The 144179-nt window shown below is 32.7% G+C and overlaps 11 protein-coding genes and 1 pseudogene across 14 annotated transcripts; 5 read left to right on the top strand and 7 right to left on the bottom strand.

Annotated features, from left to right (window-relative positions):
• Positions 1-31181: 31181 nt before the first annotated feature.
• LOC107645858 (acyl carrier protein 1, chloroplastic) lies at positions 31182-33271 on the bottom strand. Its single transcript, XM_016349985.3, has 4 exons — positions 33087-33271; positions 32371-32481; positions 31711-31833; positions 31182-31582 (listed from the first exon to the last, which is right to left on the bottom strand). The coding sequence occupies exons 1-4, from the start codon at positions 33156-33158 to the stop codon at positions 31460-31462; spliced, it is 429 nt and encodes a 142-aa protein (XP_016205471.1). The 5' UTR covers positions 33159-33271; the 3' UTR covers positions 31182-31459.
• Positions 33272-33504: 233 nt separating this feature from the next.
• Positions 33505-35797, top strand: LOC107645859 (Transport protein particle (TRAPP) component). Its single transcript, XM_016349986.3, has 4 exons — positions 33505-33806; positions 34072-34189; positions 34287-34518; positions 35473-35797. Exons 1-4 carry the CDS (start codon positions 33655-33657, stop codon positions 35499-35501), a joined length of 531 nt encoding a protein of 176 aa, XP_016205472.1. The 5' UTR covers positions 33505-33654; the 3' UTR covers positions 35502-35797.
• Positions 35798-38665: 2868 nt separating this feature from the next.
• On the top strand, positions 38666-42925 carry LOC107645860 (bifunctional 3-dehydroquinate dehydratase/shikimate dehydrogenase, chloroplastic). Of its 2 annotated transcripts, none has more exons than XM_016349987.3 (10): positions 38666-39138; positions 40001-40106; positions 40203-40430; positions 40523-40863; positions 40964-41027; positions 41188-41296; positions 41503-41652; positions 41748-41899; positions 42373-42535; positions 42681-42925. In XM_016349987.3, exons 1-10 carry the CDS (start codon positions 38924-38926, stop codon positions 42722-42724), a joined length of 1572 nt encoding a protein of 523 aa, XP_016205473.1. In that variant the 5' UTR covers positions 38666-38923; the 3' UTR covers positions 42725-42925. The 2 variants fall into 2 exon arrangements, 1 of the variants encoding a protein (XP_016205473.1); XR_015885916.1 differs by having other exon boundaries at positions 38783-39138; positions 41752-41899.
• A 13466-nt stretch (positions 42926-56391) lies between these two features.
• Positions 56392-57469, bottom strand: LOC148554699 (uncharacterized). The gene is made up of 3 exons (XM_088490443.1): positions 57193-57469; positions 56945-57096; positions 56392-56871 (listed from the first exon to the last, which is right to left on the bottom strand). Exons 1-3 carry the CDS (start codon positions 57467-57469, stop codon positions 56392-56394), a joined length of 909 nt encoding a protein of 302 aa, XP_088346569.1.
• A 4827-nt stretch (positions 57470-62296) lies between these two features.
• LOC148554698 (uncharacterized) lies at positions 62297-63552 on the bottom strand (annotated as a pseudogene).
• Positions 63553-73393: 9841 nt separating this feature from the next.
• Positions 73394-76989, top strand: LOC107645861 (bifunctional 3-dehydroquinate dehydratase/shikimate dehydrogenase, chloroplastic-like). 2 transcript variants are annotated; one of them, XM_088491496.1, is made up of 11 exons: positions 73394-73555; positions 73773-73915; positions 74032-74137; positions 74568-74786; positions 74875-75224; positions 75310-75373; positions 75466-75571; positions 75665-75808; positions 75966-76114; positions 76478-76640; positions 76737-76989. In XM_088491496.1, the coding sequence occupies exons 1-11, from the start codon at positions 73541-73543 to the stop codon at positions 76778-76780; spliced, it is 1503 nt and encodes a 500-aa protein (XP_088347622.1). In that variant the 5' UTR covers positions 73394-73540; the 3' UTR covers positions 76781-76989. The 2 variants fall into 2 exon arrangements, with proteins under 2 accessions (XP_088347622.1, XP_016205475.1); XM_016349989.3 differs by having other exon boundaries at positions 73674-73915.
• Positions 76990-80459: 3470 nt separating this feature from the next.
• Positions 80460-89282, top strand: LOC107646484 (protein BONZAI 3). Its single transcript, XM_016350667.3, has 16 exons — positions 80460-80735; positions 85349-85396; positions 85509-85657; positions 85784-85832; positions 86197-86253; positions 86418-86597; positions 86689-86823; positions 86920-86981; positions 87112-87211; positions 87300-87414; positions 87503-87579; positions 87825-87959; positions 88190-88357; positions 88463-88576; positions 88714-88810; positions 88989-89282. The coding sequence occupies exons 1-16, from the start codon at positions 80535-80537 to the stop codon at positions 89099-89101; spliced, it is 1800 nt and encodes a 599-aa protein (XP_016206153.1). The 5' UTR covers positions 80460-80534; the 3' UTR covers positions 89102-89282.
• Positions 89283-113072: 23790 nt separating this feature from the next.
• On the bottom strand, positions 113073-116042 carry LOC107646485 (DHHC-type zinc finger family protein). Its single transcript, XM_088490491.1, has 10 exons — positions 115763-116042; positions 115586-115679; positions 115413-115507; positions 115150-115317; positions 114984-115056; positions 114801-114853; positions 114457-114548; positions 114302-114354; positions 114071-114196; positions 113073-113731 (listed from the first exon to the last, which is right to left on the bottom strand). The coding sequence occupies exons 1-10, from the start codon at positions 115909-115911 to the stop codon at positions 113456-113458; spliced, it is 1179 nt and encodes a 392-aa protein (XP_088346617.1). The 5' UTR covers positions 115912-116042; the 3' UTR covers positions 113073-113455.
• An 883-nt stretch (positions 116043-116925) lies between these two features.
• On the bottom strand, positions 116926-119077 carry LOC107645862 (stress regulated protein). Of its 2 annotated transcripts, none has more exons than XM_016349990.3 (7): positions 118722-119077; positions 118403-118651; positions 118171-118257; positions 117924-118070; positions 117682-117708; positions 117469-117564; positions 116926-117370 (listed from the first exon to the last, which is right to left on the bottom strand). In XM_016349990.3, the coding sequence occupies exons 1-7, from the start codon at positions 118935-118937 to the stop codon at positions 117170-117172; spliced, it is 1023 nt and encodes a 340-aa protein (XP_016205476.1). In that variant the 5' UTR covers positions 118938-119077; the 3' UTR covers positions 116926-117169. The 2 variants fall into 2 exon arrangements, with proteins under 2 accessions (XP_016205476.1, XP_016205477.1); XM_016349991.3 differs by having other exon boundaries at positions 118433-118651.
• Positions 119078-120322: 1245 nt separating this feature from the next.
• Positions 120323-121227, bottom strand: LOC107645863 (histone H2AX). Its single transcript, XM_016349992.3, has 2 exons — positions 120934-121227; positions 120323-120731 (listed from the first exon to the last, which is right to left on the bottom strand). Exons 1-2 carry the CDS (start codon positions 121132-121134, stop codon positions 120510-120512), a joined length of 423 nt encoding a protein of 140 aa, XP_016205478.1. The 5' UTR covers positions 121135-121227; the 3' UTR covers positions 120323-120509.
• Positions 121228-136154: 14927 nt separating this feature from the next.
• LOC107645864 (gibberellin receptor GID1C) lies at positions 136155-138749 on the top strand. The gene is made up of 2 exons (XM_016349993.3): positions 136155-136540; positions 137132-138749. Exons 1-2 carry the CDS (start codon positions 136502-136504, stop codon positions 138128-138130), a joined length of 1038 nt encoding a protein of 345 aa, XP_016205479.1. The 5' UTR covers positions 136155-136501; the 3' UTR covers positions 138131-138749.
• Positions 138750-139473: 724 nt separating this feature from the next.
• LOC107645865 (uncharacterized) lies at positions 139474-141528 on the bottom strand. Its single transcript, XM_016349994.3, has one exon. It carries the CDS (start codon positions 141404-141406, stop codon positions 139649-139651), a length of 1758 nt encoding a protein of 585 aa, XP_016205480.1. The 5' UTR covers positions 141407-141528; the 3' UTR covers positions 139474-139648.
• Between the last annotated feature and the right edge of the window lie 2651 nt (positions 141529-144179).

Raw genomic sequence — 144179 nt, 5'->3', positions numbered from 1 at the left:
AATAGCTTGCTTTTACTTCCCTGGGTGGCGTGTAATGTTAATGCCATCAATCATGTCAATGACACTCTCTCTCATATTTCCCATGCACTTATTAACTTTACTCTAATAAATTTTGAAATCCATCATGATGAGTAAAGGAGTTCCGTTGGAGCATGCAGTGCATAATCAAAGGAATGGATTTCTTTTGTTAAGTGAATAAAATAATATTGTGCCCCAATTCCTTTTAATTTCGGACCAAGCATTTTTGGTCTCATACCAAGACCTTTAATTGGGCTTCTTATCACAATTGCTAGCCCATTTAATAAAACACTTGTTTCAGCCACCATCCTCATAATAATTTTAACATCAAGGCTGAATATTGATTTTATTGGGCTTGGGATCTCTTCTTTTCATTTCGGCCCAAATATAAAATGTGTATTACAAAATTAAATTAATCAATATTAGATCAAAAATAACTTTGTAATTAATCATATTAATAATGTTTAGTCATCACAAATATTAATTTAGAGTTTTCCAAACTCATCAAAGAAGAACAAGAAGAAAGAAATGGTGGAAAAATGAATATTTTTGTCATTTAAAAAAAATTATTTAACAGGACGATTTTAAAATCAAATACAACATTAAGGAAGATTCTAAATAAAAAATTACATAAGGGACGGTTTTGATTCTGACCCTAAACATTAGGGACCAAAATAATACTTATCTCTTTAAGAGTGTAGGATTGTTAGATTAAAGGAATTGGGTTGATAGCCAAAAGTGTTGGCAAAAAATAATGAATTCTACTAGTTCTTGAGCTTTTCACTGTTAAAATATAAAATACATATTAAAAATAAATTAAATTACATGTATATCATATGTAAATATACGATTATGATACATGTACACCAAAATCAGCCACCAAAATCAGCTACCAGTATAAAATACATGTTGGAATATATATATTGAAAATAAATTAAATCACACATGTATTTTATACATAAATACATTGATGACTAATTTTGGTGTACTAAATAGCATTTTTGATAAATATATGGTGACTAACCAACTTGGGTTGGTCTAGTAATTAGATCACTAGTCTGCTTAAGCAAGTCTCGCCTTGTGCATGCAGTAATTCATTAGCCAACGACAAATGCTTAAATAAAGTTCAGATTTGTGACTGATTAATTCTTGACCTGTCGAGCCGAAAAATTCTGTAAGCAACCAAAAAAAATATAATATTTTTGTATGCACATAATATTTAACAAAAACTATAAATTATATAAAGGGCAAATGACATATATAAAATAATTAGATAAGAAATTTACGTAAATACAATATTCTAAAACACATTACATTTGGATCCTAACTCTATTCTATATAAACTGTTATAGGCTACCGTAGTTTCTGAATTTATACGTAAACCGCGATAATGAGCAGCCAAAAAAACTCATAAACTGTTGTTGCCAATCGCAGATTAGGAGCAACAAAGGGTGGCCATAAACCGTTTTACACTATCACGGTTTACGAAAAAAGATGTACATGAAACCGCTATTGAATCATAGATATTGTAAGAGAGATAATGTTGATTGAGATTGTAGATGAATCTGGAGGAATGATCACTATAGAGGAGTTCTCAGATGAAGACAGATTAGTAAGGGATCTTTTGAAATTTTGAGGGTGTACTATCATATTTAAGAAGCTCGAGCTAAAATTCTACGTTCAGAAAGAGGTAGCCAAAGTCTTAAAGAATCATTCAAAAGCCTGAAGAAAACTTGAAGCTGTCAATTTTCTGCTCATAAGATTAGCAAAAGCCCATAAAAATACCTGGTGTTTTGGGAATCCAACTAATTCAATAGAAAATTTTGCCATGGTAAATCAATGTTCGTTGAAGCAGTGGTGGAAATATTCATCTTCAATCCTATACTCAAAGGTTATAAATAATACATCTTAAAAGGTTTACATTGAAAAAAAAATTCTAGAAAATGAAGTATCTCACCTCTATGAGCTCCTTAAAATAAAAAAGAGAGAGCAAGAATCGGGTAAGAAAAATTTTGGGTACCTTCATTTCTGGCCTTCGAAAAACAAAGATGAAAAAAATAACAATGAATAATTCTGCTTTTCTTAAAATTATACCCTCTTTCTGCAAAAAAAAAAATGTGTATCCGAAATAAAATAATCACACAAGTAGGCAAAGAAAATAAAATTTCTTGGAGGAGTATGTATAGTATTAAATAAAAGGGGAATTATGACAACTAAAAAGAGGTGTAACAACAAAAATAAAAAAATAGCAAAAAAATACTTTGTCAAAGTCTTACATCTTTCACAAAAATAGCTGAGAAAAGCTGCAAAATATCATCAAACGATATGATAAAAAAAAAATCTCATTATACTTGGTTGATTGCTCTCGCTCAGACAGACGATGACTAGCTTAGCCTTCATGGTGTCCAATTCAAATTTAAGTTTGTTAATTTTTTTTTTTTTTTGAAGAGCAGAAACACCAGAAGAAAGGATATCATACTCTTTAGATAAGAATTTCTCTCCAACAAAATCAGGTACACCAAATGGAGGCTTCTGTTTGGAAGAAAGATTCTTAAAATAAAGACCGTTGAATTTAAATAACTTAAGGTTATTTAATTAGATGTGCACCTATAATATCTCTATGAACACCCTACAAGTTTGCAAGGTGTGCATAGTAAAGAATATCTACACGTTCAGAAACATCTGATATCCAAGTTTCTTGAAAATGCGGTTGAAGTCGCTAGAAAGCACAAAGGAAGGGTTCAAAGTTGAAAACTGAAATGACAAAGTCTTGACATCACCATGAAAATACTTAAACTCATCATGAGAAGAAGCTGGCAAGCAACAATACAGCATACATTTGTTCAACGAGAAATGCCGGTTGGGTGTAGGTGGGGTCCCGAGCACTTCGTGTGGAAAGGGGGGTGTCGCCTGCAAAGACACTCCGACGCTCTAGTCAGTAAATGTGCAGGCGAAAAGGGGGTAGAGTGATGTGTCACATACCTCGGGGGAAGGGTAAGACCTTCCCCTTATATACTGTGTAAGAGGTGGGCCCGACAAGGACATGCCCACTTTCTCCGAGGCGTGCTCCTCACAGCTGTATCAGAGCTGTCAGGGACGCGTGTCCGGGTCGGGTGGTTCTCGGGTCAGGCCAGCCCGTAAGGGGGTTTGGGCCAGGCCGTAACAGTGCCCCCACGCGCCAATAATAGTCGTGAGAGCTATTAGTGGCGTGTCATCTCTTGTTCCATGCGTCGTCGTCAGGTCGGCCACCCGTGGGAGGGACTTGCCCCCTGCGCGCGTGTCTCTTGGTTGTTGAGGTAACCGTTCGTCGCTTCGTTCTTCGCACTGAGCATTAAATGCTCATAATGGGTTGCAAAACCCCACGTGCAAAGACCATTTTGCCCCTGGCCCTTTCGCACTTTGTGTAGCGGTTTTTAAACAATTTCTTCTTTCTCTCTCTCCCATTCTTGTTACTCTCATTTTCCCCTCTCCCTGATATCCAAAACTTCGTTCGAGCATTTCTGTGCCTCTTCCTTCTCTCCTACGTTCCTACAACCAATTCAGGTAACTCTCGATCCTTGCTTTTTGTGCTTTATTGCTGCATGTTTGTTGCTTGTGTTTGCTGCATGCTTTCACTGCTTTGCTTGGTTTTCGTTGATGCATAGCTTTTTAGTGCCAGTAGGTGCGCTAGGGGAGGGGTACCATTCCAGGGTAGGCTCTTAGGTGGCTTGTATGATGGATAACTTTAGCCATGCTTGATCTTAACTGTTGAATAGGATAGACATAGTTTCTGGGTTTTTCCTGGGCTCCCGATCTCATAGACTAACGGAGTAGTACCCCACTGTAGGTATGCCTCGCGTTGTTTCCTGGGCTTCCGCTTCTGCCGCGAATTACGACCCTTATGCCTGGGTGACCTCCGATGTGAAGGATTCGCCGAATCAGATGGATCTGGAGGAGTTGACGGAGTTCCGTCAAGCCGAGTATCTGTGCGGGGGGACAGACGAGGAGGCCAATTACGACGTCTTCGTTCCTGCCCCCAATGAGCGGCTGTATGAGATTAATTTTCACTCCCCCCGGGTTCCCGACTGGATTTGGTTTTACAAAGCCATGTTCACCCAGGTGGGTGTTCGCATACCGTTTTTCGACTTCCAGATGTCGCTTCTTAGTTGGATATCCGTGTCTCCGTCGCAGCTTCATCTGAACAGCTGGGCTTCTATCTGTTCTTTCGAGATGGTTTGTGAATATCTCGAGATGCCGGCGTCGGTGGATGTCTTTCTCTTCTTCTTCAATCTTACTAACCCTTCCAAACAAGGGAAAGCAAGGAAAGGGTTTCTGTCTTTCCGATCTGCCCAAGGTCGGAGGATATTTGGCTTGTTCGAAGACTCCTATCATGGGTTCAAGGACAAATATTTCAAAGTTCGTCTTGTCAAAGGTCGCCATCCCTTTTGGTTGTCGTTAGAGGGAGAACGCCTCATCCCGACGTATTGGAGGTTCGGGGCGGGGTCCAACTCCTTCATTAAGGTGATCTACAAGGGGATGTCCCCTTTAAATAAGAGGATTGCCGATGTGTTGTTCGTGCTTTTTGGAAAGAACCCTGTGAACCCACACCTCCTCATGGGTGAACGGAAGGCCGCTAGGAGCTATATTTGTGAGCTGTTTTGTCTTGTACCTTTGTGTTGTTTATCATTGCTTGTTATTCCCGACTTCACGACTAACGTGTTTGTTTGTTTGCTGTAGTGGAGATGTCTACCTCGGTAACCGGGCTTGAAGGTTTGGTCAAGACCTTTTTAGAGCATAGCGACGAGGAGAAGACGGACGAGAAGGTCGACGGGAGGTCAGAAGGTCCTGCCAAGGAGAAGGAAGATCAAGCTGTACCCTCTCCTCAAGACACTGCGATGTCTGACAAGAATTCGGCTGGGGTGCAAGCCTCCCCCATTCCCGAAGAGGCGGCCTTCGTTGGGCACTCGTCCTCTACCCGCCAAGAGGATGATGATGTGGAACTTATTCATACTCCTGAGAGGCTGAGGGCATCCGCCAGCCCGGAAGGAACCCTCACCGTGATGGAGAGAAACTTTGATGCTGGGACTTTCATTGACTCCCAGCTGATCCCTGGTACGGAGGAGCACTTCCTTGGCACCGACCTGGCGGGGCAGGCGAGGTGGATGTATCGGACGCTACTCCGGGGGGCCGTGATAGCTTGGAAGGCCGAGTTTGAGTTGTCGGGAATGCAGGCTCTTCGAAGAAAGCTTGAATCTTCTGGTAAGGCGAACAACGATTTCAAGGTGCAAGTTGAGTCTCTCCAGGGACAGTTGTCCGAGGCAGGAGAGAAGCTCAAGGCTGCCGAGAAGAAAGCTGCCTCTGCTGAGGAGAAGTTGAAAGCCTCCAATGAGACGGTGTCCCGTTTAGTCGAGCGGGAGATGACTCTTGAGAGCCAGTTGAGTGCCGCGCAGGGTCGGATGGCGGCCTTGGAAAAGGAGCGTGACCAGGCCGTTTCGTCGGCTAGAGCTGCTCAAGCCAAGGTTGAAGAGCTCAAGAGAAAGCATAAGGCGACCAAGGAACAGGGGAAGAACGCGATCTTCATGACTGAGGAGGCCCTCAAGGCCCAGGTAAAGATTGTAGCTCCCGACTTCGACACCTCAGCGATTGGGGTTTTTAAGACGATTCAGGATGGCAAGATTGTCGACATGCCTCGAAAGTGAACTCTTGTACCTTGTGATTTTATGTAGCTTTATGGCCTTTTGGTGATCTTTTTGAAACTCACTTATACTTTGGGTCGTTTGGTCGGCTAGTAATTATCGTCTTTTGTTTATTTAGCAGTATTTTGTTTTTCGTTACTGTTTTTCTGGTGTGGACTTATTGCCTGTGTCCGTTTTTCCGTTTACATTGGTAACATGGTTGAAACCGTTCTGGTCATTATCGCGGCCATTAGTTATGGCTATGATCCGACTGGCTCCCGGGGTGATCAGTCCTGGGTTGCCGTTGAAGAACGCAATTTTGTGGGGTACGTGTTGGAGAATAGTAGATGGAAGAATTTAGACAAGTAAAGATTAGTCGTTAGCTAGACAAGTTCATGAACATGGTAGTCATTTGATAAAAGTAAATCACTGGAAATTGACATTTGATTAAAGTAAACATCTATCTAGCTCATCAGGCCACTTGGCCAGTGTGCCCAAGCTATGAATAGAACCTCCTCAGGTTACCTGCATTCCATGTTCTCGGGATTTCTTTGCCGTAGAGTCTTTCCAGCTTGTAGGCGCCCTTGCCAAGCACTTTTTTGATTCTGTAGGGGCCTTCCCAATTTGTCGCCAGCTTTCCTTCTCCTGGTGTCGGTAGCCCAATATCATTGCGTCGCAAGACGAGGTCATTCCCTTCAAACTCCCTTCTGAGCACTTTGGTGTTGTAGCGTAGCGCCATCCTTTGTTTCAGTGCTGCTTCTGACAAGTGAGCACTTTCCCTAGCCTTATCCACTAGGTCCTTCTCAACCGCCTCTTCTACTCCTTTTAGAAGTAACCGCAGGCTCGGTTCGCCAATCTCCACTGGTATCATTGCATCGACTCCGTATGTCAGGCGAAAGGGGGTTTCGCCTGCGGAGCTTTGCTCGGTTGTGCGGTAGGACCATAGGACGGAGGCAAGTTCGTCGGCCCATCCCCCCTTTTTGCTGTCTAGCCATTTCTTGAGGCCTAGCAAGATGACTTTGTTTGCAGACTCTACCTGCCCATTCGTCTGGGGGTGCTCTACCGAGGAGAACTTCTGTTTTATGCCCACGCCGGTGAGGAATTCTGTGAATTTCTTGTCGGCGAATTGCGTTCCGTTGTCCGAGATGACGACTTCCGGGATGCCGAACCGTGTTATCACCTGCCTCCACATGAATTTCCTACAGTTGGCTGACGATATACTGAGCAGTGGTTCAGCCTCTATCCATTTTGTGTAGTAGTCAACGGCAACTATGAGGTATTTGACTTGCCCGGAGCCAACTGAAAAGGGTCTTAGTAGGTCGACCCCCCATTGTGCGAAAAGTCGGGAGGACGTCAGTAGACTCAGCTCGGAAGCCGATGCTCTGTGGAAGTTGGCGTTCTCTTGACACTTGACACATTTTCTCACAAATTCACTGGAGTCTTTCATCATTGATGGCCAGTAATACCCAACTCGGATGAGCTTCCTTGCTAGGGCTTTGCCCCCGATGTGGTGGCCGCAGCATCCCTCATGGACTTCTCTAAGTACGTAGTCTGTCTGATCGGGGTGCAAGCACTTCAATAGGGGTTGGCTGAGTCCCTTTCTGAACAGTTGTCCCTGTATGATTGCATATTTGGTTGCCTCCCTCCTCAACGTTTTGGATGCTCTCTCATTGTCAGGTAGTTTGCCATATTCCAGGAAGTTTGTGATGGGGTCCAACTAGGAGGGGCTTGATTTTGCCAAATGGAGGGCAACCGTTGGCTCCTTTACCATGCCCTGGATGAGAGACCGGTTGCCTGCTCCAGGCTTCGTGCTTGCTAGGTTAGATAGGAGGTCTGCCCGTGTGTTCTTTGTAACACCCTACCACACTAATCTTTACGCTTAAGCCGTAAAACAAAGGTGGTGTGGTATTACGACCTCTAAAATAAAATGAGTACATGTAATAGCAGAAGAATTATAATATGCTAGGAGCCTTGAAGAAAAGAGGAAACAAAAAATCGCAAAATAAAAGCGCAACGCTCTAGGAACGGGTTAACCTGCGTGCTAAGGAAACCATAACTATTAAACATATGATAACAGAAGTAGGAATAGAGTGCCAAAGATACAAAATAACAAGCTCCTAACTCAGCCTGCGAAGTCAAGACTGGCCAGAGAATATTTACATATATATACATACATATCCAAGACCCAAAAGTACATATACACAATCCTGCCTCTCCATAAACCTCTAGGAGGATCAAAAGAACAAGATATGCGGAGAGAAAACTAAGTACATATATACACATCATAGCATAACAAAATAACTCTGTAACCACTCCGCTTCAAGGGTCCAGACGCCTAACGAGATGTCTCTCGGCCTGCATCTGAAAAAACAACAACATAGTATGGAATGAGAACCGGAGGTTCTCAGTATGGTAAAGGTGCCACACACGTAATATATAAGGTCCTGGGAATGCCAGAGGCAATCCTAGAACGCCGACACTCAGATTATAGAGCTTAAAGTATTAAACAGGAGCCATAAAAGGTGGTTTTCTAAAAATATTTAAACCCAACTTAACTTAACCTTAAATCTAAGTCCCATACTGCCATTCCTCCATACCTCCAACTTCATCATGTATTTTCACAGACAAATAGACAGATAAAGGCAAGCACAAGAAGGTTACAAATACTGCAGGTAACAAATACACATTTAACATGGCAAGTACATATAGGCACACCCAATTAAAGCACAAGCAAGTAATTCAAGTAATATGCAGATGATGCATGCCTGTCCTATGGCTGATGAGGCTCATCTGTCGGTTATCCAGCCAACCCGACAAGTCTGAATTGTCCTTAGACTGTCCCCCGACGTGCATCCCCAAGAGTCTATGCATAGATTTTTCTCAAATAATTAATATTGCTCAATGGGGGTAACATTCCCGGGAATTTATATAGTGCCCGGTCACACTTACGTCGTAGGGTCAACAGAGTATCGAGTTTTCAACCTGGTACACGTGGTGGCAAGCCACGGCACTTAATCCAGGGAACCTCGTATCTCAGATCATTAAATTATTCATGCCATATAAATAATTCAATTATAATTCATCAACATCCACATCATTCTCAATCGCATCTCATTCATGATCATAAATCAATCATATTCAATCCCTATCTTTCATTATCACACCACCCATTCTGTCCATCAATAGTTTCGATTCAAAACATAATTCATTCTTTTCTAAATGAATCAAACTTAAAACATGCTCATTTTCTTAATAACTCAAAATCAAACCATATAACATTTGAATCTAAATCTTTTTAAATAATTATCTAAATAAAATCTCTAATTTTTTATAAAATTTCGGCAGCATCTCCTCTAAAACTCGGACTTTGCCACCCTTTTCGGGTCCAAACCTGCATTCTTTTCAATTCAACATACCCTTCCTCATCATCATAACAATCACCACAATAAATCTACCTCAGATCAACAATTAAACTCATGCAATATTCGAGTCCAACAACCAAAATCCAACTAAGAATCATAGTTCACAAATCCTAGGCTCTTAACACAAAATACCTCATTATCACAACAACCTCCACAATAATTAAACCTCAAATCAATAATTCACCAAATCATTAGTTAATCAACAAGCACCAAACTAACCATGTTCATCAACAATAACATTCAACCATAATTCTCTCCAAATTAACATAACAACATTCACCATCCAAAATTAAAAACTAATTATCCAATAAACTTCAACCAAATATATTCATCGACAAATTACTAAACATTAAACATACACCTGCATTCCAACTTATCCAATGGTCATCTAGCCTAAGTTTTCACAGAACATTATATATTAAATGCAAGAAACCTAAACCATACCTTGGCCGATTTCCACGTAACGACCAAAGCTATTTATTCAAAACCAAGGCAGCCCCTCAAAACTCAACTAATCCGCTTCCTCCAAGTTCCAGTATTCACAATTCCAAGCTCCAATTATTTATTCACAACCTAATACACATTCATAACACATATATATCCAATTTAATACTCAAAGCTCAAATTCAATGAAAATAAAATAGAATTATCGTATCTTCACCTTACCCAAACTTCACATAAGCAAGAGTGAACGTTTCTCTCAAGCTAATTGGATCCTAAAACATCAAAAATCAAAGAAATTCAACATTCCCACTTAAAATTTGAAAATTGGGGGAAAAGAAGGCTGAGTGCAAAATAATGAGTTACCTATGAAATTGTTTCGGTAGAAACGTAGAGCTCGACGTGGTGAACGCGTGGCCGCAAACGGTGCGGCGATTGGAGCTCGGACGGAGAAGTTACGAGGATCGGAAATTAACGTAAGGTTTCGGGAGCTTTTTTCTCATTTCTCCTCTCCCTGGAAGCTGCAAGCTTCGTTTACGCTGAATGAAAGAAAAGAGAAGGCTTCAGTCTTCTTAAGTGATGGGCTGGTTGGGCCCACGGGCCCGGTTTGGGCCCGGTTCGGCCCGTTCGGTCCAATCTTGGACCGATTTTCTCGAAATTAGTGTCAAAATTCTCGTTTCGATGAGCTCTACCCTAATTTAATATAATATTCACATTTCTAATCCTCCTTATTAAAAACTAATTTATTGACTAATTATCTACTAATTTAATCGGGGTTTACATTCTACCCACCTAACAAAGAATTTTGCCCTCAAAATTCAAATCTAGTTACCTGAAAAGAGATGTGGATAGTCCTTCCGCATATCTGATTCGAGCTCCCAGGTATGTTCCTCGATACCAACTCGACTCCAAGCTACTTTTACCAATGATACTTCTTTTCCGTGTAATCGTTTAATATTAGTATCATCAATTCTCACTGGAATTATTGGAAGTGTTAGATCTTCTCTTACTTGGATTGGTTCTGGTTCCAGGACATGACTTGCGTCAGGAGTATACTTCCGAAGCTGTGACACATGGAACACATCGTGCAAATTCGAAAGATACGGCGGTAAGGCAATTCTATAAGCCACTGGCCCAATTCTCTTCAGGATCTCAAACAGTCCAATATAACGGGGATTCAGTTTCTTAGTCTTAATAGCTCTTCCCACTCCAGTGGTTGGTGTAACTTTCAAAAAGACATGTTCTCCTTCTTCGAACTCCAAAGGCTTTCGCCTCTGGTCAGCATAGCTCTTTTGGCGACTTTGGGCTATAACCATTCGACTACGAATCTTCTTTATCTGCTCAGTCATTTCGGCTATCATCTCAGGCCCTAATAAACTCCTTTCTCCAGTTTCATACCAACACAACGGAGATTGACATTTCCTGCCATACAGAGCCACATATGGAGCCATTCCGATGCTCGCATGATAGCTATTATTATAAGCAAACTCTACTAATGGCATATACCGGTCCCAGCTCACCGGTTGGTCCAAAACACAAGCTCTTAGCATATCTTCCAAGGTCTGAATAGTTCTCTCTGACTGACCAGCTGTCTAAGGGTGATACGCAGTATTCAAACTTAACTGAGTCCCAAATGCACGCTGAAAAGCTCCCCAGAACCTTGATGTAAAACGAGAATCCCTGTCAGATATAATGGTAGAAGGCACACCATGTAACCTGACAATCTCTTTAATATACATTCAAGCTAATTCTTCCATTGTAAAACTTATTCGGATAGGAAGAAAGTGAGCTGATTTTGTCATTCGATCCACAACTACCCAATTAGCGTCACAACCAGATCGGGTTCTAGGCAAACCTATCACAAAATCCATTACGATACTCTCCCATTTCCATTATGGTATCAGAGCAGTTCGTTCCTATAGAGCCTGAAAGACGGACTGATTGTGCTTCTGTGCATTCTCTGTATATGTGTTTATGTGCTATTAGGATATCTGATTGATATATATAGCATAAACGTTTGTGAGCATGCATTTGGAAGTTAAAGCATTAGACCTGCGATATTAAGACTGATCAACTTAATATCACTTGTTTAGTGTGTATAAGGACCATATGTTGACTCGCAGACGCGGTCGTAGGCGAGGTAGAGATAGGATAGACACCGTTACTCCTAGCCTAACAGGGACTGATTCAGTAGACTTTATGGCTGTCCTGGGAAATATGGCTGCAGCTATGCAGGCAACAGCTAAGGTGCTGAGTTACCAGATAAATCAGGGTAATCATGGGAATAATAATGATGAGGATGATCCTATGACACTTACTACATTTTTGAAAGTTTGCCCTCCGACTTTTAGGGGAACCTCAAATCCCACTGATGCAGATAATTGGATCCAGGCTATGGAAATGGCATTGCAGGTTCCTAAGGAGCAATGGATTGAGTTTGGAACTTATCAGCTGCAAAGCGAGGCTCAGCATTGGTGACAGGGGACACGATGTATCCTGCAGGCAGGTGGCGCTGTGATAGTCGGGAGATTGGTTATTTAAGAATCCTATTTTGCTAGATTGTTCTGAGTAGTCAGTATAGTTTATGCCGGAAGGGTCAGAAGCACCGATTGTAGTGAATAGTTACTATTTGAACTCTATGATAGTAAACTGTTCTGGAACTGAATGTCAGGGTATTATGTTATTAACTGCGGGAGTATTAGGTGATGATCAGAGTTTAGAGAAGATTATGATTGTATGTGAATTTCCAGATATGTTTCCGGATGATATTAATGAATTTCCACCTAACCGGGAAGTTGAATTCGCAATTGAGTTAGTGCCTGGAGCTGGTCCGATTTCAATTACTCCTTATAGGATGTCACCTTTAGAAATGGCTGAACTGAAAGCTCAGTTGGAAGATCTGTTGGGTAAGCATTTTATCAGACCAAGTGTTTCTCCGTGGGGAGCGCCAGTGTTACTGGTAAAGAAGAAGGATGGGAGTATGAGGTTGTGTGTCGATTACCGGCAATTGAATAAGATCACTGTGAAGAATAAATATCCGTTGCCTAGAATCGATGATCTAATGGATCAGTTACAAGGTGCCGGCGTGTTTTCTAAGATTGATCTGCGATCTGGTTATCACCAGATAAGGGTTAGAGACGAGGATATTCCGAAAACTGCTTTCAGGACGCGTTATGGTCATTATGAGTATACAGTGATGTCTTTTGGGTTAACTAATGCCCCGACAGTATTTATGGATTATATGAATAGGATTTTTCGACCGTATCTGGACAAGTTTGTTATTGTCTTCATTAATGATATTCTTGTTTATTCTAAGTCTGAGGAGGAACATGCTGATCATTTGCGAACTGTGCTGCAAATTCTGAGAGACAGAAAGTTATATGCTAAGTTATCTAAATGCGAGTTTTGGAAAAGTGAAGTGAAGTTTCTCGGCCACGTGGTGAGTAAGCAGGGGATAGCTGTGGATCCTGCTAAGGTAGAAGCAGTGATGAATTGGGAGCGACCAACTTCAGTGACAGAGATCAGGAGTTTCCTAGGTTTGGCGGGGTATTATCAGATTCATTAAAGGATTTTCACAGCTCGCCTTACCTTTAACTAAGTTGACTAGGAAGGATACGCCTTTTATCTGGACTCCGGAATGTGAAGAGAGTTTCCAAGCATTGAAGCACAGGTTGACTACTACACCTGTATTGGTATTACCTGAACCAAGTGAACTGTTTGAAGTGTATTCTGATGCATCTCTGAAAGGGTTGGGGTGTGTTCTGATGCAGCACCAGAATGTTGTAGCATACGCCTCACGGCAGTTAAGGCCGCATGAGATGAACTACCCGACACATGATTTAGAACTTGCTATTGTTGTGTTTGCTTTAAAGATCTGGAGGCAGTACCTCTATGGCGTTAAGTTTCATGTTTTCTTAGATCATAAGAGTTTGAAGTATCTTTTTTTAGCAGAAAGAGTTGAATATGCGTCAGAGGAGGTGGATGGAGCTTCTAAAAGATTATGATTTTGAAATGAATTATCATCCAGGAAAAGCGAACGTTGTGGCAGACGTTTTGAGTCGGAAATCTTTATATGCAGCTTGGGTGATGCTACGGGAAGAAGAATTACTAAGGGCATTTCAAGGTTTGAATTTGGGGATTAGAAAAGAATCTGGAATCCTGTGTTTGAGTCAGTTGCTGATTTCAAATGATTTTAAATCAGAACTTCTGAAGGCTCATCGAGATAGTGAAGCGTTACGTAAGGTATTACCAGCAGTCGAACAGGAGAAACAATGGAGAGTGTCAGAAGGACAGGATGGTTTATGGAGGTTCAAGAACCGGATTATTGTGCCAGATATCGGAGACATGCGACAGAGTATTTTGAAGGAAGCTCATAAGAGCGGGTTTTCACTTCATCCAGGGAGCACTAAAATGTACCAGGATCTGAAGGCAATATTCTGGTAGCTAGGGATGAAGAATGATGTGGCATTACACATATCTAAATATTTAATGTGTCAGAAAGTTAAGATTGAGCATTAGAGACCATCAGGGTCCCTTCAGTCTTTGGAGATTCCATAATGGAAATGGGAGAGTATCGTAATGGATTTTGTGATAGGTTTGCCTAGAACCCGATCTGGTTGTGACGCTAATTGGGTAGTTGTGGATCGAATGACAAAATCAGCTCACTTTCTTCCTATCCGAATAAGTTTTACAATGGAAGAATTAGCTTGAATGTATATTAAAGAGATTGTCAGGTTACATGGTGTGCCTTCTACCATTATATCTGACAGGGATTCTCGTTTTACATCAAGGTTCTGGGGAGCTTTTCAGCGTGCATTTGGGACTCAGTTAAGTTTGAATACTGCGTATCACCCTTAGACAGCTGGTCAGTCAGAGAGAACTATTCAGACCTTGGAAGATATGCTAAGAGCTTGTGTTTTGGACCAACCGGTGAGCTGGGACCGGTATATGCCATTAGTAGAGTTTGCTTATAATAATAGCTATCATGCGAGCATCGGAATGGCTCCATATGTGGCTCTGTATGGCAGGAAATGTCAATCTCCGTTGTGTTGGTATGAAACTGGAGAAAGGAGTTTATTAGGGCCTGAGATGATAGCCGAAATGACTGAGCAGATAAAGAAGATTCGTAGTCGAATGGTTATAGCCCAAAGCCGCCAAAAGAGCTATGCTGACCAGAGGCGAAAGCCTTTGGAGTTCGAAGAAGGAGAACATGTCTTTTTGAAAGTTACACCAACCACTGGAGTGGGAAGAGCTATTAAGACTAAGAAACTGAATCCCCGTTATATTGGACCGTTTGAGATCCTGAAGAGAATTGGGCCAGTGGCTTATAGAATTGCCTTACCGCCGTATCTTTCGAATTTGCACGATGTGTTCCATGTGTCACAGCTTCGGAAGTATACTCCTGACGCAAGTCATGTCCTGGAACCAGAACCAATCCAAGTAAGAGAAGATCTAACACTTCCAATAATTCCAGTGAGAATTGATGATACTAATATTAAACGATTACACGGAAAAGAAGTATCATTGGTAAAAGTAGCTTGGAGTCGAGTTGGTATCGAGGAACATACCTGGGAGCTTGAATCAGATATGCGGAAGGACTATCCACATCTCTTTTCAGGTAACTAGATTTGAATTTTGAGGGCAAAATTCTTTGTTAGGTGGGTAGAATGTAAACCCTGATTAAATTAGTAGATAATTAGTCAATAAATTAGTTTTTAATAAGGAGGATTAGAAATGTGAATATTATATTAAATTAGGGTAGAGCTCATCGAAACGAGAATTTTGACACTAATTTCGAGAAAATCGGTCCAAGATTGGACCGAACGGGCCGAACCGGGCCCAAACCGGGCCCGTGGGCCCAACCAGCCCATCACTTAAGAAGACTGAAGCCTTCTCTTTTCTTTCATTCAGCGTAAACGAAGCTTGCAGCTTCCAGGGAGAGGAGAAATGAGAAAAAAGCTCCCGAAACCTTACGTTAATTTCCGATCCTCGTAACTTCTCCGTCCGAGCTCCAATCGCCGCACCGTTTGCGGCCACGCGTTCACCACGTCGAGCTCTACGTTTCTACCGAAACAATTTCATAGGTAACTCATTATTTTGCACTCAGCCTTCTTTTCCCCCAATTTTCGAATTTTAAGTGGGAATGTTGAATTTCTTTGATTTTTGATGTTTTAGGATCCAATTAGCTTGAGAGAAACGTTCACTCTTGCTTATGTGAAGTTTGGGTAAGGTGAGGATACGATAATTCTATTTTATTTTCATTGAATTTGAGCTTTGAGTATTAAATTGGATATATATGTGTTATGAATGTGTATTAGGTTGTGAATAAATAATTGGAGCTTGGAATTGTGAATACTGGAACTTGGAGGAAGCGGATTAGTTGAGTTTTGAGGGGCTGCCTTGGTTTTGAATAAATAGCTTTGGTCGTTACGTGGAAATCGGCCAAGGTATGGTTTAGGTTTCTTGCATTTAATATATAATGTTCTGTGAAAACTTAGGCTAGATGACCATTGGATAAGTTGGAATGCAGGTGTATGTTTAATGTTTAGTAATTTGTCGATGAATATATTTGGTTGAAGTTTATTGGATAATTAGTTTTTAATTTTGGATGGTGAATGTTGTTATGTTAATTTGGAGAGAATTATGGTTGAATGTTATTGTTGATGAACATGGTTAGTTTGGTGCTTGTTGATTAACTAATGATTTGGTGAATTATTGATTTGAGGTTTAATTATTGTGGAGGTTGTTGTGATAATGAGGTATTTTGTGTTAAGAGCCTAGGATTTGTGAACTATGATTCTTAGTTGGATTTTGGTTGTTGGACTCGAATATTGCATGAGTTTAATTGTTGATCTGAGGTAGATTTATTGTGGTGATTGTTATGATGATGAGGAAGGGTATGTTGAATTGAAAAGAATGCAGGTTTGGACCCGAAAAGGGTGGCAAAGTCCGAGTTTTAGAGGAGATGCTGCCGAAATTTTATAAAAAATTAGAGATTTTATTTAGATAATTATTTAAAAAGATTTAGATTCAAATGTTATATGGTTTGATTTTGAGTTATTAAGAAAATGAGCATGTTTTAAGTTTGATTCATTTAGAAAAGAATGAATTATGTTTTGAATCGAAACTATTGATGGACAGAATGGGTGGTGTGATAATGAAAGATAGGGATTGAATATGATTGATTTATGATCATGAATGAGATGCGATTGAGAATGATGTGGATGTTGATGAATTATAATTGAATTATTTATATGGCATGAATAATTTAATGATCTGAGATACGAGGTTCCCTGGATTAAGTGCCGTGGCTTGCCACCACGTGTACCAGGTTGAAAACTCGATACTCTGTTGACCCTACGACGTAAGTGTGACCGGGCACTATATAAATTCCCGGGAATGTTACCCCCATTGAGCAATATTAATTATTTGAGAAAAATCTATGCATAGACTCTTGGGGATGCACGTCGGGGGACAGTCTAAGGACAATTCAGACTTGTCGGGTTGGCTGGATAACCGACAGATGAGCCTCATCAGCCATAGGACAGGCATGCATCATCTGCATATTACTTGAATTACTTGCTTGTGCTTTAATTGGGTGTGCCTATATGTACTTGCCATGTTAAATGTGTATTTGTTACCTGCAGTATTTGTAACCTTCTTGTGCTTGCCTTTATCTGTCTATTTGTCTGTGAAAATACATGATGAAGTTGGAGGTATGGAGGAATGGCAGTATGGGACTTAGATTTAAGGTTAAGTTAAGTTGGGTTTAAATATTTTTAGAAAACCACCTTTTATGGCTCCTGTTTAATACTTTAAGCTCTATAATCTGAGTGTCGGCGTTCTAGGATTGCCTCTGGCATTCCCAGGACCTTATATATTACGTGTGTGGCACCTTTACCATACTGAGAACCTCCGGTTCTCATTCCATACTATGTTGTTGTTTTTTCAGATGCAGGCCGAGAGACATCTCGTTAGGCGTCTGGACCCTTGAAGCGGAGTGGTTACAGAGTTATTTTGTTATGCTATGATGTGTATATATGTACTTAGTTTTCTCTCCGCATATCTTGTTCTTTTGATCCTCCTAGAGGTTTATGGAGAGGCAGGATTGTGTATATGTACTTTTGGGTCTTGGATATGTATGTATATATATGTAAATATTCTCTGGCCAGTCTTGACTTCGCAGGCTGAGTTAGGAGCTTGTTATTTTGTATCTTTGGCACTCTATTCCTACTTCTGTTATCATATGTTTAATAGTTATGGTTTCCTTAGCACGCAGGTTAACCCGTTCCTAGAGCGTTGCGCTTTTATTTTGCGATTTTTTGTTTCCTCTTTTCTTCAAGGCTCCTAGCATATTATAATTCTTCTACTATTACATGTACTCATTTTATTTTAGAGGTCGTAATACCACACCACCTTTGTTTTACGGCTTAAGCGTAAAGCTTAGTGTGGTAGGGTGTTACATTCTTCTCCCTCGGAACGTGTTGGACTGTGACCTCCTGGAACTACCTGGTCAATTCTCTAACCTTTTCCAAATACCTTTGCAACAGCGGGTCTCTGGCTTGATAGCTTCCGTTCACTTGTGAGGTGACGACCTGTGAGTCGCTGCACACTTCCAGTCTTGTCGTCCCGACTTCCCGGGCTAGGATTAGCCCACCCAAGAGGGCTTCGTAGTCCGCTTGGTTGTTCGATACGGGGAATTCAAACTTGGTCGATTGCTCGTATATGACCCCAGCCGGGCTCTCTAAGATCACCCCGGCACCCCCGGACGTTTGGTTGGAGGCCCCGTCTACGTGGAGCCTCCACCGTGTGCCCGTTTCCTTGGGGGGATCACCTGTTACCTCTACTAGGAAATCAGCCATCGCCTGTGCCTTGATTGCATGTCGGGGCTCGTACTACAAGTCATATTGGGAGAGCTCGATGGCTTAAGTCATCATCCTTCCTGCCAAATCAGGCTTTTGGAGTACTTGGCGAATTGCTTGGTCCGTTCTCACGACGACACGGTAGCTCTGGAAGTACTGCCTCAGCCTTCGGGAGGAGGTTAGGAGTGCCAGCTCCAGTTTCTCCAGTTTGCTATACCTCAGCTCTGCTCCTTGTAGCGCCCTACTTACAAAGTAGATTGGTTGCTGAGCCTTCCCTTCTTCTCGTACCAACACTGCTGCAAGTGCTTCCTCCGTTACGGCTAGGTAGAGGTAGAGTGGTTCTCCGGCCTTAGGCTTCCCAAGCACCGGAGGTGTTGCTAGGATTTATTTGAAGTGGTTGAATGCTTCCTCGCATACAGGAGTCCATTCAAACGCTATCCCCTTTTTCATCAGATTGAAGAAGGGCAGGGCTTTCGCTGCTGATGCGCCGAGGAAACGGGATAACGCAGTCAGCCTTCCTGCCAATCGCTGGACGTCTTTGATACAACCCGGGCTCTTCATCTGGAGAATCGCTTGGCATTTCTCCGGGTTGGCTTCTACCCCTCTTTGGGTTATCATGAACCCTAGGAACTTCCCGGCCTCCATGGCGAAGGCGCATTTGAGCGGGTTGAGCCTCATGCCGTGTTGTCGGAGGGACGCGAACACGCCCCCCAGGTCACTTAGGAGATCGTCAGGCTGTGCGGTTTTCGCGAGGATGTCGTCCACGTAGACTTCCACTGTCTTGCCTATGAGCTCACTGAATATCTTGTTCATCAGCCTCTGGTACGTGGCGCTAGCGTTTTTCAGGCCAAATGGCATCACTTTGTAACAATAGATCCCCCTGGCGTTATGAACGCCGTTTTATCCTCGTCGGGCCGGTGCATCGGTATCTGATTGTACCCGGAGTAGGCGTCCATGAAGCTCAGATACCGGTACCCTGCCACTGCGTCGATGAGTGCGTCAATGTTGGGAAGGGGATAGCAGTCTTTGGGGCACGCTTTGTTGAGGTCGGAGTAATCCACACACATTCTCCACCTCCCATTGTGCTTTTTTACCAAAACCACATTTGATAGCCAAGTGGAGTAGTCTAGTTCACAGATGAACCCTGCTTTGAGGAGGCCGGCCGTCTGCCTGGCCACCTCCTCTGCCCTTTCCTGTGACATCTTCCTTCTCCTTTGGGCCACTGGTCGGGCTTCCGGCTTGACGGCCAGGCTGTGTGACATGAGTTGGGGGTCTATCTCCGGCATGTCGGATGGCGTCCAAGCAAACAAATCGGCATTAGCTCTAATCATCTCCATCAAAGGTTCTTTCAATTCATGGGGGAGATTTCTGTTTATGAATGTGAATTTCTCCTCCGCGTCCCCCACTCGGAATTTTTCCAGGTCCCCCTCTGGCTTGGGCCTGGGCTTGTCGTCTATTCTGGCATCCAGGTCGGCAAGGAACAACCCTGATGCTTCTTTGGATTTTTTCCTCAAGGAGAGGCTGGCGTGGTCGCAGGCGACTGCCGTTTCTAAGTCTCCTCTAATGGATCCTACGGATCCGTCATCGATAACAAACTTCATTACGAGCAGCTTCGTGCTGATCACTGCTCCAAGGTCGTTGATGGTTTTCCTCCCCAGGATGATGTTGTAGGCTGTGGAATCCCGCAAAACTACGAAATCGGCCATTACTGTCCTTCGCCTCTGTCCTGTCCCATGGAGGTCGGGAGGGAGATAATCCCATCGGGCTTGATGAAGTGGTCGCCCAACCCTACCACACCGTGCTGGTGGGTCGCTAGGTCGGCGTCGCGCAGTCCCAAGGCATCAAATACGTTGTGGAACATGATGTTTGAGTCTGCCCCTGTATCCACAAGGATCCGTTTGACGAGACCGGTTCTGATTCTGGCCGTGATGACCATGGGGGGCTTTCCAGGGCCTCGTCAAACCATTGGTCTTCTGGACCAAAGGAGATGGATGGGAGCCTTTGGGAACTTCTCGCAAATGAAGAGGAGACTGCCAGGACTTTGGCGTCTTTCTTCTGCACCGATATCGACCTCGGGGCCGAATTCCTCGCCGTTACTATGTTTACCACCGTGAGACCGTGGTCGTCTTCCTCCGGTTCTTAGCGTCGCCTTGTCGCCCGGAACCTGTCCTCGCCCTCGTGGTCGCGATTCTGTCTCCTCGGCTCTCTAATGAGGTAGGAGAATTCGGCAAGCTTCTCATCCCTGATTGCTTGCTCTAGTGCATCATTCAGGTCGAAACAGTCTTGGGCCTTGTGCCCGTATCCCTTGTGATATTCGCAATAAAGGCTTTTGTTTCCCCCCGTGCGATCCTTCAGAGGTCGGGGTTTCGACAGTATTCCCTTCTCGGCTATTTGTTGGTAAACTTCCATGATCGGTGCTGTGAGGGGGTGTAATTAGTGAACTTCTCGACTCGGGGGAATGACTTTGGTGTCTTGTTCGCACCACCGTCCCTGGCGTGTTCCCTTGGTCTTTCTCCGCTCTCGTGGTGCCGGGTTTGGTTGTGAGAGGGCTGCCGTTTGTTGGCAGCGACGACCTGGCTGACTTCTTCATTATTAATGTATTCCCTCGCTACACACTGGATCTCCTGCATTGTCCAGACTGGTTTCGTAGTAAGATGCTTTCTGAAGTCCTCGTTCAGGAGTCCGTTCGTCAAGCACAAACTTGCTACCGAGTCCGTCAGCCCGTCAATCTCCAAGCATTCATCGTTGAACCGATCCAGGTATTTCCTGGTCATCTCGCCGGGTCTTTGAGTCACCCCAAGCAGGTTGATTGGGTGCTTTGCTTTTGCGATCCTGGTCGTGAATTGGGCTAAGAAGGCATGGCTGATGTTTGCGAAACCGGTCACTGAGTCCTGCGGGAGGTTATTGAACCACCGTATCGCATGTCCCGCCAAAGTGACCGGGAAAGCACAGCACCTTACCTCGTCTCCCACTCCTTCTAGGTTCATCCTGGCCTCAAAGGCCGTGAGGTGTTCCAGCGGATCTTGCGTTCCGTCGTACCTCATGTCCGTTGGCTTGTCAAAGTGTTTTGGCAGCCGGACCTCGAGTACGAAACGATGGAACGGGGTCGCTCCCATTATCACGGGTCCCTGGGTTCTCGCAGTTCTTCCTTCATCGTCTTCCCGACGAGCGTCTTCGTGTCCGCGATCCGTTGTATGCCGCCTCTCATGTCTGGCATAGATGACGAGGTCATGGCGTCTTTTCGCGCGTCCTCTCTCCCCAGCGCTTTCGGACTCAGCCTGGGGGCTGGGCGTGCGTCTGGAGTGGCTCCTAGAGTGAGAGCGGGAGTGACTTTGTTCCGGGATGTGCTGGTCGTGCTCCCTATCTGCTAGCCGGCGTTCCAAGTCTTGCATTCTGTGGCGTATCTCTTGCATTATTCTGGCGTGGTTGTCGCCAGTTCCCCCGATGGGGCGTCTCTCGTGAGATTGTGTTGTGTGTCTTAGAGGGGATCTTGTGAACTGCCGGGAAGCAGTCGCGGCGGGGTCCCCTACGGGCTCGGCCTCGTGGCCTGTTCCACCTTGGACCAGTACGAAGTCCATGGACGAGTTTCCCCACAGACGGCGCCAATGTTCGGTAAGTCGGGTACCGGACGGTTCAGGTTGGTATCCTGGTTGGTGATGGGGATCTCGTCTGGTCGTTGGCTGCCGGTTGGGTGTAGGCGGGGTCTCGAGCACTTCGTGTGGAAAGGGGGGTGTCGCCTGCAAAGACACTCTGACGCTCTAGTCAGTAAATGTGTAGGCGAAAAGGGGGTAGAGTGATGTGTCACGTACCTCGGGGGAAGGGTAAGACCTTCCCTTTATATACTATGTCAGAGGTGGGCCCGACAAGGACAGGCCCACTTTCTCCGAGGCGTACTCCTCACAGCTGTATCAGAGCTGTCAGGGACGCGTGTCCGGGTCGGCTGCGGGCCCCCCACCCCCGACCGTTCGGGTCGAGTAGTTCTCGGGTCAGGCCAGCCTGTAAGGGGGTTTGGGCCAGGCCGTAACAATTCATGAGGTGTTCAACTTACTTTTTTGAGAGAAAGTAACAACTATGATGACTCTAGTTGATTATCTCTTGCAAAAAATGTTCATATAGCAATTTGGAGAGAAAAACATAAATATATACATGATCATTCAAATATTACAAAACTTATGTGGTACACCTGAAAAAGTGTCTAAAGGTGTTCTCTCCATCTTCATCAGGTTTTCGTAGAAAAAAAAAACACCTAGAATGAGGGGTACATATATAAATCATGATCAACACACATTAAAGTATTTTCTTTTTTTCGTTAAAGAAGCAATGAGAAGAAAATAAAGAAGTGTTTATCATTTATAAGATGACACAGAGAAAGTGTCACTCTAAAGATATTCACTTAAAAAACGTTCATTCAAAAGGAGTTCATTTAAAAAGGTACTAATAATTTGAATAAAGATGTCCGCTCAACTCTATCAGTCAGGTATTCTTTAAAATTATGAGTACACACCAGAAAAGCAAGTTTTAAAAAAGAAAAAAAAGTATACATGTGCATCGAAGTTCGCACATTTGACACCCTCTGAGCCAGCATCCAGGAGTTCTTATAACAGTCCTTCTTATGAGTCATCAATACTACTTGGGACTAGCTACAGTTAACATGATCTCCAATTCTTCTACAACAAGAATTTTTTTTACAACAAAAGTTCTCTCTACCATGGAAGAAGATCTCTACAACAAAAATATTCTATCCAAAGAAGGGTTAGAACTTTTCTACTATCTCTCTTTAATACATATACCCATCTTTATTAATAATGTTAGATGCCATAAAAAATTATCATGTATGGGTAGAGTCTTTTGATCATGGCTATGGTCTAATTAAGTAAAGTCGAGGTACCTATAAATCATACAAACACTTGCACATGAATGCATATTATATATCACATTTGTCCCTTCAAGTGTTTTTAAATATGTTTGTTAATGCGCAAAATCATGTTATACACAATCAACCAATAAAGTTGGGCAAGGAAACTCATCTACTTTTTCACTATGCCTAGGTTTTGAAAAGTTAAAGATGTAATATATTATCAAGCAGCCTCCTAATGAAAGAGTTTTCAATTAACTCCAAAAATCTCAATAGAAGATATCGCTCATGAAAAAAATCAAGAAAGTTATCATTCTTTACTTTCCCCAAGATGATTTTAATACTTATTTTGAAGTAAATAACAATTTCAATTTTAAAATTCTATACTATTATAAGAATGTTGTTCGAAAAATACCTCTATAAAAAACATCACCTCAAAGGACACCAATTCAAAATAAAAAAAGAAAATGCAAAACACTCAACGTCAATTTTTGCTCAATTCATAAAGGTACATTCTCAAAAGTCTTCAACTATGTATCAACAACTATAATAAATTAAAAGAAAACAACATTGGAGCATTTGAATACCTCAATCTTTTGAAAGCAATATTCAAAAAGCCAAAGAACATTGCAAGTAAGGGAGCAACTAGGAAGTTTTCTAATGAAGAAAAATCAGAGGTATGAAAATTATTTTTGATATTCTTTACGTGATAAAATCATTGACTCCTCGTACTCTTGTAATCTCATATTCTATTTGGTGAAGTATATGAATGTATTGTATGATATTCTAAGTTTACACTTTACAGTTTTAGGGAAATACAAATGTTGAACATTCTATTAGTAAATTTCTCTAATTAAAAAAAAAAAATTTCGAATTTCTCAAGATTATGCTAGACAAATATATATTTTTTAATATGTTTAAAAATTCATTTTCTTGTTACAAATGAATATTACTCCTAATTTTTAATTCATTTTTTGTCTATTTGTATTATTATTAGAAACATGTACAAATGAAGATATGACATTTTTCTTATAGTTGATTTCAAAAGTAACAATCCAATATACATAGGGGTTGAGATAGGTTACATGAGAACAAAAAAAATTATATTCAGATACAAAGACAAAGAACATCTGATATCTCAAGATACCCTAACAAGATGATGATACAAAATATGTAGTTTGAAGGAACATTTTGTACTCTCAAAGACTTAATGGGCATTTATGATTGTGCATAAAAAATATGAATAATTTTTGTATAAAAATAATTTTAAAATGATCCGAAAACATGACAAAAAGAGCTAAGTTTTTCTTAGAGGTGTTGGGATAAAACCCAAAAAAACAGCATAAAAAGTTGAATTTTTCTTTAATGAAAACTAAATTGGTGGAAGTAGATTGGTTAGATTTAAAGTGTAGAGAGTGTTATCTAGTTAAAAAGAAACCAAACTAAATATTCTTTCACTAATGTCACATGTCATGAGCACTGTTTTAGTTAAAAAGATTTGAAATGATGGGAAAGTCAAAATATTTTCTGCCAACTACCCTATTTAGTAATAAGTTTTGGGATAAAAAGGATATGCTAAATATTACATTATGGAGGCCACTCAGATAAACACGCCTAAAACGTCTTTTTTTAAAGATGTCTTTATGTTGTGTTTTAATTGGTTTTGGTATAATTTATTCGGTGTTCCTCATCACATATTATTAAATTCCTCAAAAGATTTTCTTTCCAAAAACAATAAAAAACATTTATTTTGGACTAAAACAAAAAAGGTAATAGATTAACTATTAGATTTTTTTTTAAAAGATTATTTACATAAAAAAATATATCACATTCATCAAAATATATATATATATATATATATATATATATATATATATAAGCTCTTAAAAAATTTTATAAATAAAAAAATAATTAATTTTTATTCGTATAATATATAAAATAATTATTATATTATTATTATATTATAGATTAAAATTTACTAATTTAAATTTTGTTTTTATTTTTAATATAAGCATTAAAAATAAATAATTTTTTTATAACAAGATATATTGTAATAAAATATATATAATATTAATTAGTTTTTAAAAAATTCTGAAAAGATGGTTTTTTCTAATAAAGTGTTATTAAAAAATTAACATTATAAAAACTAATTTCAACCAATATGATATAATATGATATAATAGGTTATTAAATATATTTAATACAAAATACATTGAATATAAATTTTTATTGAGTTTAAATTTTAAATAATTTTTAATTAAATTTCGAATATTTTTATTTTAAAGAGTTAGAATATTTTAACATCATTTTTTTCGTATCTTTTTAATTGAGTCTTTGATTTTTTAAATTATAAACCTTATTTATAATTAAGAGTAATGTTTTAACACCACCAATTAGTCACACATATAAAAATACAAGAACAATTCTATTGTCATAATTATAATCTAACTTTATAAGCAATACAATACAATGAAACTATATATAAGTAATATAACTAAATTTTATCTACATCTATAGTCACATTTCATAAATAATATAATTAAATTATATTTATGTTTATAATTAAAATATGAATAAAAATACAAAAAAGTATCAGGATGGTTAATTTTTTTCATTCATAATTTTTTATTATTTTTGTTGTGAAAAATTTAATTATTTTAATAATTAATTATTTTTTAAAAAAAGATAATTGAATAACACAAAAAAGTCTTATTAAGAGTAATTTATTTATATATGATTAAAAAATAATTGAATAATTATATACGATAAAAAATTAATATTATTAAAAAATAAAAATAAAATTTGTTTTAAAATTAAAAATAAAGTTTATTTAAAAATAAAATAAAAAATCATGGTTTTTTTTCTTTTTTCCAAAATTTATCTACGAGTAATTCTATAAATATTTTATGATGAATAAAAATATTAAACTCATACTAAAATTTATTCTAATAAAATTTATTTTTATTCTACTAAACGTTAAATAAATTATTGAAAAGAATTTTGTTTCCTCCATTAGAGAAGAATGATAAACTTCCATACTTCTATTATGTTATGGCAATAATTTGGCCTGTTATTTTTTAATGTACATAATAATAATAATAATAATAATAATAATAATAATAATAATAATAATAATAATAATAATAATAATAATAATAATAAAAATAATAAAATAAGTATATCACAGTAAAAAAGAAAGCACGTCACCAAATAATTTATCATCCGAATTATATATGAATCAAATTGATAATATGAGAGCTAACACTACAAAAATCGACAACAAAGTTAGAGACTTACAAAATCTTTCTTAAGATCATAGAAAAAAAAAACGTTTATATTTATGTGATATACAAAGCAATTATCATAATATTATTATTATTATTATTATTATTATTATTATTATTATTATTATTATTATTATTATTATTATTATTATTATTATTATATATATATATATATATATATATATATATATATATATATATAAGCAAAAAAAGTCCAACTGTATGTTTTAAAGTAAAATTTTTTTTAATATTTGATTAAATGTTTTTGTATTTAGTACTTTTTTTTTTGCACTTCCTCTTAGTTAAAAATATAATCATTATAATTTTTTAGTTATTATTGCTAGGGGTGTTTACAGATGGGATATGGCTGAAATTTCGATCCAATCCGCACTAAACTCATTAGATCAAATTCGATATTCGCACTTTTTATGTTTGGATCAGATATCAAATATATCCATAAAATAAAAAATATAAAAAAATTTTATTTTTATAAAAAAAAAGTCAATAATTTTTTTTGTTTACTTTTTTAAACATATTTACTTCTATCTGATTAGAGTGTGGATCCGATTCGATCCAATCCGATCATCTTACAGATCAGATCATATTCTCAAATTACAGATCAGATACGGATAAATACTGTGGATTTATATGGATATGATCTAATCTATGAACACCCCTAACTATTACTATAGGTTCATTGTTGCAAAAGAATGTTTCTTTTATTATAAACTATTATTAGATTTTAATTACCATTAAAACAACTGAATGGTCAACTTAATTACCATTATTATATCCATAGTTGTAAAAACCGAACTGGATCGGTTGGTTCGACCAAAAAACTAGTGAACCGGACTAGAACTGGATTATAGTCCAGTTCGGTTGACTCCACAAGGTCTCGAACCAAGAACCTTAGAGCAAAAGTAACCTCTACTTGCCACTTAGCCATTGCACTTCTAAGTACTATATTTGACAAATACTAATTATATGTTATACATAAATATCTAATTTAATTTAATTTTTGTTTTTTCTATTTTTAAAATTAATTATATTTTAATTATATACCATTATTAATATAAATATAAATTTCACTAAAAATTTATTAATTTACTTGATCTATTTTATTGCTAGTATTGTGATTAAGGTTATTTGTTTTGATGTTAGTGTTAAAATCTACTGATATTATAGTTAGATGATAGGTTTTGTGAATTAATTATTTTTTTATTGTGTCAAAATAAGATACTATTGTAGTATTAAAATTTTATGGTTTTTTTTATATTAGTTATTTTTAGAAGTTGAGACTTGATTCTTCATAAAATGTTAGTGAAGATATGCATTTCAAATTTTAATTTTAAGTTTTTAACTATTTTATATTTTATATTTACGTGAGACCAGTTTTATCGGTTCAACCAATGATTTATCAGTTGAACCAATAAACCAGTGAACCAGTAGCTTGATCAGTTCGATCACTGGTTCAGTTCTAACAATTATATTTCAATCTAATTTCAAAAATTTCGATTTACTCAATTTAATAGTTATGACTCACAATTGGTTCCTAATCAAGTAACAACAAATTATGTCTCCCAATTGGTTCTAATCAGTTCTAACAATTATGTCTCCCAACTTAATAGTTATGACTCACATTGGTTCCTAATCTTATTTTTGTCACTGTCTCACAAAATCGTTAACGACATGCTGAAATGGACTAACAAATGCTACATTATACATTCTAGTGACTATTTGATGTGACAATTGAAATTTTTTTACCTTATTTTTTATTTTCAACTAAACACTTAAAACCCTAATATGAGTCACGGATATCTAAGTTAAAAAATCAAACTAAGTAAATTAAAACTTTAAAAATCAGATTAAAGCTCGAATATAACTTCAAAACAGAACTTTAACTTATGTAGTGATTAATTTAAATGAAAATCAAATAAATCAAAATTCAACATAATTTTTATAAATGTTTTTAAATTCGAAATTTCTATACCAAAATTAACTAGGATTTTTCTTTAAATTAAAAATTTAATGAAATAGTGACTTTAATTATCTTAACCAATGTCCTAATTAATTGCTTTTATGTCTTAAAAAAATCGTATATGAGAAAAAAATAATTAATTTGTCTACTTTAATAAATAGTTATTTTACTAAAATGAAAAACTATTTTTTTAAAATTTTTAAGAACTAATTAATATTATATATATTTTGTTACACTACATTTAATTATAAAAATTTTATTTATTTCTAATACTTATATTAAAAATAAAAAAAAATTAAATTAGTGAATCTTAATCTATAATATAATAATAATATAGTAATTATTTTATATATTGTACGAATATAAATTAATTATTTTTTTATTTATAAAAATTATTAAACGCTTGAGCTTGTACGAATATATATTTATGAATGTGATATATTTTTTTATATAAATAATCTTTTAAAAAAAAATCTAATAGTTAATCTATTACCTTTTTTGTTTTAGTCCAAATTAAATGTTTTTTATTGTTTTTGGAAAGAAAATCTTTTGAGGAATTTAATAATATGTGATGAGGAACACCGAATAAATTATACCAAAACTAATTAAAACACAACATAAAAAAATCTTTAAAAAAAGACGTTTTAGGCATGTTTATCTGAGTGGCCTCCTTACATTATAACTATTGGACAATGTATTCCTCACTCAAGATGGCTTTACACTAGGGCTGGAAGTGAGTCAAGTCAGCTCATGAGCTAGCTCGAGCTCGACTCGTTAATAGCTCGATAAGCTAAGCTCGTGAGCTAGTGAGCCAAGCTTGAGTTTGGAATTGAGCTCATAAATTAAATGAGCCGAGTTTGAGCTTGGATAAGCTCAGTTCATTAGCTCGTGAACTAACTATATATATTAATACACATATCATATATGCATTTAATCTATACTTTTAATATTATATATATTAATGATATTAATTATTTAAAATTTTATATTTATTTTTTACATATAATTTTGATGTAGGACATAAATAAAAAATTTATAATTTATTGATATAGAATTATAAATTATGTATTTATGTTTCTATTATTTGAGCCAAGTCGTGAGCTCGAGCCAGCTCGTGAGCTTTCGGTGAGTCGAACTTGAGCTTAAGAAATAGGCTTGATTGTTAATGAGTCGAGCCGTGAGCCAAGCTCAATTTTTGTGAGCCGAACTTGAGCTTGGTCTAGCTCGTCTCAACTCGACTCACTTACAGCCCTACTTTACACTATAAAAAGAGTTCAACTCATTTTTCTAAAAAGACTTTTTTTTTTTTGAAAAACCAGAGAGCTCCTATCAATTTCTCTTCTCTAATTCTTTTCCATTGTTCTTCATTTTGTTCATCAACTTCAAACAAAAATTCAAAAAATTAGCATTCGGGTGTTCCAACAACAAGATTAATTAACCATTGTCAATTCTAAAAGAGCTCATTCATTCTTTTGTGACATTAGTGAAGGTCTTAACACTTGTTTTTTACCTCTATTTCTTATCTTTAGTTTTTGTGTTGCATATTTGCCATTAATAAAAGTATTTTTCTCACAAGTTTATTTATCCTTAATCTCTCATCTTAACCTTTTTTCACTTAATCTATTTTACAAAACTCACCCGAATCAAGCGGTTTACGGGCTTTTATTACTTCTCATAATTCGCGACAAGATTTTGCGGTTTACGTATAAATTCAACAACCAAAACCATGGTAGCTTATAACAACTTATATAGAATAGAGTTAGGACTCAAATATAATGTATTTTAGAATGTTGTATTTGCATAAATTTCTCATTCAGTTATTTTATACATGTCATTTGCCGTTATATAAATTTTAATTTTAGTGTATTGATAGTGTAAGAAATTTTACACCATCATTCAATCATATTTATATTATACATTTAGATGACTTTTGAGCAGAGAATTTAAAAATTAGTTTATGCGTTTCTATTACATATGATCTGTTTTTATTCTACATAAGCTTTGTTTATATAATTGTTGCGTCAAACAGGCAGTGGACATTGAATAGTTTTAACTTTTAAGGCAAGATATATGACAAGCTTCAGTGATTTTGGAAATGCGCGATAGTTAATTATCCTTGGTTAAGAAATGCATGAGGAACTGGAAAGCTGATGCGTCTTTTTTTCTTTTACTGGCACACCATGACTTCTTTTGCTTCATGGAATAAACTATTCAATGACTTGAATAAACTATAATCTATTCATTTGGTATTTAATACAAACGGCTTACAAGCAATCAATGACTTGAATAAACTATAGGAAAGTTATCAGGTATATCTGAGAATATCGGTGTTCCAGTTGTTTTAACTGTTGATTTTAATTAATATATATTATATATTTTTTATAATTAATATATATTATATATTTTTTATAATTTAGATCAACAGTTAAAACAACTGAAACATTAGTATTTTCGGTACACCTAATAACTTTCCTAAACTATATAATCTATTCATTTGGTATTTAAGCGCGCATTTTTAGTTCGGAACCGACTTTTAATGAGTCTGAATCTCCTTCCAATTATGGTTTCATAAGGTGGCCAAATCTAACCGAAAATGAACATGTTTAATTTTCTCAAGCCAGGCCATATCATCATTGTTATTCTTGGAAGCAGACGGAAAAAACATGAATTGCAGCAACGGCCAATTGAAATTGCTATTATAACACATCAATATATGAGATTACAACCGTTGCTCCAATGAAGATAACATGGAATAGCACTAATTATAACCCACTTGATGAAATATAAAGGTTCCATATCATTTCGACAAACAATAGGGTTGACAAACTTGTTTTCGCAGCTTCACACAGCTACAACACGACACACAAAATTATCCCACACCATAGATATTGAACAATTCTGATAATGAGTCCATGTGTACCAATATCTTCCGGTATACATGGTTTATCACTTTTTCTGAATGATCTCTTCAATAAGGTCTGCAGCTTCCTGAACAGTAGTGATGCTCTGTGCACTATCCTCTTCAACGCTAATACCGAATTCCTCCTCAAGACCCATCACAATCTCAACCTAAAAGGCATGATATCATCAATTAAGTCAAGTTTCAAGACCCATGGTTCTTAATTTATGAACAAAGTGGTGAATGCAATGTAAGAAATGAGCATTAAACAATAGCATGTTAAGAATTACTTGATTACCGTGTCTAGAGAATCAGCTCCTAGGGCTGAAAATTTTGACTCCCCAGTAACTGGAGAACTATCAGGTAGAGCAAGCTGCTTCTTTACTATTGTGCACACCTTGTCTACTGTCTCTTGTTTAGCCTGGTTATGGCGTTCAATAGCAGTGTACTCAATGAAAAAATAAATAAAAGGAAAACAAAAATTCTTGGATAACGAACTATCATAGGCAAGTGACATAGTGTCAGACTAAATCTTCATCTGATAAACAAAGTAGAGACTTCAGATAACATGTTCCCAGAACCCATTATATTATTTAGTTCACATATTCTAAGAAAACGGTTACGGCTATTGGCTAGTTTACTCACGTTTCTTCAGTCCAAACCATATCTTATGTGTTCAGTATTTAATTCAATGAAAAAACAATCCCTAGTTTAATAGAAAAGCATAGTTGAGATTTGTGATCACAGGTTATAAACCGTGTATCATTTTATTTTTCCAATCACAACTTCTATCAATTTAATTAGCTCCAAACAGATAATATAACTTGTTAAAGGTGCAACCCAGTGACAAAGTCCTTTTTAAAGTTTCAAGCAGTCTAACATATGGTGATTTGATGTTCATGCAAATGATGGTTAATCTCTGAAAAATAAACGCTGAAACACTTCACTAGCTACATACCGCACAGGAAACTGTGAGGCGAATTGAGCGTGGCCGCAAGTTAAAAGAAACATTCCTCCGCCCAAAGCTGGAAGTTAAAACCGAACTTGAGCTGGAAATTAAACTACATGCCTGTTCAACAAATTTATTGAGATAGTCAATTTTAAAAGAAATGACACCAAAATAAAGTAAAATAAATACATTCCTAAGAAAACTGCTTCTGTTCAATTTAGTGGGGAAATTATAAGCTATTTCTGAGCGATCTTAGTGCATGCCAAAATTTTCAGCTTTACATCAACTCTATATTCATTTCGTACATTTCCATTTCTCAATCCTAAGAAACTCAGGGAGTTCAATCAAAGCCTATGTGGTCCCGCGTTAGAGAGGCAGACGCTAACGCAGGGTTTCACATGTAGCAACACTACTAGTATAAACCTCAATCACGTCACGTTCTACAAGTATGCTACTAAATTGCACAACTACGAACTACCGAAAGATAATAGATAAATGATATTATAAACCTCATAAATTCTTGACAAACCAATTAGTAAAAAACTAAATCAAAGGAAAACAGCACAGAACTGAATCAAAGCCATAATAATAAGCACTAGAGAAAGAAAACAGCAGCGAAATCAGTAACAGATTCTCACCACACAAGGAATAAAGTTAAGTTCGTAGTAGTAGTTACGACTGATTAAAGAGGAGAGATCGATTGGAAATGAAAATGAAAACGATACCGGTATTTGATTCAGCTGAGAGCGGAGAGAGCGCATAGAGATGGAGTTTCCGGTAAGTGCATTTGCCGCCATCGCGATACTGCGTGCGTTGAAGCGAAAGAGCGCAGAAGAAAAAGAAAATGAATATAGAGGAGAGAAGGTGGCGGAGAATGCGAAGAGTGTGAGCGAGAGAAGAACGCTGAGAATAAGTAGGTGCGTGAAATTGGACCCGTCATTCCTGAGTGTACGAAAGAGTCCTCTCGTCCGACTCGGAGCTAAACTTCTTTTTTCTTTTTCTTTTTTTTTTTTTGGTCATGACTTTTTTTTTTCTTTTTTCTTTTTTTGAGAACCAACTTTATTTGGGATAACTTCAACAATACACTCAAGCCCAATTGATATGGGCCTAGGCCCATTTTAAACTCAAAGTTATGGAAGAGTTGATTCTTCTCTGACCAAACCGAAAAGAGAAAGCGTTGATTCCTGCCCCAGTGATGTCGTGGATCGGAGCCAGTGAACAGTGATTCTGCTTCTTCCATCTTCTGCGAGAGAGAGAGAGAGAGAGAGAGAAAGAGAGAGAGAGAGAGTGAAAATGGTGAGGGAAGTTGCAGAGAGTTGCGTTGATAGCTTGTTGACGGAGATGGTTGCGAGCTATTGCAACCGATTCTACGCGAACAAGCCTGAGCTCGCCGCCCGCAGAATCGAGGCCATTGGATACCAGGTCGGTCATCAACTCTCCGAAAGGTAAACCCTAATTTCCACCATTGCGTCGTTTCAGCTTCTGGATGTAGATCTGTTGCCAAATTCATTAACACTAGTTGGACCGATCTAGAAAGTTAACTTGCAAATTAAGATGCACCACAATAAATTAAGCCTTTTAACTATGATTCATGATTCTGCTTCTCTATATAGTTTTACTTAATGAATATTTATAATGGTTTGATCATGAAATTTTAATGAATTGGAGGAAAGTGTTGGTGTGTTTAAACATACTCTGGTGACTGGTCAGGTACACCATGGAGCGACCGCGATTCAGTGATCATCTGGAAGCCATAAAGTTCATCTGCAAGGATTTTTGGACTGAGCTCTTTAAGAAGCAAATAGACAACTTGAAAACAAACCATAGAGTGAGTTCAGATTAGAGCTGTATTCATTTGGTGGTGTTTGTTATATGGTTTTAGATTGGAATGGATGGTCATGGTATTCGTTTGCTACTTGCTGCAGGGTACCTTTGTATTGCAAGATAATAAGTTCCCCTGGCTTGAGCGGATATCGATTGATCCATCAACTGATAAAGTTAATTCAGCCGAGGACGATTCTTTGACTACAGCTGAAAACAAGGCTGCAAGCACAATAAGCATGCATCTTTATTACCCATGTGGCATCATTAGAGGAGCTCTTTCAAATTTGGGAATTACTTGTGCAGTTACTGCAGATATATCAAATCTTCCAGCATGTGAGTACTTCTATTTAGTTTGCATTTGTTAGTGAAGAGATTGTAAGGAATAGTTTGCATTCACTATGAATGTTATCTTCTGAGTACAGATTATAATATAACCTTATGTAAGTTTGAGTGATGATTATCTCTTTTTGGGTGTAAGAGTTATTGTGTGAAATTATCGGAACTGTTTGAAAAAGGTTTGAAAAGGGTCCAGTCTATTTGATATCTAATGGCTAATGGTGAGAAGTTTATAGGGTATTTTCACTCTATAGACTATAAGTATCATTTTTACATGTTGATTGTGTACCATGCGACCAGCCTTATGCCATCACAGACAGGCTGCTGTATTTGCCTTTGCACCAAGGGATACCATCCAGCTGTAGGCAAAAACAGTTCTGGAATTTTCAAAAATGTTATAGTTTCTTAATGTCCTGCTTGATGATGATTGTATGACTTAGCTTTCAAATTTCATGACTTCCAAATCTTTCCCATGTGGAATAAATCCAGCAACCCTTGCAATAATTGATTGTTCCAAGTTAGGAAGTTTTATTTTGTACCCTTGTTAGTAGAAAATTTTCACACATATTGAATACCGAAATCAAAATTGAGGTTTAATTTGAATTTTCCCTTTTTGTTTATACCTGTTAATAGAGTTGGTTATTTGTTCTTACTATCGATTATAGTATTATACCCTGAGAATGAGATAACTGTTGTAGGGTCAAGACTCGAGATATTATTAATTTAACTTGATAGAGATATTGACATCATTGGCTTAATTTGTGTATAATTTTATATCTGGAATACTTGATGCTGTTAATTTCATTAATAGTGACGAATGGTTTGCTATATTTTGTTATGACAAACTATTGTCTTTGTACACAATGTGAAATGGCAAAGTAATATGCAATGTTTGTGTCTGAAACATTTTCCTTGTTTATAACCAGTCTCCTTTTGTACATAATCGTGCAGGCTCATTTGTGGTACGTGTAAAAGCGTGATGAGTTCACAGTTATGTCAATGATGGAAGTGAGAACAATGTTACGATGTCTGCAAGTTCTTTTGCATAATTTGCTGACTGGGAATTGTTACTTTGCCATCTTTACACTATCAAATGTTATTGAACTTGTTGTATAGAAAGGGCTCCTGAGGAACTTGTTGGTTCGGACGCAAATTGTATGGAGATTACGATAGTATAATTTTATTGTACCGATCACCATTTGGTAGAGGGTGATTTCTTTAATGACGATCTTAAACTAATCCATTGCTTATAAGGAACTTTCAATATTCCATACAATCTTTTTTGAGGTTCTGACCCTCCTCCGCCCCCTACACCCAAAAAACCCATAAAATACGGGTCGGGTTGAAACGAAAAACAAACAATAAACATTCTTCAACTCATGCCCACCCCCATCGCTAAGAATTGGGCATGGGTTAACTCGTCATCTATTCTTTTTTTTTTTCTCCCTACCATTCGTTTGTCCAATTATACATGTAGCGTATGTAAGATCCCAAATTTTGCATCATATAGTTAGCTTGATGATCTGAATGATTAGTTTATTAAATGAATTATTTACCTGCCAAAATGTCGGTTTAATTTTACACTATAAAAATATTATATAATTAACAAATATTATCATTTTAAAAACAGCACTTGATCAATAATAGTTTGTATTTATAGTTACAAGAGTTTGCACACAAGAAGTACATATTTTGTATTTATATAATTTGTATTTATATTTATTATTGTACACATATAAATTAATATAGTTTGTATTTATATTTATTAAAATTTGTACACACGAATTAAAAAAATTTATTTGTTGAAGATAATTTGATAATTGTACTAATTAAATGTTAATAAAAAAATATTAAAAAATATTGGCCCTCAAGAGTTTCTGTTTAGACTAATTGTACGAAATTGTTTTTATTAACTCTTTTTATCTTATAGTTCTTTTTCTTTTATTTAACATGATTATTAGTAAAAAAATTAACGTTATCTAATTCTTTTAAATAAATAATTATTTTGAACAAATTAAGATATTAAAATGAACACATGTTTTGGATTCGGAGATTATCATTTATCACAATTCACAACCGGATAAATAATGGTGCATTTTATGTGGTTATGAATTTTTTGCAATATTTAAAAAATGTAGTTAAAATTAAGATTACACATTTTATTATTTAATAATACTCCTTAATTTGAAAAAATAAAAAAAGTGTGGTCACATTAAAAAGTGTTGTAAAATAATTAAAAAATGTATTTTAATTTTAGTTACACCTTTTTAAGTGTTATAAAAGTTTTTGTGGTTTATTTTTGAAGGGATGAAAATTTTCAATTAGTCGTAATTTATAGCCGATAATACTAGGAAAACAAAAAAAAAAATTAGAATTTGTCTTATTTAGTATTTATTAATTGTCACAATAATTAATCAAGACTAAATAAAATAAGTTTTAACTATTTTTGACTAATTTATTTTGGTTACCAAATATTTTCGTTTGCCAAATAACACTTGTAAAGAAATCTGACAATAAAAAATTAAAATTTCTGAGATTGGTGAAATAATAAAGTGGATGATTAATTATTATTAAATTAATAATTTTTATCATATCTGAGTCTGATTATTTTAATTTAAAAATAATTATTTTTTATTTTATCACTTTATTAATTCTTTTATTTTAAAAAAATTAATTCAATGATAAAATTACTTGTTTAAGAGGTACAAAGATAGAAAAAAAATTGTGAATATTTTACCTTTTATCTCTCTCTCTCTCTCTCTATATATATATATATATATATATTAATATCAGAATTTTTTGCCGAATATGGCAGAATACGATTTGACTTGAATATTTTATAGTGAAATTATGCCTTAAAAAATGTGTTTGGGGCGAGCATATGCCTTAAATAGAGCAGAAGATGCTGCGGCTAACAATGTATCTTAAAATTCAGCAATGTATTTTTTTAGAGAAAAAACCCTAAATGGATAAGAGAGATCTGTGTCTTAAGTCTTAACCACTTGTCCTTTTCTGGTCAATACAGAGATTGGGTACAAGGATCCAACTCATGCTGACTACATCATCTAGTCAGTAACTCTCACCTACCCCCCTCCTTATGTTTATTTATTCACTTTGCTGACCTACTACTTCAACAGTAAAACTCTCAATATATTTTCATTTCCTACGTCGAATTTGTCTTATTTTTCTAAGTTTTTAATATTTTAAAATTATTTATTTTTATATTATTTAAATTAAATATTGACTTTTAATTATTTTTAATAAATTAAGTATCAAAATTTAAGTATTATAGTTATCACCTTACTAAAAATATATTCATAATAAGAACAATTTGCTGTTTCATTTACATTTACATTTTTGGCTGCATGCCTTTACTCTTGCATTCTCTGTGCTCCAACATGCTTAGCATTATATATCATGCAAATATTTCTTTGTCATCTTATCCAAGTTGTTTGAATTGAACCTCCCTCAGGTAATGATGTCCAAATTCCATTTTGTCATCCTCATCCTTTGCTTGTGGTTGTTTACCCTCTTCAACTCTTGGATGGAACTTCACGACTGTGACAATTAGTTTCTATTTAAATTTTGTATAATTAACTTTTAATTAATTAATATTAATTAATTTGTCATTATAAAATAACTAGTGTTTTTTAACATTTAAAATTTAAAGTTTAGAATTTAAAATAAAAATAATTTTTAAAAAATTAATTAATCTTGAATAGTCAAGTTCGTTTTTATCTTATTAACTTTTTTATCTGTAGTTTAAAAATATGTGACTGAAAAAAAAAAGTGAAAATTTTTTAACAAAAAACATCAGATGTAGCGGATGTCATACACAAATTGATCATGAACTATAAAAAGTGGTATGATATTGATAACGTTTGTTGTTGATGATAATATTAGAATAACAACCTTAGATTTGTCTTTATTTTATTATTTTTTTTCTATCTTAATGTGTTGAATTCTTTTAATTTGTGTAAAAAAAAACTTAACTACAAGAATTCTTTCGGAAATAAAACTGTGTACTGTGTGTTATTAGTACATCAACTTAATTTGAATAAAAACAAAAGTTTGATCCTCAGATTTTTTAAGAAATAATTACAAAATTTGTTAATAAAACTGAATTTTATGATGATTAGTACACATACTTGCCATCGTTAGAGTCACCAACAAATGTCCAATGTGGCATAAATAATAAAAAAATGATATTGGATCAACATAACTCTTTCCATTTCAATTTGATTGGATGGTAGAAAAGGACTTGTACCAACTACAACTTCACCTCCCTCCCTCTCTCTCTCTCTGATTCTATATATATACACACTTTTATGCAACATTTGACTTCAGTTCTCTTCATTCTTTATTTTTTGTTGAAGGGGTGTCTGTGCAGTTCCTTCAGAAAATGGGTAGTAACGAAGTTTCAGCAGAGGCACTTATGATTTGTGCCCCAATCAGAAGCCAATGTGTTGAGCAAATTGTGAAGAAAATGCATGAAGCAAAGGCACAAGGTGCTGATGTTGTTGAGGTTAGCCTTGACCATATCACCAACTTCCACCCCCACAATGACCTTCAAACTATCCTCACCAATAAGCTTCTCCCTATCCTCTTTTCTTATAGGTAATTACATCTCATTTTGATAGATTGTATCAAGATAGAATTATGGATATCAAAAATGCTATTCTTATACTAAAGTCAGCTACCAATGTCAGCTACCAATGTATTTGTATATAAATATATGTATAATTTAATTTATTTTCAATATGTATTTATATTTCAATATGTATTTTATACTTGTGACTAACTTTAGTAGCGGATCTTAGTATTCACATAATATAGTCATATAGACATATATAAAAGAAGAGGAGTGCTAGGGGCAGCAAATTTTGTAATTTGTAGCCATCAATTAGTTATTATTGATATTTTTAATGGTGTGAGATTTCATCCAATAATGTGTAATTACTCACTTTTCTTTGGCTGGTTAAGTGCTAGTTAGATTTTAATAACTTTTTCTATTAAAAAAAAGTAGAGAAATACAAATTCTCATTGTCTCTTTATTTTCTGTCTTTACACAATTATGAAATAGTGCCTCCTATATGCACAGAAATAGTTGTGCCTTATATTCTAGAGTAATGATTGGAAGATTTAATTTATTTTTTAATTATTTTTTAAATATTTAAATGAGTAAAATGAGTTTAATTTTTTATGTATTGTAAAAGGTTTTATGGTGTAATTCAATCAGATTTATATGTTAATATTAATTTTTAAGTAGTGAATTTAAAAATTAGTTATTTTTACTAACGTGACCATACTTGTCTGTATAAAACTATTTTATAGCATAGTGCATGAAAATTAAATCACGTAAAAATTTAATATATATGTTATTTTTTGAAAACATTGATAAGATACAAATTCAAAATTTTCTGTTCTATACATTTGTTACTCCATGATGGTTAATACTGTGCTTGATGTGTTATTGAAGGCCAAAATGGGAGGGTGGTTTATACGAAGGAGATGAGAATATTCGGTTGGAAGCATTACAACTTGCTATGGAATTGGGAGCTGATTTCATAGACATTGAGCTTAAGGTGTGTTTGGTTTCTTGGAGAAAAACATATTAGTACCACCATGTATAAGTATGGTTGGTCCAATTTGTCTTCATTTATGTCTTAATGTTTTCTCAGGCAGCTTCTTCTTGTCTTAAGACCATGATGGAATATAAGAAAAACCATGGTAATCATGGAAAAATAATTGTTTCGTCCTATGTGGATGGAGTGACCCCTCCAAAATCAGAACTCCTTAAGCTTGTTACACTTATGAAAGCAACTGGAGCAGATATCATCAAGCTTGTCACAAATGCACAAGACATTACAGAAATTGAAAGAATATTTAGTATACTTCCCTATTCTCAGGCATGTGATTTTCATATATTCATTGGTTTAATTCACATGGATGTAAGAATTTTCATAGTAATTGTTTCTTCTTTGTGGTAACAATTTTGTAGGTACCATTAATTGCTTATTCTGTTGGAGACAGAGGGTTAATAAGCCAGCTTCTGTGTCCGAAATTCGGAGGGTTCTTTGTCTATGGATCTTTGGATGGAAATCCAATCCCTGGTATGCCTTCTTTGGAAACTCTCCGGGAAGCATATAAATTGGAACATGTAAATGAGGATACCAAAGTTTTTGGCCTAATTTCAAAACCAGTTGGCCACAGCAAAGGCCCTTTGCTGCATAATCCTACTTTCAGACATGCAAAATTTAATGGAATGTATGTCCCCATGTTTGTTGATGATCTTAAAGAATTCTTTAGCACTTACACAAGCCCCGATTTTGCGGGTTATAGGTATGCCATATTTATATGTTTGTGTCACCCATTTTATATGTTTGGTATTCCTTTTTCTTATTTTGTGATTTCTGACCTGCTTCTTTCTTCTGTGCTTCAGTGTTGGCTTTCCATACAAGGAAAAAGTTCTAACCTTTTGTGATGAAGTCCATCCTCTTGCTCAGGTTTGCTTGTCCTTTTGTGATGAAGTCCATCTTCTATGAAATGATCTGATCGTATTTGTTAGATACATAATCATTCATATACCTCTTCCTATCAGCTTAAATTTTTGTGATTTCGTGAAAATATTAAGTGATAAAATCGTCTCGGTTCGTGCTTCACCAGTCTATAGGAGCTGTTAATACTATTGTAAGAAGACCAATTGATGGGAAGCTAGTTGGCTACAATACAGATTGTGAGGGTGCAATCACTGCTATTGAGGATGCTCTCATAGGTTATACTCCTCAAATGCTATGTTTATAACTGCTTTGAACTTGTCAAATGTTTTTGTATGATCCTTAAAAGTGAAATCTATTAAACGTATGCGCATTTTGCGCTTTAGTTGTCAATGTCATTGTTCTTTGATCAGATTATAATAGGTGTAATTTTATCTGAGATGATATAATGATATTGATATATATATCTATGAACCAATTCTAGAGCATGGTTGCAATGATGGTGGAGCATGCTTAAGTTCACCTCTTGCTGGAAGATTGTTCGTGCTAGTTGGTGCCGGTGGTGCTGGAAGAGCACTGGCATTTGGTGCTAAGAGTAGAGGAGCTCGCATAGTCATTTTCGACATTGATTTTGGTATTAAAAGCATGTTATTATGCCTTTCACAAATTGAACTGTTATTTGAACTTCTTTAAGGATATTGTTTCCTAAGTCTCATTTTGTTGAATCAGACAGAGCAAAATCTCTTGCAAGTGCTGTATTTGGTGAAGCTCTGCATTACAAAGACTTGGCCATTTTTCAGCCAGAGAAAGGAGCAATTCTTGCAAATGCAACACCAATAGGAATGCATCCTAATATTGCAGACAGAATTTCAGTATCAGAGGTTCTACATTCTTACTTTAAATTCTTTTAGATAATGAAATGATGTTTAATGGGAGTCTAGTTTAGAAAATATAATTTCACTGAACTAACTAAATGCCTTCTCCAATCCCTCAATATTTGTCCGAAGGACAAAGCGATCCTCCACATTTGTAAATCTCTAACCGGTCCTCAATCATTCAAGTAACTGGTCTAAACGGTCTCTCTTGGTGGTCTAAAGGCTCCCGACACATCAGCATGTCACTTTTTACAAGGGCCGCTTAGACAAATTACTTGAATGGTTGAGGACAATTTTCGAATTGTGGAGAGTCGTTTTCTCCTTTGGACAAATGGTCAGATATGGCAAAGGTTATTTACTCCTCAACTAAAACTATATGATGTTACACACTTACACATACACCCGTTGATGTATATAAATCAAAGGGTAAGTGGTGTTGTTTGCTGAGTTTGGTTTATTAATTGATATGTTTTTAAAAGGAAACTTTGGAAGATTATGAGTTGGTGTTTGATGCTGTGTATACACCAAGAAAAACAAGACTATTGAAAGCAGCAGAAGCAGTTGGAGCAATAACAGTGAGTGGGGTAGAAATGTTCCTACGCCAGGCTAGAGGGCAATTCAATCTCTTCACGGGTCTTCAAGGTACAATTCTCAATTGCAACATGTGATTCTTAGTATTCTATGCTGCATGTCCTGCAACAATTCAACTAGGTTTGGTAGGTTAGTATTCTATGTTATATAGTTTATGATGTGTATCTCATTGCTGCTTTTTGTTTTATTTGTGCAGCACCTGATCAATTTATGCGGGAAATTGTTCTATCCAAGTTTTGAAGAAATTCAAACAAAATTAAAAGTCCATCATCAAATTAGATCACAATTTACCCTTATACACTCTAAATAATGACGGCTACTTCCTCAGTTCTAGTTGTAAAGATATGACAAGTGAAAACCATCTCCTCCTCATTCTACTATTTCTACATAAATACTTAGACTTGCTTTTAAATTATTAATAAAAAAATAAAGCCTGGTACATATTCTTTGTGGGCAATACTCACATATAGAGTAAATATATACATAAAGTATAGTGCTGAGTTAATACTAGTCCCTAAATCTACATACGAGCCTTAATTTAGTCTTTAATGTTTCAATTGCCTTTATTTAATCTTTAAAATTTGTAAACATAACTCACATTGGTCCTTGAAACAATTTTCGGCACACAAATATTAATAAACGCTGATATAGATAGTCAGATGCCATACTAGAACTTGTAAAACGATGTCATTTTGGTTTTGACATTCAAATAGTTGAAAAATAATGTCGTATCACTTGTTTTGGGAGGAAAAGTTTCAATAAACATCACTTATTTTGGGCTATTTGAATGCCAAAATAAAAACAATGTCGTTTCACATAATACGGTTTGACATCCGATTATCTATGCAAGTGTTCTATTAACGTCTACGTTAAAAATTGTTTTAGAAACTAAGATGAGTCACACTAGCAATGTTTGAGGACTAAATAGAAAAAATTGATACTTCAGAGATTAAATTGAGATTCGCATGCAAGTTTAAGGACTAAATTGAATATTATCTCGTATAATATATTTGATAGTAAAATTATTTTTTATTTAAAAAAGTGATGGGTTACACACAATTCATCATACATTATTATTCTTCTTCTGTATGTTCCACAAAATTTCATTATGTACCAGAGTAGCCACAGTTATTTGTTACATTCAAGTAGCACTAGTGCGTTGCCCGCGTTGGAAATAAATATGAGTAGGGGTGTTCATGGATCGGATCGGATCCGTATATCCGCGGTATTTATTCGAATTCGATCTGAAAATTACGGATATGGATCCGATTCGCAAGGCTTTCGGATCGGATCGGATCGGATCCGCACACTAATCAGATCGGATTGCGGATTTTGTGTTGGTATCCGCGTATCCGCAAAAATAAAGAAATAAATAAATAAATATTATTTTTATATTTTATTTCAACTAATAATTATCATATATGTTGTATTATTTTAATTTATTATTTAAGAAAAGTATGTTTAATATTATTTTAAGAGTAAACATATTTAAAAGAATAGAAAAAATGAAGTTTATTGATATTTTTTTAATAAAAATAAACTTTTAAAAATATTTTTGTGTTTTGTGAATATATCCGATATCCGATATTCGATCCGATCCGAAAATGTGCGGATCGGATCGGATCGGATCCAACCTTAAAAACTGCGAATATTGGATCCAATCCGATCCGATAATTTTAGTGCGGATCGGATCGAAATTTTGGCCATATCCGATCCGATCCGATCCGATCCGCGTGCAGCCCTAAATATGAGAACCATGGTACTTTTAATTTTTAGTATACTTATTACGTTATTGTCTTCCAGCTGCTTTAGTGCTTTTGCTTTAGCTAAACCGGGTTGGTGAGAAATGGCTGTGAGAACATCTTAGATGCGTTTTAAAAAAAAAGCATGATTCTTGGTCCAGTAAAATCATTTGAATAATAAAACTCATGGGCCTGGCCCATGTAAGGGATCTTCTTCTTTAATCCATATGATTTCCTGACCAAAAAAAAAATCCATATGATTTATAGCTATGGGAACTAAACTCGTCGGGTTTTTGCTTTTTATTATTGTTACTAGCAAGAAATCCGCGCGATGCGCGGGCAAAACAAATAAAAATTATAATAACCTAAGAAGTACGGACACTTTGTTGAGTTGTCATGTCTGTATGTCGGATACATTTCAGACACGACACTCTCTGACACGCGTATCTGCTGTGTCCAACTGTGTCTTAATAAAAAATAAAAAATTCTTCTCCAAACATGCTTGGACACATCTAAATATTATGACATGTCAACATGTTCAGTCTTATTTTGAACATATATTCTTAAAATAAATTTAGATACAATATATATTATTATTTATTAAAACAAAAAATATTTTACATACTTGATATAATTAAAATAATACATTAAAAATAATTAAAAAATTAAAAAATATATTTTAATATCAATAAAATATCAAAATATCATTACGATTTATCTAAAAAATACTTTATATTTTATATGTACGCGTGTCCCCGTATCTTATAAGATTTTAAAATTCGCATGTCGGCGTGTCCGTGTCCGTATCAGTGTCTGTACATCATAAATAATAACATGAATGTAATTATTTTAGGATATTATTTGCTGTAGAAAATAAAGGAGCATTGATATGGTTTAAAAAAGTATATGAAATCTTTTAAACAAATGAAAAAGATGGTAGTAAAAAAAAATGTTACAAAGTATTATGTTATGTTGCCATTCATAAGTGATGTAAAAATATGAATGATGTTTTGAATTTTTACTATTTTATCCAAATATTAAAAATTAGAAGAGTACTTTATTCTATATTAAATTATATTATATTATTTTTTCAAACACCAATAGTGCTCTTTTATTTTTACACTAATTAATAATTTAAGTATAGTTTACATAATTAGCTACCGTGGATAAGGAAAGAGTAATACATTTAGAGAAGATATCAATAATAATAAAAGTGGATGTTGTTATTGGAAATTTTTATTCTAAAATAGAAAGCATAAAATACCTTTTTTATATTTGAATCATGGAAATCTTGAGCAATTGCTAATTTGCATGAAATTAAAATAATTAAATAGAAATATAATAGAAAAAATATATAAAACAAAAAATAGCATTATTAAATTAAAAAAAAAAAAAGAAAAAGTTTTAGTTACTTTATTATCAAATTATCAATTATTATTATTTTTAGAATAAGATTTTGGCCATAAATAGATTAAGTACTTTTATAACCTAAAAGAAATATACTATCAAGAAGAAAGATTCAAATTAAAAAAGATAAAAAGAAATCATAACTGCTAATAAAAAAGATATATATATCCATTTATATTTTTTCTGTATAGAAGACTCATCTTTTGACTATATTTTTTATATACTATTCTTTAATATCATCTACTACAGCAACTAAACAATTTGATTTTAAAAAGGCATTTTTCTTTGGACTTTCTCTAGAATTTTAACTTTTGAAGAAATGCTATTTTTCAAAAATGTTTGTCTTTTCTGTATTTGTTAATATATATTTCCATAAGAACAAATATGTAACTATCCTTTCAATCTACTATATACTTCTTTACTTTTAAAAAACTTAAATTCATGCATCTATTTTATAATTAGCCAATAATTTTCACAGTAACATATTGAACATACAACAAAGTCAATACACACAATTTTATAATAACTTTTATATCCAATGTTAGCTAAAATAAATAAATAAAAAATCAAATAAAAAATGGCAATTACAAAATTTGAAACTGTATAAATTTTTTAAAAATAAGCCATCAAACAAAAGTAAAAAATTTAAGTATAATCTTATTTATAACAACATAACCTTTTTTAAGTATATAAAACTCACTACAATGGTATTTAAGATTTAGATTTAATTTAGTGAAACATTTAAGTTAGCAATACAATGATACAGTTTTGTGTATATCCTACTGAATGTGCATCAAAATTTATTCTTGTTTCCAAGCATAGCCTGAATTGTTTGCTCAAACAAAGATTAAATCTATTCAAGATCAATATTTAATGTGGCTTAATGGCAACCATGATTGACTGGTAACTACCCATGCTTTCTCTTCTACTCCAGCTCCTCCCAGCAAGTATTGCTATTACTAAATGCAATGTGGGACAACACCTTGAGAGTTGAGACCTTTATCTTGTTAAATGCCATATCTTCCTCAATTTAACATAGTTTTTTTGTTGTAGAAATTTTTTTATTTAAAAAAAGAATGCTTTTTTCAGATCCTAATACAAAAGATTGTTATTCTACTTTTAGGTTTGAATTTAAGGTTTAAAAAAAAGTCTGGAAAGGACTTAACCTCATCAACACATTATATGTATCCACTTATTTTTTTATTTCTGATCTCTTCCGACGCTTAAATCAACAGTAACAACCTGCCTCTACTCCAGCCCATCAGTCACTCGAAGCTCCTTGTTATTAGCTTCTCCTATTTTTCATTCTGAATCATCCTCCTTATTTATGCAATGAACCACCCGGTGAATGTTAACAACACATACCATTGCATCACATACTCAAGTCATTCACATTCTTTTATTTTTTCCAAGAAAGAAAAACTCAAGTTGAAACAAAATATAAATAAATAAATGCAGAAAAAAGAAACTTTAACATCGTTAAATCACATGAAAAGTTGTAACTAACACCTACATATTTTCTCCTAATCATCCAATAAAATATAAATATTATCTAAAAAAATTCATATAACTATATTAGATTTGCGGAAGTTCCTCTGACTACTTACATATTTAAAGATGCTAGTGGGTACCAAACACTTGGAAATGAAGCCCGACACTTTCTTCTGAAAAATTAACAAATATTATTAGTATGATATAGCAAACTATGGAAAAGAAAGTGAAAAAAAAAATTAAAAAGGGATACTTTTGGTAGAACGAAGGAGTTGGGATGGAATTGTAACGAAGGAATATTTCCAGTTTTTTCACTCTTTATTTCACAAACTTTGCTCACAAATAATCAAAATTAAAAACTGGTTTACTTCTATGTACAATAATTCTACAAATCAGATAAGTACACAACAAATAAAAGAATTCTTATAAGCCATTTTAAATTCCTTATTCATATATTTACTATTCCTAATAGCTAACACATAAAAGGATTGCTTAACACATTTACAATGCATGTCAATTGCAACCTCGAATTCTCAATGTCTAAGAACTGACATAAGACATGAAAACGGTAAAAAAATCAGCAATATAATTAATAAAAGACAAATACAGACTATCCAACAATAAAATATTAGGAACAAATTTTGTGGGCAGGTCAGAGTAAGCTATGATCTTGATACAAATGGCACAGTTGCTGTTTGAACCTCAACCCCAACTCCGCATCATCCTTTATCAAAGGGGAGATCATGATAATAGCAATGAGACTCTCTTAATAGATATGTTTACCACAAAGTTGAGGCACAACAAATCAAATAAAATCAAATTAGGAGTGGTTGAGAAATCATGAAACCTCATATGTGTATATTGTCTTCAGTTCCTGAGATATTTCTGAAAACTCAATGAGGGGATGCCATAGAAGAACCTACTATCTCTAACATGTTGTGGTAGCTGAACACTAAAAGAATCTGTAGTAAAAGACATCATCAATCAAAGATGTAAACACGGAGTGAACAAATGCACAATTCATAGTTAGTCTAAAATAATTATAAAGAAAGGTGAGTTACCGTATAGATTGGAGCTTCACATCCTCTTTCAATAAGCTTCATTTACATAAAAAGCCATTATAATGAGAATTTCTATTTTAATAGGACATAAATTAAATTATTATGACAAAGATACATCAGATGACTAAAACTTGAATCCACCAACTGGTCCTACTTGAAAAGCACCTTGAATAACATCGTCCATTAGCCCTGGTCCAGCCCCTGACCATGAAGTGCAATCCAAAAGATTTGTAATCTGCATAGCACACATACAAAACAGTAAATAACTATTATTTTCTTTTATAGAAAATTTTTTTATCAGAAATAGAAATAAAAGAGATGAGACATCCTCATATAAATACAAAAATATATTATTAAAATCTAAAGGGATAAGCCATGTACCAATGTTAGATTATCCTTTTTCATTAGTTAGGAGAAAACATTTAAGCAAGCCAGGAGCTTTTCATCATAGGGAAGCCGAAATGGTAATCCAAATTCCTATCCCAAATGAAATCACATTTGAAAGGACTCAATAAAATCCCTAGGATTTTTTTCTATGTCATTAAAAACCTTTGCCAATATCACATTAAATTGCCTAAGCCAAAAACTAATAATGTTTTTCAGAAAGCCAACTTATATTATTCACAGAAAGCAAGAAATAGGCATGAAGTTAGCTCTTCTGCTTGAATGTAAAAATATCTACAATCAAGATATTAAAGGAATATATAGTGAATTTGCTATGGCCTATGGAAAATAGGAATCACTCTCAGTGCATACTATTAACACCTATCACTATTATGTTATTATAATGAAATACTAATTTTGTTATAATATATATCATTGTTGTTATTAACAACCATCATCAACCATATTTATTAAGCACACAGCCATATTAGCCCCAAGAGATGTCAGCTTCGGTTTTGGTATTCAAGCAATGTAGAATGATAATAAACATAAATACAAAATCAGATGGAACCTGCAAGAATCCTATGCTTACCTATTTTTACCCATGAATTACAGAATCATTTACGACAACACTTTAAGCTGTAACTTGTTGGTATATGTGCAAAACCTAAACAACAAAGCAAAAACGACAAAAAAAATCATGCTTGAAGCAATCAGCAAAAGAAAAGAACTCTAATGTTGAAAACTGAAGCCCAATAGTGTTAAAAAAGAAAGATTGAAACTCTATAAAGTGATTAAGTTACCCAAAACTGACCATCTTTAGAGACCTTGAGCGATGAAGAACTTCTCAAAGCTCAATGAACAACAACAACAGTGTCTTCGAAAACCTCATCAGCTTTCACATTACCAAGAGATCCACAACCCGAACCAAAGTTTGAAACCGCAGCAGCTATTCCACCGAAACACTAAGTAAGTAAAATCAAAAGCAAACACAGCGTCGTGCTTCGGCTAAACACGACTCCTAAGGCAAAACGCGTCGCTGCTGCTATAGGGTCTCAGCCTCCTCTCCCATAGAAGGATTCGTTTACCAACCTCAACATGCATACCAACCAACTACAACACCATCAAACTCGCAGACCTTTCCCTTTGCCCTCTTATTCAATTCACGCATTTTCCAGTCTTCCTTTTTGCTTCTGTATTTTTTCTAATCGTGAATGGTTGTGAGATTGAATTGAGAGAGAAACAAATTGAGGAAAGAGAGAGAGGGAGAGAAAGAAAAATGATAAATTCGAAATTTTTTTAAAGAAGATTAAAAGTTTAAAACTCATTCGAAAATTTTTGCGAAAAAATTTCCCCTAATGAGTTTTGTTTAGAATTTGAAATAAAAACATTTGGCTGATCAACGAAAGGCAATCCGTGTGATGGTATTATCAGCCAATCAAATGCTACGATTATCCACTGTATTTGGAAAATTGCAATTTCGGAATTAGGGATACACAAAGTTTGAATTACCTAAAAGTCTTCTGTGCAAAACAACGCTTCATCCGTCTTTTTAGGCTCCATTGTCCAGTCACGCTAGTTTCAACATCCTATTATGAAGAGAAAAAAAACAAAACTACATAGGACAGTTGTCACTCTCTAAGAAATCATTTAACAGTGCTAAATAGTGTGTGAATTTACTGTTTGACTAGTTAACCACTATATATTAATAGATTTGGTTATTTGGATATTTGATTGTAATGATAATAATAATAAACTAAAATTAGTTGTTGTATTTGAATATATGAAGTAGGTCCGAAAGAAACGTGTCATGTACAAAAGTCTTTTTTGGCATTGTGAATTAATGAATGTAGAATTTTTTTTATTTCCTTGCATAGTTGTGTAAAACCGGTGAATTAGATCCTATACCGGTTCAGTTCAATGTTTGAACTGTATAAAGTGAAGAATTGGAATAAATCGGTCAAATTTAAAATGAACCAATAAAAATGGATCAAATTTGATGAAGATCGATCCAATCGGTTGAACCCCGTCCTTAATAAGAGATGTCCTTCACAGCCACCAGGTTGTCATGTTTCTTATTAATATATATGCAAATTATAATACATATAGATATCTTCTATCAAATAGTTTACTTCTATTTAATAGATTTTAATTATAGTTATAAAATCACTCATTCTTAAATTAATTATATTTTATTTAACAAGAATTATAAATTCACTTATTTTTTAATAAATACTTGTGGTATATAATAATATAATAGTATAAACTAATTAATAAATTATTAAAATTTGAAAATAATAGTTATTTTAATATAAAAACAAAATAAAAATATTTATGATAGAATAAAATTAACAAAATACATATTGTTCATGTTCCATATTATTTTAGAATAGCTAAATATTCTTAAAATATTGGTGAAAGGATGTATATTAAATTTTAATTTTAAATTTTTTTATTATTTTTTATTTTTTATTTACATAAGACCGGTCAACCAATTCAACCAGTGATCCACCGATTGAACCAATGAACCAATGACCCAATCGTCTGACCGGTTCCCTTGTAAATTGAGGAGGAGTTAGTTCCTCGTATAATATTTTTTTAATTATAGCGTAGTTAGCTTTGGCATATACACCATTCGAATTCCATCATCCCAAAGTAGTTACTGTTCAAATTAATAGATAGATTTTGCGTACATTATTAGTAAATATACACAAGCTAATCTATCTATAATGAAAAAAAAATTCTACTGTATGTCAACTAAAATACTTAATCAAGTTCAATCAAATATTGTTACTGTTCTTTCTTTATCAAGATTCTTTTTTAAGATTATATTACTACATGCAATAATATAATGTTTGAAAAATCACCAATATGTTGATTTTATTCACCGGAGAGGAGCTTCGCATTTATGCCTCGTGACTTTCCCACCTACCCCGGCCACCGATAAAGCGTCTAGATAAATCTAAACATTTATATGAGCCCATGTCGCAAGCTAAGGGAAATGTCATCACCCACCGTGTTATCCCAAAACCTTCCCACTTGGTCATTGTCTTCCCCTATAAAACACCATAATTCTTCGATCCACTCGTAGCACTACACAAACATGAGTTATCCCCCCACAAATCGGCCATATGATTCTTGCTCTCCTGACCACCCTTGGTATGTTTTCCTTTATTGATGGTAGCCGCCGCATTATAAGATTCATCCAACTGGTTTTGTTGAGGGTTTGCTGAATTTTGGGTTTGGCTACCGAACATGAAGGTCGTTCTCATTTGTTGGCAAAGAAGCTTCGCCAAAGGAAGAATGACCATTTGTCGGACATGTCAGTCATAATTTGTCCGTCGACAGTGATCTTGTGGACTGAAAACATTTGTGTATCTGGATCTGTATTGTTTTAGGTGAGAAACATGCAATTCTATGGTTCTTACAGAGTAATCTTGTGTACCTGTAGTGGTATCATTTTAGATTTCATAGTTATTAATACAATAAGAAATTTTTCTATAATTTACAATGATGTTAGGTGTGGATCATCTTACTTAATTCTGGTTGGGGTTGATTGCTGGCTTAGATTGTGCGATTGTGTTGACAGTCGTTGATCATGGTTACCATTAGAAATGCTACAACAGAATCTGCTATTTGAGAAAGTGTAGATAGTTCATTTCCTTTGACGCTATTTTTTCGTGTCTATTTATTAACAGGTGTATGCTGTCATTTTATTTACTATTCATGAAGTCTTTGTAGGAGTATAATTGTAATTTCTTTCTTTGCCATTGATAACTTAATTGTTCCACTTCAGCGTGTTGCATACTTGTATGTGTATTCTTTATGGATAATAGGCATGCATGAACCTGTGAAATTTGTTTTTGTTGGATATATGTCTTGAATATTTGATGCCAGGGTTTGCCATTTCAAGAAAAAAAAACCAATAGCCTTTGTTCTTCTAAATACATGTTATTGTATTCTAAATTTTTTTTTATTTTAGTTGGCCTGATATAATGACTATAGTTGTACAACATCCTTAACAGTAATAAATTGTTATTAGGTTTGAAAATTTTGTTTATTAAAAATAAATATATTTGAATCATATCATCATCATACCAATCAATTAACAAATTTGTTTCAACATAAGAATTTATCATGAAATTGTTCGGTAAGTTATTTTATTTGTACATTTTTATCTGTATATTTTACCTAGTTAGTCTTTTCATAACAATACTTATAACATGGAGTGAATGTTGTAATTTTTATAACGCGATATGTTTCTTCAAATCCTATCTATACTATGCATGAATGTGCTCAGTGCTCCCAATGTGTTTTACTTCTAGGTAAATCTCACTATTAATATTGTGCATGCTATTGCACCCTGTGTAAAATACCTAATTCTCTACACGTGTTGTTGACAGCTTCATTTAATGGGATGAATTTGTATAAAGGCTGAAAATTATATCAATGATGGGTATGACTGTGCAATGCTATTCATTATTCTAATCACATTTGACCATTCCACAGTATACTTCATGAGAAAGATCATCAAAAATCCAAAAAACGAAGAATTTCAGAGGTAATACATCCTTCTATTAATGTAACTACTAAACATTTTATTATATTTTCATTTAGATCAAGCTAATCTAGAAGAAAAATATTTTTGTGTGGTTTTGCTAACATCAACATTGTATTATCACTGCACTCCTTTGCTTTGGTGTTAAAGAGGTATATTTCTATTAGAATTTTTTTCTATAAATAGAAATATGTGCATTTAGTTTGTGTTTTTAATTTTATTTTCATATTTTCAGTTTTTAGAATTTTGTGAAAGAAAAAAATTAATGATATGAGTGTATTTGGTTTACATATTTATTTTTTGTTTTTATTTTTTGGATTTTTTTAGATATTTATAAAGAAAAATGGAAAAAAATAGATGAAAACAAAAAATAAAATGTTATTGTTATCTTTTTTTCTTGAGAACATTGAAAAAAAGCAAAAAATAAAAAATAAAAACACAAACCAAGCGCATTGTCTTTCTATTTTTACTTCAAATACGTACTAATAAATATAGCTTTAACATAAGTACTTAACATAAGTAAAAGAGAGATAAAGGTACTAAGTCAATTAACCAAGCTATATATATAATTACAGTCTAGATTATACATGTGTACCTATCGGATAAAATTGTGCTTGGGTTATACCCTTGAAGCATTGGATGTTGGATAAGATTATATATATTTCTATCTCCAGTACCCATAAGACTACTCTTATGATGGAATCCCAATATATATATATATGATTAATTGCCATTAAATTAGAAACCTAATATGTAGTACTAACATGCATATATAAGTTTATAAATTATACAAAGGAAAAACAAATAATTTGTACCGTGATGACTTGGTTAATCCGTTTTTTTCTCCTAAACAGTTGAGAATATAAGAAAATAAGTGACAAATCATTAAATAATGATAATGATGAGTTAGCCAGTTAGGATATGCTAAGAAAATATATAGATTCAACTAAGTTATTATTTTTAATAAAAAATTAAATGGGTTGAACAACATAAATTCATGATATATGCAGAGTGCAATGGTATGAAATATAGTCACATCAGTGGATATATGTCCTTTGATGTTTGTAATTTAGCTAGTGGTTACCTTAGATTCAAATCTAGATGGACTGGATATGAACTTCCTACAAGGTACTTTAAATCGTTATTTCAATCTTCGACTTGCATTTTGGTATCTTATAGTTACCGATTACTTTTCCATTGCTCTTTCTGTAATAGGTACTTTTTGTTCGGGGTAGTTGGGATGCTTGCTGGTTCTGTAACAATTTTTTTTCTTATAAAGGTTTTGATGCAGTAGCCAGCACTACCTAAAAGGTAGTGTAAATGATGATGCAATGCAGATTGTCTATTCAGGTTTCAAAATGTCATTTATGTGCTGTATACATACATAATTGAGGAGCTTCTTCTAGCTACTTACTATTGTGTTAGTTTGATCAACAGGTTAAAAAATCCTCATTGCGATTTGCCATTGGGTATTGGTGGTTCTGGTCTCTATTGTTATTGTTGGTTTAGTACTTTATTCTGCAATTGATCCTGACACCCCTATATTGTCTGCATTTGCAGACCATAGGATTCAATGGGCAGTGTAAGTGAATAATTAAGCTATGCTATAGTACTTATGATACATTGGTTGGCTATGTTCAGGTTTCTTTATTCATTTGATTCCCTTCAGATCAGGGCTGAGATGTGTTTGCTGAAAACTCACGTAAATATAATACATGATTTAACTCCTATTTTCTGTTCTAAACATCACGCGGTATAGTACTACTACATAAGCTAACAATTCCCTTCAATATATAAGAAACTTTTGCATCATGAAGTTAACATTTTTGCTCTGGAATATAGTTGCTACTAAAGTCATAATTTCTTACATGACTGTAGGTATTATTTTTCTTACATAGTTTCTTATTTCAAATAAAATATACAGAGATAGGGATCAGCAGTAAATTTTTTATCCGCGCTTTTTTAATCTATTTGAGAGTTTTTGATAGAAAAAGATAATAATGTTGTGCAATAAAGTTGTGTCGTCTTCCTTTTTTTATCATAAAAGAATATACTTTTTCTAATTATTTAACTGCTAGCTTACCTGTTTATGTTAATAATACGCATGCTCTATCCTTAGTGGATTATGATAATAATAATAATATGTATAGAAATACACTAAGTCTACATAAAAATGCTATTTTGTAGAAAATAACTTCCCTTCCATTTTTTTCGTTGTCAAGACGGAATGTTTTGCTATTTTGTTTCTCTTGTACCCACTGAAACCTTTGTCTATAAATAAAAGATTTAAAATTCTCTGATATAGGATCTACTTCGATATTTTAAATATGAAAATAAAAGATTAGTAGCAAACACTGTATACATGGTGTGAAATTATTTTATAACTGATAATTTGGACTAATATATTATCTCTATAAGGAACATATACATTTTATATGTCAATCTTTATTTTTTGTTGTGATTAGTTCTGGCTAGTAATGTTGCATATTTTCTTCGGTGAAAATAATTCCGAAACTACATGTGTTATTGACATGAGGAATTGATTCAATGAAGACATATAATGATATAATTCATTAGCATTATTGAGGGGAGAAGTGGCAGGAAAAAATTTCAAATACTTTGATATTCTACCAAAGCATGGTTTGCATCCAACAAAAAAAATCGATATGTTAACTACTACTATAATATTTTGTCTCTTTCAACAAAGTATATTTTTTAAAGTATAAACTAATTATGCTATTAGTTCGAGTGATAACTCTGTTATCAACATATATTTTGCCGTTAGTGTTAATGAGAAAATTGAAAGAATGCATCCCCTAAATTATCATCTGGTATTTTTTTTTTTTGAACTTTTATATACTTTTGCAATATTTAGGTTTTTAGCAGTGGCAAAAAGTCTATTTTTCATTTTCTTTTCCCATGTGTTGTCAAGCGAGACTATTGCGTACATTATTCATACGTGAGAGAAATGTAATTTTTCGCGATATTTGATGATATGCTTGGGTAATTAAAAACACTTGTAGTCCGTATAATCATCCATGCTTGAATAAGTTGTCATACAACATTTTTTGGCCTAGTGTCTGTTTAGTTTTCTAACCAACATTCCTAAACACTTTTTTATATACCACGTTGTCGATTTCTATGTTGTTATCCTCATCGTGGCATATCAATATTTTTAACCCTGCTCTATTTATAACTCTGAATACTGTAACATATAACTAACCATGTGTAAAGACTAATTTTTTTTTTAGGATCAACCCAACTTTAGACAACGATTGGCCTTGACTTATTAATGGCCATCATATATGATACCATTATCGGAAATTGTCTACGTTGAAAGTTGAAAGGTATCCTATGATCAGATGGAGTTAAAGTCATTCTTGGGATGAAAACCTTTTGGCAACTATTTGATCCTGTTAGGCTCCTTGCTTCTATTATGTGTTTACCAATTTTGGTTATGACTAAGCGAGTGTCATTGCATAACCCAGATGAGTGGTCAATATTACAGAATAACATTATAGGTGTCCCAACCTTGAGTGTCAATTCATGGTTTGGCACCCCAAAGCATTTAATCGTGTTTAGGAACTCAGGTGTGTGAATTGATGCGGTGATGTCATTAGCAGGTTCTGTTTCACATGCTTTGTCTGAGCTATAAAAGGTTTGCACCTCAGTTTGGTTCAAACTCATCATGTAATTATTGATTTCATCAACAATATGCAGTGTGAGTGCAAGTATGGACCGATTCTGAATATTGAATAATGGATACATAGTTTGTCCCATCAAACAAATCCGGATATATTGCTTTGCAAATAGCTACGATGGGGTCATCCCAATCCTTTATCATGATATCATCCGAGATTTTGACTTTATCAACACCATCCTTATGAGTGTCATGGTTTCCATCACTGATCTTAAGAATCCATTCTTCAAATTCCTTTAAGTCTTTTATTTTTTCATCATCATGTGTAGCTTTTCAGCCACATGTTATTTGATAAAGTAACTTGCAACTCTCTCAGTTGTAAGATGAATTTATCATTATTGCATGTACAATATCTTACCTACTACCTTTGGGAATAACAGGAAGTATCTGTCGAAAATCCCCACTGAATACAACTATCTTTCCTCTGAATGGCTGATTTTGACTATTCGGATTACCAAACCTCAAGATATCCCTCATTGTCCTATCAAGCGCTTCAATGCAATGTTTATTAACCATAGGAACTTCATCCCATATTATTAACCGAGTCTTTATTATCAACTCAGCCAATGCACCGCCTTGCTTTATGTTGCATGTTGAAAATTTGTCAAGGTTGAGTGGGATTGCGAAACATGAGTGTGCCATCCTACCACCTGGTAACAATAAGGATGCTATCCCGCTTGACGCAACTGTGATAACAATCTTCCCTTTTGATCTAACTACAGCAACTAGTGTCTTCTAAACAAATGTCTTTTCAGTCCCACCGTATCCATATAGGAAGAAGACCCTCTCTTTCCCATTATTCACAGTTTCTATAGTTTGTTCATGTACTGATCTTTGTTTTTCTGTTAGTCGTTGCAGATATGTTGTGTGTTCCAATATTAGATTACGTCTATCATATCGAAGTTCATCGTGAATCAGTCTATTAATCCCAATGTGCATCAAAAGTATATAACATGCCTCCATGTTTGGGTATGGCATAGAATGGTAGTCTTTTAAGCTCTTATTGTAAGCCTTCAATAAATCTTCAATTTCAATTAGAATCAAGTCCTTCAGCTCTTCATCTATTATATGTAAACCTACATTGGAATTAAAAGGCTATGGTCAGATGAAACCATAATAACACTATCAAGTTACGTGCATGCCATTATTTCTGAAACAACAAGGATATCTATTACTATATTGAATTTCCCATATACTTCAAATGACTATTTATACATCAAATGTGTGTCCTATTGTGAGATTATAGCAAGTATATATAACTGTTTGAACTCATTGATATGATTTTCCTAATAGCATTCCTTGAAAAAGAACTAATAGTCTTTGTTCTTCAAAACACATGTTAATTCATTTTAAAAGTTTTGTATTTTAGTTAGGCTAACGTCATGACTATGGGGTTGAACAATATCCTTAATAGTAATAAATTGTTATTATGTATGAGGATTAGTTATTCATTTACAATAAATATACTTGAATCATATCATGCTTGTACAAATCAATTAAGATATTTATTTCAACATAAGGTTTTTCATGAAGGTATCCAGCAAGTTATTTTGTATGTACAATTTTTTTTATTTGTTTTGGTTAGTTAGTCTTTCCATAACTACTAAAAATGGAGTAAATAATGTAATTTTTATAACATGATGTATTTCTTCAAGCTCCTATCTATACTATGCATGCATGTGCTCTAATGTATTTTTCTTGTAACTAATTCTCACTACTGTTATTGTGCATACTATTGGACTCTGTGCGAAATATCCAATTCTTTGCACGTGTTGTTGACAGGTACATCTAATGGAATAGATTTAGGTAAAGCCGGAATATTGTATCAATAATGGGAATAGTTGTGCAAGGCTCTTCATTGATGCAATCACGTCTGACCATTCCAGGCTATATTTCATTAGAAGGATCATCCAAACAACAACAGTTCTTGTGTAACCCAGATTCTTGTAGGAAATGAAAGTAACGCTGTTCTTGAAGTTTGTTAGTGAGTGGTAAGTTGACTTTGCACCATTCGAAACTTTAGCCTCGTAAACCAACTTCTATCGCAGATCAAATGTTATGATTGATGATGGATCTGTTAGGCTAAGTCCATCCCATCCAATCCAAAAAACGACATCGTTATTCACAACAGACTTAGGACCCATCTTTCTCACATTACGCTCAAAGCTACCTGAATCTTTCCAGTCAGCATCCCATGAGTTATATAGCGTCCATGACATACTCTACCCTTGCAACTACTTTTTGTTTACATGCAATATACAATACTCCATGCTATTGTACGTATAACCAAAAGCGTAGAGTGACATAGCATGGGACTGATATTTCCTTGCCTCATTAAGAACGAACTTCATCTTTCGGGTGAGCGGGTTCCATATTAGAAAGCAGCAATCAAGTCTACCCTAAGAGAACCTCAGACAAATAACTCCATGGTTGAACCCAATCATTGAGTAGAAGCCAAAGTTGTTAATGGCTAACCGTATCGGAAGTTGATGCTCTGCTCCAGATTCGTCATGTGCTCTAACAAATATTGAGAGTTTTGGTCGGAAAGTGGGTATCCAATCCCAACTATTAGATCTCGTTTCCTAGCCTTGTTCTCCTTCCAATTCTGGTTAATAAACATTGGGGTTGATAAGTAAAAGTTCCACACCTTACTCAGTGTCTTGCATCTACCAACAGTCTTTGGGTCAGCTTTGACAAAGATCTTCCATAGAAGATCATCCACAATGTGTGGTAACTCTACCCTTCTAGGCATGATATCACTCATCTTTGAAACTAAATGGAGATGTGTTTGGGATATGGTGTTTGGTGAACAAATGATGTGTTTGTCCACGCATTTGCCCATTTTCTATCAATATGTATTTATAAAGCTGGCTATGTGTGTCTCTTTACTAATGTAGACTACAGTTTCATTTTATGTTTAGTTTAAATGGCAATATGGATATTTAAGTGTCTTATTATCTCATGATCATTATTTTAGACTTAAAAGATTTGTCATTTATGCTTCTACAAACGTATACATATCTTTCGATATCTTACAGTAAACATGTCTAGCTAATTGAGAAAGTATGAAATATATTTTTTATTATCTTCTATTTTTTTCCATGTGTAATTGTTATATATTTACTGATAAACTTTCTAGTAGATTTGGCCAAGCACTGGCTTGAAAATGTTAAGCTCTTCTCAATGATAGTTGTCACCTGAACGGATCCTAATAAGCCATGAACATGATCTGGTAATCGAAGCTTTTTTTTCATATTCCATTTTTATTCACTTGTTATTTTCTCTCTTTTGTTAATATACTAAAAAAAATCGTCTGATGTATCTTTTTTTTCTTTTCAGATCTAGCTTTTACATAATATAAGTAACCCTATTTTAAACTTCACACATATCTGCATTACCTCTCATTTTTATTCTCAATGTGGCTTAGATTATTTATTTATTCATGAAATACTATTTCCGTTGTATGATATATTTACATCATGATTTGCTCTCTTTTGTTAAAAAACTTTAGATTCATATCGTCTGATATATCTTGTTTTCTTTTTAACTTTTTCTTTTCCATTATATTAGTAACTGTATTCTAAACATCACACACAACTGCTTTACCCGTTATATTTGTAACACATTGGGACTTATAAATAAACTGACCTTTTCCATACACGGCTCTTTTCTTGTTCATTATGAATAGACCTTTTTTACCTAGTAGATCAATGGTGTTATCATTTGGATTTATTATTCCCTAAGTCAAAATGTTTGACCATCCAGACTATATATCGTTTATGTGAACAATACGGGATATCATCTTTGTAACACCCCGAAGTTTTAGGACGAATAAGTTTCAGGTTCATAGCACTTCGTTTGGTTAATTAAATGTCAATTGGAAGTGCTGCCCTGTTTCAAGTAATTGGTTCTGAATTTTCTACGAATAGCCCAACTTCCAAGAGACATAATTAACTCTACAAAATATCTATGAGCATGATTGTACCCAATTAAATTAGACTTACAAATATTTAAAATCCCTTTGGAAGCAACTCAAAATGCCAAATATGTCAAAAGTTATAGTGGCTGGAAGTTGATACTGTGAACCAGAAAATTAGAAAATTCTGCAGCAACCACTAAACTTCAAAAATTCACATCTTCCAAATCACTTGGCCAAATTCATTAAAATTTTTATGGAGAAATCTTGACCTCTTGAAGTTTATTAAAAAAATAATTTCTCTCGTAAAAACTAGCCAGATTACTCCCAGAATTTATTTTAAGTTGCTGTCCAATCTGTTTCAAAATTTCTGCAGCAAGGCTCCCTAATTTTTCCATAACCAAATTTGATCCTCTAAGTTTCTAACTTATACCAATCAATAATCCTCATTACTCATTACTATATCTATATGAATTATGTCATAACTCCACCCAAGAGCCTCAGTTCCATATACATCAAGAATTTACACAATAAACATAACATGATCACACTTTCACAACATTAAAAATTTGCACTACATCTAACAACAATAATTCAACCAATTAATAGAATTTTCAATGACATCAATCATGTTAGCTCATCATCATCAATCAAGATTACATCTAACAATCACCCATAGCTAATCTACAATCCTAACCCTTACTTCTTTTTGAAGTTAAAAATTCTATTTCTGCTTCTTCCTTGAAATAAAATCCTAGTCACACAGAATTGAAGCTTCAGCCTCTCCTCTAAGGACAAACGGTCGACCTCAGCTTGAGCAAGAGAAGAGTTCTTGCTTATGGTTACCACTGTTCTAGCAAGAATTAAAATTAGAATGGTAGAGGTAGAATAAGGGGAAGAATAGGATTTCTTTCTTTGAATTTGAAGAAGAAGAAAAAGGAAAGTTACTGGGTCTCACGCCCAACAAGGATGCTTCGAAGATTCAGAGCGATGAGAGGTGGTACGCCTATCTTCTTGCTATATGGATAGCTCCTTCCTTCCTCTTCAACTTCGTTTTGTTCTTTTCTCTGTTCTTTTCTTTTGTTTGTGCATGTCTTTGATTTGAAGAGAATGAGGAGCATTAGATTCATTAGGTGGAAGAAAAGGAAGTGTAGTGAGGTGGTGCAGAGGCTTCGTGTCTTCTCCTCCTTCTAACACAGCATCAACGCATGTCTGAGGAGGTGTAACCAGAGTTCCAAACGATGCTGAGAGAGAAGGTAATCAGAGTTGGGTTTAATTGGGTGGGAGGTGGTTTGGTTGGGCCAAAAGAAAAGAAACCACCCCGGTTCAGGATTTGGTTCATTAAGATAGTGTGGTTCAATGATTCATTTATCAACTCTTTTCAAGAACAACTAAAGAAATGATTAAGTTTTATAGAAGTAATTATTCCACAGAATAATTGAATCGGAAGGGTAATTTTATTATTATTATTTTATTTATTTTTAAATTACCGAATCTCGCCGTTAATTAAAACAGAGTAAAATAATATTGAATTTGGTGATATAAGTTAAATTTTATTCCTCTACCTTAATATCTATCAATCACACACAGATATAAAGTCGTGAAAAATCATAATTTTTTTTTGAAAGGAATGAAATTTTCAGGGTAGAAAGGTAGGGTTCTTATATTCTACCTCCCTAAAAAAAATTTTGTCCTCAAAATTTCATTACCTCGAGTGAGGGGATCGGTTTCGGTAGTATTTTTCGCATCCATAACAAATACCCTTCCTGGCTGTTGCTGCCCAGGGGAAACAAATTCAGCCCTTCGTCATGTGCATTCTTTGGCTACGTGTCTCGGCTTCCCGCAATTATAGCAAACCCCAAATTTTGGCAGACAGGGCCTGCCTCCATGATTCCTTCCACACACAGTGCATGTCAGTTTTGGTTGGGTCAGTTGCGGTTGTTTGCCTAGGTCTGGCTGCCGAGTTACTTTGAAGCTTCTTCCTTGAGGAGCGAGGTTACAATTGAAATTCCTTGTTGGAAGATTCTTTTGGTTAGTTTGTGCTACCACCAACTTCTTTACACATTACTCTGTCAATTGCCTCTTATTAACTAATTCCACAAAATTCTGAATTTCCATTTGGCCCACATGAGCTAACAGTTCTTCCCTAAGTCCTCCTTCGAACTTGATGCACTTTCATTTCTCGAATGTAGCTTGTGCTCCTTGACAAACATTTGAGAATCGGCATAACTCTTCAAACTTGTGAGTATCTCAGTGACTGTCATGTTTTCCTGTCTCAACTGAAGCAACTCTACTGAGGAAAATATTTTTTATAGAATTTAGTTGAAAATTCCTCCCAAGTGATGCCAACAGCTTCTCTTCCCAGTAGTTGAAGCACCCCCTGCCACCAATATTGCGCATCGTTCCTCAGCATATAGGCAGCAAACTCTATATGCTGTGCTTTGGGGACTTGTTATGCTCGCAGTGATCGTTCTATTTCCTTAAACCAGTCATCAGCTCGCGTAGCACTAGTGTTTCCATTGAACTGCGGCGGATTGATTTTCAAGAAAGAGGCTAAAGTCATTGGCTGGTTATCATTGTGTAATCCATCTTTAGCTTCGTCGCCATTTCAATTTTCATGTCTAGTCTCATGGTTACTTCCAGCTCCATTGTGGCAATCAAGATGTTCAGCTACTCGGTTGGTAGCAGCTATCGAGTCACGTACAGCAGCAGCCATAAGATTTACATATTCGAGAATAGCCGTTGCATCGAGGATAGTTCCCTCACTTATTCCCTCCAGTCAAGGGCGTCCTCGCCTATTCACAGCCATTTGAGTCCTATCAACAGCCAATAATCAATATTAAGGTGATCAGTCTTAATATATCAAAATCAAGTATTAATATTACTACAATGGATGTTTACATACTTTCATGCAGAATATATTACAAAAATATCCTAACTGTATGGCATAAAAAGATTTAGAGTATGCGAGAAAGCATAGTCAGTCCATCTCAAGGCTCAAAGGAGGAACTGCTTTGATACCAATTTGTAACACCCCTAAGTTTTAGGATGAACAAGTTTCAAGTTCATAGCAGTTCGTTTGGTTAATTAAATGTCAATTGGAAGTACTGTCCTGTTTCAAATAATTGGTTCTGAATTTCCTGCGAACAGCCCAACTTCCAAGAGACATAATTAACTCTACAAAATAGCTATGGGGATGAAATTGTACCCAATTAAAGTATACTCATAGATCTTTAAAATTCCTTTGGAAGCAACTCAAAATGCCAAATACGTCAAAAGTTATAATGGCTGGAAGTTGATACTACAAAACCAGAAAACCAGGAAATTCTACAACAACCACTAAAGTTCAAAAATTCACATCTTCCAAACCACTTGGCCAAATTTCTTGAAATTTTTACGGAGAAATTTTGACCTCTTGAAGTTTATTAAAAAATTAATTTTTCTTGTAAAAACTACCAGATTGCTCCCAAAATTTATTTTAAGTTGCTGTCCAATCTGTTTCAGAATTTCTGCAACAAGACTCTGTAATTTTTCCATAACCAAATTTGATCCTCTAAGTTTCTAACTCATACCAATCAATAATCCTCATTACTCATTACCATATCTATATGAATTATGCCATAACTCCACCCAAGAGCCTCAGTTCCATATACATCAAGAATTTACACAATAAATATAACACGATCACACTTTCACAACATTAAAAATCTGCATTACATCCAACAATAATAATTCAACCAATTAACATAATTTTCAACAATATCAATCATGTTAGCTTATCATCATCAATCAAGATTACATCTAACTCACCCATAGCTAATCTACAATCCTAACCCTTACCTCTTTTGAAGTTAAAAATTATATTTATGCTTCTTCCCTGAATCAAAACCCTAGCCACATGGAATTGAAGCTTTAGCCTCTCCTCCAAGGACAAACGGCCGACCTCAGCTTGATCAAAAGAAGAGTTCTTGCTTATGGTTACCACTGTTCTAGCAAGAATTGAAATTAGAATGGCAGAGGTGGAATAAGGGGAATAACAAGATTTCTTTCTTTAAATTTGAAGAAGAGGAAAAAGAAAAGTTGCCGGTTCTCACCCAACAAGGGTGCTTCGAAGATTCAGAGTGATGAGAGGTGGTGCGCCTATCTTCTTGACGCGGATAGCTCCTTCCTTCCTCTTTAGCTTCGTTTTATTCTTTTCTCTGTTCTTTTCCTTTGTTTGTGCATGACTTTGATTTGAAGAGAATGAGGAGCATAGATTCATTAGGTGGAAGAAAAAGAAGTGGAGTTAGGTGGTGCATTAGATTTATTAGATTCATAAGAATTTCATCATATGTATATCAACCTCATAGCTATCAAGATTGCGATTCTCAATAAGGATTATATTATTTATTTATTCTTTAAAAAAATATTTTCATTGCCATAAGTTATTTATATGTGGGCTTAAAACATGCTACTCTCGGACCTTTGCATAATAAAACACGCTGACTGCATTGTAAACTTCTTAATTTCTCATTGCAACTTGATATGTCCATGTATTCTTTTTACCAATCTATATTAATAAATATCATTCCAAGACCATGCATTTGTCAATATTTAGAAAAGCAAAAAAGGCATTCATGCGTCCTGTAATTTAATACACACTATTCACGGATACTGGTCATGTATACTATTTTTTACTACACTTATATTATTGCTTTGACATTGTAATGTACTAATTGATCATAGATATGCTTGAATATTAATAATGTCACTATTTATCCATGATATTATGAGTCTTTTTTTTTTTGTCCTAATAAAATCTACTTTCCAAAATAGTTGTTTCTTTAATTTGATTTTTTCTTCATCTTTCACGCAATGATTCGTGAGTTTTTCTTCAAGATTTATTTGGATATCATCCATATAGATCTGTCACACATAGTAAAACTTATTATACTGACATCTGTCCATCTAAGAAGAAGACCCTACTTTTATCAAGATTTTGTAAAATTTTTTTCCTTCACATTTGCTTTTAACACTCAAAAACCTAAGTCATGTTTTGTCTTACTATTACTATAATTGGTCTTGTCAATACTTTTTATTTTTTTAACTTCGATTTAGTCATATACAACTGGAAGATTTACCATGGGATTTTTCTAGTTATTGATGCTCACCTAATTGTAAATACCTATTTTCTTACTATCTGGTGTAATAAAATTATTTACTTACAAATGGTAAGAAAATATAATTGCGCCATACATTGTTTGCAACGTATATTTCCTTTTCACTTTTCTCACGTTTTTAGCTTTTGTAAAGAAATATGTATTATTTAGCAGGCATTTTTAGCATGATTGATCTAATAGAGATTATCATTTATTGTGATTTTTCCCTTTATTTGGTAACAAAAGAAAATGACTTCCTTATAAAATATACCTTCTTTTTTCGTTGTTATCTTTATTCTCACATATTAACCCAGAAAGTTAAATAAATCTTTAGATTATAGATAGGGAGATAACTTAATGTTGATAGCTTCAAAAAAAAAAATGGTTAGCATATGCCACATAGTACTACGACATAGTTCAAGTAAATTTTCACAAAATAACCCACATACTACTACTACATAATTCAAGTAATTATCGTTAGAGTAGTTACCAACATAGTACTGGATAAATCTTGCACACCATTATACTCGCCAGTTAATTTTTCTCATCAATTAACTGAATCTTCTATTTTTTCCTAGCTTTCCTACTGAAACGATTAGTAGAAAATTGACCTTCTTCTTCATTCTGGGACAAGCTTTTCGCAGCATCGTTTATCCCACTGAAAGCACTTTTAGCCGAGATTTTAAACTTGCCACTTGACACGTTATCTTTAAGGTCATCCTACAATAAGTGACCCTCATTAGTCAACTATTCACAATACAACATTGATTTATGGACGACTAATGAAATGAAAAATTAAAGTTTAATATATATTCTTAGTTTCTTACCATGCTAAAATGAGGATCAATATCAGTTTTAAGGTTGACAACATGGCCTGACATATCCACCGAGTTTCTACAGCCATTTTTCTACCCAAGTAACATATCTCTGTTTACATACTATACTTGATAACTCATAACGTACATGTAAAATTCTAATACAATATTTAATGTAGAAAAAGAGACCATACTGTGATGTTTGTAGATGAATTGGTCTGCATTTTCTTGGGCATGTTCTTCTCCACAAGCTTCTCATCATTACATACCTAACTAACCATGTAATTTTGATCGTATTGCTTGATGTTTGCCGCTCTATCATTTATCTTGAATAGCGCCATTTTATCCATGATATTATCGAGGGTGGGAGTATTCTTTATCAACAACCTTTACATAAAGTACAATTTATGATAAGTTTTATCTCACAAACATGAGAAATTAAAGGTGATTATACATAATTTAATAATTTGTGAAGTTACCTCCTCATCCATAACTTTTTTAGCAATCTTTCTAGCCAATTGTGTTGTTTTCCTGTCCCACAATAACAAAGTCATGCTCCCTATTCCATCATATATCATCACCTCAAGTTTGTACTTATTATTGCGTGAAAAAGAAATTGGTTGCATTAGTGATAACATGAAGCATTGAAAAAAAATGAAATGAAAAATTTGTTGGCATTTATCAAAGTTCATAGGTTTTTATTTCACGTACCTAATGACGGCACATCCATGTGTGTCCATACTTGGTGCATTCATATCTTTTCCCGATAGGAGTGTCAACTTTTTTTGGGCACCTCCTATATGGCTTGTAATACCAATTGCTCTTGCTTGCATTTATGGATACTATAGTTGCAGCAATCCATACGAGACCTTCCTGAAAATTGGCACCCATTAGAAAAATGAATCTAGATACAATCCATTTACATAACTGTAATATTTACTAACAAAAAATCTACTTGCTCGGTCATTTTTATTTACGAATGAAAATATTTTCTAAGAATTACTATTTTAGATTATGCAGAAAACTAAATATAAGGTCTTTCCTTTTACTGAGTCAATTGTAGCTAATGTTTTTAAACTTTACTTAGTAAAACTATTTACAATAAACTTATACATATTCTGACAACGATAATCATGGCTAATAATAACATGAGCAGCACTTAAGTAAAGTAGAAATTAGTTCTACTAAAAACTATACCTAGCGATATTACAGTAGTATTTGAACTTATTCCTTGTAATGGTTCCTTCTGAATGGTTGCCTTTATAGTTTCTCACCATTTAATTAAACAATTGACTACGTGTGCATTTTTTTATCAACACATTTTGTCTATGCACTTTAAAAGCTATAGTACACTGTATATATTTTGTTCCCTTAACTAACACATCTTATCATACCATGAGCAATTCATTAACATCACTATTTATCTATATGAATAGATAACACACCATGTTATAAACAATTAATTTTAATGGGACATGAAGAACGTCACATTAAAATAGTTTCTTCCACTTGCTAAAACAAGTGTATATATATTATATGTTTATATCAACACATTGTGTCTATGCATTTTATAGTTTATAGTACATTGTATATATATTGTTTCTTTAACTATATCAGCTTTTCATACTATAGCAAATAATTAACACGACTATTTGTCTATATCAACAAATTAACACTCCATGTTAATGAACAACTAGGTTTAATGAGACATGGAGAGGGTCATCTCAAAAGAATTCAAAACTTCTATGATGGTCTTTGCAACTACAGATCCCTGGTTCAAATCCTCAACACCTAACCACCGGTCCTGCAAAAATACTTGACTTATCCTGGAAAAACTAGATGATGTACCACATAACATCCTACAAAAATCCAAGATATCAATTTAAGCAAAATTATTAAACCATGTCGCGTAACTTTAATACGTATGAATGCAGATAATAAAAAAACACATGTTATGTATAAGGGTACCTGCTTCTAAACCCAGCAACTTCTTTAATTTCAGGGTCAAAATGCAGCTTTGATACATAAAAATGACTCTGCATCAACGTAGTACCTATTTCACAACATCAATGTTAGTTATAATTTGCATATTATAACTTGTAAAGTACATATTATGTTAAGATAAATTGTTAGCTTTTCAATTTTATTAACCCTTACCATTTCACCTATGTGCTTTAAAATATTGAAACACCACAATCAATGGCTCTACTCTCCCATCTTCAACATGAGAGAGAATGAGATCTACTATATCACCGAACAAAATACAGTTGATACGGTTGTTTCTGACATTTTGTTGAACACCAACACATAGTATACTACTCTCCATAAAATCTAAATAGTCAAAATGTAAAAATAAAGTAAATTTATTTCACAGCATACTCTAAGTCTTGCAGGATTATCACCAAACCCTTGGTCTTCATCCTTTTGCTAGTAATCAAATCCCTTGGATCTTTCTTCTCAACAACTTCGGCTATTAAATCTACGTAACATTTCAACATGGACATACCACTTGTTAGTACTTTTACAATGAATGAGCAAGTATAAATTTGCTTTGAAAGAAAAGAAACTTCTCACCAAATAGTTCAAAGTCGTCGACTTTCTCAACTGTCAAGAGCTCTACAATGGACTTAAGGTGCCATGCGACCAGAGGGAAACTTGGGTTTTGGACATGATTCACAATGGTCCTATGGGTAAAAACCAAGATCCACTTAAAAGTGACTTGTCTTCTTGTTCTTTCCATGTCGAACAACAAAGTTGCTCATGGTGTACATCTAAAACTCAGTTATAACACGACTCCATTTCTTAAAAAATGGGCGTAGGGATTGAGGCGTGCATCCTTGTTCCCTGCGATTTTTTCAAGTAACATGTTAAATACAGTATTTGTTGTCAATGTTCCAGATGTAGTGATAAAGAATAACTAATAAAAGAAAACCCATTTTAGTTAGTTAGCATACCTTGCTATCTTGAAGTACCATTTCGATCGAGAAAATCTCTTTCTGGCCAAACTTGCTAAGGACTTCCCATTTTCTATCGACATATGCCTTAAAGTTCCATGCTTACTTCTTCGCATTCACATCAGCAAAGAAATCATATATTTCTCCCATTGGGTCCAAGGTTTTGCTGGAGAAACTTTGAAAAGGAAGCACATGAAAACTTTTAGTGAGAAAAGAATATGACTGGATGTGAAGTCTGTGTATCTTTTTGGCATGTAGCTCTACTTTTTAAAACATATTGTTCTGATAGGGATAGCTTTTATATATACAGATTTTTATATATAAAGAGATTTATATATAACCATATTAGACTTTTATATATAAAGGGATTTTATATATACTAAAAAAAGTATAACTTTGTGATGCCAAGTGTCGATCATAGACAGCATCCACTTGTCAAGCATCGAGACTACTACTAGTTAACTTTTATATATAAAGAGATTTTATTTATATTCAACATATATACTCGGTCAAATTCAAATTAAACTTACTCTGATAATAACAGAGAAAAATTATACAACTTGTTTTGTTCAGGAAAACTATACAACCTTTTTTAGTGCTTTAAATTGTTCAACAATAATTCTTCAAACATGCAGGCTTTGGGTCCAAAAAGAGCTCTTATACAATTCTAACCACCAATTAAATGTGAATAAATAGGCCAACGAGCTATAACTTAAATGGCATAGTCTTTTTCTTCTTACTTAGGGGTCTCAGGTTCGAGTCCCACCGGCTGCAATTGATCGAAAAAATCTCCTAGTTGTTGCTGTAATATATAGTGGGTGTGTCGATGTGTTGTGTGGTAGTCATTTAGGATTGGGAGAAAAGGCAAAGCATACTATAAAAATAGAAATGACTGGACTAAAAGAAGGTTGACCTCGGACCAAAGCAACGAAATAATGTTGACCATAAAAATGAGAAAAATAAGGCCAACAATGGATATGATAGGATAAGGTTTGTGCTCAATTCTAATTTTATACATGAGTTGAAAATCTTCGAAAAAATTTAATCTTATTGTTAAAAATCTTTTAACTCTAATCCTTATCTACACTCTAAAATTCTCCACCCAACTGTATTTTATTCTATCCATAATAAAATCAATTTGTTTTATATATTAGTTTATTTTAAATAGGATTTATGAAAAAATAAAATGTATTATAATATTAGTTAAGGCGATTGGTTTACTAGTTCTATAAATTTTTAGAAAGAAGAGTATATGGGGTTTAATTCTCATCTACTTCACTGTATATATAATAAATTTAATTATATATTATAATATATTAGGAATGCGGTTAGTTTTGGTAGAGTTTATTCTAAACCTTCTCAAATTTTAATTCGATACGTAAATTAAATTGAATACTCGCAAATAGGATTAATATTATCAACCTTAGAGAGAAAGAGAGTTTTGTTGAAGTTAATTATTCATATTTGAAAATGGGAGTTTTGTTGAAGTTAATTATTCATATTTTCTAGACCAACGTAATACCTGACCGAAAAAAAAGACTCAAACTTTAATAATTCATCCTTTTGTGACTATAATAATAATTTATCTATAGTTCTATATTAGTCAACATTTTATTTTTATATTATTAAAATTTATTATTTAAAATTTTAAGTTTAGCATTAAGAATATAAAATTGATTAAATATTGATAAAAAATAATAAATTTTATTTACAATAAAATATTATTCTAATAATAATAATAATAATAATAATAATAATAATAATAATAATATAAAAAAATGAATGCTCTAATTGTTTTTTTTTTTTTAATTTTTAATGGAATTTGAAATCGTGATATTTACTTAAGCGGATAAATAAATTAATTATTTGGCTAACCTAAATTGATCTAATATTACTACATAGTTAAGACTAGGATTAATAATGTGTTGTTGACGAAAAGATAGAATAATATGCTATGTGATCATGAATAATCAAATCTTGTTTAAGTTGGCAATTGTTGCTTAGCATTTCTAGGTTAGGACATGACACACGAGCTTGTCAACGAAACAAACTAGTTCTGAGTCTACCATATGTTTTCTTGAACTTCCGCTGCTGGCCGGTAAATCAAACTCAACTTTTTCTTTACTTTGCTCCCCTTTTAATTTTTACTTATTTTTTCTTTTTACATTTTTAAACTCAGCAAACAAAATGGGTTACATTAATTAATTCATCTATCAATCTCGGTTGATTATGGGTCTATGGCATTACGAGTCAGTGAACACAGTGTTTGAAAGAGAGGTTGAAACTAAAAAAAAATAAAAAGATAAAAATTAAATTAAATTTTTGTATTATATTTAGTATAAAATATATTAAATTAAATTATATTTTAATATTATATTTAAGTTTAAAATAAATATAAAGATTGAAGAATAAATTTAAAATTTAAAAAATTAAATGAAAATATTTTTTAGAAGAAATATTATTAAAGTTTTTGTTTCTGTCTAATATCTTGTATTCCTATTTTTGGAGATATTGAAGAGATTAAATTTTGTGTTTTGGACTAAAATTTTAATTTTAGTCTCTGATCACTAGACATAATATTTAAGTCTCAATTCTCCAATTTTAATTTCAGACTTTGAAAATAAATGTTACCTACTAGTTATTAATTCAGTATTAACCCATATTAAATATATTCTAAGAACATATAAATAAATAAGAATAAGTACGATTTTGGTCTCGAAAGTACATGTTGAAAATTTTTTTCGTTCCGAACCTTTTTTTATACAAAATTGTCCCTGAAATTTAACTTGGTTTTAAAATCGTCCTTATTTTAGAGACCAAAATCATACTGAGATAGCGACGGAAGCGAAAACAGAAGTGAATCGTAGATAGCTTCTTCTTCTTCTTTCCTTCTCCTTTATTCTTTTTTCCTTCTTCTTCTTCTTCCTTTCTTCCTTCTCAGGAGCAGAAATACTCTCTTTCTCTTATTTTTTATTTTATATTTTTTTTGTTATGGATAATTTGGTCCAAAATTTTAAGGGTAAAGGACTAAATTGGTCCATTACATTTGAGCGTAATTCTATTACGGTACTTAAGGTTTAAAGTGTCCAATTTGAATCCAAATAATTTCATTTATATTCTATGTAGTTCCACCATAAAGTCAAAATTAGATAATTAACGAAATGTCCTATATGACAGCAGTACAAGAACAAGGTCAATAATTTAGAGAACAAGTACAAGTTCCAAAGGCACAAAATCCACCGTAGATGAATCAATACATTTATTTCTCATTCTCCTTAGTTTTATAGAAAATATTTCATTTAAATTGTAAGAAAAATGATAGATAAATATATTGATAAATTCACGGTTGATTTTGTGGCTTTGGAGCTTGTACTTGTTCTCCAAATTATTGAATTTGTTCTTGTATTGCTGTCGTATAGGACATTCCATTAATTATTTAACTGGACTACATTGAAGCTAAATGAAATTTTTTGGATTCAAATAGAACACTTTAAATCTTAAAGACCAAAATAAGATTACACCCAAACGTAAGAACCAATTTAATACTTTATCTAAATTTTAATATTTAAGTAAAAAAGATAATTTTAAAACTTAATTTTAAGACTTAGAGACGATTTTAGATGTAAAAAAAAGTTAGAGATGAAAAAAGTTTTCAACTCTACCTTCAGCACCAAAATCATTCTTCACCCAAATAAATATATGCTAAAAATAGTACGTTAAACTTTTCTGTATACAATAAATTTTCCAAACAAAAGAAGCAACTGGCATTTCAGTTGAGGGTTCAACTACTCTTCTTTGCATGCTAACTAAGCAGATCAAATAATATATCAAAATAACTCAACTCACCAACTTTGTACTTCCATCTTGCAAGAACTACTCATCAAGCTGAGATGGGAAGCCTCTCGGTACTACTATCTTTCGTTCAATAATATCATTCTTTTGCGTGTTTAATTAGTAGCTAGATGCCATTGTTCAAGTTATCATGATGCATGTGCAAAGTATTTTCATATTCATATATGTTAGGTTGACACATCCAATTTACAAAAGGGTAGTGGATTTGGAAAGAGTAGTAGTAATGCTACACTTGTTTGCACTCCTGTTCTTGGAACCACCGTTAATCAGATGTTGGTTGATATGGCAAGAGCCAAGGAAATTGGTGCTGATCTTGTTGAGATTCGCCTTGATTATTTGACAAACTTCAACCCAAGATTCCATCTCCAAACCCTCATCAAGCAGTGTCCTTTGCCCACTATTGTCACCTATAGGTACACACTCAAACTCAATTTGCATAATCCAAGATTTGATTCCTTACATGTTCTTTAAATAAGAATTTCAATTTTTTGTGATTTAAATGATTTTAGTTATGGTGCTCATTTTTCAGACCGAAATGGGAAGGCGGTCGATACGAAGGAGATGAGAACAGAAGACAGGATGCTCTTAGCTTAGCAATGGAATTAGGGGCTGATTACATTGATGTTGAACTTCAGGTACCTACTTTTTTATTTAATAAGGTTCTCTTGGTATCTATAGTTTCATCAAATTTTTAAATAGGTCTCTATATTTTTTTCTTTTCAATTAGACTTTTACACTAGAAATGACCTAATTATAAAATTAAAAACAGTGTAGGGACCTAATTGAAAGGAAAAAAAAGTATAGAGACTTAATTATAAATTCAGTAAAACTATAGGGACCAACAGAATAATTAAACGTTTAGTAAATAATAAGACATGCATGAGATTTTTAATTTTAGACAATAAAGGGCACTTTAGTACACAAGCATCCGGCGTTAATGCAGATCCAAGAAAGGGCCACACCTTTTTGTAATGTAGACAACCTAACTTGATAATTGAATAGGTTGCTAATTCTATGACTTGTTGCAAGTTTTAATTTGTTAATGATTCCAACCTTTGTATACAGGTTGCTCATGAGTTCAACAGTTCCATACATGGAAAGAAGCCTGATAATTTCAAAGTCATAGTTTCTTCACACAACTTCCATGACACTCCATCCTCTGAGGCAATTGCCAATCTCATAGCAAGAATACAATCCACCGGAGCCGACATTGCAAAGATAGTGACCACTGCATCAGACATTACTGATTGCGCCCGAATTTTCCAAATCACTGTCCATTCCCAAGTAAGTCATGCATAATTGCAATCCATGTGTAGCAAGTAGGAACTAATTTGATTGACCATATTATATATACCATGAAAAAAAATGCCAGATCCCAACCATAGGAATCGCACTAGGCGAAAGGGGATTGCTTTCGCGATTACTTAGCCCGAAGTTTGGTGGTTATCTCACCTATGGTGCACTAGATGCAGATACTGTCTCGGCTCCGGGACAAACCACAGTAAAGGATTTGCTAGAATTGTACAATTTCAGGCTTATAAAACCAGATACTAAAGTGTATGGAATTATAGGAAAGCCGGTTGGACATAGCAAGAGTCCTCTTTTGTTCAATGCAGCCTTCAAATCAGTAGGGCTGAATGCAGTTTATATGCACTTCTTGGTGGATGATGTTGAAAAGTTTTTCAATACTTACTCATCCCCTGACTTTGCCTCTGGATGCAGGTTCTCTTTCTCTTCGATTCGGTTCAAGTTTTTCAATGTCTATACATGTAGTTGATATGTTGAATTGGTTACTTATACAATGCAGTTGCACAATTCCTCATAAAGAGGCTGCACTTAAATGCATGGATGAGGTTGATCATATTGCCAAGGTACTAATCAATGTTCTCTAAAACAAGCAAGTGCAGCATAGTTCTTACTAGACTTTACATGATCATGCAAATGGTTCTTTCAATTCTTACAGAAAATAGGAGCTATCAATAACATTGTTAGAAGGCCTGATGGGAAGTTAATAGCTTTTAATACTGATTACATCGGCGCTATTACCGCTATTGAGGATGGATTACGAGGTTCTTGATTGGAGATTCCCCAACTAATGCAAAATCAGGTTAATAATATTTCTCAAATTATGGTTTATTAGATTCTTGTTTCTTTGATGACAGCCTTGGAGGGTGCAAAACCGGCACCCGGATCGCCCTTGTCTGGGAAGCTGTTTGTTGTTCTGGGAGCAGGTGGCGCCGGGAAATCACTTGCATATGGTGCTTCACAGAAAGGGGCAAGAGTTGTGGTAGCTAACCGCACATTTGGTATGACAATATGGATCTTGCAGTGGTATTCAGATAAATGCTTCCTTAAAACTATTCCATCCATCTTAGAAAAGTTATGTTCAAATTAAAAGCTATTTCGAAATTGAGGGAGTAGTATAGAGACTTTTAAACAATTTCTGTTGTCTATTTATTACAGAACGCGCTAAAGAATTGGCTAACAAAGTTGGAGGAAAATCTCTGCCATTGTGTGAAGTGGAAAATTTCCATCCAGAAGAAGGGATGGTACTTGCAAATACAACTTCTGTGGGAATGAAGCCTAACATGGATCAAACTCCAATACCTAAGGTTTGTTCCTTCACCCATTTGTATTAACTATTATTCATCATCAAATACAACTCATGAATTAAGAATTATCACAATAACCAGATATACTCGACATTACTATACTTAGTAGTTAGCAGTTAACGAAACCTTTCACTTCACAAGAATCTTTCAAAAACTGATCAACTAATATTATCTATCAATCCGAATAGTTTGTTATTAATTTGCCAAATATATCACTATTGTATACTCTTTCATACGTATGGCGCAACACCCAATCTTGGGGTTTTTTTAAATTCCCAATATCTTATTCTTTTTAATAATAAATAAAAAAATCACAAGCTCTGCAAGCTTGCTGAGGAACTCAATGATTAAACATATATGCAGCATGCTTTGGAGCATTATTGTTTGGTGTTTGATGCAATCTACACACCAAAAGACACCAGGCTCTTGCGTGAGGCAAAAGAAGCCGGAGCTGCCATTGTGTATGGGAAAGAGATGTTGATCCACCAAGGCTTTGAACAGTACAAAAACTTCACTGGCTTACCTGGTAATTATAATTAACATGAATTTAAATTCCCATTGATGAACAAATAATTTGAAGAACATAGCTGACATTATTTTTCTTTTCTTTTCTCAATTTCAGCACCGGAAGAGTTGTTTAGACAACTTATGGAGAAACATGCATGATTTGGAATTTGTGGGCACTATTTGCATTTTGTAGCAGTGAATCAAGACTTAGCTTGTTGGCGGAAAATGAATGAATAATGGTTATGGGTGCTATGTTACAGTGTTTTAAGAACTTTTACCATCCTCAACTTATTTAAGCTCCTTTTAGTCTGCAAGTTGCAACATTAAAAATTAGCTATCAAAATCAATTATCAGTCTATAATACACATTAAAACTTAGTACTACATATATTTATATACAAATATATTAATGATTTTTGGTAGCTAATTTTAACATACATTTGATACTTTTAAAAGGGTTATGTTACACATACAAATATTTTTGTAGTCAAATCCAACCAAGTTACCACAAGTCCAATACAAAAAAAATACGCGCCCATGCATCACCATTTTTTTTCGTGCTTTTTTTTCAGCACAGAAATTTTTATTGGAGGACATAGAAACTTGGTGACATAGTACAAAAATTTTTACACATAACATGAATTTTTACATATAGCAAAATTTATCGATATAGTATATAAAAATTTTATACATAGCAAAAAACTTTTTATCCATAGTACAGAAATTTTTGCAGATAGCATATAAATTTTTGCTGCGAATATATTTTGTTCGTTGGATGAGTCAATTGTGGTCCTTCAAAAATTTTGTACTGTATGTATTTTATTGTGCTGGGTATTAATATTTTGAACATGTAATTCTTTAAAAATCTGTGTTGTGCATCAAATTTTCTAAATTGTGTACCAAATCTTCTGTGTTATATACCAAAATTTGTGTTGTGCATATTTTGTTGGTTAGGTGTTAATATTCTAAGCATGTAGTCTTTAAAAATTGGTGCTATATACCAAAATTTGTCTTGTGCATCAAAATTTATGTGCTCTAATTTTCTGAACATATATGAGAGAAGAAGAAGATGAAAAAGACAATGACAATAATAATGATAATGAAGGATGATGAAAAGATAAAAAAATGAGGAGAAGAAATTAAATAAGTGAAGAAGACGATGACGATGACGAAGAAAAAGATGACAACAACGAGACAATGACCACATTAAAAAAATGCGTGGGCATCTGACTTAGTTGAAAAAAATTACTTCACTGTGTAGTTTTATTATGTTTATTCTAATATATATATTATCAAGATATTGAGGTACTAATAAAAGTTACAAATTCAACCATTATTACCTATTCACTTTTATCACTTTATTAATTTTCTCTATTCAGATGATCTAAATTTTTTTTATGTACACTATTTTATTCTTATTATTGTTGACCTGTATCGAATCGACTAATTTAATCAGGTTAATCAAAAATTTGTTACTAGACTAGTTCGGTTTAAGTAAAAAATTAGTTGGAAACGAATCAATTAAATAATTGAAAAAATTAGATAAAAAATCGATTAATTAATTGAATTAGTTTAATTTTTTAGCAATTATCTAGTTTAAAATAATAAAATATAAAAAAATATATATTATATACATAAATGTATTATTCTATTAAATTTCAATTAAATATTTAAATTTGTAACTTTATCGATTTAATAAGTTATTCGGTTTTCAGAACCTGTGTGTTCTTTTTCTTAGTCTTGGTCTCCAGGATAAATAATGACACTTTGTAAGGTTGTATAGGGTCGTATCTTGTGAACAAATTAAAGCAAATTTCCATGGAGACCCAAGGAAGGGGGTCAGCCTAGTAGTTTCATGATAAACATTAATAAGTCTACGCGACAAAAAGAAAAAAATAACGTTAAAGAATCAATTTTATTCGATTAATATTAGTTAATTATTTTAAAGATTTAATTAATATGTGTTTTAATGGATAATGATACATAATAAGATTATTAATAATAGAAAAACTTTAAATTTTTTTAATAAATACAAAATAAATATATTTATTTTAAATTTTAAATTATAAATCTAACTTAAAAAATAAAAATTGACTAATATTAAATAATTAAAAATTAATTTTTTATATTTTTTTTTCTATTATATTAGTCGCCAACTATTTTCCACATCTTTGCTGGTAAACAACGAAGCATAGCAGCCCTCTCTCGCTCAGTGCCCCGCCTGCCTTTGCCTTGCAATTACACAGAAAATCTATTTCCGTTGACTACCTGCTGGCTTCTCCATTTTTTTTTTACTAAAAATACAGAGACTCGAACTTACAATCTCTAAATAAATATAAAAAGACTATGTCATTTAAGTTATAACACGCTGGTCGGCTAGCTTCTCCTTATATTTACATGATATTTTTTATTTATAAAATGTATATTTTCATGTTTTGTATAATTAAAATAATATAGTATAGTTTAATCTATTTGACTAATGTATCTAACAATAATTATTATAAGTAAATACAAATTATTGATAACTATTTGTTTAATTCAAATAATAATAATATAAAATATATTTATTTATTCGACACACATGTGTTTTATGTTTAATTATATTTTAATAAAAAAATCTCTTATTTTTTTTAAACATATTTTAATTTTAATACATCTAAATATTATTACATGTATCCAATCTTATGTTTATTATGTATTCTTTAAATGAATTTAAAAAATATATTATTATTTATTAAAACAAAAATATTATTTTAAACATTTTATATAATAAAAATTAAAAATAATTAAAATATTAATTTATATTTTAATATCAATAAAATATTATTACAATATATTTTTTATATATATATTCGTATTTTATAAAAGATTAAAATTCATATATCTGTATATTATTTGTTATATTGTGTTTCTTATGTGTATTAGTGATCCTATTTCATAGTAATTGTACATTATTTACCCGGTCAAATAAACCATGCATCATAATGGCAGATTAACTTCTGCTCAAGGATTATACAAATGAAAATATTTTATAGAAAATATAAAACTTTTTTATATAAATTTTATTGGATTAATAATTAAATTTGATTCTCTAAAATTATTTATTTTTTAAATTAATCTCTAAAAAATGAAATTAGTCATATTAGCTGCAAATTAAATTGTTCTTTCTATTAATTAAATCATGTTAAATATAATGATATGATAGATTAATGATATGTGTCAAGACGCTTAATATGATATGTCATCATTAAATTAAGAGATCGAAAAAAATAATTTAATGTACATGTCATTTTAGGAATTAATATGTTTACTTTAATTTTTTATAGATGAATTTAAAAAATAAATCAATTGGTGATCATTTAAAAACGAATTTGATTATTAACCCATTTTAATTTGATGTATTGAATAAGACAATTTTATAGTACTTATGAGTTGTCTAAATTTTACTTAACTTATTTTTTATAATAATTTTTAATTTTTTTAAAATTATTTATTTTTATATCTTTTAAATTAAATATTAATTTTAAATGTCACCTTTTAGATAGCATAGCATTTATCATTGAATAAATTATATCCTACGTGATAAAGCCTTGACGTGGGAGTCATGACATACGCTTACAATATGCTTTTTAACCTGATATCTATATAATAATTTATAAATTCTATATTCAAATCTTATCATGCTAAATTGCTAATGTAACCAAAAAAAGGAAAAAAAAATAATAGTCATAAGGATACACACGACTATTATTTAAGAGTCATTCAAATAACGCGTTTTGTTTCAGTTATAAAAGAAAAGGAAGTAGCAATTAAAACGACTCAAAGAGCAGCATTGTGGTTCGAATAATCGCAATCAAAACGCGTCACTGTCAGGGTTACTGTTACATTGATCGATCGGCATTGAGTGGAGTGTGATGGGAGGGTGCTTTTCTGATTTGGAAGGGGGAAAGCAAGCAGTGGGAGTAGGGTTTCGTTCACATCAGAATCAAAATCAAAATCAAAATCCATATCCAAACCAGCAGCATCAAGGTGATAACAATAATGGAGCCCACAACGACGCCGTTGATTTCTTCTTTAAAACCAAAGGGTTTCAGCCAATGTTCACTCAGGTTGAGGTATTGCCACCACGCTCTCTGTCTTCTACCATAACTCCATAAGCTCTATCTTTTTTTAAGTAATATTCTAAATTTCAAAGAATTTTTAGTAGAATAATTTAGGACTTGTTTGAGTAATTTATAAGAAAAAATCTTTTTTTGAGTTATCTTATTTTAAAAGATATTATGAAGAAGTAAAAGTAATTTTATGTTTGAATATCTCATGAAAAATAATCTTTTTATTTATCAATTATGTTTGGGTATAACAATATAAAAATATTTTTTGTTTATTTATTACATAAAAAATATCTTTTTTTTAAAGAAAAAATATCTTTTAAAAAAAAATGTAAATTACAGTTTCTCTAAAAAAAATTTTTTTTTAACAAAATAATTACGTCCAAACAAGTACTTAATCCTAATTAATTCATAATTTTTTTTATTTTGTTATAAATATCAATCGCGTCAAATTTTAATAAAAAAAATAGATAAATCAATAGCTATAGTTATTTAAAAAAAAATAACAATTTCTAAAAAATTAAATTTTTAAATGTCTTTTTGTATAGACAAATAATTTGATGGGGAACAGATTTGTTTAACGAAGTAAAAGTAAAAAACAAATACTAAATTGGTATCCAAAAGATTAAGTACTAATTTATTATTCATAGAATGTTTTTTAAAAAGATTTTAAAATTTAACAAAAATACGCAAATTAAACACCATGAAGTCACATGAAAGGAAAAACACTTGTATGTGACCTCATATTCTTATGTTTGGGACTTTTAAGTATTTTTATTAAATTTTAAAATTTTTGGGAGATTATTTTATCAATAATAAGAGTAATTACTATTTTCGGATATCAATTTAGTATTTAAAATTAAACTATTTTATTCAGTTTTTTAAAGACTCATTTGAGAAACTACTCTTCTTTTAGTTCCAAATAAAAATTCACCTTCATTTACTTGATTTTTTTATTAAAAGTCTCGTGTTTTTCGATTTGAGTAATAAAAAGAATTGCATTTTGTTATCACGTATTTGAATAATAATTGTTTTTAATTGATAAAATTTTTAAATTTTTTGTGTACTCTCGAGTATTAATTTTTAAATTTAAATTATATATATTTTAAATTTTGTTTGTTGCATAAAAATAAATAAAAATTTAAAATATAATTTAAATATACTCTCATACAATAAATAAAATTTAAATATACTTTAATTTTTTATATATTCCCATATAATAAACAAAATTTAAAATATAATTATATTTAAATTATATTTTAAACTTTTATGTACTCCTATGCAATAAATAAAATTTAAAATATATATAATTTAAAATTAATATTCAAGAGAATACATGAAAAATTTAAAAATTTTGTTTTTTAGAAGCAATAGAATTAATAGTAGAGTTAGAAAACGTGTTTACGTACTTACGTGGTTTCATGTAAACGTATTAATATATTTATGTTTATTTTAAAGGTTTAATTATTTTGTTGGTCCTATAATTTTGCAAAATTTTTAATTAGGTTCCTATATTTTTTTTTTTTTAATTAAGTCCTTGCACCAAAATTTTTTTTAATTGGGTCTCTATACTTTTTTTTTTATTTAAGTCCCTATACCAATTCTTTTTTTTAGTTGGGTCCCTATAAAATTAAGTCCATTACTAATAAGAAGGACTTAATTGAAAAAGCCAAACAGCAATAGCTCAAATGGGTCTTCCCATACTCAATTAAGAGGTTGCGGGTTCAAGTCTCCATATCTTCTGTAAAAAAAAAAAAAAAGGACTTAATTGAAAAAAAAATTAATGTAAGGACTCAATTAAAAAGAAAAAAGTACAGGGACCTAATTGAAAATTTCACGAAACTATAGGGACCAATAAAATAATTAAACCTATTTTAAATAGACAATCTATCTCCCTTGTTATTTAAATGTACATAAAAATTTTAGATTAAATTATAATCCAATTTAAGTGATTTAAATTTGAAAAATAAAAGTAATTGTTTGGGCATTATTAGGAGAGGTTGACGGAGATAGTAGGAAGAGAATTGAAACGGATATCTCCCACTGTCTCCCACGTAGATAGTAAAAGATAACGTGAGAGATAAAAAAACGGTTATCTCTTTTTACTATCACCATCAATTCTTTCTAACATTTGGTAAATGGTTATTTTTATTTTTCAAATTTAAATAAATTCAATGTACCATTTACATACTAAAAATTTAGATTATTGATATTATTAATATTTTTATTATTTTTAAATTTTTTTTTTTAAAATATATGTACTGTACACTATAAACGAGATATAAATAGTTATATACACGTTAACTTTTATTTAAATGTACATACAAATTTTAGATTAAATTATAATTCAATTTAAGTGATTTAAATTTGAAAAATAAAAGTAATGTTGATGGAGATAGTGGGAAGAGAATTGAAACGGCTATCTCCCACTATCTCCCACGTAGATAGTGGAAGATAACGTGAGAGATAAAAAAACGGTTATCTCTTTCCACTATCTCCATCAATCCCTTCTAACATTTGACAAACGGTTATTTTTATTTTTCAAATTTAAATCAATTCAATGTACCATTTTTTTTTTACCAAATATAGGAGACTCGAACCCGCAACCTCTTAATTGAGTATTGGGAGACTATGCCATTTGAGCTATTACTCATTGGCTTCAATGTACCATTTACATACTAAAAATTTAGATTATTGATATTATTAATATTTTTATTATTTTCAAATTTTTTTTTAAATACATGTACTGTAAACGAGATATAAATAATCATATACACGTTAATATTTTTTACAACGAAATACATACAAAATTATGTCGTTTATAAAAGAAGTATTTATTTTAGTAAATATTTTTTAAATTATTTATTTTCGTAATTATGATAATTAATTTATTTATTGAAATAAAAAACCGTGCTTTTAACGGCTTGATGCAAATTTAATTCTACTGGGCTTTCATTATTAATGGAATATTTTTAGTTTGAATAATAATTACTTTTGTATTGTAAGATTAAACTCTTCTAGAATGAAGAGACTGGAAAAAAAATAAATATCTAATCGCTTTTAAATTAAAATAATAAAATTTATTTATAATAAAATTATAAATTTAATGATGTTTAATTTTTTATTTTATTATTTTATTACTTTATTAATCTCTTAATTTTTTTAGTAAATTCTATAGTAAACTAAGCTAATCCATGATGAGTAGAGTTCAATCATAATTTAATAGTAGTGAGATATAAATAGGTTATGTTATATAATTAAAAAAGTGATTATTCATATTCATATGAAAATTGTGATTGTGTTATGATAATATCTAACATGTAAAAAAATATTATATATTAAATAATTTAATTAAATATCTCAAATTATCTAATAATTCTCTATTATTATCTTTATAGAATATATCTTTATTTGAATTAATAGATAAAAAAAATTATAAATTAAGAATCAGTACAAAGAAAATAGAGATGTTACTCGAATATTTTCGTTATAAAAATTAATTTGAGAGAACTAAAACATTCATTAAAAAATTTCAATCAATAAAAAAATTATTTACGTCTTTTCTGCTGCTTGTATACCTTTACTATATTAAAAAGAGATAAAATTATCAAAATAATAAGTCAAAAAAGCATCAATACGTGCATTCAATCCTTAAATTTAATTTAATTTTCTTAACTTATATTTCAACTCACATAAAAAAGATAAATTATGTGGAGAAAATAAAGCATACAAATAGCTTAGTATTTTTTTTTTTTTGCCTTTAGTTTCTTTTTCATTTCTGTCTTATACATTTTTTTTTATTTTCTTCACACAAAAACTTTTTATAAAAGAGAAGTGTTAAGGCCAGCAACTTTTGTGATTTATAGTCATCAAATAGCTATCAATGATATTTTTAATGGTGTGTGATTATTCATTTTTCTTTTGCTAGTTACATGCTGACCAAAATATAATAAAATTACTGGCAGTAAACTTTTCCTTTTATAAAATTATCCGTTGAGTAAGGTACCAAGGTTACATCAAACTTTGAGAATGGTAGATTGATTATCTTCCTTATAGATTACAATGGTCAATGCCTCAATGGTTATATCTTCAAAAATTCATTTTCCTTTTGTTAAAAACAAAGTCAAGAATATAAAAGTGGAAAATAAAAATCAATGTTAAATATGGATAGTTATTAGAAAATATTAAAAGTAAATGTTTAACAACTTGAAGATCATCAATGAGCTTTTATCTTCAGATTTCCCTGACAATATTACCCTTTATTCTTGAAGCTGATGACTAACTACTAGTATTCATTCATATAGAAGAGTAGCATAGCATATTCCAGGAGTTCAATTCTGCTTGTGAGCAATTTCATCGGAATTTTGGACAAGCTGATGAAAAAATTGACACATGTTTTTTATTGGCTTGTCAAAATTTTTGCAATATTCTGGTGTTATTTTCACCATTTTGATTAAGCATGTTTAGTATTTTATGTGTTTTTCAATTTATTTGTTATTTCTTTAAGTTTATTTGTGTGCGCTGCATTATTTTTTCCATATAAACTGCTCATTATGGTTGAAACTTGAAACAGCTATAAGCCGAACTAATATCTATGCTCTTCTAATCACTTTTTGCAGTTATCTTTTTCAGCATCAAATTTACTTGATCTGGATATTACATCAAAGGTATATTATTTTCAAGATATAAAGATGCATATACTCCTTGATACTTGCAAGTTGTTAATTCATTATTAGTATAGTTTTACTTCAATTCCTTTTTCTTCAAAATTTATTTCAGAGTGATCCCATGGTTGTTGTATATGAAAAGAAACAAAATGGAAAATTGCAAGAACTGGGTCGCACTGAGGTCATCATGAATAACTTGAATCCAGAGTGGATAGAGAAAATTACTGTTGCTTTTCAGTTTGAGATTGTGCAACCACTTGAGTAAGCTATCCCCTTTGATAATTTAATTTCCTATTCCTATTATGAGATTCATTGTGTTCACATACACATTCTTTATTGTTTGAGTAACTTAACTTGGAACTACTTGTCATTTGGCCCCTCTTCCAGATTTCATGTGTACGATGTTGATTCAAAATATCATGGTATTACCACTAAGGTTTGTAAAAATTAGACAATAAGAACTATATACCTTTTTAACATTTTATGCTTAATTGAACCATTAATTCTCCCCCATATGGTTCCTTAGCTTAGACCAGGATTTTACAGATAATTTTCAATTGGGTTAGACAAGGCGAAATTGTAACCTGCTAAAATTACTGAAGAGGGAAAAAAATTAACAAAAGGGTAATAATCTGTTAGTTGAAAGCATAAGTATGTAATGGTTCCCCATAATCACTTAATCATAAACTCTTAAAATAGTAAATAAGAAAGCAGTACTGTGTAATGTGTACATTCCAACCAAATTTATTATTTGATGGTAAAATTTATATTTTAAAAGTAAGTTTTGTATTCTCTTGTAGACACTAAATCTGAAAGACCAAGATTTTCTTGGGCAAGCCAGTTGCACTTTATCTGAGGTCAGTTTCATTCTACTCATTGACCTCCATTGATGACCAGCATGCTAATTTGGTCTAATATTTGTACTATTTTACTTCTATTTCTTTTCTGTGAAAAACTCTACTTTCAAGTGACTTGGATGCTGCTTTTTATTGACACCGGTGCCTCTTCTTTGTGGTTTCAGATAGTGACTAAACATAGCCGGAGCATAACCTTAAACCTCCAAAACAAAACCAGGCATGGTGGTTCAAGAAACCTAGGGGCACTCACTATTCGTGCTGAGGAGACTGTTGCTTCAAAGATTGCTATTGAGATGATCTTAAGATGTTCACATTTGGATAACAAGGACATTTTCTCAAAATCTGTACATATTCAATCCCCATCTACAACTTCTCTACTTATTATTTGTTTGCATCTGTAAAACTTCTCATATTTGTTTTTCGTTTTCCTTGTAGGATCCCTTCTTAAGAATATCAAGAGTAGTTGAGAGTGGAGGTTCTGTTCCAATTTGCAAGACTGAAGTTATTAACAACAATTTGAATCCAACATGGAGACCAGTCACCCTTAGTTCCCGTCAGTTTGGAAGTAAAGTGGGTTTATCATCTTAAAAAATATGGATTACTAGTTCATTTTGATTACTCACATTAGCATGATATTTATCTAGTTTCGAAATTGTTACTTTTCAGGAAAATCCATTACTCATTGAGTGTTTTGATTTCAATAGCAGTGGTGACCATGTGCTTATTGGGTAGTTATGCAATTATTGTCTATTGCTTTATTTTGTTCATTATTCAAAACTCTTGTAAGCCTTCATTTTTTCATTCATAGATTTTAAGTGTATATATATATATATTGATATCAATTTTTATTGCCTTCAGTAAACTGAGATCATCAATAGCAGACCTAGAAAGGCTTAACAAAGAGAGAACAGGCACAAATTTGTTCATACCATCCACACACCACAGAAAAGAAGAGAAGGTACTTATTGACCATGCAATAATAGAATTACATTTTATGGTCCACTTCTGTGCTTAATCTCATAGTTCTTGGAATTTCTTCTATGCAGATGCTGAAGGGTCAACTTTTTGTGGATCAATATTGTGAAAAGGAGCAATTCAGCTTTATTGATTATGTATCCAGTGGATTTGAACTGAACTTCATGGTTGCTGTGGATTTCACTGGTAAGTAAATATTGTTATCTTGGTGAAGATGATTACTGAAATTACATATTCATCTTATATCATGCTAACTGATTCAAAATTTGTCCAGCTTCAAATGGAAATCCTCGATATTCAGATTCTTTGCATTATATTGATGTCTCGGGTCAGTTAAATTCATATCAAAGGGTAAGCTTGATACTTTGTTCTCAATGAATGATTCTGAACTGCTGTTCTGATCCAGAAATTTTTGGAGCACAATAGAATATGGTCTGCTATTTTGCAATATTGATAGTGATAGTGCTTCAAAACAAAATTCTTGAAAATACAATGATATATGATTGGACTAACTAATATAATAAGGTGACATTATGCTGTATATATAAAAGTCTTGCCTAATCACTAATCAGCATAATAATATTAATCTTTTGCAGGCTATAATGGAGGTTGGGGAGGTTATTCAGTTCTATGACTCTGATAGGAAGTTTCCTGCTTGGGGCTTTGGAGGAAGCACAGCTGGTGTCGTTTCCCACTGTTTTAATCTGAATGGGACTCCGAGAGACTCCGAGGTGAGAAAATTTTTCAATTTTTGAAGATCGTTCTCGAAAAGAAAAATTATTTTTGTTGTATTCACTCTTCCGTTTACACCAAGCCTAAGGGTGAAGAAACCAGACTTGGTGTGCAGGGCGAAGTGAGTACAAATAATACCAACTTGTAATTTATATTTTACGAAACACTGCTTCTAGTATCCAACCTTGAAGAGAAAAAGAATTTAAGAGGTAGGTTTCCATTGTTGTAGGTTGTAGGAGTTGAAGGCATAATGGATGCATATGCAACTGCTCTGCACAATGTCACACTCTCAGGACCCACTTTATTTGGTCCAGTTATCAACACTGCTGCAGAAATGGCTGCCAAGTCCCTTGCATCACATAATGGAACCAAGTATTACGTATTACTTATCATAACGGTGAGAAGATTTCAGCAATTGGGTATAAGTGGTTTTCTTGTTCAAAGAACTTCCTTTTTCGGGTTATGATGAAGGACTAATCAAGTGATGTGCTTGATTTTATAGGATGGAGTTGTTACGGATCTTCAAGAAACAATAAATGCTCTTGTGAAAGCATCTGATCTTCCCCTATCAGTTCTTATAGTTGGAGTTGGAGGTGCTGATTTCACCAACATGGAGGTGATCTACCTTCTAATCCTGTCCAAGAATTTTTCCCAAACTCACTAAATTAACTATTCATAATAGCATTGGAATGCTCTTAACAGTTTCATATAGGTAGAGATAATAACATAACATGTGCTTGTTGGGTTTTGCAGGTGTTGGATGCTGATAATGGCCGTCGGTTAGAGGGTTCTAGTGGTCGTATCGCTACACGAGATATCGTTCAGTTTGTCCCTATGAGAGAAGTCCAAAGTAAGTACAATTGTTCTGTGAAGTTGTTTATAAAGAATTATGTTTGCACTATTATATGCAACATTTCTAGTTAACTTTTTGTACACTGAAGTAGTTCAATCTAGTATGAAGTGTGAACACAAAAAACATTGCTGTTTTGTTTTCATTCCTAAACCTTAGGAAGCTGCTATTTTGACAGGGGGAAGTATCTCAGTGGTGCAAGCTCTATTGGAAGAACTGCCTGGTCAATTTCTGAGTTTCATGCTAAGTAGAGACATTAAGCCACTTACTTCCCAACAAGTTCCTCACTAGTCGATGAATATAGACACCCCCAACGAATTAGCTATCATACTTCTCATTCAAACTGTAAATACAACTTTTTTATTCGTTGTAAAGGATTTATGGTTTTCACTTTTGAGATCTAATATTCCAAATTTACCATGGAATATAGATCTATTTCTTTTTTTTAACCCTCTGAGATCTGTTATTCCAAATTTACCATGGTTAGTAATGGAGAATAAACTGTTGAAAATGGAAGAGTGAAAAGAAAATTTTGTTTTTAGCTTGAGGATGTTATAGAAGTTATATTGTTTGATTATATGAAAAATGATAATATCACTCCACACAACTTTTTTGTATTATATGTATACATAAATTTGAAGAAAAAAGAAATAGTATTATCAAACTTAGTCCTGATTCTAGATATCAAAATTAATTGTCGACTCAAATAGATTCCAAGAGAAAAGACAGATTTATTACTTTTGCCATAATCGGGACTATCAAAATAAAATACTTAAAAATTAAAATTAATTTTGCATAGAATTAGTTTCACAAAAACATAACTACACAAGACACATTGGTGCTTTTTATTTTTAGCGTTGTGGTTCAAACAGTGTTTTTCAACAATGTAGATACTTGGTGTATTTTTTTGTGATTTTTAATTTTTCTTTTAAAAAAAATACAAATTTAGGGATCAGATTTGTCGTTTATACTTTTTTTCACAAAACTAATCCACCAATTTGTTTATCACTTCAAAAAAATTCAATCCATACAAATCTGAGGCTCAGATTTCTTCATGATCCCAAATCAGATCCTAAATTTTATTTCCAAGACAAAATTGAGTTTCTAAGTTGTGAATTCTAATTAAAAAAAATATCTCCATATCTATAAGAAATACATATTTATTAATGAATCCATATTTTTTCTTGGAAACATTAATTAGATAACAAAATTTGAACCCTTCATTTATTAATTAGATAACAAAATTAAATAGGCTCATTCTTAATTGTTCTTTATTAATTGTTCCACACCCTTATAATTCATTAAATTTGAACCATTCATTTATTATATTTTATTTAAATAATTTAAATTTAAAGAGGTAATCTGTTAATTAGGTTAACTATTTTTTTTTAAATTTTAAATATTTTTATAATTTTTAGATATTGGGCTGAAGTCTAAAACAAAAAAAAATAGTATACAAATATTAAAAATAACATGTCTTTACTCTTACCAAAAAAAAGTAACTAGACTTTAAAATTAAAATAAAAATAAATAATACATAAAAAATAAATTAAAAATTCATTCACCAAACCCAAAAAAAGGATATATTAGAATCCTAAAAAATAATATTAAATATATATTATGTATATATATTAAAATTTAAATAAATTTTATTTTGTGTAAAACAAAATTATAATATTAAATATGAACACAATGATAAAAGATTTTGTGTTATATAAATTTAATTAAAAAATTATATATACTCACATAAAAAGCAAACAAACATATAACAATTTTATTTTGTGTGAAATAAAATTATAATATTAAATATGAACACAATAATAAAAAAATTTGTATTATATAAATTTAATTAAAAAAATATATTCACGTAAAAAGCAAACAAACGCATAATAATTTTTAACACAATGATAAAAGATTTTATATTATATAAATCTAATTAAAAAAATATATACTCATGTAAAAAGTAAATAAACATATAATAAATTTATTTTGTGTGAAAAAATTATAATATTAAATATAAACACAATGATAAAAGATTTTGTATTATATAAATTAATTAAAAAAACATATATACTTATGTAAAAAGTAAATAATAATAATAATAATAATAATAATAATAATAATAATAATAATAATAATAATAATAATAATAATCTCATTTGTTATTTATCCAAAACTAAATGTAGCTTCTCAAATATAAATGAAATTATTAGGTTGCGTATGGACGATAGACTAATACTGAGAGAAAGACTGAAAGATAAAACTTGAAAGACGCGCGATAGAGGCTACATAATTTTTTGTATTGAATTAAGTGTAAAATGTATCAGATTGAGTTATGTCTCAATATCTTTTTTATTTAAGATAAATATAAAAACAAAAACAAACATAAATAGTTAAATATATTTTTTTTTTCTATAGAGATATTTTAATATTTTAAAATTATAATATAAAATTTTAAACATAATTAAACAATTTTAATTTTAAAGGAGTATTTTATTATTTTTAAGATTAATTCAAAAAGACTATTTTAATATCTTAAAAATTAAATATAAGAGTATTTTAATATTTTTTATATTATTTTAAATTTTTAATTCCTAATACAATTAAATAATATGAATTGGTTCTTATAAAATTACTTTAGTATTTTAGCAACATTCAAAAGTTGTTGTGTTCTTATAAAAATTAATTACAAGGGTATTTTAGTTTTTATTTAAAGTTTAAATTTATAATTTTTAATATAATTAAAAAATATTTATTCTCAACGAGTATTTTAATTTTTATTCTAAAAGGTATTTTAATTTATTTTTAAGATTGTTTCTATTTTAATATTAAATTAATATTTTTAATTTTTAATGCAATCAAAGAATTTCAAATAATCCTATAAGTGTAATTTAGTATTTTAAAATTAATGCGTAAAATATATTTTAGTACTTTAAAGAGTAAATGATTAAATTAATTCTTAAAAGATCACTCGTTCTCTAATTTAGTTTTCGAAAAAAATTTTTAATCAAATTTGTCTTTTAAAGATTTTAAATTAATCATGTTAGTTATTTCGTCACTTTCATGGTTAACGGCAATAGATTTTATTAATGTAGTACGTTAAATAACATAACAACACACACCTAATAGTCCTAATTGACTATTAACATTATTACTTAATGAAGTTAGATCAAATGAACCCCAAATTGAAAAATTCCAATACCTCAAGTTCTCTCCTTAATTAAACTTTGATTTGATCAAATTTCATAAATTTATAATGTTAATAGTCAATTAAGATTCTTATGCTTTGTTTGATTTTAAAAACAGAATAAGATAAGACGCTGAGAATTAGACAGAAAGGACAGAGACACACAAATTAGTGTTCTTGTATTTTGTTTGGTGATAAATTACAATAAATTATAAAAGTCTAATTTATTATAATTTTTTTCATTCAAAAAATTTAGGAAGAAAAATATAATAATAAGAGTTATAACTATAAAAAATTAATAAGAATAATGAAAAAAATAAAAAATAAGTTGTGCCTCTTGTTAATGTCTCTGTGTCTTTTCCGGTTAGATGAACACAAAATACACTAATTTAGTGTCTCTTGACACAATGTCTCTATCCATGTCTCATCTGTCAAACACGATTTTGTGTTTCTGTATTTCTGTCTCAATGTCTCGTGCCTATAAACAAACGCACCCTTAGGTAGGGGTGTTCGCGGTGCGGTTTGTTCGGTTTTAAAGGAAAAAGCTATCCGATCCGAACACTTAATTTATGTGCAGTGCGGTTTGGATTGGATGAAATTTTTTTGGAAATCCGATCCGATCCGATCTGATTACAAGCGATTTGGATCGGTTTGGATTTACGGTTTTTCAAATAAAAAAATTAAATACATATAACAAGTCTCAACATCAAATTTTAAATAATCAACAATGACATAACAAGTTTTAACAATATCTTAAAAAAACTAACGATAACATAACAATAGAAATAAAATTATAGGTTAGTTAAAATAAATAAATAAATAACATTTTGAACATAAAATATTTATTAAATAATAATAATACATGAATAATAGAAAAATGTATAACAAATTGAACATGTTATAAGTATAATTGTAAATATAATAATAAAATAATAATATTATAACACATTGTGCGGTTTGGATTGGATTGGATCGGTTATGAAAAGTAGATCCGAAATCCGATCCAATCCAGCGGTTTGCAAAAAATAGAATCCAATCAAATCCGAATTAGTGCGGTTTTAATCAGTTTTCGGTTTGGATCGAATTGGATGAGCGGTTTAATTTGGATCGGTTTGGATTTGAACACCCCTACCCTTAGGTGTGTGTTGTGGTGTCACTTAACGTGTCACATTAGCAAATTTTGATCCATCAACAAAGAAGGTGACAAAATGACTACTATGACTAATTTAAAATCTTTAAAGAACGAGTTTGATTAAAAAAATTTCGAAAACCAATTTGAAAAAGAGTGATTTTTAAAAGACTTTGACCATTTACTCGTACTTTAAATATGAACTACAAAAATATTTTTTGTTTTTAAACTAATACTATAAGAATCTTTTAGTCTCTTACAAGTTAAATAGAATCTTTGAAAAAAACTTTAAATTTTGAGTTAATAGTCAAAATCGTCCCTGAAAGATACTCCGATCCCCGAAAGATACACGACTTGGTCACGTTAGTCTTTCCGTCAGTTGGATGATGACGTATCACGTTAAGTGTCACGTGACATGATAACGTAGTGGGTTAATGCCACGTGGCACAAGATGATTGGTTGACGTGTCAGATCAGTGACACCTGGCATGCCACGTGTCACTTGACATGTAAAAAAGTTATTTATAATCAAAATAGTTCTTGAAAGTTCAGACGTAAGTCATTTTCATTCCTAAAATTTTAAAAATTAATCAAATTAGTCCTTATATAATTTTTTTAATTATTTTTTCTTTATGATATTAAATTTAAAATATTTTTTGATCCAACTAATTTTAATAGAAATATAATTGACAAACAAAAAATTAGTAATTGTATCTTTTGTAACACCCTAACTATCAAAATCACTCTTCCGACTGCACCACTCTGATAGCTCGGATTACAACGACTCTTAAAATATTTAGTACTAAAATATGAGCCTGTTTAAAATTGAAACTGAATATTCAAAACATACATCCATACATTACAATACAGATTACAATACTTACAAATAATATATATATATATATATATATATATATATATATATATATATATATATATATATATATATATATATATATATATCATACCAATATACAAACTTCACATATTAAAACTCCTATCCCTCTTACAAAAATTGCTAGAAATAAAGGCAAGAGAAAAATAAAAACTAAGATAATATAAAATAATGTTGAATAAACAGAAAATGAATATAACTCTTCTGAAACTTCGTCGCCCATATCCTGAAAAGGGAAAAACTTGTAAGGGAGTGAGAACATCGTCCTCAAAAGGGTTCACACTATATGGTTATAGAATTGCTATAATAAGATACGAAAATAAAACCGTTTTTAAAGTACAGTGATTAATAATCACCTTATGCTTCTTTTCAAAACCAAAGATTTAATATTCAAAATCCGAAAATCCTTTCTAAAGGGAAAGCTGTTAATTTCTCAGAAATCCAAAAGTCTTCTTAAAAGTTTTTCTTAGACAGCAGGAATGACCAAACTGTTTCAAGTATAGGTTCATTAAGTCTATGCTGAACCAGTTTAGTTTTTCATAATTTTCTAAACCAAAAACACACACCAAGCACCGCTTTCGGCACATCTCATAACCAACCATGGCCCTAGACCCAAACAATTCAAACAACAGCCAATCCAACCAATTTTCAGTCACAAACACAAGTATGAATGTTCAAGCACAATCAAGCAGTTACATCAAGTAGAGCAGTTAGCAATTAGACATAATTATACACATAGGCAAACCAATTATAATATGCACACCCAAACAATGTCACATAGATGCATATGATGAATGTCTGTCCTATGGCTGATGAGTCTCATCTGTCGGTTGTCAAGCCAGCTCGACAAGTCCGATTTGCTAAACCTTTGAACTGTCCCCCAGCGCGCATCCCCATGAGTCTATATATATATATATATATATATCAAATCTCTCAATGGGGGTACTGTTCATATGCTGGGTCGAGCTGTCCGATCCGGGATGATTAGCGACAAAGCGATCGACCTCTTCAGGTCAAACCATCCGACCTCTTCTCAAAGAGCTCCTATATATAAATTTAATTAAAAAATATATATATTCACGTAAAAAGCAAATAAACGCATAATAATTTTTAACACAATGATAAAAGATTTTATATTATATAAATTAATTAAAAAAATATATACTCATGTAAAAAGCAAATAAACATATAATAGTTTGATGGTTATCAGTGGCTAAGAGAAGGAGGGTTGAATCTTAGCCCCTTTTTGCTTAGTAACACTTACTGCCCTTTTAAAATGCTTAAGGAGATATTTCAGCTTTTTGTCTCGTCACTAGTCAAGAGACTTTTTTTTTGTCTCGTAACCAATGAGGAGATATTTTTCAATTTTGTCTCCTTCGAACAGAATCAGAATTTGAGTAGAGTAGAGAGAGATAATCACACCCAGATATATCCTGATTCAGCTGCTAAGTTCAGTACAGCCTATATCCAGTCTCCATCACAACAATGACAGAATTTCACTATAATCAAACAGATTACAGACACCAATTCTCCCTAGGAACTACCCTTCCTATCCGGGACAAGTCTAGAATCGATCCCCAATCCTGAACTTGACTTGGTCACCTACCAAGCTTTCAACTGCTAAGTGCTAACCCAACTTGCAAGGGGATTCTCACAGAATCATGAAACACAACACAGATGTACAAAGGACCTCTAGGACATCTATGACTTTTTCTTTTAATTTTGTATACTCTGCCTTTTTCCACTCTATGGCTTTTTCTTACAAACCTCATTGTTTGCCTTTTTCCATGAGACTTAAGACAGACAAAACTAAACAGAAAAATACAAAATGAAAAACATTGAAGGAGAAGAACTTCTGTTAGCTTGGGTAGCTATGAGAACTCTGTGTTTTTCACTCTTTTCTCCTTGCTTTAAGCCCTGACTGTTCTCCCTTATTTATAGAAGGGGAAGCCTCTAAGGTTGAAACTGTTGAACCGAGCCAACTTCTTCTTCTTCATGCAAAAACCGGTTCGGCCAAAGTGAGGAGAAAGGAAACCGAATGCTATAACCAACATGTAATTACCTCTGTGTCATCCCTTCTCACCAAGATCCATCAATCCGGGCCTTCTATCTTGACTTGCTCTCCAAGAAAGATTCCTAGCCCTTAATGAGTCCTTGATTGCTTGACAGCTTCCTCCTGCTCTTATCTTCTGCCTCATCCTCCACGTAGCTACAGTAGCTACCTTCTATAGTGTTTGAGCAAAAGTAGAGACGAGTCATGCTTCCAAGGGATCTTCTTCCTTTGGCCGAAATGGATTTCTTCTATTTTTGGTTATGGAAGGCTTGAGACTTCTTCACCACACCTTACCTTTAGTGGCAAAGATCTCAGCCACACCATACTGTAGATTTTTTTTTACTGCCATCATCACAGTTGCCTCTTTCTTGTTACTAGCTTCTCTGATAGCTTGCTTCATCCCTCCTTTCCTGCTAGACAAGACCGAAAGAGAGAGGAGAGAGAACGGAGAAAAGCTTGCAATGTAATTAAAGAAGAAAATAAAATAAAATGAGTTAAGTTTACTTACTCATGCTTAGTTTATGCTTCATTCTTCTGATTACTTGCTTCTACCATTTTCTTCTCTGACAGTGTGGTGACCAAATACAAAGAGAGAAAAGAGAGAGAAGAAAGAAAACTTTCAATGTAATTGAAGAATGAAATTAAAAATGAGTTAACCACTTCTCTTTCCCATACCTTGTAACGTGTAGAGCATTAAAAGTAATCAAATCAATGAATTCTTTCTCTCTCATGCTACCAAGGCACTTAATTAAATTTGAATTCTATCACCCATAGAGAATGGCATCCGTGGAAGGCATGCTTTCAATTAGAATTTGGATTCCACCAAGGTAAATGGATAACGAAACATGCTTGAGATCCTTGGACTTCATTTTCTGATTTATCAACTTTAGTTTATGGGCTTTTGATTTGGGCTTAACTCACTCTCAAAATTTAGCCACTTATATTTGAATTAATTTTGCCTAAGGCTGATTTTTCTTTAATGATCCATTTGGGCTAATTTAGTTTTTTTTATTTCAAAGCACACCCACTTATATTAATTTTGCACATGGCTTGATTAATAACAAGTGGGACTCATATTGCCTTTTGACCTAATATAAAATCTGCATACTAACAAACACATTAAACAACCTATTGGAAGCAAATAACAATTTAATAATTTAATAATATTTGATCATCAAATTAGATATTAGTTTTCCAAACTCAATAATCTCTCCTTTGATGACAAACATTATTAAAGCTGAATTGAAAAAGGATTAGGATTAGAAAATTTATTTGATAATTTGGCCGAATCCTCTCCCTTTCAATTGTTCAAAATGCTCTCCTTTAATGTGTGCCTGATTAACACAATATTCAATAATGCAAAGAATGTGTATAAGCTCCAAAAGATTCCCAAAAGATAAAAATTTCAAGAATTTTGGATCCTTTAAGACCGAGCCATATTTTCACAAGAAAATACTTTTCAAACACATTAATAAAATCCATAGTCCAGTCAGCACACTTGCATTTGAGTAAATAAATTTATCAATGATAATCAAAACTCAAGTCGAAATCAATCCACTAACACAAAGTGCTCAAAACAGAGCCAGATCAGAGCATAAAACAGAGCAAAACATGTCAACAAATGAAACATAACAGAGGAAAACAGGGCAACAAATCAATGAAACATAACAGTTTCAATTCAGCCATTTTTTCTCTTCTCCCCCTTTTGTCATCAAGGAAGGACCCTGCAAAAAATGGAGAAAAAGCAATGCAGTTCATAATGATTCAAGACAGATGAAAATAGTTCCACTGAGTCAAATATACAGGGAGCAAAATAACAGAGCATTTAGCAGCAGCAATAGGGAGCAAGCTTAGGCATCAGAATTTTCTTCATTAGATTCCAGAACATCATCTTCTTTCTCGAAAGGAGCTATGTCCTCATCAACTGAATCCAAATGCTTTAAGAGCAAGTTTACCCTTTCATGAGATTTTAGCCAAGCCTTTTTATTTTGCAATGCAAGCTTTCTAGCTTTTTTGCTGGATTTTACAATTTGCTTGGTCATGGTAGCAAACTCCAAGAGAACATCTTTACCTTTATCATGTTGATACACCACCACCACCTTTGATCGTGGATACTTTATTCTCAACAGGCTCATTACTCAAATCAACATTAAATTGCTCAAGCAAGTCAAAAACATACCATATGGCAAGTTACTCCTTTTATCACTTTTCACACAGCCCCGTAAATGACGAATCATAAAGTAAGCTAAAGATATGGGAATGGAGTTCAAAACAGCATAAAGAACAAGGGTTGTCACAAATAGCTATCCTCTTATATGATCCGCTTTTTAGGAGTAAAAGAACTGTCATTAATGCTAGGAACAAACCTTCTCTTTTAAAGCAAAATCATTAATGAAAATAGTTTTTAAAAATTAATTTATTATTATTATTATTTATTTTTTTAAAAAAAACATGACAATTGAAAAAACAAGTCATGAGGAATGACAAAAGATTAAAACTGACATGACTTGAAATGGAGTAAAGTGATGGCATGTTGAAAAATTAATTTTAAAAATTAAAAGAGTTTTATGATGTAAAGATAATGAGTCCATATCATGTGAACAAAGTTTGTCTTACATAGGCCCAAAAGATGGTTACAACATGCTGGGCAATAGGGCACAGTTCTCCATGTTTAATCCACAAATTTTTCTGGGCTTTATACAAGTTCAGTCTCTCCCTATCTCATCGCACAACCAGATTTGTCTCTTCCTTACCTACGAGACAAAACCAAACAGAATTAGAAAATTCACAATTTATCAACAGAATTCAATTCTAACATTCTCAAACTGTTTCTTAAAGAACAGAATCTGTCTTCACACAAGGGTTTAGTAAAAATGTCTGCAAGTTGTTCTTCAGATTTTACAAATTGAATATCAATAGTTTTCTTTTGCACATGTTCTCTAATAAAATGATATCTCACTTCAATGTGCTTGGTTCTAGAGTGCAGAACGAGATTTTTTGAAATGTTTATTGCACTCATATTGTCACAAAATAAGGGTATGCTATTGATTTTCAATTTGTAATCCTCCAATTGAGTTTTCAACCAAATTAATTGTGAACAACACGCAGAGGTAGATATATATTCAATTTCGGCTGTGGATAGAACAATTGTGACTTGTTTCTTGCTTGACCACATGTTAAGTGAGCTTACAAGGAAGCAACACATTCCGGAGGTGCTCCTTCTATCCACCCGATCTCCCACATAATCTGCATCACAAAACCCTACTGCATAAAAGTCATTAGTTCTAGGATACCATAAGCCATAATCACAAGTTCCCTTAATGTATCTAATGATTCTTTTTACGGCTGAAAGATTGGATTCTTTTGGGTGAGATTGAAATCTTGAACATACACCCACACTTTGAACAGTATCTGGTCTAGAGGATGTAAGATACATGAGTGAGCCAATCATTCCTCTATACCGTGTTTCATCCACATCTTTACCATTTTCATCTTTTTCAAATTTAGTGTTTGGATGCATTGGAGTTTCCATAGATTTGGAATTTTCTAGGCCAAATTTCTTGATTAATTCTTTAGCATATTTTTCTTGGTGAATAAAAATATCACTAGGAGTTTGTTTAATTTGGAGACCAAGAAAGAATATTAGTTCTCCCATTAAACTCATTTCAAACTCACTAGTCATGAGTTTTCCAAACTCTTCACACAAGGATTCATTGGCCGATCCAAACACTATATCATCCACATAAACTTGAACAAGAAGAATATTATCATTTGATACTTTTATAAAAAGAGTAGTATCGTTGGTTCCCCTTTGAAATTGGTTTTCCAACAAGAAGGCACTAAGCCTTTCATACCAAGCTCTTGGAGCTTGCCTTAGGCCATAAAGAGCCTTTGAAAGCTTATAAACATGATTTGGAAATTCCTTTCTTTCAAAACCGGGGGTTGGGCCACAAATACCTCTCTATCTATAAATCCATTAAGGAAAGCACATTTGACATCCATTTGGAACATTTTAAACCCCTTGTGGGCAGCATATGCAAGAAGCAACCTAATTGCTTCCATTCTTGCTACCGGGGTAAAAGACTCATCAAAATCTATACAATCTTCTTGATCGTAACTTTGGGCCACTAATCTAGCCTTGTTACGAACAACGTTTCCATCCTCTCCCAATTTATTTTTAAAAATCCACTTAGTACCCATTACCTTCTTATCATTCGGATGAGGTACAAGTGTCTAAACCTCATTTTTTTAAAATTGGGCAAGTTCTTCTTCCATGGCTTTGACCCAAGTGGGGTCTTCAAGAGCTTGTTTCACATTGTGAGGTTCTATTTGGGACAGAAAAGTAACATTGCTTGGCTCGGCTTGCTTCTTGGATGAGGATCTTGTGGTTGCTCCTTGAGAAGGGTCACCTATGATAAAATCATGAGGATAACCTTTCATGGACTTCCATTCTCTAGGTTTTCGGAGTAAGGTTGAGCTTTGATGAGCTTCAGTAATCTAATTTGTTCCGGAATCTCTGGCAGGCTCAGGAGACAAAACTGAAATGTCTCCTCTATCCAGATGAGACAAAACTGGACGAACAGGTTCTTCACTTCGGATAGCATTGGGATTTTCTTGACTTGGTTGATGACTTGTTTCTGCTTCACTACCTGTATAGTCATCTAAAGGGGCACTGGGAATTGAATTAGTATCACAAAAAGACACGTGTATGGATTCCTCTATGGTTCTATGTTCCTTGAGGTAAATTCTAAATGCTTTGCTAGTGGTAGAGTATCCAACAAACATTCCTTCGTAGGATTTTGGATCAAATTTGCCCAGATTTTCTTTATTGTTAAGTACAAAGCATTTGCATTCAAAAATGTGGAAATACTTAAGATTTGGTGGGGTTCCTTTCCATAGCTCATAAGGTGTTTTCTTTAAACCCTTCCTAATGATAGTCCTATTCAAAATATAACAAGCTGTATTTATAGTTTCAGTCCACAAAAATTTTGGAACATCATTTTCACAAAGCAAAGCCCTAGTCATCTCTTGAAGGATTCTATTCCTCCTTTCAACTACCCCATTTTGTTGAGGAGTTCTAGGACATGAAAAGTTATGTGCAATTCCAAAATCATCACAAAATTTTTCAAAATCTTGATTTTCAAATTCTTTTCCATGATCACTTCTCAAGTGGGCAATTTTTAAATCTTTTTCATTTTGAATTCTTTTACAAAGGGTTGAAAAAGCATCTTAAATATTATAATTTTATTTATTATTTATCTTTTATCAAAAAGTATCTTTAATTTTTTAATATTTTTTATTATTAAAAAAATCATAAATTAAAATTATAATATATTTTTTAGATTTATAATTTATTGTAATATTATTTGTTATACTTCATTGATACATAACATATAATGAAAATATAACAAATAATATTACAAGAAAATTGCAAATCTTAAAAATGAAACAACTTTAATTTTTTTAGTCTACTTATCTTTTAATTTCTTGTTAAAATCTACATTGATTAAAGAATTTTAATCTTTATAATATTTTAATAACTAAAGAAAAAAATATGTAAAAAATTTTAAGTACTTCAAAATCAAAAGCAAAATCATAAATATTATAATTTTATTTGTTATTTGCCATTCATCTAGAAATATTTTCAAATTTTCAACACTTTTTCTATTATTAAAGAAAATCGCAACTTAAAGTTATAATATATTTTATAGATTTGCAATTTCTTATAATATTATTTATTACATTTCATTGACATATAAACATATAATAAAGATTTAATTACTCCGTCAGTCTCTATAATTTCACCGAATTTTTAATTAGGTCTTTATACTTTTTTTTTTTAATTTGATCATATACTATATCAAATTTTGTAATTAAGTCTCGTTACAAAAACTTAAAGTTAATAGAATATTCTGTTAAACAAAAGAATATACTACATAAAAATATCCTTTTTTTTCTCTTAAATTGCAAAAAGAACCCTCAATATTTTCTTCCACTATCACTCATACTCCATGAACAACAACAACAACGTCTCGTCCTTAGCTAGACAGTGGTCCAGTGATAATGAACGAGGTGGAGATAGGGGCGGAAGTGAAGAAGAGGCGCAGAGGGAGAGGGCGATGGAAGGATTCTCAAGAGGGACTTCCTTTAAGTATTTTCACTTTGTGTTTGATAAAGGTCTCCCTGGGTGTGTGGATGTTATTGTATCAATGATTTGAACCTTGAAGGATTTGATACCTTACCTGAAGAAGAGTAATGGTGGCAGTCTTGGGTGGCCTCGACAATCAGAAGTATAGGGACTTCTAAGAGGAGAATAATAAGTATGGGTAAATTAATAAATTCACACTAGATAAATATTTTTTTTAACGTTTACTGTTAATGGGACTTAATTACAAAAGTTGATATTATATATGTACCTAATTAAAAAGAAAAAAAGTATAAAGATCTTATTAAAAATTCGATGAAATTATAGGGACTGACAGGATAATTAAACCTATAATAAAATATAACAGATAATATTACAAGAAAATTACAAATCTAAAAAATGAAACAACTTTAACTTTTTATTCTACTTATTTTTTTAATTTCATGTTAAAATCTTTATTGATTAAAGAATTTTAATCATTATAACATTTTGATATCGAAAAAAAAAAAGTGAAAAATTTCAAGTACTTCAAAATAAATTAAAAAAATCACAAATACTATAACTTTATTTGTTATTTGCCTTTCATCTAAAAGTATCTTCAAATTTTTAACACTTTTTCTATTATTAAATAGAATCGTAAATTAAAGTTATAATACATTTTTTAGATTTGGAATTTTTTTAAAATATTATTGGTTATACTTCATCGACAAATAACATATAATAAAATAAGACAATTAATATTACAAGAAAATGGCAAATCTAAAAAATGAAACAACTTTAATTTGTTGCTCTACTTGTTTTTAAATTTTATGTTAAAATCTACATTGATTAAAGGATTTTAATTTTTATAACATTTTAATATCTAAAATAAAATATGTGAGAAATTTCAAGTATTTCAAAGTCAAAAACAAAATCACAAATATTAAAACTTTATTTGTTATTTGCTTTTCATTTAGAAATATCTTTAAATTTTTAACTTTTTTTCTATTATTAAATAAAATCACAAATTAAAGTTATAATATATATTCTAGGTTTACAATTTCTTGTAATATTATTTGTTATACTTCATTGACATATAACATATAATGAAATAAAATAATTAATATTACAAGAAAATTGCAAATCTAAAAAATGAAACAACTTTAATTTGTTGCTCTACTTGTTTTTTAATTTTATGTTAAAATCTACATTGATTAAAGAATTTTAATCTTTATAACATTTTAATATCTAAAAAAAATGTGAGAAATTTCAAGTACTTCAAAGTCAAAAGCAAAATCACAAATATTATAACTTTATTTGTTATTTGCCTTTCATCTAAAAATATCTTCAAATTTTCAACACTTTTTCTATTATTAAATAAAATCGCAAATTAAAGTTATAATACATTTTCTAGTTTTGCAATTTCTTATAATATTATTTGTTATACTTCATTGACATATAACATATAATGAAATAAAATAATTAATATTACAAAAAAATTACAAATCTAAAAAATGAAACAACTTCAATTTGTTGCTCTACTTATTTTTTAATTTCATGTTAAAATCTACATTGATTAAAGGATTTTAACCTTTATAACATTTTAATATCTAAAAAAAAAATATGTGAAAAATTTCAACTACTTCAAAGTCAAAAGCAAAATCACAAATATTATAACTTTATTTGTTATTTGCCTTTCATATAGAAATATCTTCAAATTTTCAACACATTTTCTATTATTAAATAAAATCGCAAATTAAAGTTATAATACATTTTCTAGGTTTGAAATTTCTTGTAATATTATTTGTTATACTTCATTGACATATAACATATAATGAAATAAAACAATTAATATTACAAGAAAATTTCAAATCTAAAAAATGAAACAACTTTAATTTGTTGTTCTACTTATTTTTTAATTTCATGTTAATCTACATTGATTAAAGAATTCTAACCTTTATAATATTTTAATATCTAAAAAAAATATGAGAAATTTCAAGTACTTCAAAATCAAAAGCAAAATCACAAATATTATAACTTTATTTGTTATTTGCCTTTTATCTAGGAATATCTTCAAATTTTTAACACTTTTTCTATTATTAAATAAAATCATAAATTAAAGTTATAATACATTTTCTAGGTTTGCAATTTCTTGTAATATTATTTGTTATACTTCATTTACATATAACATATAATGAAATAAAACAATTAATATAATTACAAGAAAATTACAAATCTAAAAAATGAAACAACTTTAACTTGTTCTACTTATTTTTTAATTTCATGTTAAAATCTACATTGATTAAAGAATTTTAATCTTTATAATATTTTAATATCTAAAAAAATGTGAAAAATTTCAAGTACTTCAAAGTCAAAAGCAAAATCACAAATATTATAACTTTATTTGTTATTTGCCTTTCATCTAAAAATATCATCAAATTTTCAACACTTTTTCTATTATTAAATAAAATCGCAAATTGAAGTTATAATACATTTTCTAGGTTTGAAATTTCTTGTAATATTATTTGTTATACTTCATTGACATATAACATATAATGAAATAAAACAATTAATATTACAAGAAAATTGCAAATCTAAAAAATGAAACAACTTTAACTTGTTGTTCAACTTGTTTTTTAATTTCATGTTAAAATCTACATTGATTAAAGAATTTTAATCTTTATAAAATTTTAATATCTAAAAAAATAATGTGAGAAATTTCAAGTATTTCAAAGTCAAAAACAAAATCACAAATATTATAACTTTGTTTGTTATTTACCTTTCATCTAGAAATATCTTCAAATTTTTAACACTTTTTTTATTATTAAATAAAATCGCAAATTAAAGTTATAATACATTTTCTAGATTTGCAATTTCTTGTAATATTATTTGTTTTACTTCATTGACATATAATATATAATGAAATAAAACAATTAATATTACAAGAAAATTACAAATCTAAAAAATTAAACAACTTTAATTTGTTGTTCTACTTGTTTTTTAATTTCATGTTAAAATCTACATTGATTAAGGAATTTTAATCTTTATAACATTTTAATATCTAAAAAAAAAAACATGTGAAAAATTTTAAGTACTTCAAAATCAAAAGCGAAATCACAAATTTTATAACTTTATTTATTATTTGTCTTTCATCTAGAAATATCTTCAAACTTTTAACACTTTTTCTATTATTATTATTAACACTTTTAATTTTTTATTCTAGTTATTGTTTTAATTTCATGTTAAAATTTACAATGATTAACGAATCCTAATCTTTATAATGTTTTAATATCTAATGAAAAAATTATGTGAAAAATTTAAAATACTTCAAAATAAAAAACAAAATAACAAATATTATAACTTTATTTGTTATTTATTTTTTATTGAAAAATATTTCAATTTTTCAACATTTTTTTTATTATTGTTTAGCTATGAGAAAGTTGAGAAAAAAAAAAGAGAATAAGACAATAATAAAGTCATAAAAATTACTAACCTAATCAATAATAAAGTTTTCATAAAAAATATCGATCTCAACTCAACTACTTAATATGTGTATCTATTCACTACTATTAAAGAATCTTAATCTCTTTAATATTTCAATGGGTAAAGAAAAGAAATTATGAACCAAATTTAATATATTTTAAAGTCAAAAGTAAAATAACAAATGTTAAAGAAGGAGAAAACTAAGAAAAGAGAAAGTTTATGTGTGCAAACCTTTATCGTTTGAGAATTGAGATAGATGAGAAGGGTGTAAAATTCAAATCTTGGATTTTTACTTAAAAATGATTTCAAGAAGTGGAAAAAGCTAATAATAATAATAATAATAATGAATCCACATGATGGCAACTTCAAACAACAATAAATAAATAAATAAATAAATATTTTTTCTTGAAAACATTAATTAGATAACAAAATTTGGAATATTGCAAAACTTTCACTTTGACCGAGGGAAAGAATTAAACATTTTCTTTACATTAAGAAAATCAAGAAAAGAGAAAGGTTAACCTTTGACACTTGAGAGAGATGAGAAAGATTAAACAGTGGGGTAAACAGATGATAAGTGTAATAATAAATAAATAAATAATATTTCTTCTAGGAAATATTTTTTTAGATCATTGACAGAGTAGTAAAATAGAAATCATACGTCAAAGTATTACAAAATAATAACGATGATGGAAAAATAAAACGACTAAACGAGAAAAGAAAGCATAAAATTCAGGAAATAATATGAATAATTGTCTACACATTTCTTTATTTTATTATTATTTTTAAGAAGTATAATTCAGGCATCCAGCTTAAAAATAAGGAGCTCTTGAGAATTATTATGATATGCAGAGTTATTGGATACAACAACAGTAATATAACAGAGTAGACAATTATTAATTGGATCATACTATCATCACTAGTCACCTTCACCTTTCATGTCTGAATCTTTGTTACCCTCTCTGCACTCTTCCTCCTTCTTCAAATCGCATAATATGTATAGATCGAATAATCCAAAATTTTATAAACACGTGAATGATAATCGAAGCATGTTAGATAGCTATCTTCAAGAATCAAGAGAAAATAATCATAAGGTGAACATGAAGGACATTAACTAATAAAAGAGAGTAGTAAAATAGAAATCATACGTTATTTGCCAAAAAAAAAAAAAAAACTAATAAAAGAAGAAGAAGAAGAAAAGAAACCTGGATGTTATTAACTCAAATCTTGGATGAGAATTGAGAAGGGTTGAGTAGCGGTGTAAAACTCAAATCTTGGACTTTTACTTCAAAATAAATAAGTAAATAATGAATTCAAGAGGTGGAAAAAGTTAATAACAATAATAATAATGAATCCATATTTTTTCTTGGAAACATTAATTAGATAACAAAATTAAATAGGCTCATTCTTAATTGTTCTTTATTAATTGTTCCACATCCTTATAATTTATTAAATTTGAACCCTTCATTTATTATATTTTATTTAAATAATTTAAATTTAAAGAGGTAACCTGTTAATTAGGTTAACTATTTGTTTTATAAATTTTAAATATTTTTATAATTTTTAGATATTGGGCTGAAGCCTAAAACAAAAAAAAATAACATGTCCTTACTCTTACAAAAAAAAAGTAACTAGACTTTAAAATTAAAATAAAAATAAATAATACATAAAAAATAAATTAAAAATTCATTCACCAAACCCAAAAAATATTAGAATCCTAAAAAATAATATTAAATATATATTATGTATATATATTAAAATTTAAATAAATTTTATTTTGTGTAAAGTAAAATTATAATATTAAATATGAACACAATCATAAAAGATTTTATGTTATATAAATTTAATTAAAAAAATATATATACTCACATAAAAAGCAAACAAACACATAACAATTTTATTTTGTGTGAAATAAAATTATAATATTAAATATGAACACAATAATAAAAAAATTTGTATTATATAAATTTAATTAAGAAAAATATATATTTTTATTTAAATAATTTCACAGGATTGACCCAATCCTTTCACACTCAAGTTCTAACATAACTTGACATTGGCTATGCTAATACCTAACTATTCCTCTTAGTGCTAACCCAACTAAGAAAGGGATACCTTACAGGTACAAGATACAAGACACTTAACCAACCTAAAGAAATCAGAAAATAACTCTAGGCTTTTCTCTCAAGTGTTTCTCTCAACATTTTTCCACTCATGGCTTTTACTTGGATTTTCTCACAATGCCTTTTCTCTCAAGAAATTACAGAAAGATAAACTTAGAAAAGTACATTACAATCAGTAAAACATGAAGGAGATTGACTTCATCATCAGCCTCTTTGCTATGTGCAAAACCAGATTCGCAAACCTCAGATGCAGTTCTTCAGTATTGGCCGAATGCTTCTTTGAAAGAAAGCATTATCCAAGTAGAGGAACTTCTTAACAGAACACTGTTCTCACACTCTGGTTTTCTCTCCTTGCTTTCTGAATGAACAGCAAGCTTCATTTATCTCCTTTCATGTTGCTGGGTTCTTCTTCCAAGGTCAACACCTTGAGCCTTGAGCTTCACCAACCCACAGATTCACTTTTTCACCTTAATTCTTAGAGAAGAAACTTTTCCTCTGACTTCCTCATCTTGACCGAAAGCCATAAAACAGCAACCATAAAAATCTTCCAAGGTCAACTTGATCTGAGCCCTTGAAAACCAACTTGGTCCCCAAGTCTTGTTTAACACCGTAGATACACAGCAGGGAAGAACAGAAATCCTCTTTCCTTTGTATCCCATTTCGGATAGAGCAGAGAGTTGGGAAGAAGAGATGTAAGCGAGTTGCATGTATGAGGAAAAGATTTACCTATAACCTAAGCTTGATTTGGTTTGGATTTGTTGAGATGATTTCTGCCTTTCAAGCTTAGTTTCACTTTCTTGCTTCTTTGGTTACTAGCTTATGGAGGAAGCTTTTTCTCTCTTTCTCTTTCTTACTTTTCTGAAGTCTTGATTTGACTTGATTTGAGAGGAGAGGAACGTTGCTTTGGTTGGAACAAGATGGAGGGAATTGAAATTAAGCTGGGTTTGGTTCGGGTATTCATTTGAGCAACCCATCTGACTTCTTTCTTTTCTTTTCCTTGGGCTTCTATTTGTTTTCAGCCCACTATTCTTTTCTGTTTGTTTTTCATTCCATTTGGGCTTTGGAATTTGATTTGGCCTACAATACATAATAAATAATTAGTAATATGCAATTTGTAATTAATACATACTAATTATTTATTTACCAAAAATAATATTTGTCATCACTAATTACTTTAGTTAATTTCTTAACTCAACAGTGGCTAAGAGGAGGAGGGTTGAATCTTAAATTCTTAATCCCTTTTTTGCTTAGTAACACTTGCTCCCCTTTTAAAACACTTAAGGAGATATTTCAGCTTTTTGTCTCGTCATTAGTCAAGAGACTTTTTCTTTTTGTCTCGTAACCAATGAGGAGATATTTTTTAATTTTGTCTCATTCGAACAGAATCAGAATTTGAGTAGAATAGAGAGAGATAATCACACCCAGATGTATCCTGATTCAGCTGCTAAGTGCAGTGCAGCCTACATCCAGTCTCCATCACAATAATGACGGAATTTCACTATAATCAAATAGATTATAGACACCAATTCTCCTTAGGAACTACCCTTCCTATCCGGGACAAGTCTAGAATCGATCCCCAATCTTGAACTTGACTTAGTCACCTACCAAGCTTTCAACTGCTAAGTGCTAACCCAACTTGCAAGGGGATTCTCACAGAATCATGAAACACAACACAGATGTACAAATGACCTCTAGGACATCTATGGCTTTTTCTTTTAATTTTGTATACTCTGTCTTTTTTCGCTCTATGGCTTTTTCTTACAAACCTCACTGTTTGCCTTTTTCCATGAGACTCAAGACAGACAAAACTAAACAGAAAAATACAAAATGAAAAACATTGAAGGAGAAGAACTTCTATTAGCTTGGGTAGCTATAAGAACTCTGTGCTTTTCACTCTTTTCTCCTTGCTTCAAGCCCTGACTGTTCTCCCTTATTTATAGAAGGGGAAGCCTCCAAGGTTGAAACTGTTGAACCGAGCCAACTTCTTCTTCATGCAAAAACTGGCTCGGCCAAAGAGAGGAGAGAGGAAACCGAATGCTATAACCAACATGCAATTATCTCTGTGTCATCCCTTCTCACCAAGATCCATCAATCCGGGCCTTCCATCTTGACTTGCTCTCCAAGAAGGATTCCTAGCCCTTGATGAGTCCTTGATTGCTTGACAGCTTCCTCCTGCTCTTATCTTCTGCCTCATCCTCCACGTAGCTACAGTAGCTACCTCCTGTAGTGTTTGAGCAAAAGTAGAGACGAGTCATGCTTCCAAGGGATCTTCTTCCTCTGGCTGAAATGGATTTCTTCCATTTTTGGTTATGGAAGGCTTGAGACTTCTTCACCACACCTTACCTTTAGTGGCAAAGATCTCAACCACACCATATTGTAGATTTTCTTTTTTTATTGCCATCATCACAATGGCCTCTTTCTTGTTACTAGCTTCTCTGATAGCTTGCTTCATCCCTCCTTTCCTGCTAGACAAGACCGAAAGAGAGAGGAGAGAGAACAGAGAAAAGCTTGCAATGTAATTAAAGAAGAAAATAAAATAAAATGAGTTAAGTTTACTTACTCATGCCTAGTTTATGCTTCCTTCTTCTGATTACTTGCTTCTACCATTTTCTTCTCTGACAGTGTGGTGACCAAATGCAAAGAGAGAAAAAAGAGAGAAGAAAGAAAACTTTCAATGTAATTGAAGAATGAAATTAAAAATGAGTTAACCACTTCCCTTTCTCATGCCTTGTAACATGTAGAGCATTAAAAGCAATCAAATCAATGTATCCTTTCTCTCTCATGCTATCAAGGCACTTAATTAAATTTGAATTCCATCACCCATAGAGAATGGCATATGTGGAAGACATGCTTTCAATTAGAATTTGGATTCCACCAAGGTAAATGGATAATGAAGCATGCTTGAGATCCTTGGACTTCATTTTTTGATTTATCAACTTTAGTTTATGGACTTTTGATTTGGACTTAACTCACTCTCAAAATTCAGCCACTTATATTTGAATTAATTTTGTCTAAGGCTGATTTTTCTTTAATGATCCATTTGGGTTTGTGATTTGGGCCAATTTGGTTTTCTTTTATTTCAAAGCACACCCACTTATATTAATTTTGCACATGGCTTGATTAATAACAAGTGTGACTTATATTGCCTTTTGACCCAATATAAAATCTGCACACTAACAAACACATTAAACAACCTATTGGAAGCAAATAAGAATTTAATAATTTAATAATATTTGATCATCAAATTAGATATTAGTTTTCCAAACTCAACAATCTCCCTCTTGATGACAAACATTATTAAAGTTGAATTGAAAAAGGATTAGGATTAGAAAATTCTCTTGATGATTTGGCCGAATCCTCTCCCTTTCAATTGTTCAAAATGCTCTTCCTTAATGTGTGTCTGATTAACACAATATTCAAGAAAGCAAAGACTGTGTATAAGCTCCAAAGGATTCCCAAAAGATAAAAATTTCAAGAATTTGGATCCTTTAAGACCGAACCATATTTTCACAAGAAAATACTTTTCAAACACCTTAATAAAATTCATAGTCCAGTCAGCACACTTGCATTTGAGCAAATAAATTTATCAATGATAATCAAAACTCAAGTCGAAATTAATCCACTAACACAAAGTGCTCAAAACAAAGCCAGATCAGAGCATAAAACAGAGTAAAATAGATCAACAAATGAAACATAACAGAGGAAAACAGGACAACAAATCAATGAAACATAACAGTTTCAAATCAGCCATTTTTTCTCTTCTCTCCCTTTTGTCATCAAGGAGGGACCCTGCAAAAAATGGAGAAAAAGCAATGCAGTTCATAATGATTCAAGACAGATGAAAATAGTTCCACTGAGTCAAATATACAGGGAGCAAAATAACAGAACATTTAGCAGCAGCAGCAACAGGGAGCAAACTTAGGCATCAGAATTTTCTTCATTAGATTCCAGAACATCATCTTCTTTCTCGAAATGAGCTATGTCTTCATCAACTGAATCCAAATGCTTTAAGAGCAAGTTTACCCTTTCATGAGATTTTAGCCAAGCCTTTTTATTTTACAATGTAAGCTTTCTAGCTTCTTTGCTGGATTTTACAATTTGCTTAGTCATAGTAGCAAACTCCAAGAGAACATCTTTACCTTTATCATGTTGATACACCACCATCTTTGATTGTGGACACTTTATTCTCAATAGACTCGTTACTCAAATCAACATTAAATTGTTCAAGCAAGTCAAAAACATACCATATGGCAAGTTACTCTTTTTATCACTTTTCACACAGTTCCGTAAATGACTCATCATAAAGTAAGCTAAAGATATGGGAATTGAGTTCAAAACAGTATAAAGAAGAAGGGATGTCACAAAAGAGTGAAAAGAAAATTTTGTTTTTAGCTTGAGGATGTTATAGAAGTTATATTGTTTGATTATATGAAAAATGATAATATCACTCGACACAACTTTTTTGTATTATACATACATAAATTTGAAGAAAAAAATAGTATTATCAAACTTAGTGGCATTATCCATTTCCTGATTCTAGATATCAAAATTAATTGTCGACTCAAATAGATTCCAAGAGAAAAGACAGATTTATTACTTTTGCCATAATCGGAACTATCAAAATAAAATACTTAAAATTAAAATTAATTTTGCATAGAATTAGTTTCACAAAAACGTAACTACACAGGACACATTGGTGCTTTTTATTTTTAGCGTTTATTTTTGGTGTTGTGGTTCAAACTGTTTTTCGACAATGTAGATACTTGGTGTATTTTTTTGTGATTTTTAATTTTTTTTTTAAAAAATACAAATTTAGGAATCAGATTTGTCGTTTATATTTTTTTCACAAAACCAACCCACCAATTTGTTTATCACTTAAAAAAATTTCAATCAACCCACCGATTAATTTATCACTTAAAAAAATTTCAATTCACACAAATCCAAGGCTCAGATTTCTTCATGATCCCAAATCGGATCTTAAATTTTGTTTGCAAGACAAAACTGAGCTTCTAATTTGTGGATTCTAATTTTAAAAAAATATATCCATATCTATAAGAAATACACTACTTCTCCATAATTGAACATAACACATTCTGAGTTTCCATAATTAAAAAAATTAGCCACATTTGAGAGCATAAAAATTGCAAAATATTTTCAGCAAGACATCATTTTTATTACCAAAGCCACAAAGGGAAGAAATAGTAAATAGACACGGTAAAATCGAAGTAAAAAATAAAAGACGCCAGAAAGACGATCAATAAAGAAAATGTTTCAAACTTCAAACCCCCTTATAATTGTATGCCAACACTTGCTCATATATCTATTTCACCCCATTTCAAAAGCACTACCTACTTATACATTTTATCCTTTGTTGGATGATAAAATTAAATTAAAAAAAAAAAAAAAAAAACTAATATTACAACAGAAACCTCCCAAAAGAAATGCACGCACTCACGTTACAAAGCCAACGGCTAACTAACAACTAGTCCTTCACTGACTCCTCAACAGGAATAACATAGCATTATGGTTTTCACTTTTCACGACGATTTATTAGGCTAAACAGCCGTATAAACAGGCTACCAACTCAATTTATGTGCAACCTAACTATCAAGGTCTTCAATAACTAAGAAACGACGTATGTTAAGAGTGTACTCAGCTGGACTTCAATTTGGTTTGGGTCAGTGTTCGCCTCGTTGAGAGAGGCGAAATAACCTCCCAGATATTGTTAATGAATCCTTTATCGTAAATATTATTCTTAACAACTACCACATCTTCAAGAGGTGATCTTCGGAAGAAAGATCTCCATTTGCTTACCACAGGTCGCTTTTCACTGGTCATTCCATTGATGCTTTGTTTTAGGGCTTCGGCACTAGCCTGTGCTTCTTTGAGCTTCCTTTGCCAGTCCATGTAGTCTTGCCACTTGTAGGTCTGTGACCACAAAGAAACCTTTAGTTTCACATACCAATGGTACTGGAATTGTGAATCAATGTAAATGTATCAATTACATATCATATATCACAGTTAATATACATTATCCGCATTCAGGACAACTTAATCAGATACTCATTCTAGCTTCTTTTGACATAACAATTATATGATATTTAGACATCTTTAGCTAAACTATTCAATGGAATAGCAATCAATCTCTACAATACAGCAACTTTTGTTTTCAGGTGATGAAATAAAAAGTTTCCTTGCATGTTTCCTGGCACCTTGTAATTTAGTACAAATTTACTTATAAGATTATTTCAAGGTCATATGTAGTACCTCATTAGTGGTAGTGTTGCTAAGGCAAAGCTTTGCATGGTAACCAAAGAAACCAGCCAACAGCATTGCAACAATTGCAAGGAAAACCATAAGCAGTATCTGAGTGTTGTACGATCCCAATAACCACTGTATAATAATAAACCACCATTAACTACTAAATGGAAAATAAGGAATGAAAATAGACATACATAACAATCAACAATTACACAGAAAGATAAAGTAAACCCTCACCTGTACAACATGAGGAGCTAAATCCAAAAAAGAATTTTCTACTCCATAATAAACTGGAAAGTCAAAACAAGGGCATAACCACATAAGTCTCAAATTTGGCATAAGAAACAACTCAACTTTAAAATACATAGATAGTACTAGGAAATCTATATTACCAGTTAGAATATAGACAACTTTTAATTCTTTTAGTCTTCCAGCAAGAACCAACCCAATGGCAACTGTGCCATACATGCACAAAAGGAAATGCCTACAAGACATGAAAGAATCAAGTACACGAATGGAATAAAAATTAAAGAATATCTAGAATTTAGTGCATATGTATGGTAAAGCTTATATTAGCCACTATATCTGTATTACCATTAAAGAGTGGAAATTAGCAAGTAAGAGACTTTATACCACCAAAATAGCATACTGGCAAGTGCATGTTAATATATATATTCTCATGTAAGACTACATTTCCACAACTAAAACACACTCATGCACCTCACAGAAAACTCACCATAAAAGAAAAGCCATGAAGTACCGAGTATTTTTCTCCCCTATGCAATTGTTCTGCAAGCATAATAACCTTCAGTGCAACATAGAAAAAGAAAAGAAAAGAAGAAAAGAGGAGGGGGGGGGGGGGGGGTTATGATTTGTTACAAGGATCAACACAAACAAATATTTTTTTTAATATGCTAACCATCCATCCACAATGATGATCGAAGCGTGCAACACATCGATCACAAATGCTGCAGTGTTTTGACCTAGCAGGTCTGCAAATTACAATATTCAAAGCCATTTTACTTTGGATTTAGCCAAGACCAAAATCTCAAGAAAATTTGATAGTTTCCGGCTAACAAACTCACTTGAGAATTTTGCAAGTGGAACACTCCTTCTCTTCATAAATAATGTTATCATAAGGATAAGCAGAAAGATAGTGAGAAACATTCTGAGCCTTCACTGTCCCTGGATCAGAAAAGCTGGTCAAAAGAAAGAGCAGAATTCCAACAGCAACTGCCAAGAAGCTTGTGTACCTAAAATAAAATATGATGTCTAACAAAACTCTTCCTCTAAAAATAGTAATAAAGAGCAAAATATTTTGTGGACCTTCAGAGAATGTAACTAATACCTGTGAAAATCACCTAAGTAGTATCCAGGAATATATGCAAAACACGATTTTACAACGAAATAATATGTTGAACCGATTATGGCGAGATATATGATCTGGCATTAATCAACCGAATTAATTAGCAGATGGATCGAAATGGAATTGAGAAAACTAATCCAAATAGAAATCGGAACCTGAAGAAGAGGATTGGGGCGATCGCAGCAGAAATTTTCGACGGAGAGAACTGCATCCGCACCCTTGGCGCCGAAAACGGCACCGACGAAACGCCTGCAGAGACATCGAAATCGAAATTGAAATGAGAATGAAATGAAAGTTGAAGCGAGAGAAAGAGAGAGGTTGGGAGTACGGACAGGAAGTAATCGTAGAAGCCGAAAGTGAGGAAGTAGTGAATGCGTTGGATGAAAGTGCCTTCGAAGATTGGCCAGCGGCCGCAGAGGAAGGAGACAACAACCAGAGCAGTCACCAGGCCGTGGCACACCAAAACCCACTCAACACCCATCACTCTTCCACCACCATCACCCTCAATTCTTCTTTCTTTTTTGTTCCTAGATTTCAATTCAAGTAACTTCTACACCACTTTTTAGTTTTTACCCATTTCTACACATTTCTATTTGAATTTAACTTTGATGCTCTGAGACAATAAAGTAGTTTTACAAACATATCTAATTATACAATATCGCATTATTATTTTTTATATTAACCACGTAAATAATTATCTTAAAAAACAAGTATAATTGCACGATGTATAAAACATTTTATATACAACACAAAATAAATTTTGAAGTTATTAATTGTTTTTTTTTTAAATCAAATAAATCAATTTAATCCAAATGACTTGACTTCTTGCTTTAAACAAGATATACATATCACAATTCATTTATGGCATTTATAGTTAATTAAAGATGGAATATGTTCCGTATACACTAAAATCAACCATCAAATATAAAATACATGCTGAAATACAAATGCACATTGAAAATAAATTAAACCACACATGTATTTATACACAAATATATTGGTGACTAATTTTAGTAACTGATTTTCTTGTACAAATAACATTTCTCATTAAAGATCGAATGAATTTGTCAAATAGAATTAATCAGTTGGATATAAAATATTCATTTTTCGCATACTTTTTCACTATTTCGCCAAGAAAGTTATCGTTCATTATTTCGTCATTAAAATGTCAAGAGAAAAGGACAAATAGGTCCCTAACCTTTTGTTCCGCGGACATTTTTATCCCTGACTATTGAAAAATACTTTTAAGTCCCTGACCTTCACAAAACTTGGACGGATCAGTCCCTGACGGAGACATTTGGACGGATCAGTCCCTAACAGAGGCATTTGGACAGAGAGACTGATCCGTCCAAGTTTTGTGAAGGTCAGGGACTTAAAAGTATTTTTCAATTGTTAGGGACAAAAATGTCCACAGGACAAAAGGTCAGGGACCTATTTGTCCTTTTCTCAAATGTCAATTGTCTTTGGAGGAATTTTCAATAGAATTTTTTCCATATGCTCAGAATTTTCAATGTTTTATTCGCAAATGAATAATTACAATGAGAGCATTAACTTCTTCAAGTGCATCCAAATCAAATGCTGAATTATAAACAGTCCCATTCTCTTTAAACAATCCTTCCATTGCTGTTCCCCATTGTAACAAAACATATTCACAGGTCGCTCCTACAAGAATGGAGCAGGGAAACACCAAATGAAGTTCTTGGAAGTTCAAATAAATGTATCGTGGAGAACAGTTTCAACTAGAGGTCTGAAACATCAATAGAATTTTCTATAATGTCAATGCAGGATCCAACAGAGTATCCCTTGCTCATTGCCTCAGCAAGCCGAGCTCGAGCTGCTTCATGCCGCCGCAAGAGTAAGATTGTGTTTAGCACAGACCATCTAACTTGAGAATCTGCCTTCTTCTGTGTGAAACCCAGGCCCTTGAGCAACAAATCCAACTATTTACAGTTAAGAAAATTCAGTTAGAACTGTGTATGCCCTGTGAGCCTTCAACTTGCAATGACCAAGAAAACAAGTTAAGAAGAACTGCATAAACCTTTCTTATGTCATCAAGACCTCCTTCAGCAAATCCATATATGAGATACTCGGTCGACACACCGGCCAGGGCTATACATGAAAATCTGTTCAGTGTCTAATGGCAAATCACATAATCAGACTTTGGAGTCCATACAGCATCAACAGAAAGAAACTTAGAATACGCAAAAAAGCGAAAACTACTGTATATCACTATATCAGTATGATAACATACCCTAGCTGATAATTTCCCGGCATTAACCTGAACGACAAGGAAGATGCTAACAATCAGCAGATGTCAAATAAATGCAGCTCAGAGAACATGATTATAGGCAAAATCTTCAATGTAGAATAATGCAACTAATACATCAGTTACATAATTGATTTGGACTTGGGAGTCCAACTCAAAGTCACAAATAGGAAACCTTATGGAACTAAAAAATGTAAGGACTAAAGAAAGCAAGCAAGCTTAGCTACCTCTTCAATAAACTCAAAATCAACAAAAGCAGTGCCAGCTTGAACATTGAGGGATCCCTCCTTCTTGAAAGCATCCAAACTAGAAAGAGTATATCCTTTAGGAAGTATTCCTACTAGATAAGCAACTAGAAAATGGCCAGCTTCATGCTGCATAAATAAATGTTGCCACGGTCACTTCATCGTCATTACGATGATTTTACAGTTAAGTACTACAGTACTTGCAAAGAGAAGATGGCATCTATCTGACTTGAATAACCCTATTGTGGTATTTCGGACTGACGCCGTGACCAATTGTATCAAGAACCAAGCTACCTATGCCTCCACCAAAAGAGACCTGGAATCAATAAATCCAACAAGCACGGTTGATCAAATCATTCTGCTATAGGTGTTCATTGCAGCATCAATGAAGTTGAAGTGATGAAACAAAACATGAGAAATGTATAATAACAGATAATCCCCAAAAGTTGAATCGATCAAACCCTAAGTATGGGTGAAAAAGAGTAGATTACGGAGTCAAATGTCCAGAGAAAAAGTAAGGCCAAGGATATATAAAAAATCTGGTGAGGCGAAATCCCAAAGGCATTGTACGCAGCGAGGCCAGCAGCAATAGCAGCAATCTGCAGGTTTCTTTGTATGGAACCAAGAGTGGTATCTTCCGGAGAAAGAAGAGACAAAGTGTCGATTCCATTGAGCTTCAATTCATCCAAAGAGTAAAGCCTTTGAGGCACCTGCACTGCACATCAATGAAAAACAAGAAAAGAAAAGAAAGATGCAAGTTGTTACGAGTAAGAAACAAACCTGGGTGGCAGCGCCGAAACAGCGAAGGCCAGCGGGCTTACCCTGCAAATCCTTGATAAGAGCAAGGGCAGCTCTGTCATTACCCTTTGATAGCTCCTTATCAATCTGTTCAAGCGCTTCCAGCTTAGTGCTCACCCCAACGTTTGAACAACATCGGATTCTCAACCTAACTTTTAAACCCACACCCACACACTGCATCACAGGCAAACTACCCATTATTGTCACGGATCAAAATCAACTACAACTCTACAACCGTTTTATTGTTTTCCATGTCTCCAGTACCACCCATGCTTGCGTTTCTATTCCATGCCTTCTTCACCACATAAATGACACCACCATTTTCTAAATCAATTTTAAATTTATTTTATCTGAACCTCCAACTCCTTCGTATAGATTTCTTCTTTTCTTTTCTTTTCTTTTTTGGAAAATCTAAGTAAAAACAATTGTTGGTAGTTGCTTCAAAAAATAGGACAATCAGGTCATGAATATTACAGTTTATGTTTGTTACTATTATACATATTTGATAAATAAAATAATAAATTAACAAATATATTACACATATTATAATATTAATGTATTAATAGGTATTATCGTATTTATTAATTTATAAAATAAATATAAACAATAATAACAAATTTGATATTAGTTAAAATAGTAAATGTTACACAAATCAAAAAATTATTGAGTTTAACTCTCAAAATTAATAAAATAATTTTTTAAAAGAAAAATATATAATAAAAGATATTTTGAAATCAAAAAATACAAATTTTCCTTTATATATTATATGGATATTCCTAAACTCGAAAAGGCATTGCTTTCTTTTTCATATTTATTCTTGGTTAGTTTAAAAAAAATTAAAAAAATCTATTCTCTGAAAAAGTCAGACCAAAAGTAAAATTTAACGACGTCGTTTATAACAAGCAGGAACAGATAACCGCCCAGCGTCTACAAGCATGACGCAGTTACACTGAAATGTAGACACGTTTGCATATGTAAGTCAATGTTTGCTACCAGATGAGTCATTGGATTGAATGCTTACGCCTTACAAAACCTTTCAAACGCAGTAAGGCACGATCAAACAAAGAAGGCATGTAAACTGGGTACCAACAAAATAACCCAACATTAGTCCAAGCACTAGCATATTATTACCGGACAAGTAAATCAATATCTCAACAGTCAACATTGCATCATCGGGAACTTCATATTGGTATATCTTTGAACCCTTAACAATATTCTACCTCGCTAACAGAATTGCAGCTCAATGTATATAACTCAAACCAAATAAGATTTTTAAAACCGATATTCTATACGATATCCAACACCCTTCTACACAACATGTACAAATAGACAGAAGAAAATGGAATAACAGCTGCGCTTTTAATCAAAGGAGAACCAACAGAACAAAGTCAATTAGCCAATAATTTGGGTTTCTCGCCCCAGCCATTAAACAAAGTAACGGCGAGACATGCTTCACAGAAGCAGAGCACTAAACAGCAGAAAACAAATCCTTAAGCATCAAAAGAAATGATCACTAACACGTGCTTTATACAAAGTACATTGAACAACTAAGATCACTTCGAACTTCAAACATTTGCGCAAGATTGAGTAACAAAAAAAGGATTTTGCATTCATATCCATTCAAAGAGTAGCATAATATTCCATCAAGCTCAGTGGATTGATAAGGCATTATATCCATTGGTAGCAACCGATATAAGGAAATAAAACATGTATTTTACAACCGCAGAAAAAGTAAAAACCTATAGCCTAATTCATAGCCTACAAAAAACCCTAGAACTCCTGAGAAGCAGACCCAATCTCGTCCTTCCCTTTTCCAGCCTTCTTTGGAAGAAGAGTCTGATGGATATTTGGCAAAACACCACCATTGGCAATGGTCACAGATCCAAGAAGCTTGCTAAGCTCCTCATCGTTCCTCACTGCAAGTTGAATGTGCCTCGGAACAATACGGTTCTTCTTGTTGTCCCTTGCAGCGTTGCCAGCTAGTTCCAAAACCTAAATCACACAAAACACTCGATCATTTCCAATTTCACAAAATTAACCACCAGATACAGAAAGCAAATAAGATAAGTACAATAATATGGATTGATAATATCGATAATGGAAACAAGAACCGTTCCAAGTGATTATCGATACAGCGAATCCACTAATAAATCAAGACGGAGAAATTGAAGAAAATCGAAGAAATAAAACGAACCTCAGCGGCTAGGTACTCAAGCACCGCAGAGAGGTATACCGGAGCGCCGGCGCCGACACGCTCGGCGTACTTTCCAGCCTTAAGGAACCTGGCGATCCTTCCTACGGGGAACTGAAGACCAGCCTTTTGAGACCTTGAAACGGATTTGGAGGCCTTTGGCTTGCCCCTTCCGCCCTTGGTTGATCCAGCGGTGGAACTCATTCTGTGATCGACGGTGAAATTTGGGAACCCTAACCCTAGAATTTGTGATTCGGTGCGAAGACGATTGCAGAGTATGTTAGAGAGTGGAGAAGCACATTGAGAATCTGTAAGTGGAACAAGCTTATTATATAGGGGCGTAACCTAAGCGCTGATTAGTCGGGATGGTGAGGCACGGATCGCCAGCGTGGCATCAACACTCAGATTCGCGGGAAACTGCTTTTTCGTTTTTCGGCACTTTCGAATAACCCGCGCCCTAATATTCATATAAAAATATGATTATTACTATTAATTAACTATACATTTAAATTATTTTTTAATTAATAAAATTAAAAAATGCAAATTTATGGTTAAAAAATATTAAGTATCAAAATAGTATTTACTAAAAGTATAGATATAGGCATATAGCAACATTAATCTGTAATTTTGTTCAAAAGTCATGTGTCATGACTCATGACCAAAAAAAAGTTGTATTGCCTTGTTTCATGTACCAAAAACCTACGATTCTACATGTATGTAATCAACTAGGAATGGTAATTTTTTTCCGGCGGAAAATGTATCGGCAAAAATTTATCTATTTTTTTTGGTGACTGAAATAAATTAAACAAAGAAAAACAAAAGAAACAAAACAAGGAACTGCTTAAATAGAGGGACAGTCCCGTTTAAGACTACTCTTAAACTCCTTCCAAGGTGAAAGAAGCTCCACATGCGAAAGTTGTAACTTCATCGCCATCTTTGCCATAGTATCTGCCACCGTGTTTGCATCTCTCATAATCAAACGAAAGTCAACACGCCAATTCCAATGCATGATATCTCTTATTTTGAGCACCAGTGGATCAATAAACCCAAAACCATCTTGAGTAACAAGATTAAATGCTTCCACACAATCCGTCTCACAAATAACATCTCGTTGACCCACATCCCAAGCTAAGAGATATCCTCTCCAAATAGCAAACAATTCTCCTTGAAGAATACTATTACTCTCAATCATTCCCAAACACCCCCTTTGCCAGCTCCCATTACAATCTCTAATAACACAAGCAAAACCAACACTATCACCCGAACCAAAATAACTAGCATCACAATTAATCTTAAAAGTACCAATGGATGGGGGATTCCAAAAACCATTTAGAGTAGAGGGAAGGGACATACGTTGTAATTCAAAAATATTTCTAAGCTCCTTTTCTGAAGTTAATGCCAGACAAATGACTTTTTCCGGAGGCTAAGTTTCATGGGGATTAAAGATGTCGTTATTCCTTGCTCGCCATATCCACCAAAGTCCCGAAAAGAACTTGAACGGGTATGGGATCTTTTTTTTGGCTCATTTTTTTTGTTATGGAAATTTTCTTTGTGTTGTGCATGATTATGGGTTCTTGGGGTACTACACTAATGTGTGGGACAGTTTTTGCTCAGTTTCAGTGTGAAGAATTCGGACCATGCGAGTTCTTTGTATGGAAAAGATAATGATCAAATCGGATGGTCCAATTTGTATTTTTAATTTTTTTTTAATTTTTGAAAATAAAAATCGGAGGGTCCGATTTCAAGATTAAATTTTTTTTATTTTCTAAACCACAAATTGGACCGTCCGATTTGTGATTATTTGTTTAGAAAAAAAAAAACAATACAAAAAAATTGGAGGCACCAATTTGTATAACCCATAACAACGTCAAAAACTTCTCTTCTCACACCATTCTATGATACACGTCTCTCTCTCACACGAAAAAGAATTTGCGTCTTTTTTTACACCGAGATGAAAAACGAGTACTAGTTAAAAAATGGGACGAGAATGAGAATAAGAGAAACAATCTTTGTCCATAAGTACCCCTATAATATGTAAAATAACTAAATTATCTCTCATATATATTGATCCGGCCGTTACAAACCTAACATCATAACTCGGCATTACCAATCATAACTCGACAAGTTACATTATAGCTCGGTATCTTACGTTGCACCCAAGCTCAACAGATTGTATCCTGAAATCAAAACGTCCGACCATGCATCATTACCCATTAAATTCCAATAACCGCTCTTCAATACAGATGACCAAAAACAGTGTAACCGGCCTATTACATTCCACCTATAAAGGTATGATATTTTATAGAAGCCGAGCTCTCCTCAAGGTATCCATACAAGAACATATATATAACCATCATCTTCTGCGCACTGCATCCCTCTCTTCCCTCACATTCTTTTAACGTTCTTTCACTCTCACACATATGCAAAACACTCTTAACTCAACCTCGTCGTCGGTCACCGCTCCCTCACTCACTGTTGCTCAAGGTTATGAAAAAACGAACTAATTATCGAACCGTTTTAGTTATTGGCATACTGATTTATTAGTTCAACTAGTTTAACCGTGGTTCAATCAAAATAATTATTTTATAATTAAATAATAAATAAATATATTAAAATATAGTTATAATCTAATACAAACTTTAAAATATTATCCAAATTGAAAGTATTACATCAACCACAATGTTATAATTTCATTCAAATACAAACTCAAAAATTAAATAATAAAAGAAACAATCAAACATAAAATGTCAACATCAAAGTTTGTCATCAATTATCAAAATTCGTAAAGTTTGTCATTGTTCTAAGGATTACCTGAAACAGATGGTTTTGGGCCTGAACGTGAAGTCAAGACTCCTTTTGGGATAGTTCTAGTGATGAGATGCCGTCGTCCGAGGAAACTCCTTGCAAGGTCGTCGAAATAAGTTATAGACCTGGGTGGTAGGCTATCAAACCACTTTATTGCCGCCTTGGTTAACGTCATCGGAAAACCTTTACAACGAGTTGCGTCCAATGCGTCAGCCAAGTACATTAAAGTTACTTAGATGGTGTATCGGGTCAGTTGTTCCATTATAGAGGTCTATGTCTAGACTTTTGAAGTTTTGGGAGCCTTAGCCCGTATGATCTCTTATGTGAATGGATCTTCACATCAAAGGGGGATTTTTTCCCAATCAGCATGGGTTCTCCGACTTGAAGATCAGTCTCTAGCTTCTCGAATTTTTCTTCCAAATCCCTTCGTCGTCAGTTTTAGGCAGGTTTTTAGTAGATTGGGTTTGAAGTATACTTGAGAGTGTCAGGATATTTTATAGGCGTAAATGTAGAGTCAATAACCACCTTTTAGAGTAGCTCCACTTTTGATGGTGGATAATCGTTCCCTTTGTTAGGAAGGTTATTAAGATCTCCCTTCTAGATGAATGGAAGAAATTGTAAGAGTTAATTACTGATTCGAGTAGGTAGGGGTGGTAATGCCGTCGTCGAGCCCGACTTTCATAAAGTTGGATAAGTGTTGGTGAAACCCTTATATGTTGATTGGGCTTTACTTATTTTTTGGCTTAACTATACACTGGGTCAGGATATAAACAATAACAATTACCACTTTGATGAAAATCAATATCAATATCATTTAACGAAATATACAACACGATATGAATAAGTTAAAAATTAAAATAATTGTAATAAATGATCAAAAAAGAAACTATAATACTTACGCAATAAAATATAAGGATTAAATATAAAAAAAGACCAAATATCAAAAAATATATATATATATATATATATAATTTATGATATTATATATTATAGATTAATAAAAAGCAACCATAAAAATATTTATTAGTTTAATTATATCTTAATTTTTAATTTAAAAATAAGTGTATTTTATGTAATTTAATTATTAATATATATAATTTAGATTTAATGTATTATATTAGTATAATAAGAAATATATAATTTTTTTATATAATTTATCATATAACAAAATGTTTTAAAAAAATCATATAAATAAGACAAAAAAATAAAGCTGGGCATATCAACGTATGGGCCTCTAATAGCCCAAATCATGTTAGCCAGTTACCTTAATATAACTTATTGTAAATCCTAAAAAAATTAAGCTAGTATTTGGTTAGAGAGACATATATATTGAGATATAGATGAGATATAGATATCGTAGTACATATTTATTGTTTGTTTGTTGAGACACAAATTTTCTATAGACATAAAAATACACAAATATATAATATTTGTGTACTGCAGTAAAAAGTGGAACACAAATTTTTAGACATAGACAATCTTTTTTATATTTATTTTTCAATTCTACCCTTTTAGATCTTCTTTTTCTTTCTTTCATCAAAAATATCTTCTTCCTCCTTCTTCCATTTCTCACCTCTCTCCTTGAGTACAACGGATATTTCTTGTTCTTCTTAGTGGAATGTTTCTTACTTCGTTAGCTTCTTGGATTAGACTTTTCTAGTACAGGTGATAAAAAAAAGAGTAGAGAGGTATGATGACGGCAGTACAAGCTAGCGAAAGAGTGGCGATGATGACGATGGAATGATCTACGTTGGTAATGATATCGGCGGTTGGGTGCGACTGCGCAAGGAAGAACTGAAGAAGATGGAAATAGAATCATTTATAGACTCTAGAGTTTGCACTTTAATTCTGATGTGAAGATATTGATGAAAATTTGTAGCACATAATGAAGATTGTGAATTTTGATTTGGTTTTCCCCTTTCACGAACCCAAAACGAAGCAATTTAGGCAATATTTTAAAAATCAATCGGTTTCTGGTTCGATCCAACCAACTAATTTTCGGCTGATTTTTCAGTTTTTTTGGTGTCCAATTTTTGCATTAGGCTAAGTCGTTCTTTGTACTGGTTTCCAGTTCGACCGATTCACCCGACTAGTTCGAATCGATTTTCAAAACATTGTTGTAGCTGCCTCATCGTCGCCCTACTAGCTCAACAACGTCGCTGTCTTCTGCTTCACGCTCGTTAATCATCCTCGCTGCCTCCTAATCGAACTTCCTCGTCGTCACCGCCTCCAGAAGAATAGTCATCACCCCTAGCAGCGTCATCGCTGTCTCCAGCAACCTTTTTGCCGCTCATCATTGCTGCTTCCTACACCCTCGTTGTCGTCACCACATCATTCTTTTCTTTTGTCGTCATCACCTCTCGTTTGTCGTCATCTTCTATACTAAGTCTCTTTCTCTTATTAGTTTCGTAAGTTTCTTTTCAATATTTGAGGACTTAGGGTTTGTTCAATTGTTTGACATGGTTAACTTTCTGAGCTTCTATTTCTGTTTGTTCAATTGTTTGTACAATTGTTGCTAAATTTTTATTTGGAAGTTTAAAATTTATTCCATTGTTAATTTTGTATTTGAAATTGATTGATATTAAGTGTAGCAATTAATCTAGTATTAAAAGTTTTTGCTAGATTAGCCTCGGAAGACAAGAGGATATTATGGATTGTATTTGTATTATGATGGGAATTATGTTTTTTTTTTTTTTTTTTTTTTTAAAAAATCCATGGAGATCAGATATCCAACGGATATTGGGTACTCGTTATCAGTCGCAGATACGAGGCGGCGACAAGGGAACTTTTTGAACGCAAGGCCGGGGGCATATTCCCGTCCCATGGGACCCGTTCCCATTCTTAGTATTAGCCTTTTATATTTGACATGAATAGCAAATTAAACTTATAAATCGAACTGGTAGTTTATCTAAAAAATTGTATGTATTTTTTAATTATAAGATAAATTATATTTTTTGTCTTTAAAATTTTTAAAAAAATTTAAACATTCATTTAATGTTTAATTTGTTTCAATTTTGCCTTTACCATTTAAAGTAAAATTGAGTCTAATATTTTTATCAATTTTTTTTAAAATCATTTTTTTTCTCATCGTATTATCCTATTATCATCATCATCACATTTTTGTTCATCATCGTCTTTATCGATACATCATTCTCTCTCAATTTCTCTCATCATCGTCGTGATTCTCCTCCTTAATGTTTGCTTTACTTTTATTGCCACCAAAAATCAATGTTCACCCCTTGACAATGTCCTTACTTTTATACTCACCTTCTTTTGCCAAAGAAATCAGTTCTCTTCTCCAACTCTATTGTAAATCTTCACCCTAGTATGAAGTTTTTAGTAAATCGATTTTACATATCTCAATTTATCATATTTTTCAAATTTTCTAATAAATTGGTTTAAGAAAAACTGATTTATTGTACAAAGTTATTTTTCTACTTAATCAATTAAACTTAAACCAATTTACTAGGTTTTCTTGATAAATCATTTTAAGTTAAATCAATTTATATAAGGATAATTTTGAAACGAAAATTAAAACAAGACAATCTCGTAATATTAAACTCCAACCATTTTAAAAGAGTGTTTATCCTAAACATTAGGAATATTTTTAAAATTTTTTAAAAATTTAAAAGATCAAAAATACATTTTACCTTATATTATATTATCAGGTATATTATTTATACACCATATTCATAAAATAATATAATTCTCGTTAATTAATTATATATTTAATTTTTTAAATTAACAAAATAAGAAAATTATGCAGCGATTATTAAGAAAATATTAATTTAAAAATAATATCTATTATAAAGAGTATAGCAAAATCATTTTATATATATAATCTCTGAGGTGGAAGAATTTTTTCTTAAAACAAAGAAGAATTAATTGATAGATTATAAATAAAGAAGAATTTATTGAATAAATCTCTATAGTAGTCTTTGATATTTACTTAATTATTCAATTTGATTTTCGATGTTTTAATTTTTTTTTATAGTGATCTTTCACATTCAACTTCATACACTATAATAGTCTCTAGAATTATTTTCGGTGCTAACTCTACTGACGGAATGCTGATGTAACTACTCTCTACTACACTTTATAAACGAGACTCACTGCCACCACCCCAATGGTGATGCCACCACCCCCAACCACCATAACAACCACCCTGTTGTGACCCTTCACTTTAAAGACCCCATTTTATTCAGACACCCTTTTCCTACCAACACCAACAATGGCTTCTACAAACTCCACCAACCCCACAAACATCGCCATTAAAGCTTTAATAAAACGCTTCATCACGGTTCGAACCAAAGCCAGAAAGGGGAAGGGTGCCTAGTATTGGACCCATCTCGAATCCATTCTTGTTCGAAACCCCGATTTTGGCACTCCTAAGTCAGTGAAACTATCTGTGTGACTCTGTCTTCTCTACTTCCAACCCTTCAAGAACAATTGTTGAGCATCTCAAGAGGGGCATGCTTCTCAACTTTCTTCTCTGCTTCCAATTTCTGTCGGCAAATGCTTGCTTCCAGATGAGGAAAAGATAATCTAACCCACAAGTTTAGCGCCATTAGTGTCGTCGCAACACAAACAATTGCAAAAAACTGAACCCTAGCCTTTTGCTATTGAAGAAGAAGAGAAGAAGAAGAAGAAAAAGAACGATAATGAAAGTGCAGAAGGTGAATGAGTTTCTGTGTTTGATCAAAAACTATTTTTTGACACACATTTGCACTCAAACGACATCGTTTTGCCCAACAATGGATGCCAAACCAAAATGACGTCATTTTAGTTAGCGTGGTAAAGAATAGCCACTAAGCACTCCGTTAGCTAAGTCAGCACCGGAAATAAACCCAAGGATCACTATAAAAAAAAAATTAGAACCTCAAAAACTAAATTGGATAATTGCGTGAATATCAGGAACCACCATGGGAATACTTCGGGAATTTACTCCAAGTTGACCACAATCCATATCGTAGGTCCGTCCATTAGTGATATGCCACCGAAAGCCCAAGGTAAATGGATTAAAAAAATATGAATGTTGCTTCCCCTTTCAATGTATTTACTTGATAGCAATCTCACTTGGGAACGATAACAAAGTCATTACGAGAATACTTTAAATCTATGTCGTTTTCACTCGGATCATTGCCCTCTCTTAGTTCGGTGCCTCGGAGCCCCGGTGAAGAGGGGTTCCAGCCCTTTCAGATTTTAGGTGGCCTGGCATTTCATCCGGAATATAAACCATTCATCAAAAAAATATGGGACAGAATTTTTACTGCAGGGTGTATTCAAAGGAGTATATACTCGATTCAGAGTGCTTCGTTAGAGTTCAATTTTAAAGTCTTTGGAAACATTTTTGTCAACAAAAGAAATCTTGAATTTCAATTAGAGGCTGTTCAAAAATGGCTGGAATTTAGTGATGATGCTGAACTGAGGGAAAAGGAGGAGGATTTAAGGGTAGTGCTGAATACTATTTTGGCTCTGGAAGAATTATTTTGGTTCCAAAAGTCTAGGGAGCAGTGAGAGTGAGTGTGATATGGGGATCATAACACTAAATTCTTTCACTTACAGACTATCATTCGAAGGAAATCCAACAAAGTCCATGGAATTCTTATTAGTGATGGTTCTTAGACTACGGATCAGGATGCTCTGAAATCTGAGGCTCTGAAATTCTACAAAAAGCTTTTTTGTTCTACTGAGTAAGTTGATCTTTCATGTTTGGGAGTGGTTCCGTCTCCTAAGCTTAGCCCAGATGCTTGTGTTTCTCTTACTCAGTCGATTCCTTCTTGGAAGTTAACCAAGCAGTTGATAGCATGAGTCCCTTGAAAGCTCCTGGTCCTGATAGTTTTCAAACGTTTTTCTTCAAAGAGTATTGGGAGGTCGTTGGTCGAGATGTTTGGCAAGACGTGCAACGAGCCTTTCTTGGTGGCCCCTTGAGTTCGTCCTTGGTTGAAAATCTTATAGTTTTTATTCCCAAGTGCAAAACCCTTGGTGTTTTCAAGAATTTTTGGCCTATTAGACTCTACAATGTCATCTATAAGATCATCACAAAGGTCTTGGTTAACAGGTTGCAACCCTTTCTTGATGAGATAGTAAGCCCTACTCAAGGGGGCTTTATTCATGATAGGGATGCTCCAGATAACATTATTGTTGCTCAGGAAACGCTACATTTTTTTAAGAAGACCAAGTAAAAAAAAAAGAGCCAGTACTTTCAAAATTGATTTGGAAAAGGCATATGATAGAGTGGATTGGACTTTTCTTGCAGAGTCTTTGGGTATTTTTGGTTTCTCCTAGTGCACTATTAATCTGATTATGAATTGCGTTCAAGCATCCAACTTTTCCATCTTGTGGAATGGTGCAAAATTGGAGGTTTTCCAGCCTAGGAGGGGGCTTAGACAAGGGGACCCTAATTATAGTAAGATTATTTAAAAATAACGTAAAGATGACACATTTTTTTGGTTAATCAGAAGCTAAAAAGAAAAAAAGTATGCGTCTAATAATAAATAATTAAAATAAACAAAAATTTTAAAAAAATATAAAAAAATAAAATGTATAAATAAAGATAAAAAAATAAAAAATAAATAAATTATAAAAATTGTATCCTAAACATGAGAGGAGGAGGGAGGGAGGGAGGAAGAAAGAGAGAGAAAAGAGAGCAAATGAGTAAAAAATATTTAATCTTGTATAAATAGATGGTATTGAGAAAAATAAACTAATTAAATTAATTCATATATTTCGATATTATATTTATTATTTATTAAATAATTAAATAATTTGATATTTACTCCAATCAAATCAAATAAATAATATAATTAACCAAATTAATTAATTGACATAATTAATTATAATTAATTAATTCATATAAATTATAATAAATATTGAGATTTGAATGTCTAATCAAATTAATTAATTGATATAATTAATTAATTATAATTGATTTACTTTAACGAATTAAATGAAATAAATCAAAAAACACCTCAAGAGCATGCCACATCAATTTCATCATTAAGTACAAAAACCCAATTTTTATATAATAGAATACATAGATAGATAGATAGATAGATAGATAATAAAGATATTTTCTTAAATTAGTATAATTATGTATTATTCATTAAATATTAATTATAATATTGTAATATAATTATAATAAAAATATTTTTCTAAAATAAATTTATTTAAAGAAATATAAATTATATTAATAATCGGTGTCATTATCATATAATTATCATATTATATTATTAATATTATTAATATTAGGATAAAGTATATTTTTTATCCTTGAAATTTGACAAAAGTTTTAAAAATACACCTAAGTTTTATTTTGTTTCAATTTTATCCCAGAAATTTTCGATTTGCATCAAATACACCCCTGACGGCTAATTTTTCAAAAAAATTTAAGACCAATTCAACAACAATTTCACAAGAACAACCCTCAACACAAGCAAATCAAGCATAATTTTCATGCATTATTGTTAGATTGATCTTAATTTTTTTGAAAATTTAGCCGTCGAGGGTATATTTGATGCAAATCGAAAACTTCTGGGACAAATTGAAACAAAATAAAACTTAAGGATATTTTTAAAACTTTTGCCAAATTTCAAGGACAAAAAAGATATTTTATCCTTAATATTATTATTATTATTATTATTATTATCAATATAATTAAAATAATTAAAAATATTTTTGATTGATAATTGATAAGTAGTTTAATAATGTATTAAATATTGATTTTATATATATATAATAAAGATATTTTTTAAATTAGTATAAATATGCATTATTACTTAAATACTAATTATAGTATTTTGGTGACTTTCAAATTTTTTTGGTGACTATACTAATTATAGTATGATTATAATAAAGATATTTTTATAAAATAAACTTAGAAGAAAAAATAGTACATTCATTTTGGCAGGAAAATGAATTCATGAAAAATCGACATCTCACTTCCATTAATTGGGAGAAAACACAATTTTAATATATTAAGTAGATTTTAAATTTTTTATTTCATCAATTAATTTGATAACCGATTCAATTTTTATAACTTTGTTATTTTTCTTAAAAACTTATTCGATCCCTAATGCTTCTAGTTTGGTCTTTCTCTTGATGATTATATGTACTCAAATTCTCAAATATATTATAGTTAAATAACACTTCCTGATTCCAAAAACATGTACAATATTAGTAAAGATAATTTTATATTTAACTTCCATGATCCCATCCTGCACTTGCCCTCTCCTAAAAAATATAGCTCCCATTTTGCAGTTAATTATTAGAATAATAATGTACGAACTCATTTTTATACTTTCGTAAATTCTATAGTATCTAATTTTTACTTAATTTTTTTAAAATATTAAATTTTTAAAATTTATTTATTTATATACTTTTAAATTAAATATTACCTTTTTAACCATTTTTAATAATTTAAACACTATTTTTTTAATACCGTAACAATTAACTTATATTTTGACACTATATTTTTAATGTACTAATGTAGTACAAGAAAAGAAGAAAGAAAACAAATTGAGTATCAAATTCATAAATATAGGCTCTTCAGTAGTGTTTGTGAGTTTGGTAAATTTACAAGATTAAAAATTTAGGATTTTGGGTTCTTTTTGACAACAGATTGGGATTAATATTTGTAAACTTTAAAAAAAAATGCCATTCTCTTTATTATACTGTGAGTTATTTACTCCTGCTTGGTTCTCTTTTAACTGTATTTAGGCTTTTATTTATCTTTATTTCTATTTATTGCATACTGATGAGTTGTTTTGGCGTTATAAGTTTTAACGTTATTTTTGATCTTATCAATTTGAATTGAAATTTATATTCTTTAGGTTAAATTAGTATTCCAATTTTATGGACTTAGGCTTATTTAATGTTCAATCAGTCTCAATCACTCGCGAAATTGCAACAACGACAATATCATCATCTTCCTAGCTAAAACTCCTACAACAACATCTTTATCACTATTTGTCTATTTCTCTCCTCAAATACGACGTCGCCTCTTCTTCCACATTTTCTCTTCCTCAAGTACGACAGTGGTCTTGCTCTTTCTCAGTGTCATCTTCCTCATTTACTTTTCCTTCTTCGATTCTTCTCTCTTGCTGTCTCTCTCTTTCTCTCTCCTTGTTGTTCTGCTTTTCTTAGTGATGCTGCCCTCTCTTGCGGTGATGCTGCCCTCTCTTCCCGTCCTCTCTCACTCTCCAAAGTAATTACAACAACAATAAGCAACATCTTAGTGACTCCTTCCCTCCTCCAAACCTCCCAAAATAGACCTTACGTCTCACCCTCTTCATCTCAGCCACAACAATAATCAGTCATAATCATCCATAATAAGCAATTCCACAATTTCTCAATACGATTTTTTTAATAATCTAATAAAAATAGAATTCAAAGAGAAAGAATGACAAAGAGAGGAATTGGAGAGAGAGCTCCTCACCGAATCACTGCCCTGGAGAGAGAAAGACTGTCCATTGTTGGCTTACTGCGAGAGAGGAGAGTAAGGCGCTGCAAGACAGATTTCTGTGATGAAGGGCGGCGAGCAAGTAGTGACGGCGATGGCGAATCTGAGAGAAAAGATCGAGAGATCTGCTGTGAGAGTGAAGAGGGTAAAGAACTGCGAGATCCGCTTCTGACGACAAAAGAAGGGCGGCAAGCAAGCAGCAGTGGCAACAACGAAGTTCTGTCATCAAAGACAAAGAGAAAATGGTGTGGGTTGATGAGCAACTATTCTGTGTGTTGGAGAAGTAAAAGTGAGAAGAAGGGAGAAGAAAAAAGGAGTAGGGAGTGGGGTATGAGAGTGCAAGATAGAGAAGATCGGAAGACAGTAGTCATGGATTCAAAGTGAGAGTAAAGAGGATGAAGCTTAAGCTATTTCTAGGAGATTTGGGAGAGGGAGAAAGTGAAGGAGAATGAAGGAGAAGGAGAAAAAAGATGTAACAGAATCCTTTTAACAGTTCAATCAACTTTGTTAATAGAACAAATTTTTATTTACAGACCGATATTTTTGTAATATTTTTCAATATTTTAAATATATTTTTGTCGATCATAAAATGGAAATTATTTTTGTCAACATTTTAATAATTTGAGGATAAAATTAATAATTTATTCTTATTATGAACATCAAATTAAAGCTTACTAATAATGTTTTTTAATAGGAGCACAATAATTATGTTTTTTTCTTAATACTATTCGTGGATCAAATTAGGGGTGGCAACGGAGCGGGTAGGGGCGGATTTTTGCTATATCCGACCCGCCCCGCACTACAAAAACCTGCACCAAATCCATCCCGCCCCTACCCGCTGGTAGTAAAATGTTAAACACTAATCCTCTCCTGCGGGTATTCGCCCCGTCTCTACCCGCCCCTATAATTATTAAATCCAACAAATAAAATAAAATTTTAAAAATTATATAACTACCATCCCGTCCCGCCCCATTAAAACTCGTCCCGGTGCGAGAGTGGGTAATTACTCACCTCGAACGGATAGGGGCGGGGTGGGTTAGCCCGCTTGACTCTTTTTTTTTTTTTGAAAACTAAAATTCATCAAAACTAACCAAAAAATAATAATTAAAAAATCAAATACAAATAAAAAATAGTCGAATTATAATATAATTTTTTAACTTTTTTTTTTAAAATTTTAACTTCAATAAAATTGTTCAAAATAATATTTGTCAATAGAATCATTTCTATTTTAAATGGTGTGGGTTGATGAGCAACTATTCTGTGTGTTGGAGAAGTAAAAGTGAGAAGAATTGAGAAGAAAAAAGGAGTAGGGAGTGGAGTATGAGAGTGCAAGATAGAGAAGATCGGAAGACAGTAGTCATGGATTCAAAGTGAGAGTAAAGAGGATGAAGCTTAAGCTATTTCTAGGAGATTTGGGAGAGGGAGAAAGTGAGGGAGAATGAAGGAGAAGCAGAAGAAAGATGTAACAGAATCCTTTTAACAGTTCAATCAACTTTGTTAATAGAACAAATTTTTATTTACGGATCGATATTTTTGTAATATTTTTCAATATTTTAAATATATTTTTGTCGATCATAAAATGGAGATTATTTTTGTCAACATTTTAATAATCTGAGGATAAAATTAATAATTTATTCTTATTATGAACATCAAATTAAAGCTTACTAATAATGTTTTTTAATAGGAGCACAATAATTATGTTTTTTTTTTAAATACTATCCGTGGACCAAATTAGGGGTGGCAACGAGGCGGGTAGGGGCGGATTTTTGCTCTATCCGACCCGCCCCGCACTACAAAAACCTGCACCAAATCCATCCCGCCCCTACCCGCTGGTAGTAAAATGTTAAACACTAATCCGCTCCTGCGGGTATTCGCCCCGCCTCTACCCGCCCCTATAATTATTAAATCCAACAAATAAAATAAAATTTTAAAAATTATATAACTACCATCCCGTCCCGCCCCATTAAAACTCGTCCCGGTGCGAGAGTGGGTAATTACTCACCTCGAACGGATAGGGGCGGGGTGGGTTAGCCCGCTTGACTTTTTTTTTTTTTTTTTTTTGAAAACTAAAATTCATCAAAATTAACCAAAAAATAATAATTAAAAAATCAAATACAAATAAAAAATAGTCGAATTATAATATAATTTTTTAACTTTTTTTTTTAAATTTTTAACTTCAATAAAATTGTTCAAAATAATATTTGTCAATAGAATCATTTCTATTTTAAAAAATAAGTCATATAATTTGAGCATATATTAATATATACGAAATTGTAAAATAAAATAAATAAAGTTAATAACTAAAAGAAGAATAAAAAAATGAAAAAAAGTGTTTAAAAATTCTATAATTATTAATTTTATAATAGTAATCACTCTTTTATTTAATAAAAAAAGAAAAATAAAAAATTTTCGGCCCGGCGGACTGGCCCGCCCCGCCAATATGGCAGTGCGGGTTTGGCAGATTTTTTTAATTTGACGGACTCCAAATCCTAACTCGGCCCGCCTTTTTAGCGGATTTAGCGGATCGGCCCGACGAGCTCGACCCGTTTTGCCACCCCTATCAAATAGTATCATTTGAATAAATATTTAAGTAATTAGTAAAATCTTCAATGGTGAGATCAGAGGTAACTAAGTAGTTATTTATAATTATATTATATACGTGTTTCTTTTTTTTTTTTTTTTTTTTATACTAAAACCATCCATCTGGGAATTTGTTATCATAGTGTATTGAGCATTATGCTTTATGAAGTGCGGCAAAACAGTGTTACGAAGAAGGTAAAGGTACAAAATTGTGGTGGTGTGCTGTGGAAGAAGATAGGAAGGGTGTCATGTCCCAATAAGAGGGAGGAAAATAAAATGGAATTTGAAGAGGGGCTCCTGTGATGACACGTGGCAATCCGTATAAACGGAAGCATATTTGTCCCCCTCCGTTTCGCCTTGGCGGAATTCCCTTATCCTGATGATGATGACGTCATAACAAAAACAATCCACTTTATTGGGTCCAAATTCATTCATGGTCCTGGGCCCCACCCCCCCTTGGCTTTGTCGCGTTCCTCTTTCTCACCTCGCACTTTAGCATTTGTCTCCTACCATTTGCTACAGTGCGCATCCTTCCACCTTCTTCTTATCCTTCACCCCTCACACTCTCTCTCCTCTGCTTCTTTTCTTCTCCCCTTTTTTTTCCTTGTGGCAGTGATTCTGAACTCTCCACATTTATCATGTGAAGTTGCGAGAGCTTGCTTCTCTTCTCAGTTTCTGACTTCTGATCCGTCTCTCTATCTTCGATCTCTCTCGTTTCCGATTCCGATGGCTGAAAGTAACCAACTTAACCTCAACGAATCCAAGGTTTCTTTGCTCCTTCTTCCCACTTTTTGTTAAGTTTTTATCTCAGATTGTTGCGTGTTTCTCATGGTTTTGAGAATCCGAGCTTGTTTTCTTGCTCTTGCTTACTACTAACCTGATCACTTTTCTAATTTTTTTAATATTAATGAATTCTGCTATGATAATACGCCTGATTTAGGTATGTACTTTCCTGGATTCTGATTAGTGTTATGATTTTTGTTAACAGCTTCAGATTGTTGTTTTGGTTCTCTTTTTTCACATCTCAGCAATAAATAAATAAAAAAGAACCCGCTTTTATTTTTGTGGCTTATGTTTCTGATTTGTGTCCAAGATGAACCCGTTTTTTAGACGCTGAGGTTTTTACCCTTGAATGTTTTTTACTTTTTGGCCCTTTTGAGGTTAGATTTTGTCACTTATGTCTGCTGATTTTGGTAGTTCCCACTTTTGTGTAGCACTTAAGATGCTCAATCTATAGTGTCTTTGGGTTCAGCTTATGCTTGCCAAAACCTTTCCTTTATTTGCATTTATAATTTGTTTGGGGTTCCTTTTATGGCTATTATCTTATAGTGCTATCTTTTTTCCTATTTGATGTAGATGGTGGTTCCGCTAAATATGTGGGTTCTTATCTCCAATTTTAAACTGGCTTACAATCTTCTTCGTCGCCCTGATGGAACTTTCAACCGGGATTTAGCTGAGTTCCTTGATCGGAAAGTACCTGCCAATGCCAGCCCTGTCGATGGTGTGTTCTCGTTTGATGTTGTTGTTGAGCGTGAAACTAGTCTTTTTAGTCGAATTTATCGGCCTGATGAGGGAGAAAACCATGCAAGGACTCTTGTGGACATTGAGAAGCCTGTAAACTCTGAGGTTATTCCTGTAATCATATTTTTTCATGGTGGAAGCTTTGCACATTCTTCGGCTGATAGCGCTATATACGATACACTTTGCCGCCGGTTGGTAGGAATTTGTAATGCTGTTGTGGTATCAGTAAATTATAGACGTGCACCCGAAAACAGGTATCCTTGTGCGTATGATGATGGTTGGACGGCTCTCCAATGGGTCAGTTCTAGATCATGGCTCCAAAGTAGGAAGGACAAGAAAGTTCATATATACTTGGCCGGTGACAGCTCTGGTGGGAACATTGTACATCATGTTGCACGGAAAGCAGTAGAATCTGGAGTTGAAGTAATGGGGAACATACTTCTCAACCCATTGTTTGGTGGGGAGGAAAGAACTGAGTCTGAAAAGCGGTTGGATGGGAAATATTTTGTTAGAATTCAAGATAGAGACTGGTATTGGAGAGCTTTTCTTCCAGAAGGGGAAAATAAAGACCATGAGGCATGTAACCCATTTGGCCCCAAAGGAAGAAGCCTCGAAGGGATTCCCTTCCCGAAGAGCCTTATAGTGGTAGCTGGTTTAGACCTTGTTCAGGATTGGCAATTGGCTTATGCAAAAGGGCTTGAGAAGGCTGGCCAAAATGTGAAATTACTATACCTAGAGCAGGCAACAATTGGCTTTTACTTGTTACCAAACAACGAGCACTTCTCTACAGTCATGGATGAGATAAAAAGTTTTGTGAGCTCTGACCGTTCATAGGCTTAACTTTCATCTGATTGCAAGGACAGGTTAGAAGATTATGTAGGCAATTGTTATGGTACTAGACTTTTTTTAACCGAGTTGTGCTTCTATTTTATACTATAGGACCCTGCTCCCTGTTATTTGGCACTTCTCTGGTTTGAGATGTGTCATGATATCGGTGTAACCTGCATATAGCTGCATGAAGTTTTCCGGTGCACATCATCATCAATACCACTGATGTGGATAGGTAAGATATTAGGACAAAGGGAGCCATGACTGTCTGTTGAACCGTTAAGTTTAAGATTACCTAGTCTTTTCAGCCAAGAAGAAGGAAGACAGCAATGTGGACGTGACCTTGTGATAGGTAATCAGTGGGGGTGCGGTTTACATAGTTTATAGTTTATTTATATAATATATATAGCTAATTTTGGAAAACTGATAGTGAAAGTGTCGAATGGCATTATGGTGGTGTATGATTATACCTGTGCTATATTCATGTAAGCTTGTCAAGACTGTTAAACTGTTAGTATATTAATTAATGGGGTTGTCTTTCTAGTTCAACGATGGACAAACTCTGCCAATGTAAATGGAATATATATATATTTTCTGTCTAATGTTGAAACTTGTATTGGTAGTATGTTGGTTTCTGTTTATACATCGTATAGTTGGTCAGTGTGTGAATCGTTGTTCATTATAAAAGAATAATAAAGGTTATGGAAGGATGAACATTTGTGTGTACTTATTGCAACTTCTTGTCTTGGCCATGATTGAATATTAGAAAGTTTGGATGGCAGAACTACAGAAGATACTGGAATTGTCTAGCTTGGAAAAGCAAAAACGCATTCATGTGTTGCTAATGCAGGGACATCCCTCTGGTCTTTCTTTTATATACAAGTGCCCCCACATCAATCACTGGGCACAGCACCCGCACCAGTGGAAACTGGAAAGCCTCCAGTGGTGGAGGACTCTTCTTGATCGATTCTTGAGTCATGCGTTATCTGGGGCCATTTATGTATAAATATAATAATAAATCCGATAAATACTTTGTGAACATCCCATATTGGACATATTGTAGTTGAAATCTTAGTTGAATTATGATAACGAACCATGTAACTGAGATTAATTAATCAGTTAGATTCATTCACCTAAATTCTAAAATATTTTCCCAAGAAATCACGATGACAGCTTTGATGGAACTGTCGGAACCATGGATATTCATTCATTATTTTCCTCATTAATCACATTTATCTGACGATGTTATGAAAGAATACGTTATACGTCGTTGGCTTAGCATTGTGTTCTGTTTTCTTGCTGCTTTTGGGACAGTTTTTTTTTATTCAAAGAAAGATTGAAAAGTGTACTTAAGGAAGGTAAGCAATTAGAAATTACAACAGCATAATGCTAATTTCATGGTACTAATTAGTTGACATACTTGCTCAGGGTTTTTACCTAATAAAAAGGCCAACGATGACTTTCTAATAATGGATTATATATGATTCAAGAGTGCCCAACTACTTGTTACTACCCTAAACCCAGTCAGTGCCCTTTGGCAACATAGGCAGCTAATGCTGCAGCCAAAATTGTAGTTGCAGAGGATACAACTGTCCACAAGCTTTTCATTTTATTTGCTGAAACCACAGAGCAATGCATCAACTCAAGTTGCTGCTTCATATCAGCCACCATCTTGTTCTTGCTCCTAAATGCCTTCTTGATTGCATTCAGTTGTTCAACATAAGGTTGCACTTCTTCTACGTCAGCCTTCTGCTCAATAGATAGCACTTCCTCTACACTCTCATTGTACTGACACACAAGTGCAGCAGTACTCTTCAACAATGCAAGTGCCTGGTTTGATTTGTTGTTGGAAAACTCAACCTTGGCTCTCAAATCTTCAGAGACTCGCCTTGCCTCGACAATGCTCTGCTGCAATGTATCCATTTCGTTAATCAATACACCCACGCGGCTTTCAATTGTCTTGTTCTTCTCAACTAGCTTCTCTTTCTCACTTATCATCTGGCTTAACTCGGTCGCCATTTCTTTGATTTTATCCTCCATTTCCTCAACTTGCAATGCCAAGCTCTTCACTTTGTTTTTCTCCTCATCATATCCCTTTTTGATGTCATCCCTCTCAAGCATTACCTCTTCAATGGAATCCTTGTAATGATTCACCTCAGATAGCAAGTGCTTGTTTCTCTCTTCAAAATCGCTGCATGATGCTTTCAACCTAAGCACAACATCTTTCAATCCATCCACTTCTCTTTGTAACTCGACAATTTCACTCTCGCGCTCAACTTTCAACATCTCAATCTCATTCTTCTCCCTAACAAGCATATCAATCTCATGCCCCCTATTCTCCAATTCTCTCTGAACCTTATCCAGAGCCTTTTGAAGGCTATCTCTTCCCTCTTTCAACATCTCAACATTCACCTCTATCTCCTCCTTCTGCTTCGCCAATGCTTCAATCTCCATTTCCATTGCCTCTTCCTTCTCCTCAGCCAATCCCAGACTCCCTTCCAATTCAAGAATCTTAGCACTCATCACTGCCTCTTCCTCGTGCAAACCGCATAATGATTCCTTGAGTTGCTTCATCTCCACTTCCATTTCACTGATTCTCGACTCCTTCGCAGTCTTCAGCTTCAAAACAGCATCCATCTCACCCCTCAACTCACCAATCACTCTCTCTGACTCAGCATTCTTCCTCAGAGCCAAGTCCCTCTCCTTCACCACCTTCCCAAACTCTCTTTCTTTCTTGTTCCCTTCAACAACCATCTTCTCCTGTTCCAGCTTCAGCTTCTTCACCTCCTCCGTAAGCTTCCTCTCATTGTTCTCGCTCTCAAAAAGCTTCTCCTTCAAAGCATTCGCATCGGCGACAACACCGTCGAAATCAGCCTTGATCTGATCCATCTCAGCCTCAAGGCAGGCATTGAGCTTGTCAATCTCGTTCCTCTCGGCGACCAACGCAGCGAAGCGGTGACCGGATTCCCGAATCTGCTGCTCCATGAGAACAAAAGCAACGAGGTTTTGGATCTCGAAAAGGACGGTGTCATCAGAGGCCATGGCGAGGTGAGAATGCAAGGCGTTCTGCTGCATTGAGGAACGGTTAAGCGCAGATTGAAGAGCTTCCTTGGCTTCAAGAAGAGACTGAACCTGTTGTCTGCGGTGTGCAGTCTCTTTAAGAAGCATGGAGTTGAGGTCCTTAAGGCTCTGAAGCTTCTCGGTGGAATCATCCATAGAGAGTGGTTGTTGAGGAACTTGTTGTTCGTGTTTGGATTGGTGGGACAGTTTCTTTTTGGCCATATTTGAGGATTGTGGTGCAGAAGAAGATAACGAGATTAGAGAAGGTTTTGCTTTCGTTCTTTCTTTCTTTGTTTCTAGTTTCTAGGGTTTATGTTGATTGATGGAGATGGAGTGTCTCTGTTTATGCGCCGTTGTGTAATATAAAGCGGAGAGAGAGAGAGAGAGAGAGAGAGAGAGAGAGAGAGTCGCTTTGTTGTTTTCTTTGCCCTTTGGAATTCAAATTCAAATTTTGGGTCCTGTCTTACTTTTTCATATTGGGCCATTTGGGCTTCTTAGGGTTGTTTATACAATTATAAGGTTTGAACATTGAGATATGGACACAAAAATACAATGACATAATATTTTGTTTAGTACATGAGATATAAAAAGAGATATTGTGTCTTAAAATATTGAATTAATATATTTTATATTTTTTTGATAAGAAGGATATGCAACAAAGACACAATTTATTTTTTTATTTTTTATTATTACTATCAAATTTTTATAATTATATTTTTTATTATTTTATTTTTTATTTTAAATTTTGTGTGAAGAAAAAAATAAAGGTCAATTAAAATTTTTTATTACTTGCTCTATTTTATATTTAATTCACTATCATATAAAATCCAAAAATATTAATTTTTGTATCTTTGTTTTTTGTGTTATATTTTTTAATGTCTTATTTTATGCTGTTCTTAAAATTAAATATTTATGCCTTGGGAAAAAAATAAATTTAACTAATGTGTATTTTTAAGATACATATCAAGAGTATTAGTAAAAATTTTAGAATTTTTATTTTAATGCATGTACAATAAAATGCACTAAAAACTTTGTAATTTTTTTTATAAAAACATTGATAATTTTATTAACATATATTCTTAAGACACGTGTTAATTAAATTAAAAAATTGATGTTACATTGATTAATTAAGTAGATACTTATTTGTGAAAAAACCGAATTATATAAGTCGACAATTAATTAAATATGAAAAAAAGTACTTAATTAGTCTTTATAATAGTAAAAAGAGTTGTGTTTTGGTGTATGTATAGAGTGTAGACTCTATTAACTATTGCTCCATCCTTTTTAAAATAAATATCACTTTTACTTTTTAGATTTATTAAAAAATTAATATATTTAGAAAGAAACATTGTCTACATATATTATAATTTGTCAATGAACCCAAAAAATAAAAAAAGTAAATAAATAAAAAGAGAGAATATATGATCATAGATTTAATTTAAAGGAGGTTTACATCTCATTTAATCTAATTCAAGGATAAACAAAGTATAAAAAAAAATTAAGTATACTAAATATATCGGTATTTTAATAATTTTAATCATTGATTTCAATGATAAAAAATTGAGTATATACCCATTTTGGTCCTCAAAGAATTTTAAACTGGACACTTTAGTTCCCAACTAAAATTAATTACTCGATTGGTCCCTAACAATTAACTCTGTCAGTCATTTAGGTTCTTTATTCCGTTAATTCTAACGGAGGACAAAATAGTCCCTAACAACTCTAACAAGGGACAAAATGGTCCCTGATCTCCTCGGTTCGGAAACGACATTGTTCTCTCCCAATTTCCATCATATCTCGCATAACACTAACAATCTAACACTGTAACATCAAACTATACAATGCACACTCTATAAATTTAATATTCACAAGAAAAAAAAAATCCTCCACGGGTTGAGTTGCTGATGTGATTTGTAATTTTAGAAAGATTGAATACTAGAGATAGATTATGTAAGTTTAAGATTGTACCAGAAGCGGAATCCTTTTGTGTCTTATATAAGGATAGATTGGAGACGGTACATCACTTGCTTTTTCATGTGATCGTATATGGAAGTTGTGGGGATCAATCTTGGTGGATTGGAGTGTGATTTGGGTTTGGCCAGGAACCACCAAAGAATGCTTTGAGGTGTGGATGGATAGAAAGATAAGAAAAGATATGAAGAAAGTGTGGATGGTGTTATTTTTTTCTGTAATATGGTGCACATGGAGATATAGAAATAACATTGTCTTTAATAATGGAGTGTTGGTATTAGAGAAGTTAAAGGAGGAAGTTGTAGAATGCACAAATCGATGGTGTCAAGATCGACAATATAGGAGTAATTGATGTACTTATGAGTGTAAATATCAAGTCTAAGGAAAATAAGAAGACATATGAAGTTGATTTTTGATGCATGATTTACTGATCTATGAAAAAGGCCAATAATTCTGCAGAGTAAAAATTGAAAGGAGAATGATCATGATTTGATGTTGTATAAGATCGGGTTCATCTTGAAGTGTCTTTGGAGGAGCTAAAATCATTATATTCTTTTGCTCACTGTTTGCTTTTTATGCTAGTTTTTATGTTTTCTTTGTAGTTATTGCTCTATTTTTGTTACTATTTTTTTGGAACTACGCCCACTTTGTTTGGAATTGGGTGGAGATGTAATTATCTAAAAAAAAAGAAAAAAAATCCTCAACTTGTTCTCAACCAATTTATACTTAGGAAACTAATGCCTATGTCTCTCAACTAGTTGTCGTCTTCGATGGATCCCATGAATCCAGACAGCAAGTCATTTGTTAAGACTCTGAAAGAGAAGGAATGAAGCACTCGGTGTCTATTTCAAATGAGAATTTGCATATGATGTCGAAGGAGAATTTTCTCATGATATCCTAATGTCCAACAATCTATGTTGCTTGCCGGAGAGTAGAGAAAGGTGTGCCCTTGGAATAGTTGTGGAACTTGGTCTTGAAGATGTTGTGGACGTTGTCGGTGTTGGAGGTGATGTTATCAAAGACA

Source organism: Arachis ipaensis, chromosome B6 (assembly GCF_059453495.1).
Source record: "Arachis ipaensis isolate K30076 ecotype BB chromosome B6, ASM5945349v1, whole genome shotgun sequence".
Lineage (NCBI taxonomy): Eukaryota > Viridiplantae > Streptophyta > Magnoliopsida > Fabales > Fabaceae > Arachis > Arachis ipaensis.
The sequence above is the reverse complement of the archived record's forward strand: the minus strand, read 5'-3'. Positions and strand labels throughout refer to the sequence as shown.

What these genes read in the sequence shown, in the direction of transcription:
- LOC107646484 (XM_016350667.3), top strand. Translation starts at nt 80,535, where the DNA reads ATGGGAGGGTGCTTTTCTGATTTGGAAGGGGGAAAGCAAGCAGTGGGA. An exon ending in CAATGTTCACTCAGGTTGAG is followed by an intron (nt 80,736 to 85,348) that starts GTATTGCCACCA and finishes CACTTTTTGCAG; the next exon opens with TTATCTTTTTCAGCATCAAA. An exon ending in CTGATTTCACCAACATGGAG is followed by an intron (nt 88,577 to 88,713) that starts GTGATCTACCTT and finishes TGGGTTTTGCAG; the next exon opens with GTGTTGGATGCTGATAATGG.
- LOC107645861 (XM_016349989.3), top strand. An exon ending in ACATTGATGTTGAACTTCAG is followed by an intron (nt 74,138 to 74,567) that starts GTACCTACTTTT and finishes CTTTGTATACAG; the next exon opens with GTTGCTCATGAGTTCAACAG. An exon ending in GACTTTGCCTCTGGATGCAG is followed by an intron (nt 75,225 to 75,309) that starts GTTCTCTTTCTC and finishes TATACAATGCAG; the next exon opens with TTGCACAATTCCTCATAAAG.
- LOC107645860 (XM_016349987.3), top strand. Translation starts at nt 38,924, where the DNA reads ATGGGTAGTAACGAAGTTTCAGCAGAGGCACTTATGATTTGTGCCCCA. An exon ending in CCTATCCTCTTTTCTTATAG is followed by an intron (nt 39,139 to 40,000) that starts GTAATTACATCT and finishes GTGTTATTGAAG; the next exon opens with GCCAAAATGGGAGGGTGGTT. An exon ending in CATTTTCGACATTGATTTTG is followed by an intron (nt 41,653 to 41,747) that starts GTATTAAAAGCA and finishes TTGTTGAATCAG; the next exon opens with ACAGAGCAAAATCTCTTGCA.
- LOC107645862 (XM_016349990.3), bottom strand. Translation starts at nt 118,937, where the DNA reads ATGGGTAGTTTGCCTGTGATGCAGTGTGTGGGTGTGGGTTTAAAAGTT. An exon ending in ACCACAATAGGGTTATTCAA is followed by an intron (nt 118,071 to 118,170) that starts GTCAGATAGATG and finishes TTATTTATGCAG; the next exon opens with CATGAAGCTGGCCATTTTCT. An exon ending in ATTTTGAGTTTATTGAAGAG is followed by an intron (nt 117,709 to 117,923) that starts GTAGCTAAGCTT and finishes CTTGTCGTTCAG; the next exon opens with GTTAATGCCGGGAAATTATC.
- LOC107645863 (XM_016349992.3), bottom strand. Translation starts at nt 121,134, where the DNA reads ATGAGTTCCACCGCTGGATCAACCAAGGGCGGAAGGGGCAAGCCAAAG. An exon ending in TTGAGTACCTAGCCGCTGAG is followed by an intron (nt 120,732 to 120,933) that starts GTTCGTTTTATT and finishes TGTGTGATTTAG; the next exon opens with GTTTTGGAACTAGCTGGCAA.
- LOC148554699 (XM_088490443.1), bottom strand. Translation starts at nt 57,469, where the DNA reads ATGGCACACTCATGTTTCGCAATCCCACTCAACCTTGACAAATTTTCA. An exon ending in ACTTCCTGTTATTCCCAAAG is followed by an intron (nt 57,097 to 57,192) that starts GTAGTAGGTAAG and finishes GTGGCTGAAAAG; the next exon opens with CTACACATGATGATGAAAAA. An exon ending in AGGATTGGGATGACCCCATC is followed by an intron (nt 56,872 to 56,944) that starts GTAGCTATTTGC and finishes TTCAATATTCAG; the next exon opens with AATCGGTCCATACTTGCACT.
- LOC107645864 (XM_016349993.3), top strand. Translation starts at nt 136,502, where the DNA reads ATGGCTGAAAGTAACCAACTTAACCTCAACGAATCCAAG. An exon ending in TTAACCTCAACGAATCCAAG is followed by an intron (nt 136,541 to 137,131) that starts GTTTCTTTGCTC and finishes TATTTGATGTAG; the next exon opens with ATGGTGGTTCCGCTAAATAT.
- LOC107646485 (XM_088490491.1), bottom strand. Translation starts at nt 115,911, where the DNA reads ATGGGTGTTGAGTGGGTTTTGGTGTGCCACGGCCTGGTGACTGCTCTG. An exon ending in GGCTTCTACGATTACTTCCT is followed by an intron (nt 115,680 to 115,762) that starts GTCCGTACTCCC and finishes ATGTCTCTGCAG; the next exon opens with GCGTTTCGTCGGTGCCGTTT. An exon ending in TAGCTCCTCATGTTGTACAG is followed by an intron (nt 114,197 to 114,301) that starts GTGAGGGTTTAC and finishes ATTATTATACAG; the next exon opens with TGGTTATTGGGATCGTACAA.
- LOC107645859 (XM_016349986.3), top strand. Translation starts at nt 33,655, where the DNA reads ATGGTGAGGGAAGTTGCAGAGAGTTGCGTTGATAGCTTGTTGACGGAG. An exon ending in GGTCATCAACTCTCCGAAAG is followed by an intron (nt 33,807 to 34,071) that starts GTAAACCCTAAT and finishes GTGACTGGTCAG; the next exon opens with GTACACCATGGAGCGACCGC. An exon ending in ACTTGAAAACAAACCATAGA is followed by an intron (nt 34,190 to 34,286) that starts GTGAGTTCAGAT and finishes TACTTGCTGCAG; the next exon opens with GGTACCTTTGTATTGCAAGA.
- LOC107645865 (XM_016349994.3), bottom strand. Translation starts at nt 141,406, where the DNA reads ATGGCCAAAAAGAAACTGTCCCACCAATCCAAACACGAACAACAAGTT.
- LOC107645858 (XM_016349985.3), bottom strand. Translation starts at nt 33,158, where the DNA reads ATGGCGGCAAATGCACTTACCGGAAACTCCATCTCTATGCGCTCTCTC. An exon ending in CTCAGCTGAATCAAATACCG is followed by an intron (nt 32,482 to 33,086) that starts GTATCGTTTTCA and finishes TTTGTTGAACAG; the next exon opens with GCATGTAGTTTAATTTCCAG. An exon ending in GAGCTGATTCTCTAGACACG is followed by an intron (nt 31,583 to 31,710) that starts GTAATCAAGTAA and finishes CATGCCTTTTAG; the next exon opens with GTTGAGATTGTGATGGGTCT.